General features: G+C 44.6%; 5 protein-coding genes and 1 long non-coding RNA gene across 12 annotated transcripts; 4 read left to right on the forward strand and 2 right to left on the reverse strand.

The window, feature by feature from the left end:
- Positions 1–2,164: 2,164 nt before the first annotated feature.
- Positions 2,165–71,919, forward strand: RIPOR2 (RHO family interacting cell polarization regulator 2). 4 transcript variants are annotated; one of them, XM_075728277.1, is made up of 23 exons: positions 2,165–2,286; positions 36,444–36,570; positions 37,816–37,971; positions 38,606–38,684; positions 38,903–38,926; positions 39,951–40,004; positions 42,932–43,081; positions 44,027–44,090; positions 48,246–48,289; positions 49,691–49,816; positions 51,074–51,222; positions 52,267–52,396; positions 52,946–53,092; positions 54,446–55,135; positions 57,769–57,953; positions 59,787–59,955; positions 61,419–61,554; positions 62,498–62,659; positions 63,662–63,820; positions 64,867–65,069; positions 66,580–66,663; positions 68,753–68,843; positions 70,310–71,919. In XM_075728277.1, exons 1-23 carry the CDS (start codon positions 2,223–2,225, stop codon positions 70,408–70,410), a joined length of 3,294 nt encoding a protein of 1,097 aa, XP_075584392.1. In that variant the 5' UTR covers positions 2,165–2,222; the 3' UTR covers positions 70,411–71,919. The 4 variants fall into 4 exon arrangements, with proteins under 4 accessions (XP_075584392.1, XP_075584393.1, XP_075584394.1 ...); XM_075728278.1 differs by lacking the exon at positions 52,946–53,092; XM_075728279.1 differs by lacking the exons at positions 52,946–53,092; positions 57,769–57,953; positions 59,787–59,955; ... (5 more) ...; positions 68,753–68,843; positions 70,310–71,919 and adding an exon at positions 56,067–57,554.
- Positions 71,920–77,984: 6,065 nt separating this feature from the next.
- GMNN (geminin DNA replication inhibitor) lies at positions 77,985–83,590 on the reverse strand. Of its 2 annotated transcripts, XM_009482348.2 has the most exons (6): positions 83,485–83,590; positions 81,563–81,661; positions 81,045–81,183; positions 80,266–80,348; positions 80,081–80,191; positions 77,985–78,460 (listed from the first exon to the last, which is right to left on the reverse strand). In XM_009482348.2, exons 1-6 carry the CDS (start codon positions 83,539–83,541, stop codon positions 78,257–78,259), a joined length of 693 nt encoding a protein of 230 aa, XP_009480623.1. In that variant the 5' UTR covers positions 83,542–83,590; the 3' UTR covers positions 77,985–78,256. The 2 variants fall into 2 exon arrangements, with proteins under 2 accessions (XP_009480623.1, XP_075561889.1); XM_075705774.1 differs by lacking the exon at positions 80,081–80,191.
- Positions 83,591–93,590: 10,000 nt separating this feature from the next.
- On the forward strand, positions 93,591–101,426 carry C2H6orf62 (chromosome 2 C6orf62 homolog). 3 transcript variants are annotated; one of them, XM_075728281.1, is made up of 6 exons: positions 93,591–95,709; positions 97,680–97,856; positions 98,435–98,557; positions 99,441–99,575; positions 100,140–100,266; positions 100,451–100,485. In XM_075728281.1, exons 1-5 carry the CDS (start codon positions 95,581–95,583, stop codon positions 100,263–100,265), a joined length of 690 nt encoding a protein of 229 aa, XP_075584396.1. In that variant the 5' UTR covers positions 93,591–95,580; the 3' UTR covers position 100,266; positions 100,451–100,485. The 3 variants fall into 3 exon arrangements, with proteins under 3 accessions (XP_075584396.1, XP_009479513.1, XP_075584397.1); XM_009481238.2 differs by having other exon boundaries at positions 93,592–95,709; positions 100,140–101,426; XM_075728282.1 differs by lacking the exon at positions 100,140–100,266 and having other exon boundaries at positions 93,598–95,709; positions 100,451–101,426.
- Positions 101,427–106,426: 5,000 nt separating this feature from the next.
- LOC142597280 (uncharacterized) lies at positions 106,427–114,926 on the forward strand. Its single transcript, XR_012832051.1, has 3 exons — positions 106,427–108,851; positions 109,592–109,630; positions 114,768–114,926. It is a non-coding gene; the product is annotated as an uncharacterized LOC142597280 (long non-coding RNA).
- ACOT13 (acyl-CoA thioesterase 13) lies at positions 109,036–115,415 on the reverse strand. Its single transcript, XM_075728284.1, has 3 exons — positions 115,309–115,415; positions 111,840–112,024; positions 109,036–109,605 (listed from the first exon to the last, which is right to left on the reverse strand). Exons 1-3 carry the CDS (start codon positions 115,387–115,389, stop codon positions 109,449–109,451), a joined length of 423 nt encoding a protein of 140 aa, XP_075584399.1. The 5' UTR covers positions 115,390–115,415; the 3' UTR covers positions 109,036–109,448.
- A 2,537-nt stretch (positions 115,416–117,952) lies between these two features.
- On the forward strand, positions 117,953–122,972 carry TDP2 (tyrosyl-DNA phosphodiesterase 2). Its single transcript, XM_009485779.2, has 5 exons — positions 117,953–119,194; positions 120,541–120,632; positions 121,084–121,202; positions 121,573–121,743; positions 122,581–122,972. The coding sequence occupies exons 1-5, from the start codon at positions 118,992–118,994 to the stop codon at positions 122,860–122,862; spliced, it is 867 nt and encodes a 288-aa protein (XP_009484054.2). The 5' UTR covers positions 117,953–118,991; the 3' UTR covers positions 122,863–122,972.
- The last annotated feature ends 18,654 nt before the right edge of the window (positions 122,973–141,626 follow it).

Here is a 141,626-nt window from a genome sequence, read left to right on the forward strand (position 1 = left end):
CTGCATCAGTGTCCCCTCCCTCCAGATCGATGCTTTTCCTCTGCAGCTTTCACATCTCCATCTTGTTATTCCTCTTCTCACACCTCTCTCCTTTTTTCTTACTGATCCCCTCTTCTGCTCTGTCTCCCCTCATCACCCTGTAATGGTGTTTCTTTCTTTTTATCACCGTCTTCATCTACTCACCACCATGGCAGGAGGGCCTTACTGAGGCAGAGGGACTCTCCTGTTGAGTGCAATAGCGTGCAGCTACCACCTAATCAGAGATGGTCCTTGCCTGAAGAAATTACTTCAAATAAGCAGGGCAGGAAAAAGGGTGAGGGGAGAAGTCTAGAAAGGACAAGTGACTTCCCCAAGCCTGTTCAGTGGGGCCAGAAACAAGTCCACTCTCTTACCTGTTGGGCCAAACTGTCATCTCTACTCCATGGGGCCTTAAGCAAGTGTAATTTTAAAGCAAAGCAAAGCAAGAGAGGTGCCTCTTAGGAACGGAGCTCCTCAAGGAGTCTTGCTGCTGCGGCAGAGGAACAACCAGGCAGTCAAGCCACATTGCCACTAAAAACCGGTCCTAGGAGGCTCTTGCCTTCAGCCACATCCACCTAGGAAAACACAGCTTCCCAGCCCCAGCAAGGCAGCCGCCCCCAGGTTGCGCATCCAAGATGCCCAACGTGACAGCGAGGGAGAGGCACGGGCTCCACAGGATGCAGTGCCACTTTCCAGGGACAAGGAGGCACCTCACCCTGCACCCAGGGGAAGGCTGTGCTTGAGCTGGGAAGGGGATTTTCACCTTCTTACAATGACCAAAGCGCTGCCACAGGATTTGCTACAGGAGCTAATGAACGTGGCTCTAAGGCCTGGGCTGGGGTTAGGTCAGGCGCTCCCAATGGACCTGTCCCGCCTTCTACCTTGTCTTCTCCATCTGGACTAGTTCAAGTTGTGCACTGCCTAGGAGACCAGCTGTCTCCATTTTCAGCCCTGCAGAAACCCACTGGTAGAACTTTATAAAAAGAGCCATAATAATTAGAGATGAGCTCATATCTGCTTGTGACTCATCTACTGGCTGCTGTAGCAAACACTGCTGCTGTGCTGGGAGTCTCGCTTTCAAGGGTGTGGCGACACATGCAATTACTAGACTGAGTAATCAAAACTCGGTACAGGTTTACTGTCATTACACCCTAACTTCTGATAGCAGAGATATGAGGGACTACTGGTGTTAGACCCCACGCCTGTATGTGCACATGGATATCACCTGAGTGGTCCAATGAAGTCAGCAGGACTATGGAAGGCTCACACATCTGAAGCCCCCATGTATTTTTGTACAAGTCTGGAGTAAGTTAGTCTGTAGGCATGGTCCTCTCATAAACAGAGACCTGGCAGGAGGGAGTCAACTTGCTTTATCAAATTCAGAAAATGCAGCCAATGAAGGGACCAATGTGATGCAGAATCAGTAGCGACAGGGTTACTAAAATAATATGCCTATTAATGACAGAAAGCAAGTTTTACTTTGATGTTCTTACACTGTTCACCTGATCATCAGAGAGGTACTTTGGCTTGGTAACGCACCAAAGATGGTGACTAGGGAAAGCCTAACTGCAAGAATCACGTCCCTGCTAGTGCACCTGCCCATGAGACAACTGGTGTCACCTACGGCTTCCCAGCTTGTCCACATGTCCATTGTCATGGGTCACCCCAGCGTGGGTGAGAACGTGCTGTCACTCCTGCCATGCTAAATGAAAAATAATCTGTGAACACATGGCACTGAGAGAGCCTGGGGGGCATACTCTGGTCGAACTGTCCCTAGGGTGAAAGCGAGCTACTCTGCAGACTGAGCAGGGCGCGTTGTTCCCCAGCTCTACCTCTGCCACCAGAAAGGGTTCACATTCATATGCAAAACCCCTACACCCCAGGCTGACAGGACTGCCGCTGCGCAGCAGCGGCATTCGAGGCAATAGGGCAGGGTGCATTTTGAGACCGTCCTGCCTGCCTCTGCTCTCAAAATCAACTTCCTTCTCAGCAGTAAGGGCACTCCACCTCAAAACTCATCTCAAAGGCTGTCCGTAAAAACAAGAAGCGGTATTCATATGAATGAGACTACTTTCATAAGTGCAGATGCGGAAGCTGTTACCACCAAAATGTTTAGGAAACTGGTGAAAGGAAATAGCCGAGCTGTAGCATAGGAACCGGTTCAAGCACTTGGCTCTGGCTGCTCCCCGAGCTACATCCTCGCCATGATGCAGCACACCCAAGAAGATCCGACTGCACCCGGAGAAGAAGATGATGTCTTTGGGGAAGGTAAAGACATCTTTTATTAAACTAATCCTTCTCCTACTCAGACTAGAGACCTGTTTCTAGCTTGGGTGGTATTTCTTGGGTAAATCTGAAGTTGTCTATGGGCTCCAAGGTCACAGGGTGACCAGACTTTCTTTTTCTCCTGAGAGAATGGAGAACAAAAGCACCCCAGATACAATAAAAATAACTTTCATGCTGGTTCAGCAGCTTGCTTCCTCAGCAAGGAGGTTACTGCAGAAGAAGAAAGCTGGGGGGACACCAAGTGTGTTTTCTACAGTGGCTGCACTGTGCAAAGTAGCACGTTGGGCATTCAACACTGCAGGTGCAGCTGCCGTTAAAGTAGTAGGGGCTCTTTACAGGGGCTAAAGGCGACTTGTTACTTAAATATCTGAGCAAAATTAGCCTCCTCCTCTCCGACTGCCACAACCCAGGGCACAGAGGCAGTGCCATAGCTTCTTATCCCTAAAACTTTCTACCAGAGCTTTATTCCTCACTGCTTGCATCCTGTGCCGCTGTTTACGCGTGTACTGAGCCCTACCCGGTCAAAATAGCAGAGGCGCAGATGAGACGACCCAGAGGAGGAGGAGGAATCTGGCCCACGGTGTCTAATTTCTGCCGTTGCTCACTGCTCCCCTTTGCGCTCGAGTGGGGGCCGGGGGGAGAACTTGCTCATGCAAATCTTCTCCCGGCCCCCAGACCTCCGCAGTTTCCAAGGGAGTTGAAGGCACAAAGAGCTGCCTGGATCCGCTCCAAAGACCGTGAACCTTTAAACTCACTTTCAGCACAGCTTCAGCAGTCCTCATTTAAACAAAGCTCAGCTGCGGTTGGTATGGAAAACTTAGCAGTGAATAGCGCCAAATCAAGTTATCTGAGCCCCAGTGAAAGGCATCAACACAGGAAAGAAAGCAGCTTCAGTGATGTACTGCCTGTATTCAAATACATTTCTCACGTATATATACCCCCACTCCTCACCCTGTGTCCCAGTCCGGGCTCAGAAGGGCAATGGATTTGCAGAAAGGAGAGGTCAGAGCATTTGCGTTCAGGAGAAAGTCCTGATAGTCCAGGGAAGACCTGATGCCAGTGGGCAAAACGCCTGGCATTGAAAGTACCCTCTTGCTTTCCCTGCATCCTGCCCTCACACAGGTGGATGCTGCTTCTCGGGATAACCGACTCGATAGAGACATTTTTGAGTGCTCTGAAGAGCCAGTGGGATTGAGGCTTCCTTGCTGTTTCTGAAACCTCTAGCCTATGCTCTTAATCAGGAACGTAGGAGGAAAGGAGAGGAATGTGTGCAGGTTATTCGACATTTATATTGCATTATCTGAAGGGAAAGATACAGTGCTTAAGAAACCCCTTCCAGGCTCTCAGCTAAGTTGTTTCTGGCAGGGCTGACCCAGCAACAGCTAGAGGAGGCTGGCTTTTCAAAGGCAGGAACATTTTAAAAACCTCTCCATGACCCTGCTTGAAGCAGGAGGTTGGACTAGGTGACCTCCTGAGGTCCCTTCCCACCTGAATTATCCTACGAGCCCATGAGCTGGTGACAGCCTCTTCAATTCATCTGCATGTAACTGAGTACAAATCTACCCCAGCTGCTCTCTCGGCCAGAGGGTCTGTTGGCTCCCAAACCTGCCAGCTGGAAAGCCCAAACAGCATAGGCACAGTGCTAGCCTTCCCCTTCAGCCCCCTCTCCTCTCTCTTGAATGGATTAGCAAGGAAACATTAACTTTTTGGCTGCTATTTCTGGAACAGTGTTGACCCTGGACAACCCAGCGTGCTCCCTGGGGCTGGGTGGGATCCGGCTGGGGAGGAGCAGTGCCTGTTTGGGTCACAGGGCAGCCCCCACCCTGCTCACTTAGTTGCAGATTTTCAGGCCAGATGGAAGTGTTTGTCAGGTGCTGAACTCCGACTCCCAGCTCAGCACAGACCACAGCTCTTAGGTGTGGGCTTTTTTTGGTTTGTTTTCCACATCCGGCTTGATTTGGAAAGAGGTGATGGCAGATCTCCTGTCCACCTTTTTAACTTGTCCCAATGGTTAGCTCCTGTCACAGTTAAAGATAGCTACATCCTAACTTCTAGTGTTGTTTTGTCTAGTCTTTTTGAAGTTTGTTGCCCTCTTGTCCAGGAGAGGAAAGAACTCACTATTGCTTTTATATATATACACATATATATGTCTCATATAACTATCCACAGACTGTATTCAGACCGCTCTTACCGTTTGCCAAGCAGACTGTTACCAATGACTGTTTCTTTATAAAATGTGAATTTTAGTCTTTTAAGTATTTTCATGGTTCTTCTTGGGGCCATCCCCTTGGAGATGTGGACACCAGCATGGAGCCCACTGCTCCAAAACTGTTACACCAGGAACAAATCCAGAAGTTATATGATCTGTTCACTCATACTTTATAAATATATATGTGTATATATATCAGGATCGGTTCAAGGATCAGCTAATATGTACAAGGACTGCTTGAGTCCTTTTGGGTCCCAGCATCACATGAGGGTGTCCATCAGATTTTCCTCTATAATCCTCATGTCTTTCAGCGACAAAATTTCTCAGAGCAGGGTCAACACTACCCCATAATTATGGTCTATAATCTCCTTTGCTCCCACCTATGCCCATACTAAAACCAGATGAATCGGCTCATTTTCTCAAGTAGCCTGTTCTCAGAGTGATTTACCATTTCCCCAGACATTGTGCCATCTGCATATTCAGTCAGTTACTATTTAAATTTCCCTTTCAGGTCACTGACATAAAAAGAGTTAAAACCCATAGGGACAGGCCAATCTGTGCGCGTCCTCACTAGAAACTGGCATCCCTGATGATTCCTCAGCTGGTTTACATCTGTCATTTGGACTTGGTTTGGACTCATTCAGCATGTCCCAAATTGATCTACCCCATTTCAAGTTTCTTAGTCAAGATCTCCTGCAGTACCAAGTCATATTTCTTACAAAAGGCCAAATACACTATCAACACAATTATTTTCTATAAAACCCTAATGATTGTATTCCATCTCTTTTAATTTTGCTTATATGACTCCTACATCAGCTACTCCGTAATAAGGCCAGGACCACTGCCAGGCTATCACACTGTTAGTGACATAACATTAACTCATAGCTCTCTGGAAATCCTCTGGTGTTTCAAGTTTTTTGAAAAAAAAAACAGGAAAGAGCTCCTTGGTTAGCTCTTTTCAAAGCTATAGTTTAAAATCCTCCTTTGGGAAAGATAAAGGGAAAATTTTTTTTCCCATTGATATAGACTGTAAGCTGGCATTGATATTTTCCCACATGCAAACAAAAACATTTTGTTGAAAACTTCAGTTTTCTGCACCATTATTGATAATTCCACCATTTTTACCTACTTAGGCTCCAATAGCATCATTTTTCCTTACTGTACATTGAAAGCCCAAGGCACAGACCCGGGTGTGACAAGCTATACTATATGTGTCTTCACAAAAAACAGGCTGACTCTTGCATAGCTATTCAAAGCCTGAAAAGGTTCATCCTCAACGGAAATGTGTTAGTTAATTTTCTTGTTTTCTAGTAACAACCCTGTACTTTGGGCTATCTCCTTCAAAGGATCTGCGGAGACTTTGCAAATGACCGTGCTTAGGTTCAGTGAAGTGCAACGGCCTCTCCTCTGCAACGGGGCCATCGTTTAACAGGGCACAACTGTAGTATACAAAAGTTGAGAGAAGGAACTATTTTAGCCTCTTGAAAGTACAGGCAGTGATACGTTTCATTTCTTTTATAGCCTTACTCACTATGTTAATTCAAGGCAAATGACTTCAGTTAGTCTAAACGCTTTCGTTGGGTCAAAACACCTACTTTGGGGAAAATGCTTTTCAATTTTTAGTGACTCTAAGTGCCTGAGATTCTGACGTTATATTTCATTAAAAAGAAATCACTTCCACTAGCACAAGGCTTCCCCCCATCACCACAGCCAAACGGGCGTGGGTTTTCCTTGGGTGTGTCTAAGCTGAGGAGCCAGGAAGGCTCCTGCAGCTCCCAGACCCAGGGAGGGAGGGAGATTTGGGCACACGTCAGCTCTCTTGGCAGACCCTGGTTTCCCCCAGGAGGAGAGCTGAGTGCTTACAGAGGCATGATGCCACTGCCCCAGCACAGCTTGGACCAGGGCTGGGGCCTTGGCACAGCAGGAGCTCCTAGATCAGTGCAGACACATCCATGCACGGAGTTTGCAAGCATTCAGCAAACACAGCAAGCATATGGGTCTAGGCATTTCGTTAGCAGTGATCAACATATCCAATCTGAGAATGCACAGGAGAAATAGAAATTAGACTGTGATTTGTTGCGGATCTTTTCATACAGCTGCTCCACGCCAACATCTCCTCACATCTCCACCTCCCACCTCCTGTATGTGCCTTGTGGTTGCACCTGCAGTAACCATGACCTGCCTCTCAGGCCAGAGACGACACAAAATCCCATCCATGTTTCCAAAGTATGGGGGGAAAAAAGCAAAACTGCCTTTTCACAACATTCAATAATAAATGCATGCTCCAGTTCAGCAGACCAGAGCCCCGCTTTAGACGGTGCACTGCACAGCATCAGAGCCCCAGGGCCCTCTCCTTGTCCAGGACTGACATGCTGCTAGGGCACACAGACACGCTCCAGCACTGCCACCCATCAAGGCTCCCAGCAGAACAGTAACTGCATCAAACTTTTAAGGTATGCTTCAAAAATGTACCAGATGCCTTTGCATCCTTGTAAAGCCTGCCTGCCCTTTTTAAGAAAGAAGAGAGTTTTAGCTCTGGGGTTTGGGATCAGCTTTGAGGCTTAGCTGAAACGAAAGGTAGCTGCTGTTCATGGTTATGCGCACCGCCTGGTGTATTGTAATGTGATGTAAGAGAAAAATGAGGATAAAATCTTGGATGTTAACTTAAAGTTGAGACATGCTCTTTATTCAGCAACAACTCAGGTTAAGCAAGCTTTCTCTTCCCCTAAAGCAATACAAGACACTATGCTTTCCTCGGACACACAGCTGCAGTGACTTGTCTAAAAGTCACATGGGGAGATCAATGTCACAGCTGGTCTGGGACCCACTGGACCAGGCTTCTTTCCATCCCGTAGCTAGCCAGCCGTTCACCCGCCACCGCCAGCCCCGCTTTGGTGAGAGCCAGCTCATGTATATCCCCTCCCCACAGAGCGCATCAAACTGATGCAACTTTAAGCAAATTATGTCTTCGAAGGATATTCGTGTGTACATATCAGTATGGTATTCCAGCGGATGTGTACTCAGAGGTATACAGAGATACCATTTTTTCCTATGTTTTCATGTCAAACAGAGTTTGACATGTCTACTTTTTCTAGCATACGAGTGCCTAATATCTGCGAAGGCTGTAGTAAAGATGAGCAGCCTTGCAATGTATTAAGCATGGGAGCTTCTCCTCCCTGACTGCTGGGAGACTACGGATCATTGTCCTGAAAACGTTTACAGGTCCCACCAGCCCTACCTGTCCTTTCAGCTTATCTCGCGTTCCCGGAGACGGAGAATGCGTGTGCCATACTCACTGCAGCCCCGAGCGAGAGAAGTCCCATCACTTCATCACCAAGGCAACCGTGGCTGCTTCAACCAGATAGATCATAGTAAGAGATGTTTGGCCTATAAACTCAGATTGAAGCACCTTTCTCCAAGAGCATGGGCAGACCCACTTAGCGTGCTGTACAAGGGCAGCGTGGAAAAGCGGGTGCGTTCTTACGGAGCATTTTTGCTCATTCCTGTTTATGCTAAACACTTCGCTCACCTGCTTCTCACAGCTGCTTCTTTTTGGTTGTGGTCCATGGGCAGATACAGAGTTATGCAGAAGGGTGAGAAAGCTTTTTGTGGTGGGAGGAGGCAGTGCGAGGCACTCGTCCCCACCCCAGGCACCCCCACACCAACCTACCCACAGTGCTCCAGCCCCCTGAGGCTTCCAGCTGTCCTGGGCAGCTGGAGGGCTATTTTTAACAGGGCATCGCACTCTGTAGTTGAACCAGAAACGATTGAGTCCATGAGGCCTGAAATTAAAAAAAGATTGAAAGGAGAGACACTTTCTGCTTTGTTGTCTCCCTATTTTTTATTTAAAGGTCTTTGATCTTTTTGTTTTTTCCTTCTCCATGTCTTGAAGGCAACATGTTTTGTTCATATTTGTCAACAGTATTTCTAGATCACTAATAATAACAACAGCAAGGGGAAAAAACAGGTCAAATAAACAAGTGGCATTTAACCAGCCCTCAGAGAAAAGAGGAAGGCATGTACAAGCCAGAGAGAAACCACTGATTAGATGTGCTCGGGCTACCTTCTAGGCTTTCAAAACAAGTATCTCACCAAAGGCTGAAGCAAAACTGCCTTCCTTTGCACCCTTTCTTCCCCTCCCATTTTTAGACAGTATCTTTACAAAGCTCCGTGAAACACAAGCTTTTTGTCATCCAGTCCCATCATTAAAGTCACAAAATAAATGTGGCTTGGCTAGCATGAGCTGGTGGCAAAAACAGCTTCACCCCTTTAACAATTCAATGCACGGCTCAGCTGCCTCTGAAATGAGCTTCCGCCTGCCTGGATGCTAAAACCAAAGCCTTGTGGTTGGTGTATCAAGGGTGTGACAGTCAACAAAACAACCGGGTCAGGAAGTGCAGAGTTAAAAGGCAAGGAGTGAAAACAGTCTGAGAATATGAATTAAAGAGAGAGGGAGAGTAGTCAAGCACTTGACAATGTCACAGAGGCACTAGAAACTCGATGGTGGGATGATTTCCCCATGGTAGGATTTCTCCTACATCTCACCATTGCCTGGGGGACAAGGGGTGTTGTCAGGCCCCACAGAATTTTAAGCCATATTGTCTTGATCTGGCATCTAAGAGCAGGGAAAGGGTTTGAAGAGGGGTCCCACTATGGCTGCCACCTAAGCAATCATTCCTCACTGCTGAAATTCACAGCTCGACCTACTGACCTTCTGCCAATGGGGGGGTGTCCATTTGCACACCCAGAAAAAGATTGGGTGGGGAGGGTGCAGGAAAACATTTACGCTGTGAAGAGCCACAGATACTCCTGTGTCTTTGGCAACTGGATAACAGGTGAAGCAAAACCGCTATGGAAATCCTAAGCACAATAGGCTTAATGCTGCATAACTTACAGGGGCTGATGCTGGCTTACTCTGGTTAAATTGCAAGTAGTCTTGGAATGGGAAAGTTCAGAGACCCAGAGCTTGGAAATGATGCCTAGGGTTTAAATAATTGGTAAAAAGAGGGAAAGACAAAAAGTGAGGTGGAAAGAAAGGAAGCCACAGAGAGAGAGAGTGAGAAAATAAAGTTGGATTTTGGGGAAAGTCCCACTGCGACCCAGCCTCTGCCCGAACAAGCAGCAGGGGATAAACACATCTGGCTGCACCCAAACTGGGGCAGTTCGAATCACTTCTATTCCAACCTTCTCAGATAGTTAGGGTCCTAAGTCCTCAAGCTGGCTTCCTTAAGTTCCCTTTATAGTCAATAGTGAGCGTGTGTGTTGTGGGGGGGGAAGGAGGGAGGGCAGGGGATGGAAACAAGAAGCCCCTCCAGGTGCCAGTTCAGAGCATGGAAATGGGGATCCTTTCTTTAATTACCTGGCTCTTTCCCTGCCCGTGGCAGTCCCCTGCTGCTAGCCTGGCAGCATGCACATCCCATGGGGGTCCCATCTGCAATGGGAGGCAGATCCACTGCAGGAGCCAGGTAGCCTCATTTTTGTGATAGCGGGTCCCAGCTAGAAGTCCTACAGCAACCGCTTACCATTAAAGTGATGCTGTACTTGTATTTTGCCCCTAAACAGGACTCAGTAGCCAGGATACTGCCTACACAGGTCCAGGGTTAGGTTCCCCAAGTGTGCAGTGGTGCTTTTAGTTTTGCCCCACTAACTCCTGGGAAAACTGCCTACACTTGGTGCTGCCCGGCGGCACCGCAGTGGAGGAGCTCAGCGCCCAGGCTGCTCCTGCAGCATCACTCACCAGACCCGTGCCAGGACAACGCCTGACCTTTACTGCCCGCATCACGGCATTGCCTGAGCCTGCCCATAATTAATAACAATCCAACCCACAGAGAAAAAAAGACACTGGAAATACCCCAGCCCCACAAATACTCAAGGCCGCCATACCCTCCTTGACCCAAGTGAAATGACTGCCCTTGTGAAGCAAAACCCAAAACTGCCCCCAAAACTCAGACAAAACTGTCTGAGGCGCGTGTAGCATCGCACACAAAGGCTTGCAACACCTCCCCTTTCATCATGCCAGGCTCCTCTCGGGGCCAGCCCTGCCTTCCTGCCTGCCCCACGCCCAGCCCGAGGGGAAGTCATCCGCAGTGATGACCTTTTGTGCAAGTGATCCTCTCTTCGTGCCATGCAATACCAGAGTGAGAAGCACCCTGGGCTCCCCTGAGGAGCACGCCTATAGTTCGGGAACGGTGGTGGCGGAGCGGTGGTGTGGTCCAGGAGCTTCCCTGGAGGGGTGTCAGAGCTGCCTGCGGCAGAAGAGAGGTGGACAGCCTCTCTGAGGGGCTCGACGGGATGGCTAAAAGCTCTGTCAATATATTGTCATTACCATAGACATTAAGTTTTCAAGGACTCCTGCAGGACCCTCTTGGAGATGAGCTTACAAAATCTTACATCTTTGCCCTACGGCTCTCTGAAGTTTGTGATTAAGATGCCGGTGGCTAACGAGGCTGGCCAGCATGCAGGATCCATGGCATAAATGGAGCTTGGTTTGTATCCTTCTCACTTGGTGGTGGCTTGGGGCAGCGGAAGAACTCTGCTGTGAACGTAGATGCGACCTACAAGGCACCGTGTTCATTTTAGCAGGGTGGTTGTGAGCGTGTAGAAGTGCGGTTTGCCAGCCGAGAGCTCCCTGTAAGTTTCGGAGTCCCGCTCACTGGGTTTCTCACTCGAGAAGGAAAAAGAAAAAGATCAGACAGGGCCCAGGTGATATCACAGAGCTAACAGAGGTAGCACCAAGCAAGTGAGATCTTTTTCTGTCTCAAATATTACCTGCCGACCAGAGGTCACTGCAGCTTCTTAATGGTGGTGACGTAAAGAGCAGAGAGAGAGCAGCCTGCTTCCTCTAGGGATTCCTTGAGTTATGGGGTGGCATCTGGAGAATCTGTCTGATTTGTAAATTGAATGATTTGGGGAGTTTGGATTACATCAGGTCATAACGTGCGGCCTTCACACTGAAGTGACAGATTTCCTTCTCTTGAGCGTCTTGGAGAAAGGCGAGATTTTATAGATGTAGATCGATTTGAAACTAGATAGCATCACTGAGATACTCCTACAAACACACGCAAGGAGTCCCACACTAGCAATTCTAGCATACATTGAACAACTGAAGACCTTTTTTTTATTGAGAGGGGTGGGAATGTTGAAAAAGGTCCATATAAAAACATTCTCAAAGCGAGACGAAGCCACCCGAGGAGCAGAACCCTCCAGCACTGCTGAGCTCAGCTCTGGAGTTGGACGGCTATAGCTTTTTTCTAATTTTCCCATGCAAAAGCAGGCAGCTCGGGAGGTCCTGATCTGCTCTGTCTCTCCTGTCGCTCTGGGGAGCTTCCTGCCCTTTCTATTCCTGATGCCTGTAGTGAGCCAAGGAAGAGTTAGCTTAATCAGCAACACCAGCCACTGATTAGTGCCAAGCTGTTGTCATTAATCACTTCAAAAATCACGGCGCTGAAAATAGTACCCAGGGTCAGATGTTCAAAAACTGGCGTGGTTTAACTGGTGTCATTTAACCTCAGCCACAAAGCCAGGCCACACCCCTAAAGGAACACTATTTCTTTGCTTTACATTACATATAATTTGTGATTTTTTAATGCAAATCCACTCACAGCCCCAGCGATGTGGCACAAAAAGCTGCTCTTCACCTTTCCAATAGGAAATGACTGCTGCAGGTGGTTAACCACCTCTGGGTGAAAGCCAGGCTGGACCAACAAGCAACCCATATCCCCATAAAAGATGCATAGGGGTGGGTACTGGCCTCAGGGTTTGGTTGCGAGTTGCTCCATGCTGTGGACCCCCCCCTTCCTTTGGAATCTCAGTCCGAATATTTGGCAGATGCACTTAGGGCTCATTACGTTACAGAGGCAGCGTGTTCATTGCGCTCCCCCGAAAGGCATTTCATGTGCGCTGCACTTGTTTTATATTTGCTACACTTAAGCCACAGAAATATGCGCTGATAAGGAAAAGAGGGCTGTGGTGGTATGTTGGAGGCAGGAAGGGAAGGAAAATAATTTCTCAAAGCTGCAATCCTCTGTGCAGAACTGTGACCCAGGAGGAGGAAAGAGGAATGCAGTCAGCTTGGGTCGCTGGCTGCACTGAGGACCCGGCTGGGTCACCCATGCTGCTGTCCATCTGGAAATGATTTCAGGGCAACTCTGGTTTTATACTAGCATAACTGAGGATGGAAATTGCTTGGAGCCTTTGCCCCAGAGGACTCTTCCTGTATTTCTGTCATGAAACCGCCACGTTAGGAACATGCAAGAGGTGTGCAGCACTGCAGGGTTCGTACATGGCACTTGATTTTGAAACTTGTCCGGCATTATTTGCTCTTTTCCCTCCACCCCGGCCTTTGCATCCTTCTCCTACCTGACCATCATTTTCCCCAGACCATGCTCTTCCTCCCTGCAGCTCCTCCCCTTCTTGCTGTGACCTGTGGGACATGCTGAGCAGGAGGAAGGCAGAGGCTGTCTCCACGCAGCTGCTGGAGGACACAGCAAGGCAGGCCAAAGCCCTGGGTGCTCCCGACCCGCTCTTTCAATCTAGGATATCTTTGGTGGTTGCTAACATGTCCCAGAGTGTCTTGCCCCATATAATAACTACTTCTTGTGAGCCTTGGTCCTTCCAGGCCAATTGCCTGCTTCATAGCATGGGGTGGACGAGGATGGGGCTGGCCCAGCCATGCCTGGGACTGCTAACCAGAGTGTGCTTGGGCATGTACAAAGAAAGGCTTTCTCCTCCTCTGTGCTTCAGAGCTTGCCCAAAATTTGCCTCTCAAGTGCGGGTGCGGCTGCAAGGGGAGTCTGGAGGTGAACATGGGCGGGGTCCATATTTTAACTGCAGTCCTGATGTAGCCAGCGAGTTTCAGCAGCAGGCATTACTGCCTGGTAGTGTGGGTAGAGATGGCATCCGTCTCTAAGAAACCCCAAACACAGTGGGGAAGTCAGCCTGCTGTCGTGACAGAAGATGAAGTTTGTGGCAGGGAGCCAGGTCTGGGCACTTGAGAGCCAAGAAAGAGGAAAGATCCAAAAGGTTACTTAAAGATTCAAGAGGATCCCAGTGAAGGAAGCTGGGATCAGATTGACTTTCTGTCTACAAGGCCGAATCCTTTCCTGGAGATGATCTAACAGGGCCGTCTTGATCTTACACATATTGGTTGTACTGGGAAAGGCAGCCCCGAGCAGGTAGCTCACATGCTGAAGAGCCGTGGGGAGCACTGCGTCCCACTCCGTGCACTCCTCCGGGCACGGTGGTAGAGACGGTTTTGGGGCTGTCCAGCAGCAGGACTTCAAGCCAGCCCATCGCCAACAGCATGGAAGAGGTTGTCTCACAGCCACGCTCCCAAAAAGCAGGCCGACAGCGCCATACCTGTTGTTTCAGATCTGTGATCACTACCGTAGCTTTGATCATTACATTGCATAGCTGACTTCCAGCTGTCCAGGAAAGCAAAAATAAGTTTCCAGCAGTTTTTCATGCGCCTTAATTAGAAAACAAGAATGCTTTTCAAAAACAAGAGAGGGGAAAAAAATAAGGCTAGAGCTGCAGTACTAGACATGCCATCCACACACTTGGCGTGCACTTAAGAGCAGCTCAGCCGGCCCTTGTTGCTAAGCAGTCTGAGAAACTGGAATGTGCTGCTCCCTCCAACCCTCCATGAACATTGCCACCCAAAACCTGCCCAGAAGAGGCATTGGGGCTGATTTTGAAGTGGGGACAGTTCTGGGGGAAAAAAAATGGGTGACTCCTTCGTCCTGCTCCCCAAGTTTTATATGTGAGGGCAGGCAGGGTGTATGCTTGTGCATACGCCTCCCAAAGTTAAGTTGCTATCTTCAAATGCTGCCAGAGGCACAGGCTGTTGGTGGGAAGTGTTCTTGCTCTGAAGGCAGCTATCTAATATCACCACAAATGCAGCAAGGTGGGACAAAGAAGAGATAAAAGAAGGATTACCCATGGAAAGCGTTGTCTCTTGCAGTATATTAAAAGCTAAAGGCAACTCCCCTTTCTGTCCCTAGCCTTCTCCCTCCACACCCATAGCTGTTCCTTGGTATACCAAGTGTGTCCTGACCACTGTGCCACAGGGCACAACCGCTGCATTACACTTCGGTCGTTCCCAAAAATCCAGCTGTGCTGAGTGTCTAGCCAGAAGTCCCAGAAGACTGAATCTGTTCCTGAATCGCTGCAGAAGATCAGCTCAAGTAGCTTTTTCCCACAAAGTGCCCCGAGACCTGCAGGTGGAAAGCTTTGCAAAAGCAACACTAAGAGAAATGAGGAACTTGAGGGTGGAGCAGCAACACAGCGATGGGAAGTAAAAGGAGGGAAATGGTTGCACAGTGGTTAGAGGATGTCAGCAGTGAAAAACAAGTGGGTATGAAACTCTTTCAGAAGGAGAGAAAAAAGTGTTACAGGGCTGACAGAGAAGGTATAAATATCGGAACCAAGTCAACCCAAAGAGCAGCATGCGCAGGGTGTAGGATAGAGAGTAGGAGAGTTGTGGCAACACTTTAACATGTTTAGCTGGAAAGAGTAATGGTGAACTTGGTGTACGGCCAGCAAGTTAAAGCTCGCACCTTGCCCGGGTTGCTCATGGCAGGGGTCAGGCTCCTGTCTTTTACCTCTCCCCTAAAAGCCCTTCCAAGGCACCTGCCGTGCTCCCCACTTTCAAATACGATCATTCACCTCTTTATTTGGACCAAGGTCCCCAGGCAAGAGCACTCAGGTTTGCTGCCTGTGTTCCCACAGAAGGCTTGCCTGGGTGCGATACTTGCTGCAGACATCCTGTGGGGCGTCCGTCAGCGATATGAAGATGCCGTGTGCTTCCAGGCACCCCCTTCTGAGCAAGGGAGTTCCACAGAAACACAGCAAAGAGGAGTTACAACAGGAAAAGCCCATATACAAATTGTCTTCCTTAAAGGCTAGGGCAGGCCTGATCTACCTCAGACATCCAAAGCTCAAAGCCATGGTCTGCCCACCCGTCCCCCCGCCTCCCTTGGCCCCTCGCTGATCCGAACATGTTAGCGAGAGACCTCCATGCCAATTGCTGTCTGCGTGGTCTGCTGAACACTGCCACCCACCACCAGCCCTTGCTTTCAGGTGAATGAAGTCACCCAGGACTGGGCTAAGTCTTTGTACCTGCGTAACAGATATACATCCCCACGGTAAACAGGGAAATTGCAGCAATATCCTGCATTTTCACAGGAGTCCTCACTGAGTCCTCCCGCGGAGTATCTTATGGTGGAAAGAGGGTTTCCCCCAGACCACTGTCCAGACTATTCGGTCCTGCTCCCCCTTTCCAGGTTTCTCTAGACACATCTGCAATGGACCTGAAAGCCAGGGGGTCCTCCTGCTCTGCTGATTTGGGGGGTTCAGTGGGCTGGAGCCTGTGGGGCGATGGGAAAAGTGAAGTACTTCTCATTATATCCACCCCCCGGAGCGATAGGTAACTGATGCAGATCAGCCAGAAAATCCTGCTTAGCCCTTGCGAGAAGCCTTCCGGGTGCCTGGGAGGAGCAGAGCATTTAGGTATTCTCAGACTATAGTCTCTTCTCTGATAATCCTGATTTACTCTTTGGCCTGGAAGCAAAGGCTAATAGAAAGCAAAGTGTGCTGGCAAAGCCCAGCAGGTAATTTAGGAACTCTGGCTTAGTTGTCTCAAGTATAATGTGAGGTTACCATTGCTGGGAATTAGTGTTTGTGAAGGTGCACTGGAACTGGCATGGAGATGGAAGTGCAGAATAATTGGCAATTACTGGTTTGGAAAGGTCAGTGTTTTCTGGAGACAAAGCTAGAATCAGCTGTTGTCACTTAGAAATTTCACTGGGGACATTCACACTGACCTATTTTTAACATAACAGCAGATTACACTGCAATACAGTGAATAATTTATAGGAGTAGTAGCATGATCACAGCCACAATACAATGGCAGCTTCAGTTCCTGCCTAATTATGGAGGGAGGCAGAGCTCTCTGGCATTTTCCACTGAATTAGCAAAACAAGACACACGTGGAATGACCGCCCCGAGCCTTTCAAAAGCACGTGTGTCCGGATGAATACGCGTCCAGATGAATACACGTCCGAAAGGACTAAGTGAGGCACAGATTTTATCTAGAGCATCCGTAAATCTACTTAGTCTCCAGGCAGTTTCGGCAAGCTATGGCACTGGGAGCAGGGAAGTGGGAATGGGTGTAGTGCTGGGGGTGATGGAGAGGAGGAAATTAGCTTTCTGCGTTTGCTGTGCAAAACGATATTGAGAAACCAAGAGAAACAGCTCATACATCCCTAGCACATGTATTTGCATAGGATAGAGAATATTTCCTTGAAAGAGGAGGCTGCAAATGAATGAGTTATTTGCATCTGCAACCTTAAGTTCAAAAAATCTTCTGCAAGATAAGACCAAAAGGGCCAGAGGGAATTTGTAACATGGGTTACACATAGAGTAATTGCCAAGAGCTACTGTAGGAGGCTCAAGGTTGAAGTAAGATGCTGCAATTAGTATACGGCACTGAGAACCTTTAACAAATTAACCAGGCTTCCACAGTGAGAGCTGCCACCCCCTAAAAGGCTGAAATGGACTCAAAAGCATATTAAGTATGCATGATGAGACATTTATAGCTTTCAGCATTGCCACAAATATTCCCTCTCCTCTTCCCCTGGCATTCCACAGCCTGAAGCGCGCAGCTGCTTTTTCCAGAAAGCAACTTCTCCGCCTTGGCCTCAGAGTTCACGTCCTATGTGAAACACATGAAACAGGGGCGGAGTCGATTCAGTCGGAGAGACATAGAAAGGTCGCCCTAAAAATTTCGCCTTGCAGCTACAGTGCTAGCACTGCGTCAGCAGCAGCCCCTATACTTTTTCCAGCAGAGAGAGAAGTGGGTGCCTCTGGAAAAGCCACTGCCGCGATTGCTGTAGAGCCCATCTGAACTCTGAAACCTTGGAAACAGCTCTTAGGTCCCAGAGGTCTGCACACCAGTGTGAAGAGCATCGTTTTCTGCTTTTACTGAATCTGGAGTAATTTTCTCTCATTTTTACTTCTTAAGGCTACAGGGTGCTGTTTATTTTCAGCATACAATATAAATAACACATGTTCATTATTACTGCTGAAAATCACTTAAGATGATAGGTCAGCCAGAATTGGCAGCTTGGGTATTTTATTCAGTGAGGGTTTTTTTCCACGCACAATGCTCTGTGAAACCCCAACTCTTATGCTTTGTTCTCATTTCCTAAACTCCTCTGTACAGTATCATCCTATGTGTGACAGGTCTGTGTGCTCCATGAAAAACATTTGCATTTGAAAGGGTGAGTCTTCCTATGCTGACCCAAACGGGGGAAGATACGGGCATACAGGGAGAGCATCAGTATTGCTTCCTCAAGCCCCCTTCCAAATTGTGTCCATTTACCAAACCCATAGACTTGGCAGGGGTTCTCTCTGCCCCCTGAAAAGAAGCATTTCCAGCTGTTTAAGAGACGCAAGGGAGAGCTTGTTGAAGGAGCTTTAAATGTTGGAAGAGGGACAGCAAATCATATAGAAAATACGACATCGGTGACGGCTGAAGTATAGTCCAGTGGGAAAAAAAGCTACAGAAGAGAAATGGAGAAGTGCTACGGCCAGCGATAAACATACACAGAGCCCTCACCTCTATAGAGAGATGTATTTATAATAACTAGGACTAAATATTTTGGGAGGAAGACTGAATTTGAAGAAAATACCCCACGATCCCGGGGAAAATACACCTTTCCTGCCTTTTTATCTTGCTCAGGGTAATACAGGAAAGATGCTCAAAGGAAGAAATGTAAGCTCCATTCACCGCAATGTTCTTCCATTTATATTCATCTTCAACCGCTGTCTTCAGCCCTCCCGATACCCAAATTCAGAGCCCGCTTTTGTGCACGCTACTGAAGGCACACGGAGGCTACGGCGAGTAGCCCGCCGGCCGCGGGGCAGGGGAGCGGCGGCGGCCCCGGGGGGGGGGGAAGCGGGGGTGTTTGGCGGAGGTCTCACCGTTCGGCCACAGCGCCCGAGAGCCAACGGGCCTCGAATGAAAAACGCAAGCGCCCCGCCGCCGCTCCCCAAAAAAGGTGCAGGGCCACCGGCAGCGCCGGCTCCGCCGCATCCCGCCGGGGCGAGCTGGGGGGAGCCCGCGGGGGTCCCGCACCCCTCCGGACCGCCCCGCCCCTCCCGCGGGGGTCCCGCACCCCTCCGGACCGCCCCTCCCGCGGTGGTCCCGCACCCCTCCGGACCACCCCTCCCGTGGGAGTCCCGCACCCCTCCGGACCGCCCCGCCCCTCCCGCGGGGGTCCCGCACCCCTCCGGACCGCCCCTCCCGCGGTGGTCCCGCACCCCTCCGGACCACCCCTCCCGTGGGAGTCCCGCACCCCTCCGGACCGCCCCGCCCCTCCCGCGGTGGTCCCGCACCCCTCCGGACCACCCCTCCCGCGGGGGTCCCGCACCCCTCCACGCCCCTCCGGCCCCGCCCCGCCCACGGGGGTCCCGCACCGTCCGCGGGGGCGGGCCGCGGCCGCGCAGGGCCGCGCAGCAGCGCCGCAGCTGCCGCCGCCTCCTCCTCCTTCACCACCTCCTCCTCCTCCTCCTCCTCTTCCTTCGCCTCCTCCCTCCCGCAGCTCCTCAAGGAAAAGCCGGCAGCGGCTGCGCTCGCTGCCAGAGCGGCCGTGCGCTGCGCTGGGAGAGGGGCTGTCCCCGCTCCTCCTCCTTTTTTTTTTTTTTTTTTTTAATTTTTTTTTTTTTTTTTTAAATTATTATTAGCTATTATTCGTTTTCCGGCTGCGGGCGCTGCCGCCGGGGATGGGGCGCGGCGGTGGCCGAGGAGCGCTGGGCGGCGGCGGGCGAGCGTCGTGCCCGGGCGGGCTGTGAGCCCCGGGGCGGGCAGCCCCGCCGGCAGCAACAGGTACCCGGCCGGGCTCGGGGAGGGGGCCCGAAACCCGCGTGGGGAGGAAGGGGGGCTTCCCGCTCCCGGGGCGGGCCGTGGCCGAGCGGAGCCCGAGGGCTGCCGAGCGGCGGGGGCGGCTCCCGTCCCCTCTCCTAAACCCCCCCTCTCACCGGGGTTAGGCGGCGGCAGGTTTCTGAGGAGGGAAAACGGGCTTCTGTGGGGCTCCTTGCGTGTGGTTTTAGGCTGGGAATGCGAGGAGAATCTTGGCTGTGGGTGTGCGCTGAGGGATATGGAAAGCTGCGCGGGGGAACTGGTTTAATGTTTTCTCATAGTGCGTGGAAGTGCTTAGCCTGGTTTCTACCCCCCACCCCCCCCAAAAAAAAAAAAGAAAAAAAAAAAAATCTCAGCCTTGCCTTAGGTCTTGCCTTTCTATTTCCAGTGAGCTTTTATGGTATTACTGATTGGAGGAAAGCTTAGACCCTCTTAAGTTCTCCTTTCGGTCTCTGGCTCATTCCCAAGAACTGATGCAAACATATTACACACTGGCCTGGCACTTCGGTTTACCTTTGAATGCCCTGGTTACAAAAGGTCATCCTAATCCTATGACCGATCTTTCTATTGCTGTGTTAACTGAGCGTTTTGCTGTCTCTCATTCAAAGTTTCAAAAAGCTTTCTGGAAACTGTGTGTGTGCGTTTGTGCGCCTGTGGCCGTTCTGCCTTTGCACCCTTTCATGCATCTCGGTGGGAAGAGCCGAATGTATTTTCAGCATAATTTCTGCATTCATTAATCTGGCCGTGCATTCTGCCACGCTCATCTTAATTACCATGTTTGAGCTGCTGTCACGCTGCTGGAGCCCGGGGCAGGGAACACGCTCCCAAACAGAAACATCATCTTCATCTTCTCCAGTGGCTAATTAGGTTTCACAAGCATCCCTCTCCTGAATAAACAAAAAGTGGGAACATACCCAAACAGGGGGCTTGAGGAAGGAGGCAAGAGGAAGGTGTCTTTCCTGGAAGATTTCTGTACTTGCTGCCCAGCCGTCTCCGAGATCTTCATGCGCTGGGAAGAGATACAGTGGGATCTGGTTTATTGTGGCCAGATTCGAGGAAGGTATCCACTGGGACGGGTTAGGAGCCCTGCTTTAGAACCGTAATGGGCGAACATGACAGGTTGCTCCCCACTTAAGTAAGTATGGGTGGGTATGTATTAGACAGTGGGAGTCTACAGGCAACAAAATCTGTCTTTCCTTCCTTAAATTCAGCATTTTCTCAGCCAGGAACTAAATCACTAGGACAGTCACTTAGGGTGATGTCTGTGCTGCTTGTAAGTGCAGATAAGCATGTGTGCAGTGGGGTCTTTTAAAAGCCCAGCATCCTTAACCTGATGCTGGTTTAACTTTTGACATCCAAGCAACACTTCTTGATGAGGTGTGCACTTTGGGGTCGGTTTGTTTGTTTTTCTTTTTAAGAAGCAACAGGTTGAATTTCTTTCCAGGATCCTGCCTAAGGAAGAGAGCAATTAGCTCTTCCGTGTCTCTCTACTCCTCTCTAGAATGACGGTACGGTTACATCTTAGAGGCATTTCTGTAGCAGAATTAATATTTCTTAAACACTTGGGAATGTGCAAGGGGAGAAGTGTGTGGTTTGTGAAGGAGCATCCCTAAGTGAGAAGGCTGCTTTACCTCCTTGCGGTCTCAAGGCACATGACCATTGTATTCACCAGTATCACAGAGCAAACACTCAGGGTAAGAGCAGTACAAAGCATGGCCTCAAAACTCACAGCGGCACGTTCACACGCCACGCAGGGTTACCTTTCGCTCTGTGGTATTTTTAAACCCGAGCAAGCAGAAAGGTAACTTCCAGACAAAGCGTGCTGCTGGGAAAGGTCCGATTCTGGGGGAAGCCGCCTTGCTTCCCCACTGGGAAGAAGTGGGAGTGAGAACTAAAGGCAGCATTGGCTTTTTCCAAAAAAGGGATGGCTGGTCTGACTTTCTGTTTTTTCTCATGCTATACATGTGGCAGTGACAAGCTGCTCACGGACAACCCACTTACTGGGGTAGTTTTCATCTGTCAAGCTAAGCTGCAAGCAGGGGGGAGATCGGCGGCTTCTGTCTGGGGCCATTCAAGCAGCGCAGAGCATCAGCCGAAAGCAGACAGGGAAGGAAGTGAGGAGAGCGATGCCTGAACGCACGCTCCTGGCACGGGCTCGTGAGGGCCGGGATGTGAATTAGTATCAGATAGGGGCCTGTCACAGCACTTCCAAGCTATGTGGTTCCTGGATGACTCTATTAACAAAATGGGAAGAAACCAGGTTATTTTCCCACTTACCAGGTGCTTGGAGGTCACTGTTTTGTTCACTCAGCTTCCAGTGCTCACTGCTCTTCTGGTGGCGAGGTTGTTGAAGTTTCTCGGTAAGAGACTTTCAAAATTAATCAGCAAGAGCATACACTGACTATTTTCTTCACCCCCCCCCCCCCCCCAGTTTTCCACAGATTGTGTCACTGACCCCAAGATGTGCTTGCCCTTTTGGAACGCAGAGAGAAACAATTGGGCCCACTGTGAATTTAAAATCAAATTTAAAGTCTTTTGACAGCAGAAGCAATTTTGCCCAGGGGGACTTCACAAACCGTGGTGGCTCCACTTTGGATGTGCAACATTTTAAACAAGAATTTAATTTCCTCCCTGTAGCAGAGTTGCCAACATCTTCATTTCCCTTGCTGTCCTTCAGACAATTTAGTTTTGCTAGAGCCAGGCAGGAGGGCAGTCGGTGCGCGGAAGAGCTGGGTGGCCGGAGGAGGAACAGCGGGATGGCCTTTGCCAACTCCCCGTGAGAGGGCTGGCGGGAGAGCGGCAGCGGGAGCCAACCCTGGATGCAATAAACCAGATCATATTATATCTCTCTGCCTAACGTCAGGCACGGCTTAGCTAAGGCTGGGCAGCCAGCTCCCTTCGAGCCCCACGACCGTCCTTTCCCACATACCCTGGATGAGAGCAGCAGCAGTGGCGTTTTCCTGCCGCAGCCGCTCAGCAGCTTCATTTCTGCTGCTCGGTGCGAACACTGCTCTTGCCCTCGCTTACCTGTTAGCTGGGTTAGGGCTGGCTCACTCCTTTCCTGTCCCGTCCCGCAAAGCTGGTGCTCCGGTTCCTGCTTCAGGCAGGTATTTCAAGGGGAAAGAAAGCAGTGGGTACCAGGTAATCCTCTCCTGAGCTGGTTTTACCCTCATTTGGCAACCTGGAGACAGCTGCCATGCCAAAACCTGGTCGAGCATGCTCCTGTGGGCGAGCACCGCTTGTTTGCTCCCTGGAGCACCTTGTGCTCTTGTTTTCCTGCAAGTGGGCAGCAGTTTTATCTCGGCTCTGCACCCACACAGCCTAGGGCTGCATCCAGGTGATTTGGATTCAGTCCCCTGAGTTTTGGGTCTCACACTCTAGCTTTGCAGTACCTTTGCTGCTGGGTCTGGTGCTATTGGGAAGAAAGAGGACCTCACTCTTCGACCAGGTCCAAGTTAATTAGGAAGTGGCAGCAAGGCTCCCAGAACCAGCTGTATCCCAACTGTGATCAAAAAGCAGGTTCTGGTATGTGCTGCCCTGCTCACAGGAAGGCATGGAGAAGAGCAGGTTCCTTGGTGCTCTTGAGTTGCTTTTTGGCAGCCTCAAGCACAGATCTTGCCTTGGTCTTTGCATCCAGGCTCTGCACCCAGTGGCCTCAATAAGAAGCGAGTACTCTAAGCACGACGCAAGAAATAACTGGTTTTTTCCCCTAAAGTTGTCCTTTTCTTCTGTGTTTTTATGTTACAAGGGTATCCTGTAATTTTTACCCCCCAAACAGCACAAAAGAAATGAGGGATAAGCACAGAAGTATGCGAGCATCTTTCTTCTTTTCAACAGGAGGAACAAAATCGAAGCTGACAGTTCCCTGGAACCAGCGCAATACATGAAGTAGTCACAATAATATATTTTATCTTCCAGCCCTTTTAAAGTATCAGAAGCTCTCTGGTCTCTGATGCCTCCAGTAAGCTGACCGTGGCTGGCAGAGCCAGCCACCTCATTACTGCTGTCCCACTGCTCGCAGCCTCTCCTCTCTCCCGGCCCTCAAACAGCCCGATTAGCTGCAGCAGCTAGAGCTTCCCAGGTCAGGCAGCCAGCTGGTAACCCTTCAGTGACACCAGATCTGTTTCAAATAATCCCTTCTGCAAGAAACAACTTTTTTTTTCTTTTTTTTTTTTAATTCAAAAAAACTATTTAGCTCCAACACCCAGAAATTTGGCAGACTTTATTTTTGTCCTGAAAACATCACCGACAGGAAAACTTCAAGCCATCCATCAACTCCAAAAAGCTCATGGAGTTGCAGCAGAGAAAATTTATCCATTCGTCACTGAGGTTCTGGTTTTAGTTTGTGCCTTCAGGTCTACAAAAGACCAGGCTACATGGACTCTATTTATTACTATTTAAACCTTTCTATTCGAGCTGACCAAAGGAAGGAACTCATTTACAGCGAAATCTGTTGGAGATAGACAGGCAAATAAGCACCTGCAAATAGCTGTGGGAGGTTCGTGTTTCAACAGATGGGGCAAGGTTGAGCACCGCAGCTTCCTTTCTCTTTTCCTGAATTATCATCTCGCTGCCGAAACAGCTTGATTTGTCCCTCAGTGAGGTGTCTTTCTTCTTTGTCAAATTTATCTTGCATCTGCTAGAAGACTGAGGCAAAACAGAGGGAAAAAGATATGGTTTGTAGTGAATGCACCCCTTGAAGATGCCTCAGAAGTCTCCGGGAGCGGGGCTTGTGCTTGGGGCTGAGATGGTGGCGCTGGTCCGTGGTACTGCCTCAGGCTGGCAGGTAGGTGGGATGGGCGACATAGCTCTGTGTTCAAACTCTGACAGGTGTTTTCTAATCGTATAACATGTGGGAAAGGAGCTTTTCCATAATTAAGCAACTTGACGTCCTCTGTTGGTATTTAATTTAAAAATGACTGGTTTTAAAACTTCGATTGTGGCGCAGAAGTAGGGATGTATGCTACAGCTTTGTGCAATAACATTCCCGCAAGTAGTCTTTGGCCAGGGAGTCTCCCCGGGTATGGAAACACCCTTTTCTCTGCTCATCCCTGCAAGTATTGCTGGATTATGGTAGCAACAGCTATCCCTGTGCAATTTCCCAACCATGCAGGCACGTCTGTGGGTGACGATGCTGTTGAAAAAATGCCACTGCTCAATTAAGTGTCTAATGTGTCAAGTCCTGCACGACTGACTGTCTTTCCTTGACTCATTTGGTACATCTGCAAAATACCATTTTGTTAGTTCAAAGAAGGACTTGGCTTTTTGCACAGGGGTGATTGGAAGCAATTGGCTGTGAGGTGCTCTTTGAACCATGAGGCATTTTCCTGGATTCAGTGTAACACTTGCAGGCCACATCTACTTAGATATACACAAAATCTTATTCATAAGAATAGATGTCCGCTAAAGTAAACAGAGATGAATGTTTAGTTTATTAGTTGTTCAGGTTAATAAAACCAAGAGCTGGAAATGCTCACTAAGTCATCTGTGCGACACAAAATCAAACCAAAGCCATATTAAAAATGCTAAGACTTCAGCTGAGGCTGAAGAATAATCAGCTTAAAATGCTGCCTGCATATACCAAGGTTTGCTTTCTTTGAAATCAGAGGGAGACGTTGCCATCATCTCCCCAGATGGCAGCTGGACCACAAAGCCTTGTTTCCGTGCACGCAGGTGCTGGACTGGAAGTGCTTGCAATATATTTGATTTCCATGCCCTACACTGAAAGCAGAAGCTCCCTGAAGGTTAGATGGCTTTTTATCTGCAGTTATCCAACAAGGGGTTGCTTTTCCCCAATTCTTTCCAGGCTCTACCCTTAAAAAGAAAATAACCTTCCTTCTCCCTGGTTGAGAACAAGGCACTGGTTGATGCAGCGTTAACAACTTCTATGTGAGCGTATACCAAATGCTGCACGCATGCTTTCTCCAGCCACTGTATTTCTTGTGGGCATGTCGTGCTGCCACCAGGTGAGGAAGACAATTGTTTCCCTTGGCAAAAGGACAAAATAGTTTTCCATCGTCATATAAAACCATTCTATCTTCCTTTTCCTATACCCAGAACGACAGTCCATTACTATGATGCGAATCGGAAAATGTAGAAAAAAACCTCAATAGAGAAGGAAAGGAGAAAAGAGTGGGAGGGCAGCGGAGGACAAACTGTGGGGTTGTTCCTGTAAGCTGTTCATTAGCCTGCGATGGCCCGGGTCTGTTTTTACTTTAAATGGCAGGCTGTGGAAAAGCAGGGCTGTGCCGAGATGTGTGCAGCCTTCATTTGTTCAACAAAAAGTTACACAAGTTAATTACCTTGTAGTTCAGCGACAATAAACGCTGTCAGATATGTTTAATCCACGCTCAGTTTATCCGTAATGTCTCTGTATCTAAAAGACTCAAGTGGTAACTAATCCTGTAGCATGGCCGGAGCATATGATATTTTAAACTCAAGATTTCTTCTTTTAATGTTCACTACAGATTAAATTTACCAATTTAACCTGACTAGATCTACTTGCCATATATTTAAGGGTTTTATCAGGTTTGCATTGGCTGTGTCTGTGCCAGTAAACTATGGGCGTTTGGGATTGATCTCGGGCACTAACAGCAACAGGCACAGACCAGCCTGTATCTGTGGCAGTAAACTCCCCTGCCCTCCAAAAGAGGGAAGCACATGGAGACTGCTTTGGGAATGGTCCTTGACCCACACCGCTTCCCGAACCCTGCCCAGCTAATTGACCCAAGCCAAAATCATGCCAGCGACTGCTCAGATGGTGTAACCTCCTTTGCCCCAAGGAGCAGAAAGCCCTTGCAGATTCAAGAGGGAACAGCTTTTCTATAGAGGCTTCAAAGTCTTCTGAGAAATTCGACAGCTACTGAAATTAAACATGGTTTCAGAAAGCGGCGGCAGGGAGAGCAGTTCTCCGTAAAATTCTAGATATTTTTTCAAGTGGTTCCTTTAAACGCTTGTGTGTCTATAAAGCTGTCCTGCTCTTTGCGCTGGTGGGCTGCGACTGCTCCGTGTAAAACAGCGGTGTGGGGATAGGGAGCTGGGATACCTGTGCCTTCTGGCAGTCCGCACATAGCAGTTACCTTCCTGGTTTTACTCAGCTGCCCCATTGGTCGTCAGATCTCTTCTCCAGTATCAGACCCCCCTTAACCCTTTATCCTGCATCAAATCTCTTTCAGCTGTTTTTTTACAGCTCCTTTAATGATCCTGGCTAGAGAAGGTGGTGGTGGTTTAGGGGAAGTTTAGGCTATTTGGTGGTACTAGGTGTGCACTGTTGTCTCCTACGTCTGAGAGTTTTTAAAATTGAAAAGATTTTCTAAAAACCTCTGCCATAACTTTAAATAAAAGTTTTAAAAGTCATATATGTAAGATCTTCTCTAGCACAAGATCCAAGTCTTGAATTTAAATGAACTGAAGCCAAGAGACAAGAGTTACATCAGAGCACGTGGCCTCTCTTGTTTGAGCATGGACAGTGTTCAACTACTTGATGTACTAGAAGAAAGCTTCAGACACGTGCTATAGCCAAATATAAATGTAGTAACGCAGGACTTTTATGGCAATGCTCTTGAAATGGCCACACTTGTGAAGTGTCATCAAGATTAAATAAATCTGTTGCTGCAATACTCATATCTGGGACAAGAACATCCAGCTTTAAAGATTTTCTGTCCTAAAACATGTAGCGATGGGTCTTCAACAATATTTTAGTGAGCGATGTGCCATTAAGACACCCCTTGAAATAGAACAATCATATAAACATGCAAGGCATTTTAAGTCACCCTAATCCCACATATTTAAAGAGGAGCAGCAAAGCGTTTGTATCTCATTAGCGACTGAAAGGATTTGACAACAATGATGTTTTACTTTCCTTTCAGGGATGAAATGCTTGTCTTATTTGTTTAATTTAGCTCACTCATGCTTACATTAAAGCGTACCTGGAGTGGATACCAAGTACAGCTACAGTTTGTCTGTCTTGGCTGAAGCAAAACAACTAATCTGTAGAGCAGCCCACTGATTACCTGTGTTTACTTGATGCATTTACTTTCCTGCAGATGCAAAGAGGCAGTAGCCTCGGCTTGCTGTGCTTGCCCGTGCTGCTGCCGTCTGCATGAGATGAGGGTTGTAAACAGCAGAAATACTGGTGCAAAGTAATAAAAGAAAACAGCACTCTTAAGGATGATTTTAGATTAAACACTGCGGGGTCATTGCTTTTCTCTCCTGCCAGTGGGAAGGTTTTTGTGTAGGTTGCTTACACAGTCTGAAAAAGTGAAGCCACTCTGCTGCTTACACTTGACACACAAATTTAGGTCACTGCTCACAGTCATCATGGATTTTGCCAAAACACTCCCACCAGAGTTGCATCTGTTGACATCAGGGCTGACTTACCCTACTTGTTCTCAGATCTCACTCATGGGCTCATCCAAATGTTACTCTTGGTCCGTAAGGGACAAAGGACACCACCAGCACCACTCATGGTTTCCTAGGCCTTCCCTACTGCTGATGCTTGCAAAAGTGCAGAACGGGTTGATCACTGTTTGTGATCTGAGCTGAGAAATTGAAATTCTACCCAATGCGTGTGGTCAACCAGATGGTGGTCAGCAGCGTATGCTGAAAGAGGTAGAGAAGTAGCCAGCCTGCTGGTAGACAGAGTAGTTCCCACAGCCCATTTTGCATCCTGATAGTCTTACTACTTCTCACAAGGTTGGTCCTTGTAGTTTATCTCCTAATATAGGGACAGATAACGGAGCTGCATAGACTTCCGCATTTACTGCCGCGTAGTGCTGCCGAAATGACAGCGTGATTCGTTATGTGTGCAGGTCACTCACACTGAACCGCTGTTAGAGATTCAGTGCACGGTGGGTTTAAAGCACGAGATGATTGTTCTCAGTTGATTTTCAGAAACGCGTTTTCTTTAGATTATTTGCCCGCACTTAAACAGCAGGGGGGCCTTGTTTTTAATTAATTCTTTAATTGACATAAAGAATAATCAATGATGAGTAGAATTGGAGCTGACTTCTAATCAAAGATAATTCTGCATACCGGGGTGCGTTTGAAATGAATGAATGTCAAATCTAATTATACAGCCAGATTCTGATCCCTCAGCCACTCTCATACGTACTGTTACAGACCAAATTTTGCTTACCTACACTGATACCAGCTGAATATGATTGCTCTGTGTTCCTAGTGCTGTAAGGGAGCAACATTACGGAGGGCACTGTGTGGGGTTCATGTGCACGCTTGCTCCAGCTGCCAGCGTAAAACAAATGGTGGAACTGAAAAAAATGAGGTCAGCTACCACAAACCCATCTGTTGCGCATGGGAGCCGTTTAGGATCAAGTTTATTTTCCTTGCATTTATTACAGTGAAATCACTCATTTGCATTTCCCTCTCCTTATGTTTTCGGCACGTGCTATACCAAGGGTAAGGAGCGGTGCTGTAGGTGTTTCTCTGAGGGGAGGTTAAGCAGAGGAAAGGGAAGTTTGTGACTCCCCAGCTGGGGAAACAGGGCATGTACCAAGAGCTCTGGTGAAAGAGCAGCTGCAAAAAAGGCAGGAAGAAAGCTAGTTGTGATAGAAGACAGAAGGGTGCTGCGTTTGCCTTAGCCACCATCAGTCAGTATTTCTGTGCTGGTGAGGCGAGGTGAGTTAGAGCCAAAGGCACATTTTACAGTAAAAATAAGAGATCATAGATGATGTTAAAAGTTCCCTAAAAGTCCCCACCTTGACTTTGGCACCCAGACTGGTGTGAAAGACAACAGATACTGAATTTATGGAGCTATATTGCGGTGGGACCATCAATTATCAGGTCCTATACATTTACAGTCACAGATTCCTTTACCATTTTGCTATTGACCTGGTTTGTTAGCTTTCTTCTTATTACTATTATTATTGCTTTTTGGTTTATGTATTTCATCCAGTTTGGGTAAGAGGAGCAGAACAAACAGCATGAGCTATTCCAGATGGTAGACAACTTGTGTTTCTGCCTAGGGTGTCTAGTGATGAGCTAGCAAATACTGTAGCATTTGAGTTGAAAATGTCCTTACATACAACATAAAAAATGTTCTTCCGGAAATGAGACCATAAAGTACAAGTCTTGCTATTAGTATCAAGTCTTGGGAAAAATAGTATTTGAAATAAAAGCTAAAATTTGGTACCAAAGTACCCAAAGCTAACATTTTCGTTTATTAGAAACAGGTAATGGAGCCTTGTACTCACTCGCAGGGATTACTGCATGACAAAGTAAAGCTCCCGGCGATGGGCATAAGTAGAGCTATAAAAGATGCATGAGTTATATAAACACTTCTTTGTGCATTGTAAAAACTGAATCCACCCAAACTGAAGGTATTGAAATACGACTACTAAAAGAAAGAATCACTGCAGGCATCACTGATGCAAATAAAGCCATCAGTGAAAAGTGAGCACGAGCCTTCAGAGAGATCCTGATGGATAGTTGGTGGCATAAGAAGCAAGGCTTGGATGTCCATGGTGGGGGAAGAGACCCACCTCCAGCTGCCAGCAAGGGCAGCACAAGCTGCGGTGGGTTAAACTAAGGTTCTTGTTGCTCCAAGAGATGGGGCAGAAGTTTGCCTCCTTGTACTGGGGCAGGAATATGTGGGTACCAACAGCTTTGATGCCCACCCACATGTGACCCAGGTGCTCCCACATCTCCCATTTGAAGGAGAGGGACCTGTCTTGGCTATAGCTCCTTCTCTGTGCAATTCTGCTCTCCGCAGCCATGCTGGTAAGCCCACATGGCTCTTTTTCTGTATGCTAAAATTAATGTTTGAAGCTCACAGATCAGCTGGCCTTTCACCGGCTGATGTAGGCTTGGGAAGTGTGCTTGTCAGTATAGCCATATGCTGCTATTTAGGAATATCTCATAGCCTTGGACTTTGATGGAACAAATGCACATGATTTTGTTCTGGCAACCAAGAATAGTTCTTCAGATGGAGCTCATATGTCTGTACAACTCTGGCAAATGCTACCCTGCACAAGGAAGGAGCAGCCCAATCACTGGGAGCATAAAATGTGTCATGAAAGTCTCAATTCATGTAATCCAATGACCAACAGAAGACATCCTTCTACAGGTGCTTCCAGGAGATCCCATCCCATGGAAAAGTTCCTGGCACCTTCAGGAATTACAAGCCTGTGCACTGATGCCCAAGATTTTTTGTCCTAAAATTGTAAAAACCCTTGTGAAAGAATTAAATTCTTGTGAAAGTTTTTATAATGCTTCTGAGCACTCCTACCCATATATTATTGTCAAATTTTTGTATTAAAAAACCATCCACAAGAATGTCTACATTATCATCCAACATGCATACCTCTGTGCCTTCTAGGAGTCTAGGGAACACGGAAACCATAAGTTCCAGGTGTTTATTTGGGCTACTTGCCATGCTGGCCTCATATTGCCAGGGTGATTCAATTAAGTCAGAAGGAAGAAGCTGGAAAATGAATATTAAAAATGACTAGCCTTTGGACTACAAAAGCAAGCAACACCCACTGAAGGCGTACTGAATAAGCTTAGAATTGAACTGAGCCTGAGTAAGTTTAGAATTGAATTGTGCTCCTTGGGTTTATGAATGCAAAGCAGGAAGAATTGGCTGGCTGGGAGGAGGACATGACTTCTAGAGTATAATCAGTTTTTTCCCTTACTGGATTTATTCTTTTGGAGGTGTATGCTCCTAAATGGGATCTTATTGCAATAAAAAGTTTCTACCTTTGTAAGCTGGCCAGCTAATCTGGTAAGCAGAACATAGACCTTGACATAGATGAGAGATGAACATATTCTTTTCTTTCATTATTCAAGAAGGTACCAGTTCATTTGGTAGACATACCCCAGCTTTGCAGGTAAGAAATGTTCCTAGCATGCAAACCAGAATCAGTTGACTTCTGTAGCCATCCACTCACATCAGTCTAGTGGACCCCCTCAGCTTACCTTAGCCTAAATAATTATCACCCATTTTTAATGGACAGCCTGCAGACCACAGATCAGCAGAAGAAACAACATACAAACCATCTCACTGTAGGGACTGCAGCTCCTTACATCCAGAACGGACCTTGAAATGTGTCACACAAAAAAATAATGTAGGAACAAAGGATTATCAAGAGTCCCTTCAGTCATTGAGTCCTAACCCCCATTCCCATTTAATCAAAGATTATACATAATCCCAAAGTGTCCTCAAAGCCTCTATTCCATGAACCCGCAGCTGCAGACAGCTCCATAACACCCTACAGCAAACCCTAGACCCAGAGCCATAACCGTAGCTGCTACAAGGAGAGAACAGGAGGAATCAAGGGCACCATCACCACTGGTATATTTATTGCAGCTTTACGTGGTTGCTAGCACATGTGTAGCAAAAACAACTTCCCCTCATCATGTGGTGAACAAAAAAATATCATCTCCATATCGGTTAGGGGGGAAAAGCAAACAAAAAGGGACCATGCAAAAGTCAGTCTAGATTGAGCAAATGTGTTTCTGACTGAATTTCCCTTCTCTTAGCTCGGATTAAAGTCCACACTATTTATCAAATATTTCAGCATTATGGGAGGTCGATTTCCATGCTGAGGGTGATGAAGAGAGGGCAGCCCTGTGGAATTGATGGGCTCAATGGTCCCTTCCCCTTTCATTAGCTCAGGCTCAGCTGTTTCCCTGTTTCCAGACTGAAAGGAGAGCTGGGAGAGGGGACTTTTATTTCCCTGGGGACAGAGATGTCTTCAATTATCTGCCATTCCCTGCTGCAAGCTGTCAGCGAATAGGGCAGAGAAAGAGTACTGATAGGATTTCACCTTATCCCTTGACTCTGCTGATGGGCTCATCATTCAACTGCCATGCACTTAGCATGGGCAATACTAATTATATTAATTATTCTCCTACACAGTGCATGCTGGTATTAGCATTAAGCAGACTAGTGACTTTTTAAAATGAAACATCAGTAGTTCATTAGCTATATAGATTTAAAAATGTAAGTGTTGCATCCACTGCTGAGGTGGATCTCTTGAATCTCAAAAGCATTTAATACCATTTTAGATGTGCAATATGCTTTATATTGAGAGCAAAATGCGTACTGTATCTAGAAAGCAGTAGCATTATATCAGGTGACTGCTAAATGCAGACTTAGAAACTTGGTCACTGCGTTGGAGTTGCACCAAAATCCCCTTAGTAGTGTTCATCTGTAGGGATACTGGTCAGGTCAACCCTGAGATCTGGGTAAGTCCTTGTGGGCTGAACCTTCTTGAAATTATATTAGTGACTACATCTATGCGTATAATCAGAATACAACTGTATTATTAAATTCAGAGGTAGGTTTATTCAGTCGATAGCACAGAGGCCTGTGAACGGTTTAAGAGACAGGAAAGTAAATCCCCCTTTACAAAGGATATTACAACAATGTGACAAATACTCATCACTCAAAGTGTATTTCCGAGATGTAGATACCACAAATAATTAATTGATGTGATGCCCATATGCAGCCACTGTCTATGTGAATCTGGGCTAAGGGGCTGCTGCTGCTAGGCAGAGTTGGTGCAATTTCGTGAGGTCACTTGGAAGTATCTGAGATGTCAGCAATGTAGGTTTAAATCTTAGGAACAGATTGTGTTTGTACAATAGAGTCAACCTTTAACCTGACAAACCGAAAAGTAACTGAACAGAACTGGGAGATTTCATCAGTTCTGACTCTGTTGCCTCTTTTTGTCACAGTTTTCTTCTGTACAGAAATGAAACATACATTAATCACCAAGATTATATATAATATATATAGAGAGAGCACAAACCTATCTGGGCTCCGAGTGCTGACCATATTATGCAAAAGCAAAGCAAATGTAGCTCCAGGCAGGTCTTCAATTTGCATTTCAATTGCACTTCTTCCACATTTCCTTCTGGTATCTTGAGGAAAGTCTTAGCTACTAAAGCATTGCGAAGTCATCCAGGTGCTTGAGCAAAATAAATAAATTCCTTTTCCAAAATTACCATTTTTTTAAGTTTCCCCAAAGCAAAAGAAAACGTAAACATTTCCACTATGTGTGCACATGGTCACAAATGAACATAAAGATTTTGCTTGGAGTGAAACCCATTCATCTTTCAGTCACATTAGTACAGAAGATATTAATTGTGTGCAAGTTGTTAGCATTTTGACAAGAGCTTTGATTCTAAAGTAGTTATGTTTTTATAGCTAATGTGGTTATGACTGGGACCCAACTTCAAGTTTGGTTTTATTCCTCTTGTTTTTCGAGGAATGGCTGATGTTTATGCAGTTAAATCTCCTCTGACTGTCAGTGTTGTTTAGCTTTTACCCTCGTAGGTCTGCAGATGCTGTCGGCGGGGGTGTTAATCAGGGCAAGTGCTGAACACTTGCAAGGGATTTTCTGCTTCTTGACGCTCTGGACCCAACTTTTAATGCAAATCCTTGTATGCAAATGGGAGCATACAGCACACAGCGTAACTGTCTTAAGGTTATTTGCAAAACCAAAGGGAACTTGCTGTGCAGACCCCTAGAGTACTGTGATTGGGTGGTTGCCACTTTGTCTCTCGGGAGCTCGTTCACAGTGGGGTTTGCACTGTTAGACGTCAGCTGGCGTGGGTAGATGCTGTACCATCTACAGGGATGTGAGGTTTGACCCTGGAAGCTGCAAAGTGGCTTCTGCCAAGAGCTGGGTATTGGCAAGCCTGAGCAAAGGTCAGCCCTGCAGAGGTGTGCTAAGAGCCTTAAGGAGCTAGGGGTGAGTGTGGGGCCAAATTTGGGCTCTCAGTGACGAAAAACTCAAGTATCTCCAGCCGTGGCTGCATCATATTTATCCCTGTACGAGTTAGCCAAAGCACATCCTCACTGCGGTTTCTCTTGAGCCTGCAAGGAGCGGCTGCTCTGGAGCCTCTCCTGCTCCCACCTTCTCCCTTTCCCCCATCTCTCCTGTCTGTGGGTTTCTGCCCAGCATGGGTGCTCGCAGCCCTGGTCTGCCTGGGAGCAACTTCTCCATCCCCAGGGTTAATCCTTGCTGTGGTTAAACTGGCTCAGCCCTGAGCTGGCCACGCGGTGTCCGGGCTTGGCCGGGGACACGAATGGTGGAGCACTGTTACCTGCTGGCCACAGCGGAGGAGAAAGCTGGCTTTAATTGCACCCCAGGTGGTATCTCTGAGGGCTGTCCAGTCACAGGGAGTAGCCCTTGCTTCCAAAACAGAAAGATGTACGCTGTTTTGGTTGTGCAATAGAGAAAACTTCATGTTACCAGTAGTGCTGGCAATGCTGGGACTGGAAGAAGTATTTCTGGCAGAGCTCTTGCAGAAATATTCCTGACAAAGCAGCTCCTTGGGCAATGCAGTCCTCTCCACGGGGAAGCAGTAGCTCGCCGTGACATCTACTGCCACTTCAAAGAGTATTTGCTCAGCTTAGCGCTACAAATTAAATATAACTGGACAGCGCACAACATTTCCCGAGTATTTGCTTTCTGCAGTGAGTGTTTGCCGTGCAGGCACCACGTAGCTCTGGTGCTTATCTTTAATAAATACATTCGGTTGCCGAGGCTTATGTTGCAAATCTGTGGCCTTCACAAGTGGCTGCGTTTTTGGGCACTCATCATCATTCCTCGTTTGTGCGGATGAGAGGGTGGTTTAGACTTGCTGTCACCCCCTCAGCCCCGTAGGTCACGGTTTCACGGAACTCCAGCCCCTGCCATGCTGTCCTGCCTCGGCACCAAACTCACCCCTCAGCCCGGCTGTTGGAGTGAAGTGGAACTGGGGGTATGAGGCACGCCAGGTCCAGCTTTTAAAATAGATGGGGAAAAAAATTATAAAAAAAATCTCCTTTTCATTTTTTGTCAGGTTATTTTTAAGCTGGCCTAGTTTCTCAATCCGCTTCACAGCGCAACGGTGGTAGCAGCTGTGCTGGCATCCCGGGAAGGAAGGAGGCGGTGAGAGGACAGGTCTTGCGGGATGGGGGAGCTGGTCCCTGGCAGCACCCCCTAACCAGTGCCCTCTTCTCCAGCATCCCCCTTCCCCTGCCGCTCCCTGCCCTGCTGCCTGGCCTCAGATGGCCGTGATGCTCCTCAGATGGCTCGGTGAGGCCATTCACCTTGCCAGAGGAGCAGAAAACCAAGGCAGCAGAAAAATCTGCTTTGTTGTCAGGCAGCAAGCACGGGGGTCGAGACAAGGAAAGCAGCAGATCAAGGAGGAAAGGAAGAGGGAGGCCTCCCCCCTTTCCCCTTGTGGCAGCAGCAAGCTGATGGAGCTGTTGTGAACCACGGCACTTGTTTGCTATTTCTCTGTGGGTGGGTTGAAATCACCTTAGTTCGGTGCAGATGCCGAGCTGCACATTGAAAATGAGCACACACACAGAGCAAGGGCTTCCTCCCGGGGTGCTGAGGCCCCCCTGGACAGATGAAATGCACAGCATATGGTGCCTGGAGTTTGTTTACTTGTCCCTCATCATGGCGGAGAGCATCCCTCTCTCATCACGGCGTGCTGTGGCTGCGCGTACACCCACCGCGCCTTCCTTCTCAGCAGCCAGGCGGGAACGGCCACGGGGAAAACGAGCAAGGATCAAAGGGGAGCTGCAGGACTTGATTCATGATGAATGAACCCTCTTTTTTTTATTATTATATGTAATAACACTTTGTGGTGATGCTGAATGCCCCATAAGAGCTCTGCTGCCCACTCCCAAAATATCCAGGACACCTTGATGTAGCAGATGGGGACACCAGTGCTGGGGGAGAAGCGTGCCAGCCATGGCAGAAGTCAGGGGTGGTGCTGGGATTATCACGCTGAAGCATCTTGTTTCTAGTCCCACATCCAGACCCTCTTTGTGTCTCTGGCACATCTTCAGTAGACCCTGGGCCGTAAGTCAGAAGTGAAAATAGGACCATTTTATTTTTGAGGCAGGACAGTTTGGCAATGCAAACAGATTTGTGCCCTGGCTTGCGGCCCCTTGTGGGGTGCAGTTACACCTTACCATGACTGATGGACACCAGGCAGTCCTGGCCTCACCGCCTCATCGTCGCTGACCTGCTTTCTGTTGTTTTTCAGGAATATCTTCCAGGCTCCCTGAAATCATGTCAATAGGATCACATTCATTCTCTCCAGGAGGTCCTAATGGGATTATTAGAAGCCAGTCCTTCGCTGGCTTCAGCGGGCTTCAGGAGAGACGTTCCAGGCAAGTGCCATGCTCCCTAAGGGGAATTTCCAAATCGGGCCCTAAGGGAGCCCTGGGGTTTAGGGAGTGAAGGTGGAAAAGAGGCAAGAGAGGACTGCCTTCTCTCTGACTTGCCAAAGAAAGCCTTCTAGGCTAAAATCTCTCTATATATTGTTTGTATAACTAAGCTGTTACCCTCTGCCTTAGCTACCAAGTGCCTGTTTGCCTCTCCCCCATTAATGCAGGGCTCCCTCACATGCCTCAGAGCTGTGAGAGAATTTCAGAGAATCATTTTAATTTACTAACTTATGCAGTGATCTTTTCAACATGTGAAATGTGCAGGAACATGATACGCTTCCCACCACCCCCAGTTTAAGACCCTTGCTACCTGAAAGACAGTTTTCTCATTGCCACGCTGCTATGAATTCAAAACAACTCTGTTTCCCTTGCCAGGCTGCCTTCATGTCCTGCTGGAAACAGGGCAGAGCCTGACTGCAGAGCCTTTCCTTGCACTGCCCTTTAGCTAGACAGGACTTAGGGCTTTGAGTCAGGCACTTACTTACCAAGTCATCCAGTCCCTGACGCCCCCAGAGGCTACTTTACAATTAATTTTAACTTGTGTAAAGTCTCTGAGTGCCAGACCACTGGTTAGCAATCGAGGACGAACGGCAGGCAAAGGGTCGCCTCCCATCATCAGCCCAAGTCAGTGATGGTTGTTAGATGCTAACCTGCCCCCAGTAGAGTCACCAAAGAGGCACCTATATGCAGCTCAGCTCTCCTCTGCCATACGGAGCTACCTGCGGTCCATGCTCAAGACCAGCGGTGTGATGCTGTCCTCCAGACACGCTCTTAACCGAGCCCCAATCTTCCTTAGGAGCCCCTAGGTTTTACGCCTGAGATTATCTGGGCTCCCCTTTGTTTTTAGCACCTGGATGTAGCTTAGCCCTTTTATGGCTGAGCAACATGAGGCAGGACAGGCATGGTATAAGACAGAGAAACGTCTGATGAGCCTCAGACTCAGCCCTGCTTTTCCAGACCGGCATTCGTATCTCAGCAAGGCGACTGGCACATCAAAAGCTGACAGCACGTGTCCCAGGCTGCTCAGACCTCTTAACCTGTAAACAAACGCAGTCCATTAACTGGCAGGCAGAGAAGCAGATTCGTTTCTGCTAGCAGAGATAATATCAGAAGATTTCTTCAAGCTATGCTCCTTTGAGATCGTTATGATTTATAGGGGTTTCCTCCCATTTAATGTTCATTTTGCAGGTGTAACTCCTTTATTGAAAATTCCTCTGCACTCAAGAAGCCCCAAGCAAAGGTGAAGAAAACGCATAATTTGAGCCATAAGAACAGCACCACGCCCAAAGAGCCCCAGCCTAAAAGGATGGAAGAGGTCTACCGAGCCCTGAAGAATGGCCTGGAGTAAGAGCCTTTATCCTTCTTGTTGATTGAAGCTTTCTGTGGCATTTTAGAGCCTAGAGAAATGTATGACAAGAACAGGGATCCTTAATCATAGGAGAGGAAAATATACTTCTTGGAGCCTGGATTGTAACACTTAGGATCTGAAATATTTGTATTGGAAACAGGGGGCAAAATCCCATATCCACTCAAATTGCCAGGAAACCTCCCAAAGGCTGGGATTTCAACATTAGATTTTTTTTTTCCCCCCGAATTTCCTAGAGTCCTGTCAGGGGCTTGCATCACCCTTAAGATAACATCCCAGACGATAACAGGACTTTTACCAGCCAGATACAGGAGCAGCAATTGGAAGGCACCAGCCCGTAAACTAAGCAGCAGATTAGCTTCCTTGAAACTGGTTGTTCAGTAGAAGCAGAACACCGAGCTCTTATACACAGCTAAATAAGCGGCTCCTGTTTATTCCCAAAAAGGCAGCAGGGAGCTGCTTTTAGGACAGATCAATGTAAATGAATTTTTGTCTGAAAATGGATCCAATGAGGTAAGCCATTTGTTGCATAGCTTTTCTTTTAGGATGGTCAGCAGCCAGCTCAGTATGTGCTGCAGAGCTCATGCATCCCTTCTCTGTTTGTGTTTACAGTGAGTATCTGGAGGTTCACCAGGCAGAGCTGGATAAGTTGACTACTCAGTTAAAAGACATGAAAAGAAACTCACGCCTGGTACGTGTCACGCTTTATCATCGTGCGGAGGCACAGTAACCTTCTTGAGGTGCTGGAGCAGCCATGGGGTGGGAGCGGGATACAGGGAATTTGCACTGATGCTCTTCTTCCCTTCCAGCCCTGGTCTTGTTTGTGATTTCTACTGACTGACAAACATTACTTTCTTGTGGTGATGTTATGTTGCAAAATTAATCACAGTTTTATCTTCTCTGTTGCAGGGAGTCCTGTATGATTTAGATAAGGTACGTTATGCCCTTTGACGCTGGTTTTGCAAGGAAGCGTTAGTATCCGTACGGTGTATGTAGCTGGCATGGGAAACCTCTCTCAGCCAGATCTACTACCCAGGCCAACACCATCGAGGGAGAAGTTACCTGACAATTTGCACTTGCGAAGGAAGAAGTCCCACTCCCCTCCTCTTCCCAGGGACGCTGGTATTGTCTGGCGCCTCTGCCAGCCAGCTGTGCTCACTAATATGGCATCAAACTTACCCATCAGCCCTTCCCCAGGGTCTGTCGAGTTAAACTGGCTCCGGGATGGGCACAGGGAAGGAGGCAGACCCCTGTCAGGGGAGGAGGGAGGCGGAGGAGCGAGACCTCCTATTTCTGTCAGCTGCCAGCTGCTAAATCCATCGCCTTGCACAACTTTGCCCTGCCAGCTCCTGGCAGAGGCATCGAAGGGTGGCTGTGGGAGCCAGGTCAAACCCCAGCTCATCCTTGCTCCTGCCATTTCTGGGGAAGAAAAAAGTGAAAAACTGAAAATATCTTTCCCCGCAGGAAAATCTGGGTGAAACAAAAGGAAAGCTTTCAGAAACGTTTCCTGACTTTTTTTTTTCAGTCAAAATGCTAAGCTTGGTTTTGCTTTCAAAAACAGTTTGCTGAGGAAGAGGATGGATTTTGAAATGCAAAACCCCATCAATTTTAATACAGGTTTTCAAAATACTGAGAATACTATATTTTAAACTAAAAAAAGCTCAGATCCTTCTTTTTTAAGAACTCAAAAAAGCTAGGGAAATCCCTTCAAAGAAAAACTTTTTAGTTGTTCAAAAATACATCAGGTACAGAAGTCAGCGAGCTCCATTGTCAGCAGCAATGGTAGTAAGATTAATGGTAGTAAGGCGGGACAGCTAACTCCAGATTCACGGGCAGCAAACCCCTGCGCATTTTAAGGTGGAGTTTCTCAGCCTGAAGAGCCGAGCAGAGCTAGCATGGTGATGACTTACTGATTTATTTAAATGTGCCTCACCCTCTGCCTCTTCCTTTCCTTCAGCAAATCAAAGCGGTCGAAAGATACATGAGAAGGCTGGAGTTCCACATTAGCAAGGTAATGAGGGCTGCTATCATGTTTCTTCTGCATCTGCTCCTATGTTATTAGGAAAATAAACCCTTGGCCTCCTGCTACCCCTCCACTCTGGGGAGGCCGCCTTGATGAAGCCTCTCCCAAATTCAGTATTTTTACTGCAATGGGCTGGTGTTGGAGCCAAAGAAAGGGTTTCCGTGTGGTTCGTAGCCCCCGAGGTCCAGCCATGCCCCGAGACACTCCCGCCTGGCTATTAGGTACAGAAAGAACACAGGGTCAGGCGCTTGCTGGGAAACATCTATCTCATTGCATGCTTATTGTTAAACTATAGGTAGAGAGAGAGTTGCATCTGAAAGTAATTTAATTCGGCAGTTGTCTCTACTGTACGCAGCAGCTAGATTGGATATATTCCTGGATTTCACTGCTAACGCTTTTGCTGCATGGTTTGGGGCCCACATCCACTTGATTACATTGGTGAGAATAGTCAGTAGAGGTACTTGTGATTTATACTAATACATTTTAGAGCTGGACAAAATCCATGGCATGTATTCTCTTACTTATAAACATATCTGCTAGCGATTAGTTGCTTTTCTGAGCCTGACAAAAGAATGAATTATTTTTGACGGATGAAATGTCTTTCGAGAGTCATTTGAAAAGCGTTCACGCAGCTTGAAGCGCTCCAATTATGACAACCCATCCAAACCTTTTAATTTCAGTTTTCTCTTGCTCTTGGAACCGAAAAAAAAATATAAATCATCAGGCAATAGACTGAAATTTCGTTCCCCAAACGACCTTCTCTCTTGCTGGCAACATGAATGGCAAAATTAGTGCTTAAAGAACATTTCCATTCAAGTCCTTCCCACTCCAGCCTGCTCAGAACTAATGGTTTCAGGGCTTATAATAGGACTGAAAAGCACCAAACACAAGCGGTAATGCCGGTCAGTATTACTCAAGTTTGCCGAGTACATTAGTTCACTTTCTGTAACCCACAGCAACAGAGACAAAAGGAGCTGAGCTGTGCTACGTTAAAACGTAGGGTTTTGGGCAGGTAAAGAAACATCTTTGTTTCTAATGGTAGAGAAGGTCTTTTTCAGCTGTACCGAACCAGGGCCGCAGCGATGGCTTCTGACATCTACTCGCCACTGCTCTGTAGAGGAAGCAGAGCGAGGAAGACGGGAGGCGCAGCAGCAGACCCCATATATTTAGGGGGGCAGATGAGCGTGCCCTAGCTGCACTCGCATGGGCAGGGGCAGAACATCAGCCCTGGGCTAACGCTACACCCGGATGGCAGAAGTAAATACCAAGTGACAGCTATTTATAGTAGCTGTCTTTAGCTTGCTGACTTGCAAGAGAAATAGGAGTGGATATGACTCCAGGAAGCTTTATTAGTAACTTTGAAATGGCAAAATGCTACCTGTGCCTCCATTACCCTTTGCTGAACTCTTTCACTTTGCAAAGCAGGCCCTGTTTTGGTTAGGGGTCCCTCAAGTCAGAGGCTTCGGCCACCGGGTATCCAAGCTAGCCTTGTAAAAGTCAACCTAACGCTTTGAAGCTGTCAGGAGGAACAGTCCTGCTCCAAACAAATCAGCAACAAACAAACATTGTGTTAGAGGTTAAGCAGGCTTGGAAAATGGGATTTGGAACACACCTGGATTGTCACTTCGGGCTCATCTCTAATGCAGCAACACAAAGTTGTAGACTGAGGAAGCCAAGGCGCTGGAAGCTTTCATAGAGACAAACTCTGCTGTGAAAATCCACTACTGAGCAACAAACACCATGGGGTGCAGGGCAATTGCTTGATGTCAGAGGTAACAAAGGAAAAAAGTTATTCTAGGTAAAAAACAAATTATCGTCCTATCTTAGCAGGGACATTAGAAGCAGAAAGAAGAGACAGCTTCCTCTATTCCTTTCCTTCTCCTCAGCCTGATAAAGTCAGATTAGAAAACCTACATCTCCTGTATCTGGCAGATTAAGTTTATATAAATATATACCACTGTATATACCACTATATATAGCTGGTGTGTGTGTATATGTGTATACACACACACCAGCTATACCACTGTAGACTCCCACTGAGCAGCTCGGAGTAAATATATACACTGAGTGCAGGGGTCAGAGGGAAAAGGGAAACCAAAGTGTGAGACACATGTAAATCCATTGCATTCTGAAGCTAGATCCATGTGAGACTTTAAACTATGTGTAGGTAGGTTTTGCAAAACTGCCAGAGTGCTTATGAAATGTTGGGTGCCTGAGTCATGCCAAAGGACTTTAAGAAGATGACTAGGAAATTCTGTGAATGCCGGTGGAGCTGAAGCTCAGAACTTTCTTAATTTGACATCAGCTGTTTCTAAGTCCTTTACTTGTGCTGATTCTGACTATGACTCCCAGTTTCTGGAGGACAGGCTGTGAGAATTAAAAAAGGAAAAATCACTCCCTGCTTCCAATATTACCTATTAGTCAAATATTGCAAGAGCCTCGTTCCACGGCTGGCGTTAGCAATACAGGAGACATTGCTGGCCCGGTTCAATGTGCCATTTAACACGTCCAGTCCCCTTTGGCAGTGTGGACGTTGCAGTTGCCTTTGAAAGAGCTCTTCCACACCAACATATCTGAGAAGCTTGCTGCATGCCTGCCCTACCGTTATGATTGTACATAGCCCAGGCAGGGGGGAAAGGGAGTAGCAATGGTTAAAGGCACGCAGGACAGGCAGGTGAATTGCTGGCAGCATCTGGTGTTGCTGTAATGAGATTTTTACAGCAGAAGTTATTTTTATCTTGTGTTTCTTTTTCATAGACTGTAACAGTATTACAGCTTTGTTTGCTCACCCCTTCCAATGGATCTCACAGTTTGGCTTAGTTTCCTTGTAATGCAAATGACTTCATTGTTTGTTGGTTTTATTTCGCTGGGTTTTCTCAGGTGTTTTTTTAATGCGCCCTCATTGTTCCCACTAGGTGGATGAGCTTTACGAAGCCTATTGTATCCAAAGACGTCTCTGTGATGGTGCCAGCAAAATGAAGCAAGCCTTCGCAATGTCTCCTGCCAGCAAAGCAGCTCGAGAGAGTTTAACCGAAATCAACAGGAGTTACAAGGAGTACACAGAGGTACATCCTCATCAGTTCAGTCTTTCGCTTTCACACTGTTCGAAGGCCGTGGGAACTTAGCCGCTGATTTTAGAGAGAATTTCATCCAGGTGAAAGAATTAAAAGCAAACTCAGCAAAGAAGAATTATTATTTATTTGTTTGTCTTCAGGTGAATACCTGATGACTTACAAAGAGAGGTTACATGGGCCCAAAGAGTTCCTTGAAATAATAATGTTTATGTTCAACAGCAGCAGGGTTATACCCAGGAACTGCTGCACGTGAAAAAAGCATAAATCTGCCCCAAACCTACATATATTCTAACTATGTCTTTCCCACCCAGCAGATTTTGGGATGGCAGGTTGGCTGGAAGCCATGTGTATACGGGATATCTGCTGCACCCTATCCAGTTTTACTTGCTGTGATCAGCATCTATGTTATTAAACAGGCAGTAGATGAAGACAGGTCTAATAGTGTTGCAAACATCCCAGCGCCCAAGCTGTGACAGCCTTCTAAAATCTGAAGGAAGAACTGGAGAGGGGCCGGTAGCCATCTCCCACAGTCTTTTTTTTTTTCTTAATGTAGTCCATGCTTCTCGAGAGATTAAAAACATGCTGGGAGCCACTTTGGCATGGAGCTGCTGCTGGCACATGTCCTGGCTGGAGAGGACTGGGGCAGTGACCGGGTTACGCTTCAAGGGCCACAACTGCCCTCTGCCAACGGGAGGATTAGAGCGCAAAGAAGAAGAGCACGGGGTTACGCTCAGCTTTGGCACGAGCAGGCATGGCTCAGCTGCCATTTTTAGGGCCAGACCTAGCTAAACAGCAAGGATGGCTCTGGCAGATTGATTTTACTGCAAAATATCTTTCATCTGCGTAACAGAATCTTTCTTTCCAAATAGACCTTAGAAAAAAAAAAAAGGCAGAAAAAGGGTTTGTCTGACCTCTCTCTTCTCTTTTCCAACACAGAACATGTGTACCATAGAAGCAGAGCTGGAAAACCTATTGGGGGAGTTTTGCATCAAGATGAAAGGTAATTGCCTTTCCACCTTTCCCTTCTTTCTCCTACACAGTAGCAGTCACTGCGCACATTAGTGAGGGCATCGAGACCTGCTCGTGTGACGTGCATTTATGATAGGTGTGGTTTTCCCCCACCACACCCATTGCTGAGCCTTCAGACCCCCACCTTACACCCCTGCCCGGTGGAAAGGATCACAGAGCCAGGAACATCCAAGCTGACAGAGAGACTTTCTGAGATGCTGCGTCTTGTTTTCAAGGCTAATTACCTCCCTCAAACACTCCTCCCAACAGCCAAAGCAATTCAACGTTGAAGGCTGCTGTACCTTTTTCTCTGTTTCCATAATCCTTTAAGAAGATGACTGGGAAATTATGTGAATGCCCATGGAGCTGAAGTTCAAAATACTTTCTTAATTTGACACCAGCTGTTTCTAATTCCTTTACTTGTGCTGATTCTGACTACTACTATTTTTGAACAAATATAAAACAGTAAAGAGCTGGGCGTAGTTTACCATTTAAATACCTAGATAACTCAGTGGTGGCATTCACCTTTCCATTTTATTCCTTGTCTTTACGACAGGGGAATTTATGGGTTTGAATACAATAGAATCAGTTTTACCTGAAGCTTCAGTGAATCACCAGGTATTGCTAATGCTGTTATTCCTTTAAGACTCAATGTCTTAAAGAAGAGATTGTGGGGGGATATCTTTTTTTTTGGATCTTCAATCACTGGCGTGAAAATAGTTCTAGAAAACAAAATCAGCATCTAAATATTCATGCACTCTTAATTCTTCACTTGAAATCTTGCCATTTAAAAAATCCACAGTATTGCTGGTGGAGTTTTTAGAGCTTACAAATCTCATACAGGGTTTTGAGTCTGCCTGCCTTGTCGCAGCTGTGAGTTAGTTGTGTCCCGTGGTTGCACTGCATAAGGTATGATCTAGCTTAGATTAAGTTAAAATAGTTACTCCACGCTCCCATATTAGAGACAACAAGTGCAGCAGCTGTTAGAGGAGTTCTAGCTCCATCCCACAGCACCAAACCTCAGTTTTTAAAGCCCCCGCTCTTCAGTACTGGAAAGGCAGTCAGAGGTGCATAGATGTAAAGTTGCAAGATGGACACACAGAGCCTGAGCCAGGTATTTCTATATACAAAAACCCAGAGCAGAACCGCAGTGTGGACACGCTGAAGGAAACACAAGGTCACGCGGTGTAGAAAGGGAATTGCATCAGGCTGGGACCTTTGGAGCGTTTCCTTACTTGCCGTAAATGCAGTGCAATGTACAGTTCCTGACAGCAGGACACATTGCAGAAGGTGTCATGGCATCGCAAATGACTGGGCTGAAAAGGTCTGGCCCCTTCTCCTTTGTACGCCCAGATCTTCCAGCAAAGCTCGAGGGCTCTCGAGGAGCCAGGTGCTGCGCTCACATGTGGGAGCAGAGCACAAATGACAAACAACAGCTACTTCTGAACACAGTTCTCATAACATAAAGAAGCCCAAATTAGAAAATTGCAGAGAGAAATGGGGTATCATTAAGTATTCTCTAATTAGGACAGCTAAGATTTCTATCTAGATAGTTTTCCCTAGGAATAGGAATCCAATAGGACAACGCAGCCATGGCTATTGCTAAAGCTTACAACAGTTCTAGCACAAAAGCCTACAGATCACGCAGCAAGCTTCCGCCTTATGTTATACTGCAGCATATCCAGCTAACTTTAGGATCTAATTTAAAATCAAAGCATTCCTCTCCCCAAAGCTTATCTGTTCCTAGCCATTCCAGTGAAAGTTATTTTTATTTTGTGCCCTCTGTCACTTACACTGAAAGCAGGCCAGCCTACACAGTGCTGTCAGGAAGCAGGGGACCCACACTGTGTTTTTATGACTGATGTTTGAAAAAAAAAAAGCCTAATCATTTTTCAAAATAAAGATAAACTTGCCAGCAGCCTTTGATTACTGCTCAGGATTAATCAGCTGTTGAAGTTAAACAGGGAAACCTAGTGTGGAAATTCAGAAGTCCCTGCATGGAATCTGCGTGTCCTCTTATGACGCATAGGGAAGTGCCCCTATACCTGTTGGAAGTGCCAGGACAGCAGGAGGTAAAATGCTGAGCTGTTTCACTCAGGAAGAGCGATACACTGGCCTGACGCACCAGGGGCTCTGCAACGTGGAGCTGAGCACCAGCAACCACAGTCCCCGTGTCCAGCATCCTGCAGATGAGCAGAGGTGTACATGCTGCATGAACTTCAGGTGGCCCTGCCAGTGGAGGACACCAGTGTCCTGCCACCTTACCACAGCCACCTAATGACCCTATCCCCTAATTACTTATGCTGGCACCCCAGGAGCAACCTCCTGTCCGACCTGCATTACAAGCCCAGGACAGTGCTTTTACAAAGGTGTGACGTTTGAAATGGTACGATAGAGCCCTTGGCCTGCCATACATTTAGTCCCGAAGAGCCATTCAGTTACTAAAAATTTGTTTCCTCTGAAAGCATCTATCCCCTGTGATCAAGACAGCACTTAGCCCCCTCTTCATCAGGCTGAAGAGACTTGACCAGCGCCTACCGCTGCAGGAGCTCAGTTCCAGGTTCACCTATCCCGCCGCTTCCTTCCATGTCCCTCGGCCCAAAGCGGTGCCCCGTTGGGCCAGTCACTGCTCACAGAAATTGGCTCCGGACATGGTCCATGTGGCGTTTTAAGCTGTGTTCCCCCTCCCACCCCATCCACTGAGCAAAGAAAGGACCTTTTATTTTCCTCAGATACTTTCAGCGATGTCCCAGCAGAGATCAAATTCGCTTATAAAAGCGTGCCTGGGGAGAGAGAAGCAGCAGTGGAGTGCTAGTAAGCTTAAATTATTTATAAACAGTAAATAAATTAGAAAGGAATTGGTAATATGAGCTCTGTGCAAGGGCCTCTCTGTTCTGCTAAACAGTAAGACGAGCGAAGAAAACTCTTTTCTGGTCAAAGAAATGGAAGAGGAGGATCAGCAGATCACAGGGACAGGGCATGATTGCATGCAGGGGTCCAGTTGCTCCTACAGTCCAGCTAGCAGGACTAATTCAGCCCGGTAAATAAAGCCAACATTAGCATTCATCTTACTTGCCTTGATTTTAGCGCACCCATATACGTTCCACCACGGCATTTCAGGATAAATGCAGCCCAAAGAGTTTGTTTTCATTCCTTTCTCTGCCACGGGCTTTGTATGTGTCCTCAGACTGGTTTCTTTGGGCATTGCAACACTAGAGACATAGTTTTAGGCTTACCCAGGCAAAGCTGGGTAAATTTTTATACCAAAACAAGTGCAATAGCTAACTACTGAGGAGATCTGTGAGAAAGGAGAGGTTCCCTCTATGGAGGCAGAGGATTAGATTAATGAAAACCAACCAGTTGCATCCGGTAGAAGGACAGGTCACAAGGCCAGGAGAGGGATGGTAATGTCCTTGCGATTTCAGGATGGTCAGAAGCCTCAGGAATCTTTCCACTTCATAAGCACAGTGCCAATATAGAAGTAGCATCATCATGTCCTACCTTTAAAAACAAAATTTAAAAAAATCAAGCAAATATATACCACAAATGCTTTGCTGCACTACTTCTCCCCCTTTAGGGAAAGATGGGATAAATCTCGTATCACAGATGTTAGCCGTGTTTCTTGATGTACTTACTAGGATAGTATGGGAATGATAATGTTATGGAAACGCCAAACAGAAGGAGCCCCTCTTGTGTTTCTGTTAAGATGTACTAATTAAAATGTATAGCTCAGTCTGACTAGTGTTAAGCAGCAAGCACTACATGGTAATCAGCAGCTTGCCCACACATCATGATAGTAAGGGTGCTAAGCTCGGTTTCTGAAGCTGGATGACGTCAGGAAGCTGTTTCTTCTTTTTCTATAATTATTATAGAATAATTTGAGCTGTTGTAGGAAAAAAAGCTGGGAAGTGCAAATCTTTTGATATGCAAGAAACCACAATCCACTGAACTGTAGACCAGAAAAAAAAAAAAAATAAAGAGAAAGAAAATTAGTGGTAGGGGGTGGTGGTTAGTCTTGGTTTGGAGGGCACTAAGGCAGCAGTAAGAGGGGGGTTAGAAACACCTCCAGCGGTGGCAGCCGCAGGGCACCCCACTGCCCTCGGCTGCCCAGGCCCTCCCACAGCCCCTCCGTGTCTTTCCTTCTCAGGTCTGGCTGGCTTCGCTCGGCTCTGCCCGGGAGATCAATACGAGGTACGTCTGGGTTGGTTTATGGTTTGTTTAATAGCAAAAGAATCAAAAGGAAGGCAGATTGCTGCTGCTTTTTACATTGCAATGAATAAAGCCTTTTCACATCAGCACCCCAAGAAACAGCTATTATTTTTTCCTCTTTATGCACTGAAAAACCTTGCAGTTCTCTTTATGCCTGCCTATGTCAGGGCATCTGTCAGAAGCTGTCAGAAGACCTGAAAAATACATTCAGAGCACTGGATGATGGCTATTTGAAGAACTGCAAGCTTTTTTTTTAATTTAAAAAATTTAAATTAAAAGGAAAACAAACCCACAAGCAAAACCCCCTTATTTTTTAACTGTCTCCCAGAATGAGGGCATGCTTCTCACTGTCTTATTCGTGACAAACATTTCTCATTTCCCTAGAAAAAATCATATGCCCCATCCCATGCACACAGAGCAAATTGAACAAGTCCGTCCTTGCAGGCATCCTTTGCTGAATGTTTAGACTTTACTTCATCATAAAGCAGAGTAGCAGAAAGACACAGAATAACCATTTCTTGAGACCCAGATGTTACCTGCTGTGAAGCTGTGTCAGGATCTCTGGTCACTGCAGTGTTCCAGTGGAGAACATCAAGAGCAGGTTAATTGGAGGTGAATTAAAACAAAAGCCTCCAGCTCTATCCAGAACAGAGCTAACCCTGCAAGAAATTCACAGTGGCTTGATCACGGATTCCCCCCAACCTGTACTTCCCAGCTGTCTCGATCATGGATTCGTTTGTTCCCACTCTCGTTCCCTGTGACAAATCTGCCACTTTCACTCCTGCAAGCAGTGTGTGCTTCCTCTGTGGGGCCGATTAGTTGGTGCAGGTCTCTCCCAGCTGGCCCCGCAGCCCAAAATGGGCTTGCTGCTCTTACCGCTTCAAATTCTGTTACTGCACTGGGGGTCTCATTCATTTCCATCACCAGCCAGCCAAAGTCTTGCAGCTGGGGAGCCCTCTGATGGGGGGATGGCCAAAAGCTCACCTACCCTCTCCCCTGCTGCGGAAGGCAGCAGATCCAGTGAGCTGTAGGTGTTAGGAAAGGCCATGGGGGCTTTCATCCTGCTCTCCCAAATCTTACCCCCCACCCCCTCCACTGCTGCTTTCCCTGTAATTAGAGTTAAAACTCCTGCAGCTTCTTTGTTACGAGTCATCTAGTTGTATGAAGGTGAAAGCTGGGGTGAGGGGTGCCTTACCGAAAGGAGTGATTAGGAGATCCTGCAGGATAGACGTTTTCCTTCTGGCTCAATGGGAAGCAGGAGGGCAGCATCTACACCATTAACTCTTCCAACCTGCTTAAGACCTTTTCCCCAATTCTGTTTCTGATATTTATGCATCAAGAGAATAGATTTCTCAAGAAAATAAGAGGATTTTTCTTTTTCAGATTTTCATGCGTTATGGTCGCCAGCGATGGAAACTGAAAGGCAAAATAGAAATGAATGGCAAGCAAAGCTGGGATGGAGAAGAAATGGTTTTCCTTCCTCTCATTGTTGGACTGATCTCCATTAAGGTAGGCACGCTAACTCCTTTGCCTGTAAGCAAGGCAGGAGTCAAGAAGCTGCCTTTTTGTGCACCATCAGCAAAAACGCAGCAGCTGATCATTAAACCTTTGGAAATGAGCCATCATTAGTATTTCCAAGACACCTACTAGAATGAAGTGCTATAGTATTGTCCAATCTAGATGCTACAAGACTGTAATCATTCTTGTAATTGGGAGTCCTGTGGGAGGGGTTGTCCTGACTCTCCCCAGACTGGTGTCATAGCCATACCAACATGACCCTTGCCTCGCATCGCTCTCCAGCAACTCAGATTGTTTGCACCAAAGCAAGGGAACACTAGAAACCTGTCTGCTAACTGTAGTCAGAAAAACAACAGCAATGAAAAACCCCAAACCAAAAAATCCTGCTACTTGATGAGGGTTTTTAATACTGCTCAGGTAAGAGAGCGGCATCTGCTGATCTGAAGAAATACGTAGGGCTCTCTTTTGAACACACGCAAGGCCAGTTGGGCATAAGCTGGAATGGTCCCGAGGTCCAGTCTTGCCACCCTGTGCAGAACAGCAGTGCTACGCTGTGAGGTAGCAGTGCTGTGAGGTTTCTGCTCACAGTGAGATGGGGGCACATAGGAAAAACACTCCGACTTTTTGGCAGCTTCCTAGAGGACAGCAGTTCCCAAAATTTCTTAATGAAAGTCCCTCTGACTCCATGCCCTGTCCCCCAGGGAAAGAACAACTTTTGCAACTCCTAGCAATCAGCAGCAGCTTTTCCTCCTAAAACAGAGTCTTTCCATCACTGCTCCATCCCCTCATTGCCCCAGAGTTACAGGAGATGAATACATAGAATAGGGCTCCCTTGGGAATTATTAAGTAGGCCAGCTACATCAGGAGGTTGCCTGACATGAAAATTGTCAATTGCTGAGAGACTGTTAGACAGGAAAACATCCAATATGCTCTCCCTGTTCCTATTCTTCCCTTGGGCTCTGCTTATGGTCACTGCAAAAGACCAAATACAAGGTCGGATAGCTCCTTGGTCTGAGCCAGTATGGTTGTTCTCTTCTGACACCCATAAAAACATAAACAAAACATAGAAGCATGATCATATGCAACTGTGCATTTATTAAAAAAATAATAAATCTGAATTTTCCCCTAAGTTATGAAGATGCAACAAACACAGTCATACTTTAGAAGCCTTTTGGGAAGGGGTCCAGGCCAGAAAATCAAAACCAATGCCTTGTGTGGTCATACATATCCTGTTCTTGCCTCTTACAGGTCACAGAAGTTAAAGGACTTGCTACCCACATCCTTGTGGGAAGTGTTACCTGTGAGACAAAAGACCTGTTTGCAGCTCGGCCTCAGGTGGTTGCAGTAGATATTAACGACCTTGGCACAATAAAGCTGAACCTTGAGATCACTTGGTAGTAAGTAGAGCTGGTTGGTTGGTTACTGGGTCAAGCAGTTGTAAAAATTCAGCCAAAGAGAAATGGTCCATGTGGTCTCTTCTCTTCTTTTTTGCTCCCTGCTGAGGCAGATGGGGAAAGATTTGTGGCCCAAGTCTGGGAGACGAGAAATAGTTCATGGTCAGCCACAATATTCCTGTGTTACCTGTGGCAAATGGGGTTGTACCTAGTTTCTTAGGTGTGCCTATTTCAGCTGTTACAATAGGCGTGGTGAGTACTGATGTTACGAGACATGTGAAACAGATAGTGACGAGAGATCATAGAATTGACTGAAATGTATACTTCTTCCCCAAGCTCAAGAAAGGGGCAGAACTGAGTCCTTATATAACCATTAATTTTTTTTAACGTTAGTGTAAAGTTCAGTGGAGTTGCCCTGGATTTATGGTAGCCTAGCCAAGTTCAGAAGTTGGCACATCTTTAAGAGCTGGCTTTTATGGGCTTCATACATGGCCTGAGGGTGGTGGGAAATCTCCTAGCATTGTCCATCTGCATTGGTAAGCATAGGTCAGCTGATGGTGTTAGGATTCAAACCCAATTCTCACAGCACTTTAATAATGTAATTTCTGAAGAAGCATTGATGCTTTTAGTTTTTACAGTCATGTAGACTGTTTCTTGTAATGCAATAAACATGATGCCAGCAATAACAGCTACTGGTTTCCTTTATAATGCAACAGCTCTATTAATAGTAGAGCACCTTTCTCGTTAGTATGTGTGACACTTGTCAGCTCAAATCCAAGAATACTTTTCATGCAAGAAAAATAACATCAGACTACGCTACATAAATGATTTCTGAGAGTAGAATACTTTTATGAGAACCGAAAACCACACTTCTGAGCCTGCTGTCTAATTAACAACATCTTCTTTTAAACACTTCTGTTAAAAAACTTGCTACCTCTGGGGTTTGATGTGCTAATAAACCACCTTTTCAAAAATCCTTTCCGTGGACCTGAAATCCCTTCTTGCTCAGCCTAACAACCATTTTTTTTCCTGCTTGTGTGTCCATAGTCCCTTTGATGTTGAAGACTTGACCCCATCTACTGGAAATGTGAGCAAGGCATCTGCTCTCCAGAGGAGAATGTCCATGTACAGCCAAGGCACTCCAGAAACGCCAACCTTCAAGGACCACTCGTTCTTTGTAAGCTCTGTTTGGCTTCATGTTTATGTAATGAGAAGCCCTGGAGCAGTTCAAACGCTGCAAATGCTTCACTGCTTTACACATCTAAGCTTTTCTTCCCTGGTTCCAGCAGGTTACCCTTACAAATACTTATAAAGCAAGTGCATTCCTAGCTGCTAATCCTAAAAGGTGACTATGATCCTGGCATCTTTGAAACTATGTGGCCAGTTATTGCATACCTATTCTTCTTGCCTGACTGCTATAGTACTTGAATATCTTTATGAAATGTGTGTTCATTTTTTAACAGTAACAACCATTGTAGCACTAATGTTTTTAATGCATCCCATAGTCAAATTTGCCCCTGTACTGAAGATGTTCACAGGGTGCTCTTACATTTTGCACAAATCAAATTGTGAATGCTTAATCAGGACCGTGTATTAAGCTGAATAGGCCATCTGTACAGATACGAATTTTACAAGTGCTGCATGCCATGCCTGTAATTTAAACTCTGCTACAAAGCATTCCTTTAACTTGCCCTTCCTCACACCCTGTTTGCTTTAACTGTTGAAGAAATGGCTGCATCCCCTGCAAGACAGGCCAAAGTTGACAATCTTAGATGCTCTGCAAGACACTTTCTTTGACAAGCTTCGTCGCAGTCGCTCTTTTAGTGACCTGCCATTGCTCAGCCTAAGCCCAAAAGCAGGGCTAGAGCTATATGTGAGTCCTCGTTTTCGTTTGGTGAAGGATTTTTTCAGTCCCTGTATGGCATCTCCATTCCCATGCATGCTTCACGTGTTGCTCTCTGTTGCAACTCACTCATTTTGCTGACTGATTAGAGGGAAGAACATGACCATGAGAGCCCATGCTGCTCACATTAAATCAAAGTTCCTCTTGGTTTCTACAGGGATAATGATCAGAAGCCAACTATCTGTGGGCGGAGAGCAGGGCAGGAATACAACCCAACGTGGTGCTGTTAAAAATGGCCTAATACACTGATTGATGTTATACGTTTGCCTAGTAACATGACTTTCAAATGCTAAAAGTACACCCATGTTGGGGGAGAGAAGAAATGGACCTTTCAGTATAATTATGTTTAGGGAAAAAAAGCTGCTAATAGTGCTGGGAAACAAAGATGCAAGTTTTGGACACTTTAACCTTATGCGCCTTACCAACATGTGAATGCCTACAGTTCTTTCCAGCAAATTGTCAGCAAAATAGTAGTTGCCTTTCATCTGTGCTGTGCATTTCTGTGAGTTGGCTATGTAACAAAGTAGGGTTTGTAGGTCAGATAGGCAGGTTGTGACTCCTATAGTGATTTTTCCCCATAGGTCAGTCAGAAAGATGAACATATGTATATGCTGTGATTATTTTTGGGTCTGTATATGCTGGTTTTGCTTCCTAAATGATCAGTGTCCTGGTCAATACACCACCACACAAATTCTTCTGTTTGATTTTGGCAGAAATTCATGTTGAACAGGACTCCTATGTAACTCATGTTCAACAGTTATTAGAGATATCCATGCCACACAGAGAACTTACTTTTGACATAAAAGAAATAGAATAGTAATATCACCATTAAAATGCCATGACACTAGAGAAACTTTCAGAGCAAACTGTGTTAAATTTTAGGGATTGCTATTTTAGAAGTCAGAAAATAAATGCAACAGAAATCTATAACGGGTACAAAAATGCAGCTAAGGTGGCTTAATTACAACCCCATTAAAAAGAAACATGCTGCAGGAACTAGAGCAGTGCAGTGGAAATGCTGTCTGAGGGAATCTGGTAGGATGAGCGGAATTCGTGTCTCTGTTCTGGGACTCGCTTCCTAGAGCGCTCTGCTAACCAGAGGGATACTGAGCCCAAGTTTTCCAGCAGTTTTTCTGCTGAAATCAGGAGGCATGCCAGACGAAAGCAGAAGTTGGATTTGAAATCTTTTCCCATCTCTCAAGTCTTGAATGCTTCTTTAATCTTTTTCCTTGCATTTTTCTTTCCCGGGCACATACTGTATATTTTTTCTCTTTCCAGTGCTACACGGAAAACATTTTCTCTCTTTCTCTATTCTCTTTTCAGTCAAATTTGCCAGATGATGTCTTTGAAAATGGAATGGCAACCACCGAGAAGCGACCTCTTTCTTTCACTTTTGGCGACCTGCCTTACAAAGACCGTGCGCCCCCTGCCAACGCAGCAGAGTCCTCTTCTGCTCATATCAGCTCCAGCCCTGACATCACTGCGACCCCCACCCAGCACCGAGCTCTCAAGTCCTCCAAGAGCTCAAGCCTGGACTGTAGCAGCAGTGACTCCCGCAGAGACTCTGCCGCTGAGCCCAAGGACCTGCCGTCCCTGGGAGAGGGAGCAGTGGCTGAGAACAAGGCCACCCCAAGGGCAGCTCCTGAAGTTTGCCAAAAAAACTCCAATGCTGGGAGCGATCATGTCTTTATAGAGACAAGTGTCCCGGTGTCTCTTCTGCAAGACACAGATGAAGGTTCAGAGCTCAAGCCCGTGGAGCTGGATACCTATGAGGGCAACATCACAAAGCAGCTGGTAAAAAGGCTTACGTCAGCAGAGGCACCCATGACCCCAGAGAGGCTGCCGTGTGAGGGATCGATTAGTGGGGAATCAGAAGGATATAAGTCTTATCTCGATGGAAGCATTGAAGAAGCCTTGCAAGGGCTTCTCTTAGCTCTTGAGCCACATAAAGAGCAGTATAAAGAGTTTCAGGACCTGGACCAAGAAGTGATGCATCTGGATGACATCCTAAAAGTGAGTACATTTTCAGAAAATACTACCCTAAAGAAAATCTAGCGGGTAGAATCTCCTCCTCTGCCTTGCAAACATCAAAGTAGAGTTTTCAGAGATCAGTGAAATTCCTTAGTAGCAGTAGATTTGCTCCTGCTTGGAGCATCGTTTCACAGTGTTGCATTTTTAAACTTGTCTGCAATGTGCTTACCATAGCCTTGTATCCTCAAGCAATGGATCTTTTAATCTACTCAAAACCTGGGGGAAAGAGAAAAAGGTGCAGTGGGTGCAGTGGCAGAGGGGTAATTAAATTATACCCTTCTGTGAAGAAACCACTTGTGAACCTGTTGCTTGTGCCATACTGGAGATCAGATTATATCCAACCTTCAGTCTTTAAAATCTATGGGTCCCATCCTCAGTGGATGTACTTTAGCATAGTACCCCTGAACTCCATAGAGCTGTGCAAAACTACACCAGCTGAGGATCAGGCCATAGAAGCTGAATTTTCTAACTTACCAAAGAGATTTAGAAGCACAAGTATCACTGAAGGTTTCCATCCCTGCATCGCCTAGGCTTTTTCCAAGCCTTTTCCTTTTTCTTTTCCCCCATCCATTTTTAAAATGAGAGACATTCGGTCATTACACCAGGATGGACATAGTATGTTGAAAATTAGAAAGAAGAAATGGGGTTTGCATGTGTGTTGTTAATACGTTTACTGCCGATCACTGTGACTCATATCTCCCCCATGAATAATAACTCATGACGCATTACTGTGCAAAGAGTATGGGAAACAATCATTTCAAATGCTTCATATTCATATGCAAGTTGGTCTGCTAGTCGTTTAAGCCTCATCATTTAAAAATATGGCTGAGGAGGGAGGGAAGCATTTATCCTTCAGCATTATCTTTTTACAAAGAAACTTTGTTAACGTTTTTGTTTCCATTGGTGTTTGCAGCTGCATGGTACTTTCCCAAATTAAGTGCTTTTTGACAGCCTGCAGCCCCTGTTTCTTGCACTGTTTCCCAAGGAGGTTCAAGCAGGCAAAGCTGCCATTGCTATTATTTTTTAACTTCTTGGCTGCTCTGCAGCTTGTACAAAGAGGTCAACTATCCAAACAGCAGAGGGACAATGGTGACTGTTTATTTACACTCCTTTTATCAGAAGTGACAAAGGGACAGACAAGGGATGGGGAGGAAGAGAGAGGACGGACGTGTGCAGACAGGATTCCTGCACAGTGGAGAAGGACGCCTTTTCCAGAGCTGCTTTATGTCTGTGTGCCGCCTATTGATCAGCTTGCAGACCAACACTCAGCATCGCCAGCAGCCGTGCTGGGCTCCCCATGCAAAAAGGCTGAGCTGGAATCCAGCTGCGGCTGGCAATATCAGACGGGCAGAGAAAAGGAGAAGCCTACATGTTGCTGTTTGCTTTTTCCTGAAGAAGTTGCATTACCAGCCCTCAAAGAAATGGTAGCTAAAACCATCGGTGCCGCAGAGGAAGTGAGACACAGCATCCACCTGTGTCACAGAGGTGTTGGGAAGTGTGTTTGATCAGCTAATGACTGTATGGTCAGTTTAAGATGTCAAGCATCTAAGTACTAACATACGACCATTATAGCATTAATATTGTGTGCAAATGAATTGGAAACCAGACTCCAAGCCTCCTCAGTTTTAGAGGAGCTGGTGCTGAGTCTGAACTTGGAGGCCAATGCATTTCTTTCTACAAACTGAGACAAAGTCCTGCCTCCTGCCTGGGACTGGAAGACGTGGCTTGTGGAACGGCACCAGTGGCTCCTGGCTGTTCTGGTCAAATAATGATGTAGTGTTAAAGGTGTTGAAGTCATTGCACAAACCAGTGGAGGTTATCCCTCAAGTTACATCTGATCCTGCAAGGTAACCCTGGAAGCAACGCTGTGGGCATGTCTGGATGAATCGCCACATGGGACCAGGTCCTTTGATACTTCCTACAGCAACAGCAGGGCTTCAGTTACATTTCTTCCCAGCAGTGAGACAGAATACCTTCCCCCGTCTCTAGCGCTGTTAATTTCCAAGTTACAATACTGCCTTTCTCTGTCACCTAGGAATCTGATGCCTGATTGGTGTTTCCTTGATCAGCCATGTGGCTTCAAAGGCCACAAAAGTCCTCTCATCCCATGAATAAATCTGCAGATATGGGATCAAATTCATTCCTGGCTAAGGTCCGTTGGAGTTACATCTGGAATAAATCTGATAGTGCCATTGGATATGTATATATTGGCTTCTGTAGCTACAACAGCAATTACGGAACGTGCCTTCCCCTTTCAACTTCCAGTGTGTTAATTGCCGTCTCTCCTTTTGAAGGACGCCAAAAGCTGCGTCACTTGGATTCAACATGTACTTCTCGTTTCTACAAAACACATCAAATTTTGCCTTTGAGGGTTTTCCTTTGGGGAAGAGAGGGGGTAGGATGGGGAGGGGAGGAGGAAGGGAAGGGTTTTTCCAGTTCTCAGGCTTTGATTGTATATGCTATGAATATGAAGGTTTGAAATGAAACAGCCAATAAAATGAAGTTTTAAAAATAAAATGAAGAATTTGAAAGTTTTAAGCTTTATCCTTTTTCTTTCTTTTCTTTCAGTAGTAGCTAATATCTGGGGTTTTCATTGGTTCGTTCTGCCTTTGCAGTGCAAGCCAGCAGTAAGCCGAAGCAGGTCCTCCAGTTTAAGTCTAACAGTTGAAAGTGCTTTAGAAAGCTTTGATTTCCTGAACACCTCTGACTTTGATGATGAGGATGGTGGTGGTGTGGAGGTTTGTAATGGTGGAGGAGGTGCAGACTCAGTATTTTCAGATACTGAGATTGAGAAGAATAGGTAAGTTTGCAGTAACTGCCAGCTGTGCTTACGCCAAACTGATGCCCTAGCTCTTTGTTGCTAACAGGGGATCCCGGTGCACACATTATTCAAGGAAGACTGACTAATCCTTGATGAGTTTATAGGGTCAGAGGGTTCCCCATGGCTGCTGCGTACAAAATCTTTAGCTTCCAGGATCACTTTTTTCCTGTTCAAATATACGCAATCTGTCCTCCAAAGGAGAAGGGTAAATTAAATTAAGCTGACATCAATACTGGCAGAGCCTCTTCCTTGACATAGGTTTGGACCTGGCTTTCCTTGGATGTAATTACTAATTCCTCTGTGGTTTTTCCCCCCTCCCTTTGTCTTTTCTCTCTAGCCGAATGAGTCTTTGCAGTGGATTAAGCTTGTCAGTAACAATAACACAGGGCCAGATTTAAGCAGCATGGTGTAGGTTTCCTTCGGAATGTAAGAGTGATGACTGGTACTCTGTTCATGGCCCTGCGTGTTACCTGCCCTTCTTTCATCACTTTTGGTCTTTCTGAGAAAAAAAAAAAAAAAAAAACCCAACACAAAAACAAACCTGTGGTGTTTGTGCCATGGTCTGCCATTGTCGTGTGACCTTAAAATGCTGTGTTTCAATCATTAGATCCTAAAAGCATGTTTGCATCCTCAGAGCTGACATGATGCCCAGCAGGCACGTAAGCAGCATGAGCACTGGGAAAAAAGAACATGGTTCTCTTGCACCCCACGCCTTCCAACCAGGGAGCTATATTTCTCGCAGCTTATCGTGGCCTGCTTAAAACAATTGTGAGTGCAAACAAGCAACCACCATGCAGTTCCCATCATCTCACTGCATATCCTCTTTACAGAATAAGACTTGGTGGGAAGAAGAAGTTAGAAAATTGTGTTGCTTGCTAAATTGGCACTCTGAGCTCAGTTCAGTCTGCATTGATTTACGGATCTGGCTTTAACCAGGCACTTTTGCATAAATTTAACTTAAGCAGCAAAAAATTAAATTAGTTATAAGCTAACTTAGAAAGCAACTAAAATCTTTTAAGTTTTTAAGTAGAAGTTAAAATTTCCTCTTTTCTCCTCTGTCTCATCCCCGGACAGTGTAGATTCCTGCTTCCATTTTCAGATGTGTAAGCGTGTGACTCAGTGTAAAGATTGCAAGTGTTGAAACTTCTGAACTTGCAGCCAGATACACTTGCTGTCTGGGGACTGACCTCGGGCTTTGCATTTAAACACAGGGAGGACCATTTGGACAAGACGGCAATGTTGGAAATAATGATTTAAAACACAGTGAGACTAGCTTTACGCTGTTACAGAAATGATTGGCAAAGTAAGCCGTACACATTGTGCCTAAAACAGCGTATGAAAACATCATGTCTCTTACTCCAGCAGTGGTTTCCCTTTCCTTCTGCAACGAGCATTAAATTTGGCAGCAGGAGGACACCGAAAGCACAGAGCCGTTCTTCGCAGCTCGGTGCCTGGGATTGCACAAATTGTGAGGGTGCCTAATCCAGAGCGATGGGGGAGATGATTTACCAAGAGACGGGAGAAAACACTGTCACCACCGGGGTTAAAAAGGCTTGCTGGTGAGGCCGTCGCATGGCTCAAGGCAAACCAGTCAGGGGACAGAGAGCTGTCCCCTCGGCGGCTAGGGCCCTTCCGCGCCCGGCCAGGGCGGCACTGCTCCTTTGCGATATGATGTGTTCATCGCGAGGTTTCTGGCTGCTTTCAGCTCTTCTGCCGTGCTCGTTGCTCGTCGCCCTGAGTGAGCGTGTGTCTGTGTGTCCGCCGCAGCGGCAGCCAGCCCTGCACTGACCTCCCTCCCTCATCCCTCCCCAGTTACAGGACGGAGCACCCCGAAGCCAGAGGCCACCTGAGCGAAGCTCTCACCGAGGACACGGGCGTGGGCACCAGCGTGGCCGGCAGCCCTCTGCCCCTGACCACAGGCAACGACAGCCTCGACATAACCATAGTTAAGCACTTGCAGTATTGCACGCAGCTCATTCAGGTACTGGGGCCAGCTCATTTAGGCCGTATATTTTAAAATCTTCCCCGCAGGCATCGGTGTGCCTGCAGCGTGGGGTTATGAGCAGGCTGGCAAGGTCAGCGCTGCTCACGGGAGGCAGTGGGAGCGTGGGGCTGGGACAGCCGGCATGCCGGGGTGAAGGTGACACCAGAAAAGCCTCCATCGTTTCCGTCCTGGCCCGTCTTGGAGCAGACCTGACGTGCAAACTGCGGGGCACGTCGCAGGTGCCGTCCAGCAGCAGTGACGGGCAGCGCAGCAGGTGACAGGGGCAGCCCCTGCGCTGGGTTGCAAACGTCCACTGGCTTCGCCGGGAGGTCCTCAAGGAGATCGGTCCCCGGTTAAGGCAGCCCGCGTCTTCAGAGGTGGAACAGAAGCCCGTGGCCTCGCTGGTGAACCGAGCCCCAGACAAGGCTGCGATGCTCAAGAGCAGAAACGAATTTCTGCATGTGAGCTTGGAGAGATTGTCTGCCACCCACACAGTGAAGGCAGCACATGACAGCCTCCCGGGACATCAAAATTGTCTCTTTGTGCTCGCAACTAACTAGCACAACCTTTTAGAGCGTTTTTTTCAGAGCCCAAGCACAGCAAATGCGATTTTGAATCTCCAGCAAGCCACTCTAACAAGCGAGGGCATCAGGGTTTTCCTGATGAATCAAAACATACTGCAGCTTCCTCTTTGCAATTACTTGACTCTCCCATCTTAGATATAATTAGCTTTATTTTCCCCAAGGCCCACTAAAGCAATACAGAGTGAGTCTGATTCCAGCACCCTTAGTGCTGAGCTGGACACTCTGCTGACTCACAAGTGTGAGAAAAAGGGAGGTGTTTGGCTTAAATACAAGACTACACAGTAAATATGCAGCTGGGGGAGGTGAGCTCGAACTATGTCTACACACGAAGCAGATTTGATCTGAGCAATATTTATGTGGACTGCTGAAGAAAATGCAGATGTCAGCAGCAGGGAGTATTATCAAGGAAAAAGCACCAAATTAATAAAGACACCCGAGTAGCTGATCAGAGCTGAAATGGAGTGGAGAAAGAGTTACCTGTGGTCTGCCTCCAGGCAGGTATGTCCTGAAAGTCCATGGCCTATGTTATGCAAAAGTCAGACTAATATTCTTTTCTGGCTTTAAGGCTTATGAAGATGGATTCCTTTAGCTTTGCAGAGTGTATAAATCAGAAATTACTTATGCAAATGGCTGCTTGTGTACTCAAGTGCCTGGATCCGGATGTAGATGTTAAACATAGAGGGATACCAACCAGGACCATAAAATATCCCAGAGACAAAAAACTTTTTAAGTTAAGGAGATCCCATGGTTCCAGGAAATGAATTTGCAATTGCACTTCTTCAGGTGCCAGGTGTTTTGGAAGTTTTTGTTTTCTTCAGAGGTGGGGATTTTTTGTTCAATGACTCCTTTTCCTCTCTTCCTATTTGTCTTCACCAGCAAATTGTGTTCTCCAGTAGAACACCGTTTGTGGCAAGAGACCTCCTGGATAAGCTGTCCAGGCAGATCCTTGTGATGGAGAATATCGCAGAGATCAGCACTGAGAACTTGGGAAACATCACCTCCCTTACTGATGGTAAGAGACAAGTTGGGGGGGGGGGTCCTTCTGAAAAGGGTTTGTTTGGGCATGCGTGCCTGCTGAAGTAATCGCTGTGCAGAGCTCACCATCACTGCAGGAGGTGCCACCGTAGTAAGGTCAGCTCACAGTTTCCAGCAGACGTAGCAGTAACCAGAATTGGTCAGGGGCCTTATTCTATCTTCAGCGCTGATATCCAGAAATAAGCAGATGAGAAGAGAAAGGACTTGCTTACCCTTATCCTGCTTGATGTGCAGAAGATGCACAGGGATCATTGCTGTGGCGGGGTGGGGATGCTGCCACCCGTGAAGAGCCAAAATCTTCCACCCCTCTTTCTTGAGGAAAGAGGGCTATGCCTTATACTGTCACAGGCATAATACATCTCCTCGAACGGTTTATCCAAAAGACTATTTTTAGTCATCTCAGTGGAGAACTATGTAGATATTTGTGTTGTTGCGTCTATTTTAACAGCTTGGAAGAGTCTGACAAACACTTAGTTACTCACCTTTGTGAACGCTCTGGCAGGATAGGTAAATATACCATGGTGTATTTACTTTGTTTATCAGAAAACTGAGGCAAAACTGAGTGACTTACCCAAGGCCACAGAGCAGTGCTAGGACAGGGACCAGTCTTGTGCAGACCATTTGCAGTATTGCCCTAGTATTTAGTGGTATTTAAAAAGATGAGACATCACTGCCCAGAAATGAATCAGGAGCAAATTTCCTCACATCCTACCATGGGAAACAGAAAAACCACGTTATAAACTTGGGATGTGCACGTGATCATGCTCTGTGAACGTAATGGCACAGGGCGACCCACCGAACAGTAATTGTCCGTCAGTGGCCTGGGTGAGATTTCCTCCACTCTTACCATCCTTTCTCTTCTGGAAGTCGATGCTTCCAGCATGGCTTTGTTTCATCATTCATTTTGTTTTCTCCGCCAGCAATTCCAGAGTTCCACAAGAACCTGTCACTGCTGGCTTTCTGGATGAAGTGTACTGGCTCTTCAGGAGTGTATCACACATCTGCAGACAAGATGATGAAGCAGCTGGATATCAATTTTGCCACAACAGTGAATGAGGAGTGTCCAGGACTTGCAGAAACAGGTACCAACTCCTGCAAAAAAATTGTGTTGGTCATCAAAATGGAGAACAGTTGTGTACTGGGCTTTATTCAACCTTCATTGCTTTGTTTTCCTACTCCTTGGAGGTCTGTTAGGCCATGGCTGCAAGATCTTGTTTGAAAACTAATGCCACAACTCTTGAAACAGTTTTGGCCCAAAATAATCAGACCAGAATAGGAGAAAAAGGTGAGGTCAGCAGAAAATAAAATATTGTTTTAAAGTTTATGAGCTCATCGGAAAGTAAGTCTATTGCCAAATACAGGTTTCTAAGTGATTCAGTGAAGTACGAATCTCCTCACTTAATTTTATGTGTCTGTATAATGTCCATGCCCCATTACAGTTCACTGGGATGGAATTAATATGCATCCAAGTGAGTCTATCTGAATATAGGTTCCTGTTTGGAGTGAGCTGTACCACACTGCCTAGCTCTCCCTGGGCTACAACGGGGATGTGGGGTGACTTGCTCAGATGTGGGCACCTTCATTGCAGATGCCTACCCAGGGCAGTGTTTTTCTTCCTGCCCCATGCTACAGCTCTCACAGACAGTGCCTCAAACTAGCTTAATGCATGCCACATGCTTATGCAGGAACATAAAAACAAGGCAAGCCAAATCCTGCTTCTGTGCGTGTCTCTCGTACTTCAGTGGCATTGCGGAGATGTAACTGGCAGCGCATGTGGATATGTGTTTAGCAATTCAGGGTATCGTTTGGATAGAAAGGATGCTGTATCGGGTAGAAAGAATAGGAAGCTGCGTTAGACATCTGTAAACTGGCAGAGGTTCATCACTGCAAAGATATCCTCTGGTGATGAGAGCTAGACAGGGTCTGTCTAGCTTCTAACCTAACCACAATTGAGGTTAGAAACATTGGGAAGTACCTGGCTTTGCAAATATGTTTCTTTCCTTCTGGATTTTAAGTGGACTGCAGCATTTTGCCAGCAGCTTTTGCTCTCACTAATGTGTCCCTTTGTCTTTGGCTGCCTGCAGTCTTCAGGATCCTGGTGTCTCAGATCCTGGACCGGACGGAGCCCGTTCTCTACTCCAGCATGTCCTCCGAGATCATTACCGTCTTTCAGTATTACAACTATTTTGCCAGCCACAGTGTTAATGACCTTGGAAGCTATTTGCTGCAGCTTGCAAAAGAAGGTAGGGTATATAAATTCTGGTGACTATGGGGGGAATACGTTGGCATCCTTCTGAGCTCAGCACAAAACAGTTCAGCCCTACCTGAGGCTGATTTTACAAAAGAAGGAGGGAAAGGAGACAAGGAAGTGCCTTGGATACTAAGTCTGCATGCACCTGAACAGTTGTACACATCAAGGGAAAGGAGCTGATGCAGATACACCCTCAGTCATTTCTATTTCCATATTTGAATGGGAAAAAATACGTTGAAAGAGTTAGTTTTTAGGAAACGGCTGATGGTGGTGGGCTGGGTCCAAAGTGTGGGAAGTTTTCTGTGCCCACAGCTTGGATCATGTTCCAGTCTTTCACCATCCTTTATGGAGAGACCTTCTGAAGTGCCTGAGACCTTCTCAGGAGCCACCTCAGTGTTTGGCAGGCTCTTCCACCAAGAGCTAAGGAGATAAGCAGACGCTCCACAGAGCATGCTGGACTGCAATCCCTGGCAAGCCAAGTTTTCTTCCTCTCTATTTGAGAGGGAGTTTGAGGAACCTTGCCTAGTTTTCATTTTTATTTGGGCATACTGGGGAGCTTCTGCTCAAAAACCTGGAAGGAAAAAGGCATTTCAGCCCACCTCTGAAGCACAGTAGCCCTGGCTCTTGGTGGCAGACATCAATCTGCCTCGGAAAAACTCTCACAAAGATGCCCTGGGAGGCAATACACTGACAATATTGGGTTTCACTTGTTACAGGGAGGATTTACATCTTCCAGCAGAAAGTGTAGTTTTGACAGGCAGGCCCTTAACTCTGGGTAGGTGTGCCCCACTGTCCCACCTAGCCCATCTACTCATCTCCTCCTTTGGCAGAACATATGAGAAACTGGCCCAACTTAAAGCCCAGACAATTCTCCATGCAGACACACTGCAATATGGATCCATAGCAATTGTTCAGATGGGTATTTTTCATGCCCTTTGTGTGTATAGTAAACATTGAGGATTGCTAGCAGGGAAAGGAGCAATCTGAAATATCGAGAGGGTAAAATAAGTAATGAGGACCTTCTTCTTGCACTTCTAGCCTCTGTGGTTCAGGTGCTGCAGTCAGTGAAAGATGGAAAACTGCAGCAAAATGTGGCCAAAATAAACTCCAATAACCTTCCACCACAGCAAGAAGTTTTGAGAGCTTTGGCTTTACTTCTCAATGAAAATAAAAATGAAGTCAGTGAGACTGTGGCATCACTTCTGACAGCTACTGCAGAAAACAGGCACTTCAGGGAGAAGGTAAGTGGCAGGAAATAACCTATCACATGAGAGACCTCTATCATCATGACATTTTTTCTGCCTGTGTGTCTCAAGTGTCTACGCGTATAAAATAATTGCTCCAAGCTTGATTTAAACTAATCCAGAGGGATTTCCTGTCTAATTTTTCTGCAAATATCCAGGTCTGTTTCTGTCGTTATGCCAGCCTGCTTCTACGTGTCATTACACTAAACAGGTACTAACCAAGACTCTGCAAATACTTAGTGAGTGCTGTGCTCTCCAGCTATCTTCCACACTTCAGCATTTCTGCTGGTCTATCTCAGACTTGGTTTCAGCCCAGGGCTTCAAGGCAACATCAACAGCATCATCAACATGCAGAGATGTAGGTCTGAGATTTTTATTTTTTTCCCAAAGGATTCTGGCATCTTTGGGACTTCCCACCATTTCTGGAGGGGATGGACTGCCTTGGGTGAACACAGCTCAGCTGTGAGATCTAAGATTTGAGACAATCACAGATACCAAAGGCAACAAGCAGGGCAAGATTAAACACAGGAATTAAAGAGAAGGGAGAAGAGGAATAAGAAGAAATTAGGGGTTGGCTTCTACCCTCTCATGGCAGACCTTTCCCTACTATCCTGCTTGTTCCCTGTCAGGAGAGAGTGAAAGAAAAGGCAGTTGGAAGAGGAAGAGTGGCAGAAGGAAGGCAGAGGAAGGAGAAAAAGGCGCTCACCCTGCTATTCTCTGTCAGTCCAGTCCCCTCTTTGCTTGCCCTCTCACTTCATCTTCCATTTTTGCAGCCTCTTGGTATCTCGTACCATCCTGCCCCCTCCCCAGCTTCATGGAGGCAGCATCTCAGGGAAAACAGAACCTCCTGGAACAGGCGTGTGTAGCTGATACCTGGTTCCCTACCTGCAGGAAGGACCACAAGGTGCCTTGTATGAGGGCATTATGCAGCCTTATGCTGCAGATGAGTTCATTGCACAGCCGACTGCCACCGAGATTTGCTGCTCACACTGGTTTTGTTTGCTCAGTAATAGCTACTAATTTCCAGGACCAAGCAGTAAGCTGGTCTAGCAGCTCATGCTAACCTTGTAATAGTTATTTGCAGTCCCTCTGGGGTTCATCCCAGCCTGTTACTATCCCTACATTAGAGAGACCATCTCAAGAGTCAACCCTTGAGCTATTTAGACTCTAAGGCCCATTTAAAGCTCTTTGGTGATTTATGCGGAAAGGCCTTCAAGGGTGCCGGATTGTGCTTCTCACTTTAACATGAACTTTTCCTCACCAAAAGCTGGCTGGAGACTACAGACTCACACTGAGCTATAACTAGTGGTATGGCCTGGATCTGCTGTAGAGAATTATCCCACAACATTACCTGTTGCAGGGGCTGCGCCTCTCTGTCCCACACGCTCGCTGTTGGGGATGCGGGCTGCAATCCCTCTCTCTTTACTAGGTTAACAATGCCTCCACGCTCACCCTTCTGCTCCACACAGGCACATTTTCATTGCTACTCTTCTTTATCTACTTTCAGGCCTTGATTTATTACTGTGAAGCACTAACCCAGCCCAACCTCCAGCTGCAGAAAGCAGCTTGCTTGGCTCTAAGATACCTCAAGGTAAGAGACAAGGAATTAAGTTGTGGCACTTGGCTTTACTTTACTTTAAAGAAAGGACATCCGAGAGGTACAAACAACAAAACAAAAATTGCAATAGCAGCAGCAGCAGCGCTTTTGTTTTGCATTACTGCACTGCATCCTTTTACAGATACCGTGCTGTTTGGGAACAGTTTAGAAGCTTCATTTCAAAAACAGCCAGGCTCTGTGATGATAATGAAGTTTATCTTTTCCTCCCTCTCATATTGATTTTAGGAGACTTACTTCCGCATCACAGAGAAAAAAAATTATTCATCTGCGGAGTACTGACTGAGAGGGGAAAAAACTCATCCTCTCCCAGGATAAAATTAGCTGTAATGCACGTGGGTTGCAGTGGGAGAAGAGAAAGGGAGAGACAGGTCATAAGTCATTTTGTGACACCACACAGAGCAGCTGTAAGCAGCACATACAAACCCTATGGACAAATAGCTGGTACATTTGGGTGCTACAGCTTCAGCTAGTGTCTGGTACCATTTCTGCATTCCCATGACAGGAAGGAAAAATGCTGCTTTTGTTTTGGCTGTACAGAGCCATGGGAAACAGCAGCCACCTAAGCCTGACTGGTACGGGACACTGAGCCAAAAAAGCATTTCTATCAGACAGACACACCACGGACTGATATTTCTCCCTCAAAACTGTCCCCTGGAGAAGACAGCTCTAAAATGTAACTTCATCCCAGCCAGAACTGATACCATCCAATATATAATCCAATATTGTTTAAATATGGAAAACATGTTTTACCCTGAACAAGATGCTGGCAGGAATCTTCGAGAGGTGACAGTGAGGGGCATTACACCTCTGCTGCATGTAGGGTGCAGTGGGGTTTTTGATCTGTCAGGAAAAGGCAGACTAGGGACCAGCGGTGGGAACTGGTGCTAGACATATTTAACTTGAGCAGTGTAGCTCCGATGCATCTTGAACAGTAAGAATGGCAACTGCTGGGAAGAAAAACTACTGAGGTTTCCCTCAAATAACCTCTGTCATTTGGGATCTTCAAATAAAAAGCTGAAGCCTTTCTGGCAGATATTTCAAGGATGGGAATGCTCCAACTGATAGGTGACTGGGGATGAGCTAACCCAATGGCAGTCTCATCCACATCAAAGCATGTCGGCCGCACCAGGTCCCACTCTGCATCTGTGTTGCTGTGGCTCCATCACTCACGTCAGCGTTCGAGCTGTAGTCACCAGTGTGCACCCACTGCAGACTTGCCCTGAGTCAAGCATAAGCGACTACGTTCAAGACGGGGCGGTGAGATTTAATGGCTGCACTAGCTAAGCCCTGGTTCAGAGCATTGTAGGTCAGACCTGTGCCCCCCAGAGTGACAAGGCTCATACAAATCCTGGCTCTGTGGCTCAGAGCATCTTCCATATGTCACACCGGGGCAGTACCTGCCCTTCCTTTCACTCATCTCTCTTGTTGTATTAAATAGCCTGCCAGAGACACTATGACAGCTGCTCTCCCCAAACGCCTGACAGTTTTGTACCAGAGAACAGGATTATTCCTTGCTTTCTTCCCAAAATAGGAGAGGCAAGGCAAAAATGTGGACATGTTGGTGAGCGCAGGTGTCAGTGAGGAGCTTGCAGTGAAGTGACTGGCCTGGCCAGCCAACATACCCCTGTAGACACAGTTAGGCTGGCGAGAACAGCCTTCTCAGACCTACCAGGTTGGACATGCCCAGCGTGAAACTCATTCCCTCGCCGCCTGCCTCCTGTTCTTCTCCCTGCCTTACCCATGCCTTGGCACGTTTGTGGCCTTGTGCCATGGCCCATCACCCATCCTATGGTCAGAAGCGGCAGACGTAGCTGCTCAGCCAGAATTATGCATGTAGCACATTGGGTAGGAAAGTTAGAAAGGGTCCACACTGACAGCAAAAAATACACCTTCTCCTAGATGCTCCTCCTCAGGGAAACCCCATTCCTCGTGTCCCCACCAAGGCCCTCCCCCTGGAGTAGGAAGGGCAATGCAGAGGATGGTCGCTATTTCCACGCAAGGCTATGAAATAAAACTATGGTGTACTGTGCGGTGCTAATGCATTTCTTTTTGCACTTCCCAGGCTGCTGAGAGCATTAAAATGCTGGTCACGCTCTGCCAGTCTGACAACGAAGAGATCAGAAAAGTGGCATCCGAAACCCTGCTCTCACTTGGTGAGTTGCCTGTTTTAGAGCAGTATTTCATTTTCTTTTTTGACAGAGCAGCATGTAAGATACCTGAGTTACACAAACGTGAGATTCTTAACTAAAACAAAACTTTATACCTAGAGAGTCAAACACATAAGAAAATGTATATTCTTAGAAAGCATTCATTTTGAAAATGATGAAAATGGACCAAAGAGAAACTGAATTGTGTGAGTCTGGAGCGGGAAGTAGAAAAGGAAAAAAAATAGCAAAGGAGAAGTTGACAAACAGAAATAATTCATAATGAATTTGAACACCAAGCAGCCTTGAGGAGCCAGGACCGGCATGCTGCCTGCTGCGTATCATACACCCTTCTCTTGGGGATCCCCTCCTATCACCCCTGTAATGCCATTATCACACTCTCAAGTGCCATTATCACTGCCAAGTGTTCATTGAACCTGAATTATCTTTATATGCTTATTTAGACAGACCTTAGCCTGCAAGTCCTCCTTCACACAGTACCACAGGCACCTTGCACTGACCTTTGTTTGTCCTTGAGACAACAGCTACGCTGTTCATTAACCTGCAGTCTGGCTGCATAGCAGTGTGTGACTGCAAGCGTGGCTGCAGAGTTTCAGGGCCCCAATACTTCAGTGGCACAGAAAAATTGTATTTATCTGGCCTTTAGGCTACGCATGAATTCCCACTCCATGGGTGTGTGTCCATCTGTAATTGTAGTTAGGCAAACTCTTCAAACGGACTCTCTTTCGTTCACCAGTTCAGCAGGAATTCACTCTGCTGCTGGACACGTTATTGCTGAAGTTATAAAACAACTAGTCCAGGGACACTTTTGAAAACACTGGGAGATTATACTGCCATTCCTCTAGATGACATGTCATTGAACAGTTTGATTCCTAATGGTCAATTCAACACACTAGGCTCAATGCTATCTTCAGGCGCGTATAGGTGACAGTACCTAAGAGAAAAGGGTTTGAGAGGCACAAATAGCTAAATTTAGCAAACATACGGCTTCCTCTTTTTCTGCGACATATAAGTAAAGATGTGGCTAGACTCACTTCTTTAAAGTGCCAGGAAGTGAGAAGTGGGTAAACTTTATATTGTCCAAAGTAGAAGTGGATAAACATCATGTGCCTGGAGGGTATCACAGCTGCAGCTGGGCCCTTGACAAGCGCCACAGGTCATTTAGGAAGACAAGTGTACAGATACTGTCAGCTAATCATACAAGCCACGTCTGCTTCTGTTTTGCTCTAGATAAAACAAGCAGACTACAAGAGAAAATTTAAAAAATAATGTGAACATTCACAGCATGCTTAATTTTTCCAAGTGATTTCTGAATTTGCCTTCAAGAACATAAGAAATTTTAAGTAGGGAAGGAAGCAGCAGATCAGTACTTTCCAACAGCAGAGAACCCAGTACTTTAGAAGTTGCAGGGCAATGCAATAATACGTAATTATGCTTTAACATTTTGCATTCAGGTGAAGATGGGAGACTGGCATACGAACAGCTGGACAAATTTCCCCGTGAGTTTGTTAAAGTCGGAAGCCGCCGTGGAACTGAAGCTGCCACAGCTTTTTAGGTGGAAAAGAACCTGCCTACATTTAACAGTCATTAAAGTACAATGGAGCTGCACTCCAGAGGGGGGAGCAGAAGACAGACTTCGAAGAATTCTATGAGAATGTCCCAAAATGTAGCAATTTACAGACTTTTTAAAGAAAAGCAAAATCTAAAATACAGCTTAAGAGCTCCTATGGGCTCCTCTTGACAGCTCATGACGGAACAGTTGGATGCTGAGGAGCAATACTTTCTTGAGTGATTCGTAACAAATAATGTAACTGCAGTTATTCAGCCTCAACAGACTTCTGTGAGTTTTTAGAATTTGGCATCTTCGTATATTTTACTATTACATTTACTTCCTTGAAGTTGTCGTGAAAGCTTGAGACGTGCGATACTGTATCTAACACGGACAAGTAGGAGGCCACCTGAGCGGGACTGCAAAGCAGCTTTCTCTTCAACCCCGAGCTAAGCATCTGCTGCCATGCAGTGTCCCCAGCAACGCTCCAGCGGTGGGGAACACCACTCGGCTTTCTCAGGTTTGTCTCCGTAATGAAATATAGAGCAAGTTTCTTCAAGTTTTGCCTCCAGAAACAGCATGATGTAAACCCCGGGAGGTGTCACTTTGGTGACTCATTCTAAATGCCTCCGCTGGTCTTTTATTTCCTTTCTCTTGCCCTCCAGCAACGAACCATCATTAAAACAGAGCTTTGTGAGGGGGATCAAACAATCACGTAGGTTTCTGAAAACTAAATGAAGAGGTAAAGCGCATTTATTTATTCCGAGAAGAAGGAGTGAATACAGCTAATTGCGCGAGTCCCCAAAGCCATTTGGTCCTGTAAGTTGCAGGCAGGATTGGATTTCATACACTCTAATTAGTGGATCATAGCTTCTATAGAGTGATTTCAATATAAAGAACTGGAACAAACTAAAGCGGACCTCGGAGGCAGTAATAAACAGAGGGTGAAGTGAATGCGTTTTCCCCCCCCTCACTGCAAGGATGAAAGACAGCGAGTGCTTCAAGCTGTTGATTACGAGCCTTAAGTTAACAGAGGAGGTGAATAGAATTTAACAGAAGAGTGTTCTTGTACTGTGTTCATTATGCATGAAATGCTATTTAGATGTCAATTAAAGTATCCAAATTTGCATAGACTACATAGAAAAGATTGCAAACAATTCACATCAAAAGGAAGCCTCGTGCGCCAAACACATTGGCAGGCAGGGGTTGCTTTGTTTTGTGTTTTTTACTGTGAATGTTACAACAATGTACATATCTGTATATTTATAAATATATATATTTACCAGGACAATATTCTTCCTTTAATTAAAAAAGTACATTTTGTACAGTTCAAAATGCTTACTTGTTTACTGAGGGGTATAGACTCTTTTTGCAGAAGGTGAAATAACCATTTTATGGTTTTGATAACATGCCTGTTCCATCAGCTGAATCCTTCCAAGGTGTCCTTTTGTACTGACTTCTGCTTTTTTTTTTTTTTTTAATTCTTTTCGGTTTTTTGCTTTTAGTTTTGCAGCATTTGTACTCACCATATTTCCTATCACATTTAAGTTATAATAAAGATTATTTTTTAATTACTAAAGCACATCAGTCCATATGTATAGTCACTCTTTCTACCAGCAGCCCCTCCATGGTGAGGCTCATACAACCTTCGAACATCATGCAAGTCAGCTCCCAGTACCGTAAGTGGCTCAGTAAAAGCCACCTACTTGCAGCTGGATTTGGGGCAAACCATTAGGGAAGTTGTTTAGCCATATGAAGGGAAAAGGTTTGTAAGGAATATTTGTCTTTTCAAGCCTGGTCACCAGGACAAGACTATGACAACCTCAAAAGTTTAGCTAAATTATGTGAAGTCATCCGCTAGATTTCTTACAGCGTAGAAATAATTTGTTTCATACCACACCAATTTTGTTAGGACTTAGAACATTACTTTAAGATCGTACAAAAACATCTAAATTAGAGCAAGTGAAGAATACACATAGCAAGGACTACTGCCTGAGGGCAGAGAGACACAGAAACTTCTTGTGCAGCGGGAGAAATGGTGCAACACTAGCTTGTGTTTTAATATGCACAACTCTTGCTTTTTCATCTTTCTGATGGCCAGTGTGGCAAACTATTTTCGTAGTTGAAATAAACACAAACCACAAAAGTAGAAAAAGTAGAGAAGGGATGAAACTGTAGCAAAAATGACTGCTCTTAGTTGTACCTCTGTGAGGTGAATGAAAGCACATTTTAAAAAAGCCAGTTTTAAACTAAAATGCTATTTTGGAAGCAAGGGGAGGTCTGCGCCCTCTCAGTGTTCCTTCTCTGGTTGCTTCAATGCGTGCGTGCAGGCCCTTGCTCGTGTCCCAGAGCATCAGCAAGAGGCATACACTATTTAAAAAGAAGATGAGAATATTCTTATATTCCCATATCTGTCAAAAGCTCCTACCTGCAGTACATACTATCTGTCAAAGCTTGCTCATAGTTTGTGTATCACAGCGTGGAGCACGATTTTGTTAAAGCAAAAGCCATGATGTCATCGGGTTGTAGGTGCTACATTCTGAACTGTCGCTTAGTAACGAGTGAGATGAGTTTACTTTCAAGCAAGCACTAGTACCCTACATTTCCAGCTACTCCTAGTTTAAGTCCAGAGCAAACCAGCTTTGTGTATCATTCAGGGAACTTCCCAGGAAAGGCTCCACAAGGACTAGCAGAAAAGATGCTGAAGAGGCTCCAGGACTGTTGCCAAACTTTGGCTGATTACTTTCTTCCCTTCTGTGAAGACAGACTCATCTCAGACAGAACCTCTTAAAAACATTCAGGCTTACGGCGCAGACCTGGGGAACGCAGAACTGCCTATCGAGCAGAGCACCAAAGCTGCAGAGAGCATGGGGCTGCTCACACGTACAGGTACCTTGTCACACGGAGCTTACATCTACTGACATCTACTTTCATCTCACTGTAGTTTAAATCCACCCTTTGAGAAGTTTATTAACCTACAGCTGATCTGCTCACCATCATAACCGTTAAAAAACATGTATACAGCTCATATGAACCAGATAGGAGCAAATCCCGCTCTCAGTAAAGTCAATGAGGAAATTCACAGGAATTTTAGTGGGAACGGTTAGATCAAATTTAGTTCCTGTTGTGGTATCTGAGACTGACAAGCTTGAACCTGGGGTATAGATGTATAGAGGCTAAATTTATCTTTGAGCATTAATACTGTTTTACAAAAGTCAATAAAACAAAGAATCATGTCCAAACATGATTCATGACAACATATGCAAAAAATCGCACTCTTAATTTAAGAACAAAACCAAAAAAAATCCCATAAGTAACAAACGCTTGAAAAAGTGAACGAACCTTAAAGCTTCCAAAACCAGAAGGCAAATAAAAAGGAACAAACCATGTATTTGTCTCATACCTTAACACGTTTTTATGCTCGCAGAGCTGACAATGCTGCCCTTTCCTACCACATTAATGCAAGAGCTCTCCTTTGTGGATTAGGAAAAACCAGTCGCATAGAGGTGGACTGTAGCAAAACGGATCCTTACCAACTAGCAAAGAAGGAACCAGCAGGCAGTAATTACAAAGCCTCTTTCTTAGGGCTGCAGCAGGTTGACTTGAACAAATTTATAGGTCTGGGCCACCTCAGAAAAGTACGTTAGGAAAAAGCTCCTGTACCAAAATAACTCGGCAGCGGTGAAGACTGAAGAGATAGGGAGTTTGCCAGGAAAACTGCACTCGGTTTGCCTGGTTTTGTTGGTGGCTTATTCTTACCTCAAGCTTTTCATGAACTATGGTGGTTTTCACTACCCCTGCCACACTGTTACTGTCTCTGTGTTCTGCCTGGTAGGTGTAAACCCGTAGTGCCTCTACACTACTCTAGCTAGATCAGCAGCCTAAGTTAGGCTGCCCAGAGTTTCACACTGCTGTTGGCAAGACCCCTCCTGTCCCCAGTATACCTTCAGAAAAGCTATCTACTATAGCTTTACCCTATGCTGCAGTCTGTTATATACAGATTATTGCTGACTTTAAGCATTCAACATTAGGAGTCAATACGACTGCCAGACTGTATATCTTAAGTACGGACCCCTGCTTTGCTGATTTGCAATGAAATTATCCTGATAAGATCCACAGCACCCCCCTTCAAACAGCTGTGATGCCCCGAGGGTATGACAGAGGTATCGTCCTATCCAAGGGTTTGACCTTGAACACGACCCATCACATTTCATTACAGGTGGTCGTTGGCAGATCAACAAAGCAGCGGCAAATCAAAGTTTCTCAGAACACCATTATCATTCACTGAACTACTTTGTGTCATTACAAGAGCAGAAAGAGAAATTAACAATACACAATAAGCATTTTCTGCTGAAGAAAATGATGGTAACAATGCAATTCAGTCTCAAGAACAACAGAGTGCTGGAAACACACAGCCTTGGCGGATTTGCAAACCTTTGCTCAAAGTCTCAAATCCAGTTCTGAATAAAAAACAACCTCAGAGGGCCCTTAAGGGAAAGTAAATGAATATGCAGTGTGCTTCATTGTAAAAATCGATGACGAACTTCATTACTTACGCACAGGCTGCAACACAAGCTCCAACACATGACAATGCTGTAGGCCCTCACATAAGCAATACAATGCCAAACTCCAAGTGATTTCAGTCGCCCAGCCAAGTAGTTATTATGGCCTAATTCACTTCTCCATGTGTCGTCTTAAATACAATGGATGTTTACACTAAAATTGGTATTTTTGCTAAACCGATTAAAAGTTCTTCCTCGCACAACCCATCTGCCCTTCCCACAGTTTGCTTGCCTCTGCTAGTCCCTGCACAGCTGTTCCTTCTTGAAACATCTGACACCTGCACATGGCCTGTCTCCCCACACTTTAGTGTCGCATTTCTGAAATTCTGTCCTGTTAGGACATGCACATTTTATGGGGGAAGTGCTAGGACGCAGTAGATGCATCACACTTCTGAGCAGCCTTAGAATACTTCAATGAAAGATGAGATTGTGTCTATAGCAATGAAAAGGAGTCAGCATGCTGGGCGAGTTGGCGCACAAAAACATTTCTGACTTCTTGGAAAGAATCACATTCTGCAGTTAGGTTCCAGAACTGGTAATTTTAGTCTGCTAGACAGAATGTTCTCTGTAATGTAGCTGGATGTGAAATTTCTTTGTCTTTAGTGATGTTGATTTTCAGCTGTTACATAGCTATGTTTCAGTGCTAAATGAGTTTCCCTATACACTTAAAAATAAAAGGTCAGATGGCCGTTAAGAGAACTAATTACACAAATCTCTGTATAATTTCCACACATTTGACAAGCCTTTCACACATGTATACAAAGTTCCTGTACATACTATATAAGATAGTTCTACTGCATCCATGTTTTAAAAAAGTACTCAGCAATTTTCAGGACACTAAATGAAACTTGACCCTTTTAGAACATTTTTAAACAGCAATTAATGCAGCACCATAAAACTTCTGACAAGACTTTCATACATTAATGTCTCTGATATAATAGGCGTAGGGAGATTGATCAAGGTCCAATACATCTGTGAGAGCACACATATGGGTTTTATTCTTATGCCACACTCCAGCTCTCCTGAAGCATGTTTTTTCAAGAGTTTATACAGAAAACTATTCTCTCCAGTAACTAAAGTTAATAAAACCATAGTAGCCTGGGTTTGAAGACTTCTGGTGCAGTGTATGTATTACTGAGTGGCCCATGTCTTTTCAATGTAGAAAGTTCTTCTATTACAGGTGGGCCCAATGCTGCACTACATCCATTAGCCTACATGAAGAACTCGCACGATTTATTTTGTACACAATCCACTTCAACAGAAGTAAGGATCCAGCTACTCAAAGGACTGTCTTGTCTTTGTTACTTAACTGAAATCAGTCAAGAAAAAGCACAAGATTTAAATCTAACAAGCATTCTTCTTGACCATCTTGATGAAAACAAGGAACAGCCAGATGCAGACAATGCATGCAAATTCTGGAATTGTTACTTTCTGGCAGTTCTTTGTTCTAACAATAGCACCTGTATTACAGCAGTTCACAGAGCAGGAGGTGAAGTGGTGGAGAAGTTGCACTTGCTGTCTCAGTTGGATTGGTCTGCCTGGCCAGCTAATTATACAACAGCACTTTCTTCCCTTCTACAGTCTCTGGCAGGAATGACTGTTAACTGTGAATAACTTAAACTAAATAGCACTGCATAAAGACTATTACAACAAGTTAAATTTTATGTGTTTCCTCATTGACTGTTGTTGAACTCTTTGACATGAAAACTGCTTAGAATCTGAGATAGGGAGAGGTTTAAGTCACTTGACAGCATTATCTATTTTTAGCAGAAAACCAAGGTTACTCTACAAAGCAGTTATCCAACATCCAGACATTTGTGTTTTCTTAAACACAGCATTGGTGCAAGTTAAAGGACATGCCTTTGTCACCATTTCTGCACTGTGATGGGAAGGATTATGTCTAAGCACCCTCTAGAGCACAAGCTGAAAGGTGTCATCTTTTGTTTACAAAGTTCCCAGAAAAAATGCTGCTTCACCTTCTGGTTACCAGATTCAAGGTGAAATGAAAGCCAGGAGTATTACTTCCTACAATGGCTCCAACATTCCCTGAATGTCACAACTGAAATCAGTTGCAAAATGTTTATTAACTTACTGACACCCACAGGGAGAGAATAAGATATGGAAGGAATCTAAAGGTGCCAATCTGCTAGCTCCACAGGCATATTTACACATACCCTGAAGCAACCATTTTGGCCTGCCTCCTGAAAGCCACTCAACTTTAAGCTCTTCACAAGATACTGCAATGGCCACCATCTTTTAAAGCCTATCCTTGGAAGACCTTGTTACTTACAGAACAAGTGCCAAGTTCACTCCAGACTGGAAAACCTGTGTTCAACTTCCTCTCCCCTTCTACCTCAGTGCTTTCAACTGCAAGCATCTCCCCCCATCCCATACAGATGCCAGGTAAGGTGCTGAAGGTTTTAAAGAGTGCTTTTTTATTCCTGTAAACCCTTCAGAACATAACTATCTTGGTAAAAAGGTGCCTCATCTTCTGGTAAATACCAGAGCAGTACTTTGAAAATAGATACTGAATTTCCTTTCAGAATAGCTCTGAAGTGTAGACTGCTTTGTATCCATCTAATTTTCAGTACAGCTGCTATTAGGAGCAAGAACACCCCACCTTTTCTTTATAAGCCAATAAATGTTATTTCTAGAAGAGACTTTATAATACTTTCTACTTAAACTCTCACGTATACATCTTGGAAAAAGCTCCCTTGAAAGATGTAGGCAATTACTAAAAAACCCTGAAAAGCATAAATCTAACTAAACTTTAGCTCTTGACTCTTATTACCTTATTCTTGACTTTCTGAAGCCTCACCAACAGCACACATTTTATTTTGCTTTCCCTATCCACCAAACCCACTCTGTTCTCCAGAATTCTGCAAATCTAAGGAGTTAAAAAATGCCCAGGCATGCCCTAAAAAACTCCAAAGCTTCCATCTACTGTAGTCACAATTAACTTAAACCTAGAACTAGCTATTCCCACTCAAATAAGAGGCTGTTTTGGTAAGGCAAAAATTTATTTCTCAATTTTCATGTATCATGTCAGACCAACTGATAAGATATTTACACAACAGTTTGAAATACACAGTATTTGCATTTTATACAAGCAACTAATTGCAGCCTGTAGTAAGTTTTCTATGCAGTATCCAGACACTCCCACTGCTACATGATTCCAGTTAAAACACATCTGTAATGCTTCCACAAGAGTTTCTATACCTGAGAAGTTTTAGTATATCAAGAGGAAGTCTGCAATTAAAAACCACACACAAAAGCCTATTTAAAGGTTGTCATTCCAGTTGCAAATTATTTGCTTCCTTTGAAGCAAGATCTGATATACTCTCCCTTAAGCCACATGATACTTGTGATGGCCCTTCTTCAGAAGCACTGTCTGCATCATCTTCATGGTTAAGCTCTTCATTTTCTTGTTTGGATTCCTCTAGAGGCAGACTCTTCAGTGTCTCAAGATTGTCAGGTGCTTCCCCAGTTAGCCTCTAGAAAGAAACAGAAGACAGTGAACTTCATACTTTTTCTACTTAATAGCCAGCAAAATAAGACTGAATTAATAATACTGAATTAAGAAAACTAATTATCTTCATTTGGAGATCACCAATATAATTAAAACATTCCTCAGTCACAGAAATCTTAACACACTTGAGTTCAATTCAAATTGCTACCTCTAACTCAGACCACACCAGCTTTGTTAAGTCTTACTTAGGTTCTTCAGTAGGACAGGCTTTATCCTGGGCAACGTAAAATATAGGAAACAGCTTCCCAAGTTAAATATTACTATATAGGTTTAATTTTAGAAAAATTACTATACAACAGATTAAGTTCATAATTTTTAATCAGATATAATGAAGCTACATTAAGTCTAGATGAACTGGAAGACCCAGCAGTTTCTAGCACTTGATGATCAAACTAGAAGTTCCTCACCTAACCTGATCTAAGGAAGAAAAACAGGACTGTAAGAGGCTGCTTTTGAGGCTTCGGGTTGTTTGATGTATCACTTAAGGCTCATTAGAGCCTCAGAAGTGAGCAGCTTACAACTAATAAGTGAACTTAACTGCTGAGGAACTGCAGAGAAGTTGCCAACTACATTAGTTCTTTAAGTCCTTAAGTCATTTAATTTCTGCCTGTGAGTTTATCACTGACAAGTAGCACTCCCTGAATGCAAAAAAAATTCAAGTGTAGCAAATTAGTGGAGTCTTTCAAGACTGATCTAAATAATTGCACTAACTGAAAATTAACTTGATCAAGTTTGCTTCTTAAGTTGCTTGCAATCATCTTCCATTTTGTTTCCACCTCCCCAGTCTAATCAGAGAATCAAAATATTTGCCAGGCACCCAGCTCCATATCACAGTTGAGAGCTCAATCCCTACAAAAACACCCTAGCTGATAATTTTAGTATCAAGGTTCCATGGCTATATATTTATCACAACTTCAGAGGCTGTTACAGACAATCTGCTCCTGGTAGAGGAGTCATGGAATCAGTGACACAACTACCTGTCCCCAAGGAATTCTCAGAGGAAGCTGTTTTGACATTTACAAGTTTATGAACCCTACAGACTTTGTGCATTAGCCCTTTCTAGGCCATGCAACTAGCAACTCCTCAGTGAAACCCTGACTTAAAGAACATGGGTGCTCCCTTCTCCCTCTCACTGCCCCACTTTGTGTCCCTGTTTCAAGCTTAGTTCCTCAAAGGACACAGCTAGTACAAACATTTCATTTAGCCAGCAGCCTCACACAAGATATTAAGCATCTGAATTTAAGTCATCTCAGGAAAGTGAAAATGAACCCTTTGTTCCCTTGTCACCATCCCTAATATGCAAAGCCTGTTCTGTTATGACAATAGGTTGAACCTCCCCTTCAGAAAACATTGCTCTTGGTACTTTCTCATTACTCCTGTGGGTTCTAAGGTAGAAAAACTCATCCCCTAGAAGGGGCTTTATTCCTCTGGATTCAAAGCAATGCCACAGGAAACAGGTCAGATGGTAACTTAAAATGAAGAGTTGTGAGAGCACACAAAACAGAAGTCATGATTCATTAAAAATATCTTTGCTGGTTTCTTGCTTTTTCATCCTACAACATTAACTGAAAATTCCTTTAAGTACCTCAATCATGCTGGTCATATAATGCACATGTTCAGCAAGGGACATTAGCTCTTCATTTTCTTCTTTTAGGCGGGCAATTTCACCATCTTTCTGTTCAATTTCTTTGTGCAACTGAGATCAAACAACAAAGTGTTATAACAGGAAAACAACAGCCAGTCATAAAGAAGTTATCTTTCACTAGCTACCTTTTCATTTTCTTGAAGCACTTCATACAGAGCCTTCCTCCTTTCTTCAGCCAATTCTTTCCAATATTGAGATGAAGGACTTCCTGAAGTAAGAAGCTACAGTAAGTCTGCGCCAAGACTGAATTCTTGAGATCACCTTAAGATACCTAACTTGTATACAAGTGTTCCATATACTGTGATAGTAAGAACTCACTCCATATAGTGTTTGCCCAGAGATTAGTTGTAAATTTACAACTAGAGACATAAGCTTACAGAGAACAGAGATCCTACACTGTATTAATGGCTATACAGGCAGTCTTCCAAGAAGCTGCCTCAAGCATGGCAGCAGGCTTTGCAAGATGGTCACATTTGCAATTGTCAGTCTTAATGAGTACTTTGTGGAAGACAGAAGTCTTATTACCAAGTCACTGTCCATATTGGGCTTAATGGTTCTGAAAAACTGCACAGGCAGCACACTATGCCAAAACAGGCTTTCATTTCAACTTAATTATTAGTCACTTGAAAGCTTGTAGCCAACCAAAGGTAACAGGCTACAGGACTTAACACTGCTGCACACAATGGTTCTCAGCTACTGGTTACCATAAAATCATTCCTAAACATTAGGTATCTATACCATGTTTACTATACTGCAGAGGACAAGTATCATTAATTCCTGCTAGGCATTACAAAAAGCCCACAAAGCCCTTATCTAACTGACAAAGGAACCATGTTTCAAGTTCTATTCCAGTGGAAGCATAGCATTTTAAGTGCAAGAAAATATTTCAGGAATTATCACATACCTTTTACCATGAGATCTACAGCTTGAACAACATCATTCATATTCTCATTTTCTTGCTCCTTCTCCACAGACACCTCAGCTTTAGAAGCCTTTGAGGTGAACTTGTTATTCCAGAGTTTCCTTTTGACTGAAGATTTCTTCTGCATAAAACACAGGCAGGTTTAACCTCAGAGCAGTACTTCAGCTTTTTTAAAAATACAAACTTGTAAGTCTGCTCGCTCATGACTGCAAATTAAGTCTTTATAAGCCCCACTTCCTTCACATTATAGTTCTAGTTTACTGACATATTCCTCAGTACCCATAGGTTTAAAAGAAAAATCTCAAACATTTTCCTGAAGTACTCAGAAATTGCTAGTTTTTAGTATTGTTTATTACTAAACCAACAGTAAGCTTAAGTTGTGTCACACTAGTTAGCAGATTATATGTTTTTTCGAATATATTAGTTTTCAGTTAAAAGCTCAAAAGCAGTTAACTGAGTAGAAATAATTACACATATACAGGTTAACTTTTAATTCATACCTCATTACGTCTGCCAACCAGGCAACCTGTTGCTGAAGGCTGAATCATTTTAAGAGTCCGTCTTGGGGCAGCACTGCATGTGGTGTCTGTGAGGTACTTCTAAAAGACAAATATGGCTTCAGACAGTTGCCACTACATAAACTGAAACTTAAGAATTTGTCATGCTTCCATTAAGGTAACCCATGGTTCATCTTTTCAAGACAAAAAGATGATACTTTAGTCTATGTTAAGACTTACGTAAAGGGGATCTAGTTATTTGTAGCAAAGATGGATCTTATCACATGAAGCTATGCTCAGTCCCTGCCTCTTAGAAAACCCTTACCCTTCATAAAAGAACTTGAACAGGTCTTATAGCAGAAATATTCTAGCTAGATTTCAAGGCCAGTTACAGTGCAGTGACACATGTAAACATTAGCTGAAGCTCTCAAAGTCGTATTTGACAACAGCAGTATTAGACTTTGAGGGACAGAGACAGAAGTGACTGCAATTGCAAGTTTATGTGGTAAAGTCACACAGATCACTTCAGGTGGTACCTGGTTTTGTTACCTGTGAACACACCTTCAAGTGGTGTTCATTTAAATAGATGTGTTGCTTCGATGATCCATTAAAATGGATCTAAAGCTTCCTCGCTTCAATCCAGACAGGCTATTGTTTTGTATAAACAGTATGTTTATCACCTTTCCTGTCATGCACAAATACCCATTTCCTGCATTAAAGCTTTCTGATTGGGTTGGTTACACTACCACCATGGGACAGCAAACAATGGCAGACAACCAAGCAAGAATAGCCAGAATACAATGCCACACCAGCGTGAGAAAGTTACCGATTCCCACTGTACTTCATATGACAAGAGTTCACCTTTCCCACGGTAGTTTCTGCTACCAATTATCCTACTGTTGAACTAAAGGACAAACACTAACTGCTCTGGGAACAAGAATTACATCGTGTGTCAGACACTGCTTGCTGCTATTGAAGGTTAGAGTTAAGCACACTCTGCCAAGAAATTATTGACTAATACTTGAGTTAACCCACTGAAAGTGCAAAAAGCCACGCTGAGGAATTTATACCCTAGAGTCACTATAGGACAAGATTATCATGTGTATAAGTCAGACTTAGCAATTGGCAATTTTCATTAACACCAAAAATTTTCATTAGAGAGTGATTGTATCCCACATGATAAAGGGCTACTTGCCTCTATTTTATGTTGTGTTTGTACAATTCCAATTAGGGCCTACATTAAAAGGTTTAACAAAAGAGTCTTGTAACAAGACTGGAATAGGTATAAGCTTTAGTAATGTCTTACCAATGACCTCCTAAAAGCCTAAATCCTTTAAGCATTTCCACCAATTCCAGGGCAACTATGGCTCTCAAAGGTGACTTCAGAAACAGAACTGCCTGCATGAATACTTCAGTTAAAGCATGCTGAAGTCAAGACAGATTTAACTCTTAGTAAGTTCACCCCTATAAAGGCCAGACTACAAAACCTACTCTACAACCCCTTAGCAGCCAGACTGATCCAGTAACTGAACTAAGGCAGGTAGGCAGCACCTAAAAAAAATCACATGTAAAGACAGGAAGCTTAGTGTCAAAGTAAAAAGGACTTGCTGAGCAATACGAAAAAAGTATTCTTAAGCACATATACCCAAGGAGAACAGAGTGTTCCCAAGCCACATTGCCTGCCAGGAAGTTACTCAAGCCAACAGGACATAAGCCAGGTGGAAGGACATTGCCACAGATCCCTCTGTATTCCTCCAGTGGATGGAAAACTTGTGTCCAACAGAGGGACCGTTTCCCAGAGAACTGAGCGCAAAACTCAGAACAAAGCAAATTCTGTGTTTGAGATGCTCTTCGTAAATGTCATCGTCTATTTTCTATCCGTTAACTGCTCCCATAGTCTAGCTTCAAGACTTTAAAGCCTATACCTGCAAAGATCCCGATGATTTTTCTGCGTTCGGTTTCTGTTTCATTTTGGAATTCATAGGATCACTGCAAAAAGAAGTAAAAAAAGTTAGTAGTATCCGGCTGCAACTGAAGTTCAGGGGCACTAGTTACAGAATACGACAGTTTCAGTCTACCAACTTCCCGACAGCATTAAAAACTCCGCACGAATCGCGTGGTCCGCGGGCTGTTCCCGAGCCCTGGTGGGGCTCCTCCCCGCGACAGGAGCTGCAAAGCGCGCTCGAAAGGCAGCGCCCTGAGGGGACAGCCCGCCTCGCTGCCACACCAGCCCACCGCGGGCGCCACCAGGGATCACAGCCCCGTTACAAGGATGGTGGTGGGGAATCACGGAGGCACACCTAAGATGGCGGGGGGGGGGGGGGGGGGGGGAGGTACCCTGCCGCTCCCGCCAGCCGAGCCCGCAGCGCCCCTCCTCGCTCGCCGGCGCGGCCAATGGGGACGCGAGGCCAGGAGCCCGCCAAGACCCAAACGCGGCCACGAAAGCCTGCGGCCCCCTCGCCCCCAGCGGCTCAAGGGAGCCGCAGCGGCACCCTACCCAGGCCCCACGGCCCCGCTCACCGCCCGCCGCTGCCGCAGGGACCCCGCCGCTCCGCTCCGCTCTGCGCCGCGCCGCTCCGCCAGCCGGCCCTGCTGCCCGCCGCGCGGCCTTAAGGAGCGCGGGGGGGGGGGGCGGGGCCACAAGTCACGTGCCCCGCCGCCCGAGCCAATCGCGGGCCGCGCTCCCTCATCCCGCGGGCGGAGCCACGCCCCGCCGGCCGCTGGCGGGAGGACGGGGGGCGGGGGGGGCTGAGGGGCCCTGAGGGGAGCCGCAGCCGCAGGAGGTTGGGCCGGGCCAGCGCCTCTGCAGGTGGTGCGGGGAGAGATTTTCGTCTTGAGGACGGTGAGAGGAAAACTCGAGAGTGCAGCACCGGGGTATGAGGCACCTCAGCCGTGAACTGCACATCCTGGCCCTGCCAGTGCCTCGGGGGGGCGGTGGGGGGGGCGCGGGCCTGTGTGGTGCAATCTCCTCCTGAGCTGGAGTCACCTGAGCTGAGGCCGTAGGAGATGAAGCACGCAAGCATTGCCTGGTGCTCATCTTGGCTGTTACAACGTTGCCTTGCAAGTTCGCTGGTTCCATATACAAAATCTGCCTGTAGCTTGAAACGAGATGCAAGGTCTCTCTGACCGCTTTCTCCCATTATTTGTTGTATTTTATAAAGACGTTGTACCAAAACAAATTTAAATCACATATCCACTTCATTGTCATCACTCCTATCTAAATACAGTGCAATCTGCAAAACGGGGGAAGAAAATTAACAACCAATACACAGCAGTAATTTTACATACGATATAGACTACAACTCTCCATTAATTATGCATAAGGTATGCTGTTAAGTTTGCTAGAGGCCACTTTACAATTATGTTCTTGCAAATATTTGCACTTTATTTATGCTAATAGTAGCTTCTGCTGACTTGTGAGTAAATGTTTGTAGAGTTAAGGACACATTCCTTGCAATCAAGGTCTCGTAGCTAGCTTAGAGCAGCTATCAACATTTTTTCCAGGCAATAGGATGGAGCTATTAGAAATTAGGGTAATTACAGAGAGTTTTTATTTAGCATGCCACTCTGTCAGTCTTCTGTTTGGAAATAAACTGTATGGCACTTACGAAAATGTCTTAAGGGGAATGTCATGGTTCGATGAAAGAAAGGCAGAACATAAAAAATGATGAATTAGGAAATCTTTAAACAAGGATAAGGAAATAAAGCTGATCTCTCTTGCATAAACTTGTTCCGTCTCCCATTGACCCATTTAAACTTTCATTGTCCACAACATCCTTTGGCAAGTACTCCTAGAGCTCAAATAGCTGTTGTCTGAAGAACCCCCTCCTGTTTTTTTTTTTTTTCTTTGAACCCAATTCCTATAGCTTGATTTGATGTCCCCAGTCCTTGTACTGGAAGAGACAACAAACAATTGGTCCTCATCTAGGCCACTGTCACACAGATTCCCCTCAAGTTCTCTCTCCCAGGTCTACCTAGCCATCCCTTACATGAAAGCTGTTCCATCTGTCTGCTCTTTTGTGAACTGTATGACGTTTGATTTGCCTTTTTAACCACTGCTGAACATCGGGCTGACATTTTTGTGGAAATGTCTGTCATAACTCTGAGATCTTATTCTTGAATGATGGTCAGTTCAAAGTCTGTTATTTGATGTGAAATTAAGACTTTTTCCTATGTATGTTCTTTAACATTTATCTACACTGAATTTTGTTGACGGCTGTATTCACCAGTTACTCAATTCCTTAATGCCCTCCTGCGGTTTTTCGGTCAGCTCTGTTTCTATTATCTTGAATAATACAGTGTCATCAGCAAGCTGTCACACATAGTAAGCTTTGTCTTCTATCAAGAAAATAAAAATAACATGGGCAGAAATGTCTATCTAAATTACTGTTGTTCTGTTACACTAGTAAAAAAAGTGTTAATGCTTTTAAGTTAATTTAATTCTTGTTGATTCTAGAAGAAAAGTTGAAATTTCCATATTCCGAAACACTAGCAAATATGCTGAACTCTGATCAAACATACACATAAATCTTACCAGCATTAAATCTCATTTCAGAAAGATCTGGATACAGATAATGTGTACATAAACACAATATCAAAACCTTCCTATTTTTATGTTTTATGTATTGTTATATAGCAATATAAATATGCAATATAAAATACATTATACAAAACACTTAAATTATATGTATGCATAGATTTACACACGTAAAAGGCAATGTGTGTATGGCTGTGGTACAATTTTTTGTAATATTGATGTTTTCAAGTGAAACTTTCCCAAAAATTACCTTTTCAAAATTCAGTTTTAATTTCTAAAAAGTTTTCAGGTAGATTTACAGTTCAGAAGTTGAACAGCTGCTTTTGGAAATGTTTATAATTGGAAAGGGCCCAAGGTAATGGGAGATGGTTCTGATGTGACAGTTCTGTTTGGTTTTCCTTTTAATTTGTTCCTTGCTGGAGGCATATGATCTGGAGGTTTATTGCAAAGGTGCCACTCCTTCAATTTATCCAGCTGAAGAACATGTCCTGTTATGAACCACCGTGTCTCAGAGTTTTCCTGCAGTTCAGTTTCTTCGGTTTGAAAGGTTTGTAAAGAATCCCTTCACCGTGTCAGAAAGAACACTGAATGCTTATTATCAGAAGCTTATTCATAGTCTTAACTGTGGGAAACCAGTATAATTATATAAAAATCTCACAAAAAGGTTTCAGGTTACTTTATTGTAATGATTCCCATTTTTGTGGCTGAAGGTTAAATTTAAATAGGGGTTATGGCCTTTTTACATGTAAAAATCTGTCAACCTGCTACTTGCAGAATATGTCTTCGGATTGAGTGCAACATAATGCATTTCAGCTTGTTTGTTTCATAAAAACTAAAACTTTCTGTCACGAATACTTATGACTATTTGCACTTCAAGTGAGCCTAAGCAAACACACTGAGGTTTCCCATAGAGTGCAGCCAATTCGTTAGATTATTCACGGCAGTAGCGAATGTGTACTTTTTAGAGCTTTTATACTCCATTGCTATTGATAAATGTTATCAGTTTTTACAGCAAATGACAACAGAAAAAAAAGCTTCTTGGAGGACTTCACGTGCCTGGGAACGTGGGAATAGGTGGGAAGGCACTACCCAGTCTCCAGTAACTCTGGGGTCCAGTCGTGCTCAGACTCCTGCGTGTGGAAACTTCCAGAGCATTATACAGAGAGAGTTTGGACTTGTCTGCCTGACTCAAGTACCGGCAAGACGGTATTTCTACTTGACAGTCACATCGTGCCTTTTGTCAAGGCCTTTATTGTAATCCACAGAGAATTATCTAGCTCTGGGGTGCTTAAGGACTCTATTTCTACCTGCTACATTAAGTGCGGGTAAATTACATTGTAGTTTTGTATTCTGTAAATTACATTATTACGTAAACATCATAAATGTTTTCCTCTTTATTAGTATTTAATGTAAGGAACTAGTGTTACTGTTTTAGATGCAGAGAACTGCTGTGGAGAGGGTCAAGGGGCTCGGTGCAGTGTTGCACCTTCACTCTGAAGCCCGCAAATTCCACCTTTCAGTCCTGCTCGGGGTGCAAGCCGTGCAGAAGGGGCGCGGGAAGGAAGCCCCGAGGCTGGGTTTGGGACCTCTGAATCAATGAACAGGAACCGTGGCTCTCGGGGTCCCTTGCTGCTCTTCTCTTGGCCCTTCTGCCCAAAAGAAAAAGACCATTTATCCCAGGGATGAAACGCCTGCCCGCACTCCGCCGGGTGACACTAGGTGGCAGCGTGGCATCACGTTGCCTAACGCTTCCCCTCCCTCCGCGTCTTGTTTCTGGGGTATTACGTCGTACACAAGGGCGTTTCGTGTGCTACCGACGAGAAGTTCATGAGCTGTCTTCTTTTCCCGAGGTTCGTCAGCACGGAAGGCTGCATGCTAATGAAACTCTGTCCGAAGAAAGGATTACATACGCAGCAGGATCCAGGTGTAACTCGTAGCACAAGCCGGTTTTCAATGATGGCCACTGCTATTAATTAAACCTCTCCAAAGAGTCTGTGATTTTTGTGTATTAGAATAAAAGATTGTCCTGCGAATAGTGATCATTAGTGCTTCAGAGGTGAAAGGTTAAAAGAAAAACCTACATCTCACCTTCTGAATTTTTCCCTAGTTAAGTACTGTGTGAGTCACTAAGACATCCCTTAAACCAGTTAGGTCCTAACCTTCTCAGCTATGGATTTGCCTTGAAAAAAACATAATTTGTGTGGTGCGTTTAGATTTAAAAATGAAGCCTTCTCTATAAAGTCTAGGACTTGCTAATCTAAAGCTACTTCCAATTCTGTTGACTGCAAGTACTCAGAATATTATTTGCGGACTGAATAAATAAAACAAGTTGTTTCAAATTTTACTCTTGCAAGCACCTGCTGAGCAAACAAAACCTACACTGGGATATGACTGTCTCTGGATTTGATAGATCAGACAAGTCTAATAAAGACAAATGCATTTGCACAGCATTAACTGAGAACATAAGTTAAAGACAAAGCAGCAGCACAGTGACAAAGAGTCAACAGTCTTTCAGATACCAAAACACTTTGTCCAATGGAGTTTGAATTGCAGGTTTATGTACAAATTGCAGGCAATGTGCATTTCAGACATTTTCAAACTAAATGCCAAGTTTTAGAGACAGGACCTGCAATTGTTATACAAAACAAAGGGCCAAGCTGTTTAACAAATCATGACTCCTGTACTCAAAGAGGCAACTGATTGGGTGTCTGTTTGGGGAAGCTATCTTCTCAGCGAAGGCACTGAGAACCTTTAGTTATTTTTGACACCATAACTGCACATACTCAGCACTCCTAAATGAGTCAGGAAAGCACAAATTGGACAAGCAAAAAATGAGAACACATGTAATCAAGGTATTTAAATATATATACACACACACAAATAATTAAGATAGAACAAACCCAGCAAAGCAGTAGGTGTAGTTCAGACAAAGTGTAGGATCAACACCTCACGTGCCAAAGAATGTATGGTCCATTTTATGGCCACAGCCCTGCAACTAGAAAATGGGACATAGGGAAGTGATGAGTGAAGCTTAATATTGTAGCAATAGCTGTGCAGTGGAGGTATAGTTGTCCACAGCATGATGTAAGGCATGTTTTCTGCATTAAACATAGCCATTTCTCCACACAAAAGCATTCCTCTCATGCCTTGGAAACTGATGTTTGCTCTAAAGGCAGAAAGAGTGAATCACAGCATACTCTGCAGTGCATGAAAGAGTTTTAATTGCCACCAAATTTGTCTTGTTTGAATTTAGAAAGGAATACTAATTTATTTTTGCCTGACGTATAAACATTTGACACCAAATTAATCATACTCCTGTTTTTGAAGCAAGTAGCTTCAGGGCTGATACTACTTCGAACATACACAGCCAGTACAGCATGCACGGAAAGTATAAACACAAAGATAACAGACTCCCATCTCTTCTCTTCCTAACTATGTCTGTAACATGTATCTATTTGCTACAATCTTTTAAAAACTAATTATTAACTAGAAGTTATTAAGTTTTAAGTAACTAATTATTAAGCTGGAAATTAAGAGCAGAGGCATTAGAGTACAATCTTGCCCACATGCTAATGAGTAAACATTAAATTCTTAAAACAGAAGTTTGAATCTGAAATTGCATAAATTTGGGGGAAAATATAATCAAGGTGTTTCTATAAAGTTACCAATCCTTTTTAATTTAGGGAAAACCCCACAATTTATTATGCAACCTAAATGTGAAAAAACTTACAGTGCTTAACTTCACTGAAAACAGCAAGGGAACAATCAAATGGCAAATAGAAAATGCAAGTTTTTCACAGCAGGAAAGGGAAAAAAATATACAAGCGACCAGACATTCCAAACTTGTAGTGCTTCTCAAAACTACATTACTCAAACACTTTCTCTCCCAAGGAACATATTTTTGTGATGAGGCCTTTCCTACCTTCACACGGGCTATTGCCCACGCTGCCTGATTCTGTATTTCTCCCGGATGATGGCTGAACACTGTCACCCCCCACCCCCCCCAGCTGCAGGGACCGAAGTCCCTAGGGATGTGCATGTGTTTGATTCCCCAAAGACAACTGGACTGCAGCTACACGATAACGTACAAAGTCCTCTTCACTTTGAGTGGGAGGAAGACACAGGACACCAGCTTATTTGTCTGTGCTGCGTTAACCAAGCAGAAGCTGACCGACTGTACTGTTTTGCTCAGCCTGGATTTAACATACACAAGAAACCCTGTTTTCTCTGTGCTAATGGGATTGAAGCCTAAAAAAAGAACTATTGCGTTTTTTGCAAATACTGCCACAATCTATTTGTCAGGTTTCCCTATATACTGTCCACATTTCTTTCTCCTTAATGATAAAGTTTATATCATTTTAAACTGGATTTGAAGAGAGGCAGCCTGTCGTTAGACCTAGCATTACAATTGTAAAACACACATCAGGTTTCAGGCACACAAGCCTCTCTTATAGATGATACAACATTGCATAAGCAGTAAGCAGCATAACAATAATGTACAGTTACCTGGTTGAAAGAATTATCGCTCAATAGCATATAAATATTTATTTTGCTAAGTCTTAACTCTCCATTCAGTAAGAGATGTTACTTAATAATACATATTTTAACTAAGATGCTGATATTTTTCTACTAGATGAGCTTCATCATTGTGCACGATGGAGGAAAAGAAGCACAATTGTATAAAAGTAGGACAAGACTCAGCTATTACAGCGTCAATAGTGCAGCTATTTCTGTACATATATGTATAATAAACATACTTCGGTTGGTTGATGTACTCACTTGTGTAAATGTCGTCAGGATATCTTTACTAGCCAATGAGCAAAAAGGAAAAAAATCTTCTCCGAGTTTGGTAAGGGAGGTAGTTGCCTATATAAGGAGGAGCAGCAATCTATACACGAGGAACCCGGAGTGGTTTCAGTTCCCCGTCCCCTTCTGAAATGTGAAAGGATTTGAGCCGCCTGAGTTTGCAGAAGGCAGCTGGTGGCTGCTTAACATGTAATACGCTGTACCCGATCTCCCGTTTCCTCTAAGTATACACATGTGTTTCCTCTAAGTATATATATATTCCTCTCCGCATAGCTCTTCTAGAAAGTCCTCCAGAAGAAAAACTGTTCTTGTGCCAGCACGACATTTGACAAAATTTTCTGGATGCATTCCTCAGCCTGGGGCTGGGCAGCTGCCCGATCCCTTCTGGCAAAGGGCAGTGGCTGCGGCTGCCTCCCCGCACTCGAGACGGCAGCTGGAGTTACTGGGCTGGAAGAAAGCTCCTTCCTTTTCTCCTCCACGGGCAGGCAAGGCGCCAGTTCCCTGGGAGGGCCTTCTGCGCCAGGGCAATCCCCGCGCCAGGCAGAGCTGCTGCGCCGGCACAAAGAGGGTCGCAGGCCAAGCGTGAGTCACGGCTCAAAATAGCAGCGGGCTCAAGAGGGGATTTCAGCCGGCAGCACGAAATGCCGTACAGGGCAGCACGGCAAACAAAACCTCTTTGACTGAAAAAGCGGGTACCTAAACACAGCTCGTGTTAAGGCCAGACTGATATTACAGCTAAAAAATGTTGGCATTCTGAAACAGTCCCAGCAGTGCAGAGCTGATGTAATACTCCTGTTTAGATGCCTTGCTTTTTGCCTCCAAATGCGGGGTTATTTTCAGTCGGCCTAGCCATTAGGAGTGAACAGCAGTCTGTAGCGGGTAAAAATCACCCGTTTCCGCTCCGTTCCTGTTCAAACAACAGGGGAGCGTTCTGGGCGATGCCGGTGAGAGGGAAGGCAAGATGGAGTGTTTGCATCAGAGGGCCTGACTGATGCCAGGCGAAGGCAGCGAGGTCTAAGGGCTGGGCCATGGCAGCTGCCCACAACGAGACAGGCAGGAGGGAAGTCGACAAGGTGTCCGAGGCAAAGTGTGTAAAGGAAAGGCACGCTAAAGCGAAATAACTAATATGAAGGTCAAGAGAGACCAAGGGAAACCAGCAGAGACAAGTAAGAGCAGAGACTGGGGGAAAAAATATTCTGAAATCCACTGGAGTGTATTGGGGAGTGCCATCGCCACGCTGCGTGGGCTTTGAAACACAATCCAGTGAGACAGACGGTGCCCGCACTTGTCTCCCACTTGTAATCTTTTGAATATTGTTGCTGTTCTGGTGAGTCCCGGGCTCCCGCTTCCAGAGGGAAGGTGGCAGAGACGCCTTCACCCCCCGCCCTGGCAGCCTGTGCCCGGCTGTAGCGCAAACCAGCGAGTCACCGTCCTCTTAGCAGACTCCGCTGCAGTGCAGCGCCAACCTGCACCGCCGGGCGTTTTGGAAGCACCTCCAGCCCGGGTAATTTTGGATGGCGAGGCTTTCCCTGGCACGCCTGAAGGGAGGCAGGAGGGGGAGGCCTGGGCCCAGTGCAAAGATGGCGGTTCTGCCTACTCCCCTCGGGCCTGCCAACGTGAAGAACCCCGCTGAAAGCAAGCCGTGCCCTTGCTTCTGCGTCCCTGCAGGGAAGGTGGAAGGTGCCTTTCCTTTTGGCATGGAAATAAAAATGCTTACTTTTCTCCAGGGATTAGGTTTGCGCCTCTGGAATGGCAATTACTTATGCATGAAAATTAGGCAGCCTCCCCGGGAAGCGTGATGAGGGCTGTGGAGGGGAAACGCGCTTGTTCTTGGTGCAACATCAGTACTGGAGGCAGACCATCGCCCTGTAATCTTTTTAGACAAATGCTGGGTTTGTGTTTGGGTTTTTTTATTATTATTTACAGTTTACTTCGCGTACGTATGCTGGGCTAAATACAAACCCCAACGAACGCAATTAAACAAAACGGGCCTCTACAAGACTTAAAAGCTGCATTTCCCAGTAACACCACGACGCTTAAGGTTGAAACAAGTTTAAGCACTGCCTTCGCGTACGGTGGGACCGCGGCGGGGGACGGATTTGGGAAGGAGCCATTTGTGGGGGGGAGGGCTGTCCCGGGCAGATACCACCTCAGGCGGGGGGGGGGGGCAGGGGGGGCGGCGTTCCCTTCCTTCCCCTTTGCCTTCCTGCTCTGCCCCCCCCCCCCCCCCGGAGAACGGCGTTGAGCAACTCCATCCGGGTCCTTGTGCCGCGGGCTGTGCCCGACTCGGCATCACGTGGGGCATGAGGGCGGTGACACGAGGCGTCAGAGTGCGGGGGGAGAAGGAGCAGGGGAAGCGCGACCCGGATTCTTGGCGTGGAGGCGGCTCGGGGGCGCTCTGCCGCTGCTGCACTCTCCTCTGCTGCTTGCCAAAACGGGAGTGCCCGCGGCTAGCGAAGTTACCGCTGAGCCTTCCTGCCTGGCGCAAAAGATTCTATACCCCCCCCCGGGGACCCGAGCGCTTGGTACGCGCCGGCCGAGCGCGCTTGCGCAGTGCGGGCAGGGCGGTGCCTGTGTGACTCAGGCGCTGCCATTTTGAGCGGTGGGTCCCGGCCGCGCAGCTCTGCTCCGCGCTCGCTCCGAGCCGAGGTACAGGCGCAGACTGAGGCGCTTCCGCTCGCTCCTGCCGTCGCCTTCGAGGACGTCCCGGGGCCGCCTGGGCGAAGAGAGGCTCTCCTCAGCCCTTTCGTCCTTCTCCCGGCCGTTCTCCGCCGCCGCTCCGGGATCTCTATGCCCGCCGCCCTCCGTAGGAGCCACTAGCGCAGGGACCCGCCGCCGTCTCCTCCTCCTTCCGCTGCTGCCACCGCCGTCGCCTCTTCCTCCTTCTCCTCTTCCTCTCTCCGCCACCATTTCCCCACTCCCCGGCACCGGGGCGCTGAGCTAGACTATGGGGACCAGGTTGGGGCTGAGCAGCGGCAGAGCGGGCGGCCCGGTCACCGTGTCCACTGCGGCAGGGATGGGGGGGCTCCGCGGCTTCGTGGCTTTATCTTGACATGGCTTCTCTCCGTGCTGCTAGCAGCGCCGCCGCCTCCACTGCTCCTCCTGCGCCCGCCGGCTGCGGGTAGCGAGCGGGCCACGGTCTCGGTCTCTTGTCTGAGTCTCTCAGTCTCTTGCTTAAGTGGGGGGAAGTTTTGGGAGGGGTTCATTTTTTTTGTTTTGTTTTTGTTTTCCTTTCTTTTTTTTTCCTTTTTGTCAAGAGAGGAGGGGGGGGAATACTTCTTCCTCCTCTTCTTAACCTGGTCCGGCAGATTTGCTAACCTAAAAACTTTTAACCCCGACTAATCCAACATCTGGGGGGGAAAATGTCTGGAGAGAGGAAGAAAATAACCTGATAATTGGGGATTTGCTTTTTGGGGGGGAGGGTGTTTTCGAGGTTTAAAATTGCAATCTAGCCTTGCAATTAAAAAAACCTCGCAAAAATTTTGACACCAAAAACCTGTTTTGCGAGAGGAGCAGGAGCAAAACTCTCCATGTTTTCCAAGTCGTGACCATGAAGTGAGAGGGGAGACGCCGTGCCACTGTGGGTGTCCCGCTGCCCTGGGCACAGGCTGCCCTCTGCAGCCTCTGCCGTCTTGTGTAGAGAGAGGCCTAAGGAGAAGTGAAAAGCTTTGGCCATGCACAGCCTCGGCTAGCCGTGCTCGCTGCGGAGCGCAGCAGCAGCAGAGAGAGAAGGATTCCCGGGGGATCAGCAGCCCAGGGAGTGTGTGAGGTTTTGGGGGATGTAGGGCTCTCCCACTGGTAAGGAGCCTGGGTTTGGGGCACTGATTTGAGTTTCAGTCTCTAGGTGAGATAATACTGTCCCTTGAACCCCTGCCCACCCCTCATCTGTGGCCATCATGATCTCTCTTGTCTTTGGCAGCAGTAGCCTCAGGGCAATGATGTGCCTGATGATGAGCAGGATGAAGTTAGAAATGACTCCACTGTGTTTTCTCTTTGCTCCCCTGCAAACCAGCACTGTGTTGTCTGTAGTTGATTTTGTTGTTGTTGGCAGAGAAATGTCATGCCTCCCAGGATGTGCACTCCTCCTTTGCACCCTTTTCTCTGCTCTCCACCAAGTGTAATAATTCTAAAGAAGAAAAAAAAGGCAACATAGCAATAGTGGAAAGCTGAGAACAATAATCAGTAGAGTCATGAATCTGGCTGGGGTAAAACGCAATTTGTAATTTCAGCTTCATTTTTTTTTTTGTAAGCAGAGCAAAAGTACCCCCCCCATGGATTGGGCTTGTGCCAGTTGCTTTTTATTGTACACATAAATTGTGATAAGATTTGTTGGGGTTTTTTTGGTTTTTTTTTCCCATTCTTACCCACTTATTCCTGCGGCTAAACTGTTCAAATTTTTGTTTTCAAAATTTTTAGGGTTTTTTTTTTCTTGTTTTATTGTAAAACCTCTCGTCCAGCCATGGCTGGACAACTACTTACTTTGTTTCTTGACCCCTCCAATACGACATTCTCGTAAAATATTGCCTGAGGTGCGATTTTGGGTTACATTCGCGTTTTATCTATTCAGTCGTATTAGCAGGAATAAAACGACTTGTTTCTGTTGTACTTGAGTCTTACGAAAAGGTGCCCATAGTTTAGCGACAGTTTCCAAAGGCTTTAGTACCACCTTTATTACAAAATGGGGGACCCAAACTCCCGGAAGAAACAAGCTCTGAACAGACTTCGTGCTCAGCTTAGAAAGAAAAAAGAATCTTTAGCTGACCAGTTTGACTTCAAGATGTACATTGCCTTTGTGTTCAAAGACAAGGTAACTTGGTTTTAATGTTTCTCTCTAACTCTGTTGCAATGCATGTTAACTAAGCTGTGCAAAATCATGCTGCCTGATTGCATCTTAACAGTTTATCCTTTAATAGATTCCATTGACTTTTTAACTTCTTTTAATTGCTAATTGCTGTAATATTTACTTAGTTCATATTTGTCATTTTGGCTTTTCCTGTGTTTGTAGTTTTGTAATGCAGAGGGTGCCAGTGCCTCATTAAATGATTACTTGGTAACTTCTGTATTGGGTAAATATTTTTCAAAGTTAATACTGTAATTCGTTAAGCCAAATTGGGGTCTGAATTGTGTAATTGTTGGCTGTGAACAGTTGAGTTGAAAAGGGAGACCTGGCTGGAGTGATTGCTAAGTTACTGTGTTTATCTGGTTAAAGCAGAAGGGAGAACCTGGCAGCTGAAGGGAGGAGTCGCAAAATGCCGTACTGAAATGGCCCAAGCACGCAGGCATATGTGAAACCATTTTGAAAGGGAGTAGGCAGGGAAAAGAGGAAGTCTTCATTTGCTTGTCTGCTTTGTCTGCTGCTGCTGGGTGCTGCGCATTTGGCCCAGGGTGGGGAGCCTGGTGGTATTTCTAAAGCTAACTATAGACCCAGAATTGTAAGAGAGTTTCCGTCCATAGAGGGTGAAGAAAAATGGTTGCTTTTAGTAAGTGAATGTGCTGAACAAATGGTGAGGAAGTGAAGACAGAAGCAAATGGTAACAGAGTACATAATGCAGGCAGTGCATGCAGATAAGCACTGAAATTATTTAATCACCTCAAATGTATAGTTCTTGCATTCGCTGTGATAGTTGTGTTTTTAGTGAAGACTCTGTTCTTTGGACTTTTTTGCATTGAAAAGTTTCCTTAAAATTCCCAATTCCCAAATTCTTCAATTTGCTTTTGTTCATCAGTTCTAGTGTGAACAGATGGATATAGTGGGATGCAATTTCTTTGTACTGTCTCATAGTAGTACAGAGAAATACAAATGTTTAAGCAGTCATAACAATTAGATTTTCTTAGATGATGTGACTTAATGGTTTTAGTTGGAACATTCATACTACTTTCTGGTTCCTTTGTAGAAATTTTTTGCAAATGCCTGTTTAAATCCTGTAGCATTTGCTTATATCACAGTGAACTGAAGACATCCAGTACCAGTTTGCTTAAAGTAGGAGTTTAATTCAGCCTAGCTTGGTCAGCAAATAGTTGGTTGTTATGTATGTTCTGGCTGGGGGTGTGGAGTGTTACTTGATAAAATATGCTTTGTCTATCATGTAGTTCTTAAATAGGTCAAGACTTCTCATGAGCTACAAGAAAGCTGTTAGAAGCAGTCATACAACTTTAAGTGATTTTACATACAGCAAAAACTGTTCTTCCAGATTCCCCATGTTTTGGCCTTGCTTGAGAGCTTTGAAATATTCGTAGTGAGCATGAAAGTTATTTATCAAATTAAAATAGTCCTTCTTTGAGAAGGTTATGGTGTGTAGCTAATTTGAGATTGGATCTTGATCACCCGCTGTTACTAAATGTGGCATTGAAAGACCTCACTTTTCATAAAAGGCCAACTTTAAAGTATTGCAAAGGGGGAAAAAAAGTGTTACTTGATTGGCAAGGAGAAGCTTGCAGAGGGCTCTTGGTCAACCCAAAGTCATGTATTCTACGTGATAAAAGGGCAGTTCTGTTAATGTTTAGATACAGCTTTAATGTTTGCAAGATTGGCATGTAAATCTGCATCTTTGACTACAAAAAACATGTTCAACTTTTTTAAAAAGTTGTTGGACTGATTCTGTTTAATTTATAAAATTTTGCATGTAAATTTTAGTGTGGTTTGTGTTAAAGTCCTAACTTACGTGATGTGCACTTTATATATGAATGCTAACAGAAAATCACAAATTCTGAAATAAACTGTTATCTCTAATTGCCTAGAGAGGATTGTAATCTTAATGTAACCTGTGCTTTTTTTAGAAGAAAAAGTCAGCGCTTTTTGAAGTGTCTGAAGTGATACCAGTCATGACCAATAATTATGAAGAAAATATCCTGAAAGGTGTGCGGGATTCCAGCTATTCTTTGGAAAGTTCCTTAGAGCTTCTGCAGAAGGATGTAGTACAGCTTCATGCACCCCGCTACCAGTCTATGCGCAGGGTAAAGTTCCTCTTTAAACTTGCTGAATTTTAGTTTTTCAACAATTGTGCTTTTCTTTGTGAATCTTAAAGCTAATCCTGCTTTCTTTTATTTTCTCAACTCTTCTGCTGCATGAGGGTTCTGCGGACATGTGTTTATGGGGTCTAGTTTGAAGGGCAACAGCATATGTATTCTGAAATTCTGTGTAAATATCTAGTGCTCAAGCTTTATCTTTCATCTGTCTCATTTAAATATGCCTTGGGAATTGTATCTTCTTGCCATCCTTGTCCTTTAGTAAGCATGTGTTCTTGCAGCAGCTCTTGCTGTACAACTAAGTGGTTTTGCTTTATGAATATTGGAAGATAGACAGTCTTTGCTAATGTTTTCTTAAAGTTGGAATTTATATTAACTGGATGCTGATATTAAAACTCAGTGGAAAGCAAGGAAGACTTCAGTTGTGCTATGAATTGTACAAATGGAAAATTACATAAATGTGGTAATAAGTACCACCTTTAAATTATGTGCCTGTATAGATAAGTTGCTTATCTGTATCTTTAACTAATGGAGGGAATGTAAGTACAGAACTTTCCCACTTACAGGATGTGATCGGCTGTACCCAGGAGATGGACTTCATTCTTTGGCCTCGTAATGATATTGAGAAGATAGTCTGTCTCCTGTTTTCTCGGTGGAAGGGATCTGATGAACCCTTTAGGCCTGTTCAGGTATTTGGTTTTGGTTTTTTAACTTCAATAAGTAACTTACACCCAGAGGGGAGGATAAGTACTCTCTCTTCTTAACCAGTAGGTTGATAAGGTATGTGACTCCTGCAGATGTTGGAAAGTATGTGGTCTGGTTTTATTTATAAAGCAGTCAATGTTTTGAATGCCAAATTCTGCTTCCTAACTTTATGCACTGTTATATTAGCACTTCCAAAATTTAAGCATCTGAAGGACCTTTACAAATAACATGTATGTATAAATACATATATTGTGTTAGTATTTGTAGAAGTGGATTAGATGTGGCTCTTAGTACAATGGACTCTTTGCCTAAATATAATGGTGTCATTAAGGTTCTGTGAGTATCCCAAGCTGCTGTATTTTGGTAGGTGAAAGAGGGTCTGAGACGGATGGAATTTTTGCATTATAATTTTACCTCAAAATAAATTTCAAACACTTTATTTTTTTCAGTGGCCAGCTTTAGCTGTTTACATTGAGATTTTTGAACAATGTTATATGTATTTTCTGTGCTGGTTCTGCAATAATAGTAAGTTATTGGAAGAAATGTGCTGTACTGTTGATGCACAGGGATGTTCTGCCACAAGCAGCTAAGTCTGGGTTTATATATGCAGTTAAAGTTGTACCTTTGAATTGTTAATATGTCATTGCAATGGCTAATGTCAGTGTTGGCAGAATGAGACTAGGAAATTCTTTAAATTGTGCCGAGACTCAAGTGTGTCGTTGCTGTGGTCCTCGATTTCTGCTTTTCATAGATGAGAAAAGGAAAGAAACAAAAGTGGTTGTAAAGCCCCATATTGAAGGAAATTAATTGGTTAAATGTGAGCTTTAGCTTAATAAATATTTTATTCTCCTCCCTCACACAATGCAGGCCAAGTTTGAATTTCATCATGGTGACTATGAAAAACAGTTTCTGCATGTTCTGAGCCGAAAGGACAAGACTGGAATTGTTGTCAACAACCCTAACCAGTCAGTGTTTCTCTTCATTGACAGACAGCACTTGCAGGTAAGCTTATTTTGTCCATCTTTTTAACAAGTGTGTTTTAATCATAAAATACTTTTTCTTCTTAGGTACATCAGTGATTTTACTGCAAAATACTCAAGTAGAAAAACAGATCATATGTTCATGCTTGCATTTCGGCAGTTTCAGGGGAAACTTATGCTATAAATAGGATTCATACATGCAAAAACTAGCTACGGGCTACAGTTGTGTTCACACAGAATTAATGTTCTTGTGTTAAAAATTAAGTTCTAAAATAGATTTAACAGTCATTTGGAAAAATTAAAACATTGGCTTCATTTGGGTGATACTACAGGAATTATTCAAGTGAAGAATGAACGGAATAGTGAAAATACTTTAGGCATTAGAGGTCGCAGACTAATTCTGAGTTCAGGCTGCTTATATGGATGAAACAGCGGCTTTTAAATGTCCATGTTGTTTCTCCACAACCAGCAGTACACTGGTTCTTGGCTGGATTCAGATTGGGCTGGATCTGCTGGGGGTCTGCCTATTAGCCTTGAGTTAACTTGCATGTTTAATAGCTTTTCTTTGGGTTTTCTTTGCCTCTAGACTCCAAAAAACAAAGCTACAATCTTCAAGTTATGCAGCATCTGCCTGTACCTGCCACAGGAGCAGCTCACTCACTGGACGGTTGGTACCATAGAGGATCACCTCCGTCCTTACATGCCAGAGTAAGGTACTGGCCAGCAAAATGGGGAAGATCACAGAATGCAGCAGTGGATTTTCACTTTCCTCACCACTTTATTCTTTCAGAATTTAGAAGAAAATGGACTCATGTTCAGAACACTATACATTGTGAAACTTGATCATCCTGGATTTTTTTTATCATTTGTATCTCAGAACTTTACAATTTTTTTTAGATGTTTTCTGCATGGACCTTGTGAAAGAGAGGATGCTCTGCACACTTCTGCACTGCATCAGCATCTTGCTAAAATGTGAAATGAAGGGACTGTACACTGAAACAAATGTATCCGAAAGCACAAGGTGATCATTTGTGGTGGTGTTCCCATTTGTGCTGGTCATGTCCCCTAACATCTATAATGTTAACCATCAGTATTTGGAGGGTGAGAAGTGAATGTAACGGGTATAAAAGCCTTATAGCTGTGCTGTTAACGATTGTATCAAAGAGCACTATCATTCATTTTAATGAACAGAAAAGTGGCTATTACAATAGGAAGTAAATGCGGGAAAGAAATCTTTCTTTTTGGAAAAAAAAAAAGCATCTCATTTAATGTGTAGGCATTTTTTGCCTCTTTTATTTTGCTGGGCCATGTCTGAGTTTACTGGCACTTTTGTTTTGGATCTCTTTCCCCAAGTTGCTGTATAACTGTATGAAAGTATTCTTTTGAGTTGGATGCATTTATACAGATGAGGCAGACCTGGAGTCTGAAGTTGCTAAAGCAGCTAAAAATAAAGTAAAATAATAGCTGCAGAAACAATGTTGGTAGAGGATTATTTTTTCTTGAGAGTTGAGACTTGTAAACTTGCAGGTAAACTGTGCAGGAAATACTGGTTTCTAAAACATTTCTTATGGAAAACCCATTGAGGTTTTTTTCTTTTGGAATAGACATTATAAAACAATGTAAAATAGTGTTTGGAGTGTCAAAAGTTGGTTCTGACAGAACATTTTAAGATTGTGCAATGATAAAAGGAAGACTACTGTATAGTTTTGATGACTAAGAAGGCTCTGCTTAAGGGTTGAGTACTTTACTGGAGTAAAACTGCATAAGCCTGCTCCCTTTGGATAAAACTAGTGCTTACCTGTTTAAAACTTGTATTTAGCTTTTGTTTGGAATTGGAAAAAATTGGAACTTAAATAAATTAGGTGAAAGATGACTGGTTTTATTTATGGAAATCCTATGAATTGAATTTTAGTGGCATCTTGACAGTGTCACCCATTACAAACACGGAAAATGTACAGACTGTAAAATGGTATTAAGATTAACAAAGATTAGCGGCAAAGGTGTTCTTACGTATGTGGGCAATATGTTTTGAAAAGTAGCTGTTGGAAAGAATTGAATTACTAGCATACTATTGTATTGGTACATGGATATTTTTAGTTGTTTGGTCATATGGTCTTACAGGTTAAACTGGAGCACCCTAGAAAAACACCACCTGAAAGCTGCAACTTCACATTGATAAATACCTTGAGTTACAAAGAAATATTTTGAAAATGCTGCTCTACAGAATGCTAAGACTTTCTAGAATACTTAGTAAGCACCATATCTGCTAATAGTACTTAAAATTTCCCAGCTTTAAGCGCCTGTTCTCTGATTGGTCTGTAAGACATAACACCAAGTGTCCACCCAAAGCTTGAGATGGGTTTTGTAGGGTCTTGAACATTCAAGTTTCATGAGTTTGGATTTTGCTTCCTAAGTGTAATCCCTTTGTTTCTTCTTAATTTGTCATTTTGGACATCATCTCACAGCAGTGACAATATGGTCATAGTTATCTTGGTTAGCAAAGCAAATGACTTAGTAGTACTTGCGTTAGGAATTCTGGTTTTCTCCATTCTGGTTTCTCTTGCAAAGAGGCCTCAAGATGTTGGCCTGAGTGGCTGTGTACAATGCTTTTTAAGTGGCAGCATTGGTATTATCCTTAACTTTAGTTCTCTGTATTACAGGGAACAACCTGTTCAGTTTAATCACTCTCTTAGTTTTATATGGGATGCATAAGATGCACAGGCTACTCATTTGTTCTTTGTGACAGTGATCCTGGAGATACTATGCTTTCTTGGGAGAACATAGTTGTATAATGCTAATTTTGTTAAATGTGGTCTCTTCTACCTAGCTAACAAATGTTATGCTTTTGTTGTGCTATCAGATTGAGTTGATAGCCATCTGCATGGTGTAAGTTGTGGAAAAAAAGATAAAGGGGAACAATGGGCTTCAGAGCATGAGAATCTCAGGGAGCGTACGAGAGTTTGTTCTTAAGTGATTTGGCATCTTTGAAAGGTGTCTTTCTCCATGTAAACAGGACGCCTTTTGAGGGAAAAGATTAAACTTGAAATTATCCCACTCTTTCCCAATGGAGCTTCTAGTTCAATCTCAGAATATTCTTCTGTTAAGTTACTTCAGCAAAATGCCCTTCAGAAGTGAATGGAAGCAGTTGATAATGTCTAGGTTTTGGTTCCGGGCTCCCCTGATATCAGCTTAGTGGCTTTTTGGTAGGCTTTCTTAACTTCATAGTGAGGTTTTTATCTTGCAAAACTAATGTTCACAAAGCACAGTATGTGACTGTGTAAACCTAATTAGTTTGTTCAGTGGGGCTGTTTGTAAATACAAAAAGGGCTCTTTTACAAGACAAGAATTTTGGTTACTACCTGCTGTCAACTGCTTGTGTGGCTCCTTTGGATATGCTAATACCAAGAATTGAAATACACTCAGTATCTCATCTGTATATGGGAGTTTTACCAGGCTTTCGCTTGAGGATTTGTCATGTGAACTTGGCAAGTGCAAATGGGGCAAAGGTAAATGTGGAGGCAGCAAAATTAAGTAGACAGAGGCCCATTAAATCTTTTGCATCTAAATGAAGTGTCTGGTGAAGGGAAGATTGTGTCAGGTGCTTCCCAGATGACAAGGAGAAACTACTTAAATGTCACAGTCTGTACATGACTCTATAGTTTCCCTTTTCAAGCTTCTTCAGCTGCACGAGCATTATCAAAAATATGGTAAGATGGACAAAACTGCTTGTACAAGCATTGCCCAGATGTAATAGGCCTGTAGCTAGTTTGCAGTTGATGCTCTTTGTCACATCTGTCTCAAAGCGTAAATTGTTTCTCAAAAGCTATTTTGTTACACTAAAATTGCTGTGTTAAGTGATACATCATGTACTAGAAACACTTTGGGATTATTATTCAGTGTTTCTCTTTAAAAAAAAAAAAAAACAACACCACAACTGGTTACTCAAACTAGAACTAGTCTTTGAGCATTGAAAGCTTTAGATCAAGGTACTGATCTCTTGTTACAAGTTGATTTTTTTGCACAGTAAAATGTTAAGCCTATTAGAAACAAAGCTGGTGGAAAGACGGTAATTTTGCCAGTTTCAATTTTCTAATACTTTCTAAAATAAGTCTGTGAAAGACCTACTTGATCTGTATTTATAAAATATGAAGCAGACCTTCACTACAGGTAGGTGCTCTGGTCCTTGTGAATGACCACATCTTTTTGTTGGCATGTTAAGGCATAATGTGTTAAAATTACTTTAAAACCTGATACAAGTGCCATAAACTCCTGCTCCTTGTACATTCTCCTGGCTTGTGAGCTCTACAGGTGTCCTTCCCTGCCCATTTCTGTTTTGCTGCCAGGAGAATACTGCATTTTCTTACACTTGTCATGTGCTGAGTGATTAGGTTACTTGCAGTTAATGAATGCCATCTCATGTTAAATCTGGATCTTGGGGGGTTGAACAGTGAGAATGGTCACTTCAGGGTTTTTGGTCCTTCGGTGTGAGATTATTCTAATGGACTGTTAGAGGCTTCTTTTAAGATTACATGAAGGTTCCTGCCACTAGCATGATAGTTGTTAAAGTCAAGAATTACTAGACTACATTTACATCTACTAAGCAGATAGACATGTAGTGTGAGTTTAGTTAATTGCTATTTTCTTTTATTAGCCTGGAAAAGCTAATTTTTTTTAGAGGTTTTTTGTTACTTTTCCATTTATTGCAGCAGCAAATTCAGAAGCTGTCTAAGCCTACAGACTCTGGAACAGCTTTCTGGAATGAAATAATGAGATAAAGGGCTTTAATAGTGTTTTACAAAAGGGGGAAGAAAAAAAAAGGTTTAGCATGGATGTTTGAGGGATGGCACTAGCCTGAGTGGTGTTTATTCTAGAATTCCTTTTGCGGAGCAAATCTGCTTTTTCATTTTAGTAATCTTTACATACAAACCACTCTTTTTCCCAAACCATAAGGTCAGTGTTATTACTTGTCCCTTAGTATCGTTAGCACACAAAAAGGACATTTCTGTGTATAGGTTTGGCCTTTGTTTGCACCTGTACTACTTGATGCCATGCTGGTGTTGTGAGAGCAAGGCCTCTGCTTGTAGGTGTCTCCTGTACCTGCTAGGCTGTTTCGTGTTGCTGCAGGAGCCCAGCGTGACTGGGATAAAATGTTCGGACAGAGAGGGCCTCTTGCACTAGAACTCAAGTTCCCTCGGCTCTTTCCCTGCTGTAGTGCACAGGGGCTGGGTACTTTGTATTAGTCTGGTGTTTAAATCTTCCTTATCGTGGTGGAGTACAGATGAACTCTCTGCTGTCAGGAATATTGAGAAGGAAACCGCAGTTCCATCTGCAGTAGTCAGTACAGCTTTCCAATGTGTGCACCGCAGCTGGGAGTTCACAAGGCTGACTCTGGAGGGGTGCATCAGCTCCACAGGTTCACTGAAGCAAGCTAAGTGGTAAGTGTAACTTCTCTTTTGCGTGGCTGACTGAAATGCTTTTCAGGGCTGAAGATACCTACAACCTAGTTCTGCTTGGAAGGGATTTACGTATGGAAAGGTCCCTTAATTTGAGCACAATTCCTGTATGCTAAAGCACCCACTCTACAAGCTGCTTTTTTGGACTCTTGAAATCTATTCAAGCAGCTACTACTTTTAAGCAAAAGAAATCAAAGATCCAGACTCTTACTACAGTGGTACAGCCCCAGGTACTGTTTCAGTGAACAAAAGTTGTTTGGTTTTTTTGTGGAGCTAACCAATGTGTCTTGTTTGATCAGAGCTTGCAGGTCATTTGCTCTGGTTTAGGCAAGAACTGTACATGCTGCAGTGTCCCACCACTGTGGCAGCTTGGGACCAGGGATCTGGTAACAGCAGTCATTCCGTGAATGCATTACAGAATCACAGAGGTAGTAACTGTCATAGTGGTGGCCCTGAACTCTTAAGTAGCAAAATGGGAATCAAAGTGCTTTTTTCTTCATTCCCATGCACAGTGAGGTAAGGGAGAGGTTTGGGGGTTTCTTTCTACTGGCTAAATGCAGATATCTGCAGATAGAGAATTCTAAAATGGTCAGTGATAAAATGCAGTTAGAAATTCTTCCGTATGCCCTGGCAGGGGCTTGGAGGCAGTCACTGAAGCTGAACAGAATTGAACTGCTGTGCAGAACAGTTACTTAACAGCCTAATTCTTCCAGCCCCCCATCCCTTTAGGTGGTCATGCTTGCCAATTTGAGAATTGTAAACCAACTAGCTCGTAATAAATTGGCAGAGTAACCTAGGTGAAGCAGCTCAGCCATGAGACCCCTGTGACAGGTGGCTCACCCTGGAAGATGTTATAACAAGAAGTCCTGATAGTTTAATGCCTGTTTCAGCAGCGATGTCCTTCCTTACCCTCTCCTCTCCCCACCTTATCACTGACAAGTTGCTTCTTCCCAAGAGTTGGAATCCTTAATGTCAAAATCCCTCCTCACAGCACCTTAATCTGAGATCGGTATTTGCCCCACTTGGTATCTGAACTCTTGGTTTTAAACGCCAGTGGGATTCTGTTTCAATTCCTCGTTTTCTCAAGGGATCTGTAATGCACAGTTCTACCATGGTGCGAATACCTGGCTGTCAGTCTGAATTCGTTTGTGCAATCGTAGCTATGTGAAACCAGCATGAAAAAACCACGGCTGGCTGGCGGATACATTGCATGAAGTGGGAAGCTGCGGTTACTTTCCCTGATAGGGACAAACTGTTCCACAAAACGGGTTGCATACTGCTATGTGAAAAGTGTGGCCCTCCATAAGGACAGACCTCTAGACATCAAGGAGGATGGTGTTTTAAAAAAAAAAAAAAGTTTTAAAATGTTTAAAAAAAAAAAGACCGGGGGGAAAACCCATCGCAATATGGGAAGGACAGCCTCATTTGCAGCTGTAAGATTTGGAAGTTACAGCTGTCTGTCAGTTACTGGATATGTCATTTGCTATACTGATAAGACTCAGATGGTGATCTCATCAAGTCACTTTACTTGCTTGCTTCTAAAAGAACTATGCCTAAATCTGCAGTGATGGAACCAGGTCATCCCCACAGGAGATTTCTTTGTTCTGATGCCAGGTGGAACCATGTGCCATTTGTCCTTATTACGGTCACTGCTTTCCACTACTTTGAGACTCAGGTACAGATTTTTCAACATGTAGGTTGGAGTGAATCAGTAGAGAACACTTCCAAATATTAAGTCTGATGTTTGACAGTTTACTCCCAAAGCTAAGCAAGCTCAATGATGACAATTCCTTCCAAGATCATCTCCAAGCCTATGTTGTGAAATAAATTATGAGGCTAGTGTGCTGCTGCTGCTAACAGGGAGGGATAACAGACAAGGTTGTCTTAAAATAATCAGTTTAATGAACCACTTCTAAAATAACTGGCCTGCATATTAATGATGCTCCTCTTATTAATTAGGTAGTGCTAAAATACTGTGTTGAATAGTCTGTTATAAGGGAGAAGAGAATTCACTTAATGCTTCAGAAAGGGTTTTGATTGGGTTTTTTCCCCTGTTTCCCTCTCAGCCCACAACATTCCTTGCCAGGCTCTAATGGGAACAGGAAGATCCTGTTTCCTTGTTGAGGTTTGCCACTCTTAATTTGCCTGGACACTTTTCAATTGCAATTATGTAGATATGATGAATGCTAAGTGATAGAATGAGACCACTTAACTATGGTAGGTTCCTGAGGCAGCCAGTTTTGATTGAGGGAAGCCATGTTAAGTTGCAGTGGGACAGTTACACAAGGACAGAGTTGCACCAGTACACAGAGCTGAGAGCGTTATGAATCTTTTGGCACATATTGAATCTGGCTCCTCTTTCATTCTCACCCTCTGCCTTTTATTTCAGATAATAGTCAAAATCACTCTTGTGTTTCAGTGAGGGGGGTGGGTTTAATCCTCACTTCTGTTTCCTTGCACTCTACTACATGGGTAACCAATGGAAGAAAACTGCTAAACTTAAGAATGAGAAAAAAAGATGATTGGAGATGCCAGAACATAGGAAGACAACCAGCACAGCAATTGCTAAACCCACTAGGTGTGTCCACATGCTATGATGGATCTTCTCTGTCTGTTCACCTAGTAATTGTAGAGGAGCTGGAGACGCTTAAGACTCAAAATAGAGCTTGAGGCAGAGGAAGCTGTAAAGTGAGAAACAATTTAATACAGTGAAGCATGTAGTTCTGCTGAGCAAAGATTTAAAACAAAAAACCTTCTCGCTCCTGTAGTAAGCATCTTCACAGAACTGCTTTAGCAAAGCATTGTGTTTCTACAAATGGGATTCAGGGATGATTCTGAGCATGAGTGCAAGTACTGGGGAAAAAATAATTACGAATGTACTGCTGAAGAGAGGATGCTACTATTAAAAGTTCAACTAGACACAGGCATGTAAGCCACGTGTGCTTCTCAGACAGCCCCAGAGAAAAAGCTTTTGTTGAGAATGTATATACCATGAACAACTGTTCTAAACTTGCAGCAAAAATACATGCTGATAGCCTGAGCCTACTGTAGGTATTTTTTTAGAGAACTTCCATTGAAGGGTAAGTTACCAGCTATATCACTTGTTTGAAAGTCATTTTGGAAATATTGCTGATACATTAGTAAACTTGTTCAACTTCATATTGAAAATCAGTCTGCATGAACAGGTCACAACTCATTGGAAATTACTTCTTCAGATTTAAGAATGCACAAAGAAAGCCCAAACTGCACAAATTTAATCACCAAATTCAAATCACTGAAGATAATGAGTCAACTTCCATGACAAAAAGTTATGCATACCCTTTACTACTGTGGATTAACTTTTTCAAATATTCCACTGGAGAAGAAAAACTAAGGCCATGGTTTATATAAGCTTGTACTGCATATGTAGCATCGCTGTTTTTGTTACAGCGTGATAGCCTTCCCAAGGATAATTTCTCATCAGTTTGAAGAAAGCAGTTAAACCTATCCACAACAGTGCATGAGGAGAGAAGTCTTCAGCTGATGAACAGCAGCTTAACTCTACCCCATTCAACCCAGGTCAGATAATCTACACCTTAGCCTGATGAAAGGCTCACCAAATTTGTTTTGATACATCTCTAACTCTCAGCTGATGATTTTTAAACAAATACAGCCAGAACTTCAGGTAGGTAGCGGTAAAAAGCCCTGATGATGCATTTTCACATTCAGGAAACACAGGGAGATGATGATATCTCAGGTGAATTGGTGTACAAGAGTTCCACCACGCCCTCTCTCAACCACTCCATGCTGGCAAGCTTTTACTCAGTGCAAAGAGATTACAAAACTACTAAACAATCTTTAAAAAGGTACTTTCAGAAAGCTTTATTGAATACTTCTGCATTTGTTACAGCATCAGTAAATTACATTTTGTATTAGCCTGCTTTACACTTTCAAACCAGTTTCATGCTACGTTATAGGAACTCTGTACTACCATCTTACAGAACAAGTAGTTTAGTTTGTAAGCATATATAGTGTGACTTAAATATAGTGTGACTATAATATATATATAATGTGACTGTGACAGGCCTGAAGACAGGGTTGCTTTGTCAGATGATGACACTACAGGCAAAGAAAACGGAGATCTCTTAAAACGCTGTCATGCTGGTAAACCATATGGCTAGTTCAAGGGCTCTTTCCTTCTGCTATCTTGACCAAAAAAAGCCAGCTGCATCCCCATGCTATCACACTCTGTTGTTCATCCCAAAATAGGCGCTAATTTTAGGCTTGTAGCAATTCTGGTGGTCATTAAGAAATTTGTTCGTTATATTATGGGAGTGAGACTAATTCACTTTTATATAGACTATCACAACTCTGTGCAGATGATGTCATTGCATAAATGAGAAAATAATTCTATATGGGATTCTTAAGCCCAACATTATTATTTTTTAAATTACTCTCTTATATTAATTTCCTAGATACTTTGTATGTCTACCTTGTGCAATTAACTTTCCTGTTGCCTTATTTGTTAAATCCACGCTGGCAAATGCAATATTTCTTCCTTGCTTCAAAATCTGAGCTGTAATCAGTATCTCTTCTCCAATCTTAGCAGCAGAAGTATATCTTCAATGAAGAACAAAATGAACAGGTAAGAGGCTGTACAGAGCACAAATCCAAGAATATTCTGGCATTTTAGATTATCATGAAGGGAATTAGCAAAAGTGAGTAATAAAGACACATCTCTCTCTAATGGCCTGCTTCCAAATCCCCATTTCTTAAAAGTCCTTGAGGTCCAATTAGTACTGCAGTGGTAATTCAGTATAAGAGTTCTCTGAGAAAATGGAGGAGGCAAAGAAACCCATTGGCTTGGTTCTGAGCAACCAAGTTCTGTTCCATTTTGGAACAGAAACAATTGGGTATCAAAGATCTCAGTTAGAAGTTCAGCTCCAAGTCCTATTCGAGCCACCCCTGGCTCCCTACAGCCTTTCTAAACCAGTCTGGCTGGTTCAACTGCAAAATGTCTCTGCTACAAAGGCTCCAGAAGGTCATTTCTGTATGGAACCTAAGCGTGGGTTAACTGCTTCCCACAGCCTGGTCAGAGAAAAGTCATGGAAATCTGGGAGGCCTTCAAACTTCCCAGGTTTAACACCATTTCCATTCATTAGATAACTCTTTGGTTTTATTTACGTGAGTAGGAGGGTGTGCTTTTAACACTCACTCTGCAGGGAATAGGAAGAAATTCCCTCACAAAACGCCTGGAGACAATTAGTTAGGAGGAACATGATCCAACCATGATCTGAGGTAAGGGAACAATATTCAAATGTTAGAGGACAATGTATAACTACTGGATATAAATCTTATTGAGATAAATTTCATCAACCAGTCCATTTTTATACATGACACCATGTCAAAAGTATGTCAGTCACGCCTAATGCTGAGGTAGCACAAGCCCCATTAGTTGCCAGGGGGCAGGATTTCAGTCTCTGTTCATTCTCAGAGGCTGCTGCTGATCCTCTTGTGATTACCAAAAAAAAAAAAAGTTTCTCTGTTTCCCTCTGTTCTTTCCATTACTGAAATAGCTTCCTCGTGACAACCCTTTAAAAAGCTCCTTTGCAAAAAGGAAAAAGTTGTATTATAGCAATATTCGATACCCAGTATCACTTGCTCAATGAAAGCAGTAGTCTGGGTTAAACAAAGCTATTAATACTGCTTCGCATACCATTTCCTAAAGGTTATGCTACTCAATCATTTTGGATCACCTCCAGAGAGATCACTTTCTTAAGATTTTAGCCCTTATGTTAATTGGGTAGGCATACTTGACAGTCTAAATAATTCAGATGTCGGCCTCTTGTTATACTACTGTAGGGAAAAAAACATTATTATAGGAGAATTTGGGGTTTTCATTTTCCAATAATTTCCTGGTCATCACAGTGGTAGTATAAAGTTTAAATAGATGCTCCAGTCCCACCCGACCAGTGGAGAAATCAGAGGGTGCTGGGGGGGAAAGGAAGGAACGTGGTAAAGATACAGATCAGTCCCCACACACTTTTAAAGCTTTTCTAAGACTGTTTTGATGAGGGGTTACTTTTCCAAGACGTTTAATGCTCTGTGTTAGTTATTCCAAGTAGGATTACTTCAGTTCCAATCAGTCATAATCTCTTCATTAAAAGTAATGAAGCAAAGCTGATAAGCTATAACAGCATGATCAAAGGTTTCAGAACAACTGGGTTTTTTTTTTAAAAGACACTGCGCTTTTAAGTTTGCATTACAGAAAGAACTATTCTCAATATAAAACTACCTTTAAATGACCTAGAGCAAAGGAATCTTCTTCCAGTGAGAAATTCTGATTCAATTTGTAATTCACCCTCCATGTGAGCATACAACAGAGCTAAACTGTTTCCTGGTTTAGTATTTTTCCTGTTTTAACATTTTATGGACTAAAAAAGGGTTTATAGAAAGCTGCTTAGCCTAGATTTTGGTGTTTGAGGACACATTCTAATATATCTCACAAGCGAAGACAGAAGTTAGGCAATTTCATAAGACTAAAATTTACCACATATCAACGTCCCTTTACATTCTATGAATGAATGGGTACCATCTCTAAAACGTGTATAACAAATAAAAGCTTATGAAAGTCCAACTCGAATTTTGCAACCAAATGGCGATAACCCCAAACACACCACCACCCCCCCCCCCCCCCCCCCCCCCTTAATTTATCAAAACAAGACTTCTGAAACCAAAGAAAACACCTTTTTAAAGTGAGTACTACAGCATGGACATGACCTACAATGGAGTCAATACCATGTTAGGGGAAGAAAAGTTCGTATGTTCTGGTAAACATGGTGGATGATACCTACGTGATGTTCATGTCCACGCTGACCCCAGGCACTGCTCTTTCTGTGTACAGCAACGCTGCTGTTGACACCACATCCACAAGTGTGGCTGTCAAACCTCCATGTAACGTGCCACCTCTGTTTGTATGCTCCTCCTCTACTTTCATTTCACAAACAATTTTTCCAGGAGTTGCAGAAAGAAGTTTCATCTGTATAACCAAAAAAAGGAATGAAACGCTTACTGACAACAGTGCCAACACCTGATACTGCCCTGAATCAAACTGAAAGTAAATCTTGTTTAATTCTGGATTCCTGAGACAAATTAAAAGATGGAAAATACAGTAATTCAACTGTCACATTAGGTATTTCCATAAATTTTGAGCAGAAGATTGTTGCCTTAGAAAAATTTGTATTTCTAGTAGAGATAAATATTTAAACTGACAGCTTAACAAAACTTCAATACTTGCTATGCTCTCAGGAACTGCTTGGGAGACAACGCTCTTCTTCAGTTTTCCTTTTGCTTTAATCTGTGACTGAAAAGCCAGATTACAGGGAACACAAAACTGCTCTGACTGTGTGTACCACAGTTGTGAAGGCGTATTTGTTAGCTCACAAAACGGAAACGAGACTGATGGTAATTCATTAATCATTATACTAGAGCAACCTCAGTAAAAATCAGTATTTTGAAATGAGCACTGGAAATGCTAATCAGATTGGCCTCCCTGAACTGCAAATTCATACTCCTGGGTAGAAGCATCCAAGGCTGTATCACACCGTATTACAGCATCATGACTTGCATATACACTTTCATTCCAGCCCATAGGTGTTAAATAGAAAATTTACAGTACCTCTATGGTATCATGCTTCCCCCTGTAACCAACACAAGCAGCTGGATTTTTGAGACCAAGGAGTTACTGCAATTCAGTATTTCAAAATCTTTTTTTTTTCAAGTTTCTTCAGTTAGTACCACTATATTCAAAATCTGAAATATATTCAAAATCCAAAAGCGGATACAGAACTGGAGTAAGTTCAGCATATATATTTACACCTACAACTAAGACTTTGAAGTACCTTTAGACTGTCACAAGTGAAATGTGGGCATAATATTTATTATAATTCCTACTAATTTTCTAATTTTTTTACAAAGGTTTTTTTTCCCACTTACATGTTCCATACCGTGTCAGCTTAAATCTTTTTAGTCTTAAAAGGAGTTAAGATTGAAACGTTTCCAGTTTCACTATTCCTTATTTATACTGCAGTGTAAGACCTCAGTTTCAGCCAATGTCCCTTTCTGATAGGCCAAGTTTATCCAAATTTTGCAGAGGAATGATACTAAGATAAATGGTGATGTAGTAGACAGTCCATCTACAAATGGAAAAAGGTGGAGTTAAGCAGAGGGGAAGTCATTGAGGCAGTGTCCAAACATGGAAAAAGCACCTTTATCAATGAAAATCCCAAGTCCTAAACCAGGCACGCTGTGCTGCACTGACTGGAGGCCCAAGTTTCTGACAGAATTTCCAATGAGGACTTTACTGACGCTTGACACGGGGAGCAGATGGCTTCCACTGCCGTCAGGGAGTGCTCCAATCCATCAGCAAGGCAAGGAAAGCATCTGCTTTCATTCGTCGTTGCTCTGATCTGGCACTCGCTGCCTGCTCTCCTTGACGAAAACAGTATTTGAACGCTTCCTGGACTTACACAGCCAGAGCTGCTGGTTTGTACTTCTCTTCTTCCAGCCCTTCTGTGCCTGCCCTCCCACGCGTCTGTCTCAGTGAGCAGTATGCTGCTTTGGCTTCCAGCCACTGCTGCGACGCACTGCTTCTCTGGAGAAGGGGCTTCAAAACCCACAGTCGATAAGCCCTACGTAGATACCGCATTGGAATTAAACCAGAAACTAAGTCTGATGGTGGAGCTGAAAAGTTTTGGACTAGAATCTGTCTCCTCCAGAACAGGAAAAATCTTGAGTCATATTTAGTTACGGCAAGAAAGGCTTCAGGTATCTCCCAGAAAAACAGCAGATACTTTAAATTTAAACAAAACCATACTTTTATTACGATTATGTTCACAGCATCGTAATTCTAAAAGGAGATTGCAGAAAAAGTAAAAAAGTATTCCAGAGCAAGGTAGGAAGCCCATCTCCCAAGGCTCACTTCCAGCCTGTCACCTTTAGGAGCTAAAATACTGCATTTGTTCTCCACTTAGTAGGATTTTAAGGTAAAGAAGAGTAAAGTTATCAGAGTAAAGAGGTGACCAAGAACTAATTGGACTCTTTATAAATAAATGGACTTCATAAACTTAAAGCTTTATACTTTTTATACACTAGGCCAGAATGTCTTGGGGAAACAAGGTAATAAGAGTTGTTTTGCAAACAGTTACTTTCTATTAAATGCATTGGATCACAGAGCTGACAATGAAAGCACCACTGGCCCCTCTACAACGCAAAACACATAAATTTTAAAATGGTTTGTTTTCTTAAGATATATTGACCACTTCTCTCCGTGTCACGGTTACACAAATAAACAGAAACCAAACGCAGAATTTTAGCATTGCAAAACTTAATGAGAACACTGAAACCGCTTCACAGGACCGCCCTACACAGGAGCTCAAGAACAAATCAGCTACGCTACTGCACGCTACACAATTTAGGAAGGCACAGTAACGTCATTTCAACTTTTTTTGATCATAACGTAGCGTTACATTAGAGCCGTACCAGTCAAACACAGTTGTTTATACTGAGCCTTGTTAGAAGCTCACAGAGCACTTAAGCGCTTGTGGTTTTGGTCTGACTTCAATGCGGGATATCAGATGTTGTAACTAGCTACTTTTTTTATTTTTAAACAGAGAAGAGTAATAATTTATATCATAATTTCACAGTCCTGAAAGTTAGCTCAGTCACGGGGACTAGGAAGGGATGAATACTAGTTACTAAATAACTCATGGAAAGCTATTCAGCACAATCCTTGTCTTCAGAGAGGTACTGGAGGGCCGCTCTCGTGTTTGAGGTGTCGAACATCCTTGTGTTTTCCACCGTGTGTTACCATCACGACCACACACGCCCCGGTTCCGAGACCTCGAATGTGGGGAAAACGGCGGCAGGCCTGCACCAGCGGGCTCCCGGAGCGCCCGCAGCCACGCCACCGCCGTCGGGGTCCAGCGAAGTCCACCGCAGGCCTCGGCCTCCTCCAGCTCCGGCGGCCCAGCCCGGGAGGCCGAGGCAGCGGCCTGCGGCGGGCCCTGCCCCGGCGGGACGGGAGGGCTCCGCCAGACCCCCGCCGAGACTCGAACAGCGAGACTACGCCTAAGGAAACGCTCCTCAGCCTGCCGCTGGGAGGGGAAAACCCGCTTTTTAAACCAGCAGCCCCGCCTCGGGCGGCCCGCCGCCTCGCCAGTCAGAGGCTGCCGGTACGGGCCAGCCGCCGGCGCGACGCCCTCCCCTCTGCCCCTCCCGGGCGCCGCGCCGCCCGCAAGCCCTCTCCCTGCGGCCCGCCCCTACCTTGCGGAGCACCCGGTCGAAGCCCTGCGACTCCACCATGTACTTCATGGCCTCCCGCAGGCTCTCCACCGTGAACCCCATGCTGCCCTGCCCGCCCCGCCGACGGGTGACCGCCCTCCCGCCCAGCGCCCCGGAACGGCAACCCCGGCGGGCGGGGCTTCTGCCCGCCTTCCGCCCGCAGGGCCCCGCCGCGGGGGAGCCATGGAGGCGGCGGGGAGGCGGCGGGAGGAGGCCGAGGTCGAGGTCGAGGCCACGGCAGAGGCCACCCGGTGCCCGGAGGAGGAGGAGGAGGAGGAAGGCGAAGACGAGGCGTTGCACCTCGCCAAGCGGAGGAGGTTGCTGTGCTCCGAGTTCGCCGCCATCACCAGCAGCGACGCGGCGGTGGCGCGCAGCTTCCTGGCCGGCAACGACTGGCACCTGCAGGTACCCCCCGGCGGCGGCGGCGGGGGGGGAGCGGGGCTGCCCCGGCGGCGGCGGCCCCTTCCCTGCCGTCTGCCTCTGTCTTTCAGAGGGCGCTGAACGCCTATTTCGAGCCGCCGCTAGAGAAGGAGGAGGAGGAGGCGGCGATGGCAGGCGGGGTGCCGCCGGCCTGCGCCGGGCCCGGGAGCTGGTAGGTGACCCCCGGGCTGGGGGGGGGGGGGAGGGGGGTGACAGGAGGAGGCGGATCGGGGGCCCCCCCCGGCTTGGCGGGGCGAGGGGAGCGGTGCCGCTGCTCTCCCCGTACCTCCCCGTCTGCAGGCAGATTCCCCGCCGCTGGAAGGTGCCGGGGCCCCCACGCCCGGGGAGAGCCATCTCCCGCGTCGTAGCGGCCCCCCGGGGGGCAGCGCTCCGCTCTCCGCCGGGCTTCGCACCTCTGCGGACACGCGGTGAGGCAGGTAGTTCCCGTTCCTCGCGTGTCTGTTTCCACACTAGCTCTCGATGTTTCCCAAGGCTGCCCCCTTCGAGGGGAATAGCCGGCTCCTCTTGAGAGGCAGGCAGACTTGCGGGCTGCGCTTTCCCTCTGTGGGTGCTTCAGCCCCCTTCCTCAGGGCTAGTAGATTGTGAGCCTTTTGGAGAAGGGGCAAGGTAATTTTCTCTTCATTGTCTTGTCTTGTGCAGCAATGCACGTGCAGACTTTACTGTACACGCACACATTTGTGTATGTGTAAACTGTGCATGTGTGTCATGTACTAGATGTATGTGTGTTTATATTCCTATAAATTAAATTGACATGTACACACACACCTTGTTAAATATACCCGTGAAAGCTAGGATCTATGATGATCTCGCAGCATACCCGTAGGGCATGCCAAGGGTATGGAACTGCTTGTGGAATTGAACTTTCACAGATTCTGGCCATTCACAGTCCTGAGGGAAGCTTTTTTCCTATAGATTTACTTACTACAAATTTGCATGTTATATAGAAGGGCCCTTATGATCTTTACAGTTATGAGTAAGCTGTATTTGGTAACAGCATACCTGGTTTTGCTTGATATGTATGAATGAAAAAATGCAGGCCTATTAAACGTTGTTCTCTAGGTAGTCCATGATGAGTCAGAATATATCTGTCCCGAATTGGCAGCACCTTTTTCTTTCCAAGCCACTGTCTGTCTTTGCACTGTGGGGTCTGTCTTGAGCTGTTGTATGCAGGATGTGTTGGGAGGGAGGACTATTTGGAGACCTCCCACTCAGGGGAAGATCACTGCAGACGACACAGACTTTAATGTTTCATCTCAAAGTTCTTCAGGTTACAGTATAAATATAAAAAGTCATCATGGAAATAGCTCAGTTGGTTAGAGCGTGGTGCTAATAACGCCAAGGTTCATGGGTTCAATCCCTGCTCACTGCAGGGGGGGTTGGGCTAGATGATCTCTCAAGGTCCCTTCCAACCCAAAGCATTCTATGATTCTATGAAATATACCACATTATTTACCTACTTAAATATCTCTTAGCTTCCTCTCCTTTGTCTACTTTTCTTTTTCTGTTCAGTTTAGATTATGTGTGCATGGTAGCAGAATCTTAGGTTGTTTGTGCAGCACCAAGTACAAAACCAGTACTAAGTTCTAGGGAATAGATTTGTTTTGGTTCCAGGCCTGATTTACATGTGAGCATTCGAATGCTGTGTTTAAAAACAAATCTCTAGTATCCCAACTTTGTCAAAACACAGTTTGTCTAGTCTTAGCTCTACTATTTAATGTATTTTGTTACCGACTTTCCCTTTACTCAAGGAATTTACAATGGATCAGTGTTGTGGTTTAACCCCAGTGGGCAGCTTAGCCACACACAGCCACTTACTCACTTCTCCCCAGGTAGATGGGGGAGAGAATCGGAACGGTAAAAGTGTGAAAATTTGTGGGTTGAGATAAAGACAGTTTAACAGGCAAAGCAAAAGCCACACACACGAGCAAAGCGAAACAAGGAATTAATTCACTAATTCCGATCAGCAGGCAGGTCTTCAGCCATCTGCAGGAAAGCAGGGCTCCATCACATGTAGCAGTTACCCGGGAAGACAAATGCCATAACCCTTAACGTTCCCCCTTCCTTCTCCTTAGAATCATAGAATTGTTTAGATTGGAAAAGACCTTTAAGATCATTGGGTCTGACCATTAACCTAACCCTACCACTAAACCAGTTAAGGGTAGAGTAATAATTAATTTCATGTTTCCTGGCTTGGTGGCTGGATTATTTTTTAATGAAAGTAAAAACTAGGAATCATTAAGGTTGGAAAGGACGTCTAAGATCATCAGTCCAACCTTTCCCCCAGCTTTTATTGCTGAACACAGTGTCATATGGGATGGGATGTCCCTTTGGTCAGTTGGGGTCAGCTGTCCCGGCTCTGTCCCGTCCCAGCCTCCTGCCCACCTCCAGCCTCCTCGCTGATGGGGCAGCAGGAGAAGCAGAGAAGGCCTTGATGCTGTGTAGGCACTGCTCAGCAGTAATGAAAACATCCCTGTGTTGTTATCAACACCGTTTCCAGCACAAATCCAAACCATAGCCCCATACTAGCTACTGTGAAGAAAATTAACTCTCCGCCAGCCAAAACGAGCACAACCATGTATTAGCAGCTAGAGTCTGGTTCTCTTTAGCCATGCAGTCCCCAAACAGTTACTAGACTGGGGCACTCGAACTTTGACAGTGTTGTTTAGCCGTTATCAAATCAACAGGGTAGATGGGGCCTGTGTTTCTGAGGTGGGGCTTGGGGTGAATATTCCCAAAGAAAAGGACTATCAGTTTGTCACAGAGCGAGTTTGCACATGTACCTCCCCAGGGCGGTTGGCAATTGGAAGAATCTCAGCTGCACTACAAAGGTGGGCACATAAAAGTGAGTCCTGGCTGCAGTTCTTTGTTTCTAATACGCTGGAAAGTGTTTGAAAAACTAATATACACAGCCTGCCTCTAGTATGGGGAAAGAGTTGAACTATGCAAGTGCTTTGCATTACGTTGGGCACCATCTGATTAACTTAAATCAGAATGGTAAATGTTATCTTGCGTCTATAAAGGAGGAGGAAAAACCACTTCACCTGTGTACTAAGGCTCTGTATGACTGAGGTCTGTATGTTTTAGTTACTGCACTTTTAAATTACGTTGAGATCAATACATGTTAACTTATTTGTTGGGAAGGTTTTAGATGGCCACCTGCAAGTTGTGATGGGTCTAAAACATTTTCCTTTAGAAGATAAGGGAATTGGAGGAAGAATAGTATTATGCACATTGACAAACAAGTAAACTCTCTCTTTAGTATTGACCTCACAGCAGATGCAACTACTAGTAATGCTGGTGTCAATAGTGCAGACTCAAGGCAGCAGGAAGATGACAGCAGCTTCTCACTGATAACCTGGAACATTGATGGGCTGGATCTAGGAAATCTAAAAGAACGAGCTAGAGGAATCTGTTCTTACCTGGCATTGTAAGTATAGCTTCATCTTTGTATTGTCATGTACCCAGCTTTAAAGGAAAATGCAAGCTTCTTGTTTTAGGTATTTACAAATCTTCATGCCCAAATTATCTTAATGTTAGATGGAACAATACAGTCACTTTATAAATCCTAAATAGCTGAATAAAAGTTGATATACTGGTTGGAAGAAGTGTGAACCTGTGCAGCAGCCCAAAAGTTAAATATTTTGTGATGGCTACTTTAAAAAGATTTTTTATAATGAACAATATTGTTCAAGTTGCAGTCATACATCAAGAGCATACTTCATACTTCCATCCTGTACATGAGAGAAGGATAAAACTGCAAGAAACTTTTTTGTCTTATTCCAGTAGTGTGAATAACTTCACACTAGAGCACACTGTTTGAAACAACAAAAAAGATTTTTTTAGTAAAATGTGAAAAGTGGCTCTCTTGCCATTACTGTTACTTGTCTATCAAAAAAGAAAATGTGCAAGGTAAGGTAAAAGCAATAGAATCTGTGATTACCTTTTGTGGTTCCACCAGTGGAAGCCTCCCATGAATATATTTATGAACAATTTAGCAATTAAATATATTGATTTATCTTAACGCAGTAACAGTGTAAATGAAATTATTTAAACAAGTGATAATTTAAGTTCCTGTTAAAACAGCAGAAACCCCTTAACTAATTCAATTTTCACTTGATTTTGTTAATCTGGGGTGACAATATTCTTCTGTAAATAAGGCCTTAGTTTTGTCTTTCACCTGCTTAAAGCAGGGCTATTCAGCAGTGTAGCAAAAATAGGACAGCTGTAAAATCATGTCTAAATCAGCATTTTCAGGACTGCTGCCCCACATGAACTGTTACTGATTGCACAGCTCTAAGAAATAAAAGAGCTTGGTGTTGATGAGACTGGAGAAAATGAATGGCAGGTTACCTGAGGGGATCTGTTGTAAGTGAATGAGGCAGCGGTTGGAATCTCCTGGAGAACTTAGATGTTGCAGAACATGTTCCAAAGCTGCTTTGCAGCTGCTTAAGTTGAATTCCTCATGTATGTAGTATATGAAACCTGCACAAATGTTTGCAAGATCAAGGTATAAGGAAGTCATGCATTTTATTACCATGTCAGTTCCATGTCCATAATAATCATTTCCTCCCTTTTAACAATGGTGATGTGTCTACATGCTACTAAATATGATGGAGAGAGGTTTTTCCTTTTTTTAAAAAACAGATTCTTACAGTGTCTAGGAAGATGAGGACAAGGTGCACCTGAAATCCCTGACCCTGTTCCATTTGGCCTCAGAGTATAACAGTACTACCTTTCAGTAGTTAATTTAAAACCTTGTCTTGCCGATTTCAGATACAGTCCAGATGTTGTGTTTTTACAAGAGGTCATCCCACCACATCTCTGTCTTCTAAAGATGAGAGCAGGGAGTTATACTATTATTCCAGGTAAGAAATAACTCTCAGTTTTTGAAGACAGAAACCGGAAAAAGTAAGTTCGGTTTTATTCTGTCTCCCTTGCCAAAATCTCTGACCATTTGTAGGAATGAAAAGAGTAAAGTGAAGAAGGAAGCACTTAAATTAATTTCTGTGTTTTGATATCAGGATATAGTTTGATGCAAATTATGCATGTGAAAAGCTTGCTTGCCTGGAAGTTTCCTTTGTATTTTTTCTGCATTTTAAAAGACTGATAGCAAGAGTAGCCAAAAAAGTGCCCTAGATAAGTAATTTCTTAAATATTTGCATTAAAAAAAGAATCTGAAAAATTCACACCGCTATTATGAAACTTTTAAGTAATGACTTTGCACATCTTACAAATAAACGATCATGGTGAAAAGGTCTCTTTCAGAACCTTAACTTTATGGCACAGCAGACCATTTCTTTCCCTGTTCCTCTTTAGGTAACATAGATGGCTATTTCACTGCAATAATGTTGAAGAAATCAAGAGTGAAGCTACTGAAACATGAGATAATACCTTTTCCCACAACCTCCATGATGAGGAACCTTTTGGTTGTGCATGTGAGTGAGTCAGTATGTACTCAACAGCTGTATTTCTGCCTTCAAAGCAAAAAGGAAAGGCTGGACTAGCTTCACTCTATGACAGTCTCAAACAGCAGAAAAACTTCTTCTCCAAACATACAAATGCAGTTGCATTTGAGGCTAACAAACTTAAATCTTTTATGTAAGTTACTGGTTGTACCTTGTTTTCAAGTCTCATAACCTCTGAAAACAAAAGCCTGTTATCCTTCTGTAAGCCACTTCTCTTCAATGTAAAACTAATACTAACCAGAGCTCTGTCATTCAGTAGTTTACTTTGTGATTAGATTTTTGTCTTTCAACTTCTTATCATGGTGTGGATACTAGCATTGCCTCTTTGTTTCACACACAGGTGAGCATATCTGGTAATGAACTTTGCCTTATGACCTCTCATCTGGAGAGCACTAGAAATCACTCTAAGGAGCGTATAAAGCAACTGCAAATAGTGTTAAACAAAATGCAGAAGGAGTCTGAGTCCACCACTGTTATATTTGGAGGGGATACAAACCTCAGAGACAGTGAGGTAAATAGAAATAAGCAACCTCATTTTTTTGAGAAGGTAGTCTGACAGAATCGTCTCAGGCTTTTCTGTTGTCTTTATGAGAAATGAACTGCTTAGGCAGCACAGAGATATGCAACATTTATTCTTAAAAAGTGGAAGCATGACTAAGTAGAAGCTGCGGCATTGCTATGCTGAGGCATTGTTTATAGCTGAGATGATAAATATAAAGAGCTCCCCCCCCAATAACTAAATGCTTTATTGGCAATATTTATATCTGAGAAAATGCAGGGATAGTCGATGAAGTTTTGACTTCAAAAGCATTTTCTCACTTTGAGAACCTGATCTTTACTTGCTCAACTCTGATTCTCAGAGAGTTAATGCTTGTAGAATCAATGAAAGAAGGGGGTGCTCTGGAGAAATAGATCTTGGGAGTTTAAAATTAATCCCCCATCATTGAGACATTCAAAATTAGAAGTTGTTTTTGGCTGCTGATATTAAAAGTCAAATTTGCGCGTTATTACTAAAAGGTCGTTTCATCTTTCCCTATCCTGAAATTCCATTGCAGTGAACTGGAATGACATTGTTTCAGAGGACACAGTGTTGACTCCCATACCTCAGAATTTCAGAGCTGAATGTTTATTTTGTAACATGTTTTGGATTTAGAAAGTACTACAGGAATTGGTCATGCTTTAGGGTATCCTGAGAAATACCACAATTTAGAAATATCTCCAATATCTTTGTTTTTAACAACTCATGTTTTGCAGAAAAAAAGTGATATTGTGACAACTCAGTTCTTCTTTTGAGGGTAAAATTTGTGAATTCAGTGTCTTGTGGATTTTCCCTCCCTTCTACTTCCAGGTTACTAAACTAGGTAACTTACCGAACAACATTACGGATATCTGGGAGTTTTTGGGTAAACCTCAACACTGCCGCTATACTTGGGACACCTACTCCAATACCAACCTGGATATGGAGTACAAGTGCAAGATGAGGTTTGACCGCATTTACTTTCGGCCTGCAGCAGACGGGGGACATATTATTCCACGAAGTATGGACTTAATCGGATTGGAAAAACTAGACTGTGGCAGATTCCCTAGTGATCACTGGGGCATTCTGTGTAACTTTGATGTGATATTGTAAAAAAGAAAAAAGGCTTGCATTGTTAGTTTTTAGGTGATCTGTTCTTGTTTTTACAAAATTTTACCGTCTCAGTTTAAGCAGGATGTATTTAAATTTTCAACCCTCACGCATTCTCTGCTCTTGACTTACGCTGGAATGGCTTCATTTCAAGCCAGGGTTCCCTTTTCCTGATTGTATGCATCTGTTCTTGAATCATGTTTTTTAAATATTTATTTTTAACAATGTACGCAAATACAAAACCAAATTCTACTTTTAAAATGGGAGGAAAAACCTGTAAATACAATTCATAAGCATACTTGGTGGTTTAAAAGACACTTTTATTTTGGCGTGTTTTATAATCTCATAATAAATGCTTTTTTATTTTAAGAATACTTTTATTATGCCTGCTTTGTTTCTTTTGTAACCATTTCTGTCATCCTTTACAACTCTGTCTTTTGTAGGGTGTTTTGTATTAGCATCTGAAGCTTGTGTTGTATGTATGTACGCCTTCAGGCAAGACAATAAAGGAGTTGAGGAAAGAATGACTAGATTTTCACAGAATAAGGGTTTCTTAAGTAAGTAAGAATTAAACTAATACTGAACAGATTTAAGAACGATATGCCTTCTATTCGACAAGAAAAGGATATAGGCATATGCATGGAAATTGTTCACTTGGGGTGGCGTATACCTTACTTTGTTTTTATTAACCTAGATATGAGTTGCAGATTAAAACGTGTTATCTTTCCAGTGAGCTTCTAGAAACTGCTCTTAAACTGCTGTGCAAAGCCTGAACAGCTCAAGGTCTCACTGACTTTGCAAAAGATCAAACAGGCTTTCTTACTCAAAGAACTGTGTAATAAATCTCATACAAGCTGTTGTTTTATAGATATGCAGAGTACTAAGCTGATTTAAAATGGAAAGTCTCCTAACATTCTGATGTGAAGGTCAGTGCGCAGGCATGGAGAGGAAGCACAGATAACCCATGTCAGTGACGCAAAGTGCACGCAGAGGCTGACAGGCTAAATTCCTTTATTTCTTTTTGTTGTTGTTTGTCTTTGGTCTTAAGCCCAAAGCCTACAAACAACTTGTGTTTTGCTGGACTTCTGTGGTGGGTTGGCCCTGGCTGGTAGCCAAGCTCCCACCTGGCTGCTCTCTCACTGCTTCCCTAGTGAAATGGGAGGAGGAAATACGAAGATCAGAAATGAGAAAGCTCATGGGTCGAGATAAAGGCAGGGAGATCACTTACCAATTACCCGCCAGGGCAAAACAGACTTGATTTGGAGAAATTAATTTATGGCCAGTTAATATAGATATTTAATTACTGATTCGGGTATTGGGAAGCAAGAAGGTGAACATTAGCATACACCTTTTCTCTCCCCTTTCCCTGGCTCAGTGTCACTCCAGGCTCCGCTCCTCCCCCTTGTTATCGCCACAGGTCGCACTCTGTCCCTTCAGCCAGGTAAGGAGCGGAGTGGGAGGGGGTTATGGCTGGTGGGCACGCAGGCACACCTCTTGGCCATGCCCTCCCTCTCCCGCTTCTCTGCTCCAGGGTGGGTCTTCCACGGGCTCAGGCAGTACGTTTCTCAACTGCTGTTTCTCAACTCTTCTTTTTTCCCCTCCTCATCTGCCTGCCCGGCATTTTCTGCCCTTTCTTACACGCTTTCCTGGAGGTGCTGCCATCTTGGCTGCAGGGCTCAGCTGTGCCCTGTGGTGGGGCCGCTGGAGCTGGCACAGGGCAGCCCTGGCTGCTCCTCACAGAGGCCGCCCCGCAGCCCCTGCTGCTGGTGCCTGGGCACCTGCGCCCACTGCAACTTTAAAAAAAAAAAAACCATCTTGTTACACAGGCAAACAGTGGTGGCAACTCCCTGCAGCCCTTCCCGCCCGGCAAGGAAAACTCCATGGACTCCATTATCGCTTCGCTCAACATGTCTGCCTGCACGTTCCAACCAGCCAAGCGCAGGGGAAGATGTCCAAACGTTGCCCTTCCCGCCTCTGTCTTGCACCGTGAAAACACAGCGAGTGGGGCTGGGCACGATACCAGGCAGCAGAAGACAAATTTGTGGATCCCTACCCTGAAATAGTCAGGATCCTCAAACAGCTCCTCCTCGTCCCAGGAATGCGGAGGCCTGAGGTAGATGCGGTTTTCCGCTGATTCAACAGGAGGCCTAGGTGACCTTACTAAACAAGCAAATAAACCCCAGGAGGTTAACTCATCTCCGCAGAAATCAGCTGCAGAAATCTCCAGCTCTGCTTTCGCTTCTTTAAACATCAAACCCCAAATTCTTTTTACTAAAGGTAAAAGCAGCCGGCCTGTTTTGGGAAAGACATCCAAATCCTTGTGTCCTGATCACACTCGCCATATCTTATTATTTTGTAATTACTCAGCTTCAAAAACAAGGAGGGGGAGGTCACTGATACCTTTTTAAACTCATGTCGGGCCTGTGATCTCCCCTTTCTATTCCCAAATAAATAGTTCTATAAAAAAGTGGAAAATATCTACAACTGCCAGGATTTTCCTTCTGGGTTTAAAACGGGGCTGGTGAGGTCACACCTTCTGGCTTGCTGAATGCCCTCTTCTTCCTCACCAAAAGCCTTCGAAGAAATGTCATGGGGTTTTGTTTTCACCACTTACACCTCCTCCCCCTCCATGGTAGTTACAGCCAAAAGATTTATGGGGAACGTGAAGGCAGGGGATAGCAGTTTAACTTTCCTAAAGATGTTGGAGAAGGGGAAAGCACAATAAATTCATGCTTCGTCACAAGAAACACCAGTTCATGTGGCCTTCTGTATTATGGCTGCTTTTGTTATGTGGCTGCACCTCCTGGGCTATTTTGGGAGATACGAAAAAGGCTGATTGCTGCTGTTCTACAATAGGTTTTTAATTTGGGGAAGAAAGAACAGGAAAAAAAGGATTCAGAGCAGTGTGAGACTTAGCTCGATGTCTGAACTCCAGACCCATCTCTAGCATTGACTAACTGATCCCTTCTCTGATCAGCAGTCGTTCTTAACCTTTGAAATAGAGAGTGAGTGGGGACATAATATTTTTATTAGGAACAAGCAAAGACATAACACTTGGTCAGGGCCAGTTCATTTTTCTAATTATAAAAGATAGGCAAGAGGAAGGCTATATTCAGTGCAATTAGTGGTTAGTCATTCTTTCAGAATGAGGAAATTATGCCTACAGCCTTTAAAACTCTTCTTGAACTACAGAAAAAGTGATAATATTTAAATTTAAGAAGACATAAATGCTAAATGTTTTACTGACTATTGGATGTGAAGCAATACATCTTCAGTTAAATATACTTTAAACCACGTAATAAGCATCCAGATTGCTGACAATCAAGAGCAGTCAGAGCCCTTAAATTAATTTGCCTCTTAATTTAATCAGTGATATAAAAGGTAAAATATCTGCTGAATACAGCAACTAAAACTTAAAGGGATAGAAACAACAAAGTTAAACCAAGCAAAAGGTTTCTTGGCCTACAACTTGTAATTTTATTTGGTTTCCTGATTCTGTGACGTAATATTATGGCATCTATACATCCCAAAAGACTTATACAAACGTGAATGTGAGAAAATGCAATGATTCTCTCCTATTAATAATCAACAGCAACAATGGACCTTGTGGAAATCAGGTACTGTTGGAGGCATTATTTTATTAATACTTCGATTCAGGTATCAAGAGAAGCACGCTCTTCTGAGGATCCAGGCAGTCTTAAACATTTCTACATCAAAAGAGCTTGAACTTACTAAAAGAGAAGAGATACATATAGAGAACAAAATAATGAAATGTTAAACATCTAGGGAGGTAAATAATAAATAGATGGATTGAAAAGAAATGGAAAAAAATAGTAGCTGGCAAAACCACAGTAACAGCAGAAAGCTACGTTACCGTGATTGAAAGTATATATCTAAAGAATACGGATGCTCTTGACTGTAGAGAGTAATCTGAAATTATAACTAATAAAATTTTTTTTACAAAGAGGAAGCACATGGAAGATTAAACCTATAAACATCACACATTATATACAGGTTTGGAAGTCAATTTGATACAAGAACAGAGAAGACATTATCCAAAATTACTAGATCAAAATACAAATATGATAACCTGTATTATGGCAACACCTGCAGAGCCTATTGTTATGGTTGCTTTACAAAATAAAAGATGAGAATAATTACACAGAAACAGATGGGCTATGTTTTCATGAGCAAATGGCATGATTTTCAGTTGCATCAGCTCAGCGTGGTTGAAAAACTCCACAAAGGTCGTGTTATCACTTCTGCGTGTCTTAACGTGTCTTTACCCAGTGGCAGGCAATCCAGTACAAAATCCTGCTGAAGACACGGTGCCTGTGGGTGCTGTCTTGAAATACCCAGCGCAGGTAAACCCCATGCAGGGGTTACAGAGTGACTTCACTAAACTTCATTAGGATAAATTTCCCAGGTTTTTGTTCACTAAGAGTATAATAAAGACTCATTAATGAAGATTAAGAAACACCATCTTTTTATTTCTTGGAGACAAAGCTTGTTGTGTAACATCAGCTCAGAGAAAAGATAATCCCAGGGACTGAGAAGCCATCAGTGTAACACTGCCATTTTGGTAATGTCTGAGAAAATAGGGGGCTTAAACAGGAGGTGCAGTAGGCAGAAATGTTGCTAAATTACAACAACTGAAATGAAAGTAATACTGTATCTGCAACAACCCACAGTAATACTGTATCTGCAACAACCCACAGTAAAATCACTAGTGTTATCTTTATTTATGTATTTATGCACGTGTGACAAGAAATTGGCCTACTAACACAAGGAGATATAGCAGATCTAGCGTTTTGACCACGGAAAACGGTATGGGTATTTGTCTGCCTTGGTGAAGGATAACACCTCAATGAAATAAAGAAAGAAAGGATTACACCCTGTCATTCTAACATTTTGCACTATTAGATTTCCTGATACTGCTGCTGGTGGGCAGAGGAGCTAATGAAAACCTACTCAGGAATAATTTGTTGAGGCAGAAGCTTTACCTGGACGTGGTAGTAGATATTTCATGTGAGCACGACTGACAATGCTGGACAAATATAGCCAAGAAAGGGAACTCACCTCATTGTGGCTTTCAAAGATTCTCCCAATTATTGAAGAATGAGAAATAAATCTGTCTCAGATGCCCTGCAGGTGAATACAACCCTCTTTCAGTGCTGGCAGACACTTCCTTGAACTGAAACAGGTAAAGATTTTCACCCATTTAAGATGGGAGGTGGGGAAAAAGGGTATTTCTGGAAAAGCACAAGAGAATCTAACAGAAGCTTGGTAGCCAAACTAGTGCATCTCCCAGACCTCTTTGGAATAGATGTCGTGAAAAACTTCAAAGCAGCTGGTTTAGCTGCGAGCAAGCTAGGTGAGAGGGGGAGGAAGAGCAGGGTGCAGAGTCCCCTGCAATGGGAGGAACGTCCCTGCACGCTGCAGTAATGCCATGCCTCGAGTCAGGGTTTTCTTGCCACCAGCACCAAGCGCGTGGCAGAAGGGCCATTTGGTGGTGATGGGGGGGTGCTTGTCAGAGGTATCCAAACTACCTGTGGATGTCTGGCAGTGAGTTAGCTGTCCTGGCTGATGACAGCTTCACGGGGCTTTTTTCTGACTGACTGAATGCACCTGCTGCTGAAAGGAGCTGGAGGTAACCAGATCAACATTGACCTAGTAGGCTATGTTTTGAAGCTTTAGTGGTCTTTAGACAGCATTTCAGCACACTCAGCCCATTATTTAATCAGTGTTAAGCCTATTAGTTCATCAGTGTTATGAAAGGCAAGAATTGGCTCAGCAAGAAAATACCATCTTAGCCTCAGCCATCTGTGGTAATCCTGCTTTTTTGGTCTGTTCCTCCATTTCATAGTATTTCTGGAGTTCGCAGACAGTGAGTAGGCAATAGGTACTGCTGCTAGGTTTCTCGAGTGGGAGCTGTTGGCTCTGACGCCTTTGTGTTTGCATGGGACTAGCTGCATCCTGTTTGTGCAACGGAGAAGGAAGTCTGCGTGCGAAAAAGTCAAGGGCACTGGATCAGCTACTGCCGCGCAGAGAAAGCAAACGGGGACAGTTGCTGCTCTCATCCTTCCCCCCTTGCTTTCACTAAGATGGTGGGAGGTACCTCCTAACAGGACGAGCAGAGGGCCTATCTCCCTAAGCCTGTGCTGCGCTAACGAGTCTTTTAGCATACTTGCACAGATGTTTCAAAAAGTGCTAGGATTGAGTACACAGTGAATATTCTTTCCTGCAGAAGAAATGAAGTTTGTGCGGCTGTATCTGGTGCTTTTATAGTCAGTAGAATTAGGAATTCACAACCGTGCAAAGCGTTTGAGGACAACCATCTTCGCCCACTGGGTCTGTAAATCAACCTCGGGGCTGCCAGGTTGATTGCTGTTGATTGCTGCCACAGCAATTACACGCCCATTGCAAGGCGTGAGCAATGGGGCTGCCTTGCAAAGGAAAGACAGCCAGGCTTCCTCTTTCTGCACATGCTTCCTCTTCAAAGCCAAGCAGTCTTGGTCAGCATCAGAAAAAATAGAACAGTCTTCTCATTGATCATTTTGTGTTGTTATTAGAATAATTGTTTTTACATCAAATAAGCAGACTTCAGCCTCAATAAGTCTGGCCTAAACATGGAAATCACAGAAACTGAGGAATGAAAATTGACATAACAACATAGCATGAAAAAATATTTTTAAAAATGTAAACAGAAAATTCCTTTGGGCTCCTTCATATATACATACACACACACAAGCAATCCAGTATTACAGTTCAGAGATTTAATTCCTTGCTTTACAGAGCAAGTACATGAGTTGCTGGCTCCTCGTACCAAGGGAGATTTGAGTAGCTTTAGGAAATGTCATACAGCTTATTGTTAAAAAAATTGGTAAGGTAGGAATCAGAAGAAAAGTAAAAAGAGGGGGTAAAACCAGTTGTATGCTGAAGAGCTGACATTTTTACATCTTTAGAACACCTTTTTTTCCAGCCATGCTGCAGCACCTGCAAAATACCATTTTCCTGAGTCAAGCATTGTCAGCTTACTAAAGACTAAGCAGAACTCAGCAATGGACGGGATCCACCATAAAGGCGACCCGGTTATAAAGGGAAAATACAGAACAGAAGATGACGCCTGCTGAAATACTGACAGAGAAAAAGCCTGCCAGCCTGGGAACCAGGAGCATCCTTGAGAAGCGCAGCTGGAATCTTTGAATTACGGCTGGGTACCGAGAAACTGGAGACATCCTGAGATACCATCAGTAAGCACAAAACCAAGGAACTGTAACGGCAACTTATTGTCTGGAAAGGTGAAAAATAGTCTGGAAAAGGGGGAAATCATCCTGAGAAGATAGGAATTGGCAACTGCTATTGGCTGTTCTACTTGGAAGAACAGGAAAGCAGTCTGGAAAAATAAAAATTGGCCTGAGAGAATAGAAGCCATCATCATCTATTAGCTTCCCCAGGTGAAAACCAGAAATTAACAGCATCTATTGGCAGCTCAAAGTGGTGCTGTCCTACACCTGCTTATGTCTCTGCAATATAAAAATGACTTATTTTTTTACCAAAAATGGAGCTTCTCTTTCTGAGAACTTCCTGTGCATGAACTCTTTTCTATGAAATCTCCCAGATAGACCGGAGCCTCACTGGGGACACCTGGTTGACTCCAGACTCCATGATGCGGATCATCATTGAAGTGAAACGCTCTCTGGGTCCACCTAAGGGAGGGATTGCGAGTGACTCCATTTCTGGGATTGGTTTGGTCAGTGTGGTACCGATAACACTTTGAATATATATAGATATATATTGTTGTATAGGTTAGGAAAATATGAACTTCTTTAAATCATTTTTGCTAATAACTTTAATGAAATACCCACTGTTTATTGCATATATTACAATATTTTTATACCCTCCACTTGTTCTGCCACAGTAATTACACAGCTCTGCTCCTAGGTCTGTGCTGAGGTACTCCATTATGCAGCTTCCAGACAAAGCTGTTTTGACAAGCAAGACAGAGCATGGTGGCAAAAATCCCATTTCCGCCCTTCACAGCAGTCAGCAGGATGCATTGTCCTTGGATGCTCTGCTCCTTGTGCCAGGATCTGCAGAGACATTTTAAACCGTGAGACCGGCCAAACGCAGCCTCCAGAGTTTGTGCTGTGGGAGCATCCTCATTATAAATGCGCTCAGGTGTGTGTGGGGGTTCTGCACATGGTTTTGGATATGGCGTGTGGAATTTGTCCTTTAACTGAGTTATCTGGCTTTTGGGTTTATCTTCAGAGTTCAGAGTGATTGTTTTGACTGTCAGTGTCTAGGAGATCAATAAAATGAATACATTTAGAAATCTGTAGAGAGTAAACACTGTCAAGGTGCCCAAAATGAAAATGTGCAGTGCTGTGCATCCCTGAAGTGAGACATCGCTGATGTATTTATTGTCTTTTTAAAATTAACAGTTAGCTGCTGGTCTGTTAGCAGGATGAGTTTTTTTAAGTCTTAGCAGTAGATGGAAACTGGCTGTGCTGGCGATAAAATTTTTCAAACATTTATTCAATAGGTTAGGCCTGGCTCGACTCTTGATTTCATTGCATTCCTTAATTCTGCTATACCCTTTGTGAATGGGTGGTGATAGTCAATGCAGTGACATAACGACATTTTTATTTTACTTCCACTCCTGTCCCAATAACTCCTAACAATTCCCTTTACCTTTTTGACTAATGATGAGAATCAAACTGATCTTTTTTCGAAGACCTATCCACACTGACTCCCACATTGCCTTCCTTAGTGCTAAGTCAGTCCAGCACTGCATAGATAATTAGGTTGTGATTCCGCATGGGCACGATTCTGCAACATGTCCTTGCCTCTTCTATCAGATAAAAGCTTATCTGACGGGCTGAGAAACAAGAACAAGTCAGGGAGGAAACGTTTTACTGGAGCAAATTTTCCACTGCGCCTCAGCAGCTTTCACTTCTTGGCTGACACCTGAGTGATAAAACTGGGGAAGAAATAAACTCTTATGTTCCACGCATCTCTCCTCTTCATGTAGCTACTGCACTTCAGTACAGAGTTTCCACATGTCCTGGTTTCGGCTGGGATAGAGTTAATTTTCTTCCTAACAGCAGGCATAGTGCTGTGTTTTGGATTTAGTAGGAGAAGAATGTTGATAACAGGCTGATGTTTGTAGTTGTTGCTGAGTACTGCTTATGCTAGTCAAGGACTTTTTCAGCTTCCCATGCTCTGCCAGGCGCACAAGAAACTGGGAGGGGGCACAGCCAGAATAGTTGATCCAAACTGACCAAAGGGCTATTCCATACCATATGACGTCATGCTCAGTATATAAACTGGGGGGGGTTGGCCGGGGAGCAGCGATCGCTGCTCGGGAACTGTCTGGGTATCGGTCGGCGGGTGGTGAGCAATTGCATTGTGCATCACTTGCTTCGTGTATCATTATTATTATTATCATTATTATACTGTTACTATTAGCATTACTATTTTACTTTATTTCAATTATTAAACTGTTCTTATCTCAGCCCAGGAGTGTTTCTCACTCTTACTCCTCCAATTCTCTCCCCCATCCCATCGGGGTAGGGGGAGTGAGCGAGCGGCTGCGTGGTGCTTAGTTGCTGGCTGGGGCTAAACCACGACAGTCCTTTTTGGCGCCCAACGTGGGGCTTGAGATAACAACAGATTAATCAGAGTGTATTAAGGAGTCTGTTAACAGTTGCCGGTCACGATATTAGTTCTTCTGATCTGCACCATGTTCTTTTTTTTGCAGCACGCGTTAAAGCTTGCTGTCAGTTTGTGTAGTGTGCTATGCTCTGCAGTGATTCATGATCTTTTGCTTGGGAGGCTCCTTATCAAAACCCTGACCTTGAGCATTCTTTGGTATTTGGGTTTCATACAGAAGTCACTACTGTACTTCGGGTACTACCTCATAGAGAGAGTTAGCAATTATACTTCTTACTCTGAGAGGCTTGTTGTGGAGGAAATACAGAATGGCACCTTTGCTGCTTTCTTCTATGATGTTTCCTCCTTCATTACAACAACTTTCCTGTATCTTGAACACCCCTGGGCAGTTAAGATACTTCTATTGATAATTCTTGGGAATGTTGTTTCCATTTTGATAAAGGTCAGTAAGCAGTTTAAAAATACCATCCAGAGATCTACCCCAAGGCTGGATAGTTATGAGTGGCAGGGTGTGTGGGATCGTATGCGCAAGTACCTAGGGCAGTGGGGACCTCCAGTGTTTTGGAACTTCACCCCTGAACAAGTGCAGAATCCTGAAGAATTAGTAAAGTATTTGGAAGAAGTATGTTGTCACCCTGGTAGCTCCAGAGAGACACAAATCATTGCAACATGCTGGGGACTGGCCCATGCCTATCGAGCCGTGGTCAACGCTAATCAGTACCCTCAAAAGAAAGAGAAGGTCTCTGGATCTGATAACAAAACAACAAGCACTGTGGCTACTCAAACCCCCACTACAGGCCCTGCGGCTACTCCAACCCCCACTACAGGCCTTGCAGCTACTCAAACCCCTGCCCCAGGCACTGTGGCTACTCCAGCCACAGCCATGAGCACTGCGGCTACTCAAACCCCAGTGACAGACACTGTGGCTAAACCAGAGAACCAACCTGCGCCGGTATCAGTTGCCCCTATACAGAAGAAAAAATACACGAGGAAATCAGTTCGTTTAGTAAGGGATGAAGATGAACCAGGGCCATCACGAGAACCAGAGGAGGAAGAACCCATAAATGAGATGGTGACCACCCGATCCCTATCCCTGAGTGAGCTGCGAGATATGCGAAAAGATTTTGGTCGTCATCCAGGCGAGCACATCATCACCTGGCTGCTCCGATGCTGGGATAACGGGGCCAGTAGCCTGGATTTAGAGGGTAGGGAAGCCAAGCAGCTGGGATCCCTTTCCAGGGAAGGGGGCATTGACAAAGCAATTGGAAAAGGGGCAAAACCGCTCAGCCTCTGGAGGCGACTTCTGTCAAGCGTGAAGGAAAGGTATCCCTTCAAGGAGGATGTTTTATACCGCCCAAGCAAATGGACCACCGTAGAGAAAGGTATCCAGTACCTGAGGGAATTAGGCGTGCTGGAGGTGATTTACAGTGACCTGAATGATGAGCGGTTAACCAAAGACCCAGATGAAGTCAGGTGCACACAATCCATGTGGCGGAAGGTGGTACGGAGCGCACCAGCATCGTATTCCAACTCATTGGCAATACTAGCCTGGAAAGACGACGAGGCACCAACGGTGGATGAAGTGGCTAGACAACTCCGGGACTACGAAGAAAAGCTCTCTTCCTCCCTACGGGCCTGTGTCTCGGCTGTGGAAAAACTGTCTGAAAAAATATGCCAAGAGTTCCAACAACTCAGAGAGGATCTGTCCTACTCCCCACCTGCACGGACCAGTGTCTCAGCCATTAGGAGTCAACGTCCCTATGCTCAAGAGAGAGGATATAGAGGATACACACCACGGGGCACCCTGTGGTTTTACCTGCGTGATTATGGAGAGGACATGAGAAAGTGGGATGGAAAACCCACCTCAACCTTAGAGGCACGGGTGCGTGAATTGCAAGGAAAAACTATTAGAAAAGGCGGTTCTCCCAGGAAAATTGCAGCTCCAGTTTCCAGTGAGCAGTTCCCGAGACAGAGTAAGAGGGCTAATTTTACTTCCGACCTTGATCAGGGAACTTTTGATTCACATTTACAGGAAGTGAACAACGAATACTGTGACCAGTGTTAGAGGGGCCCTGCCTCCAGCCAGGTGGAGGAAAGGGACAACCGGGTTTACTGGACTGTGTGGATTCGATGGCCTGGAACGTCAGACCCACAGGAGTATAAGGCTCTAGTGGACACTGGTGCACAGTGCACGCTAATGCCATCAAACTATAGAGGGGCAGAACCCATTTGTATTTCTGGAGTGACAGGGGGATCCCAACAGCTCACTGTACTGGAAGCTGAAGTGAGCCTAACTGGGAATGAGTGGCAAAAGCACCCCATTGTGACTGGCCCGGATGCTCCGTGCATCCTTGGCATAGACTACCTCAGGAGAGGGTATTTCAAGGACCCAAAAGGGTACCGGTGGGCTTTTGGTATAGCTGCTTTGGAGACAGAGGAAATTAAACAGTTGTCCACCTTGCCCGGTCTCTCAGAGGACCCTTCAATTGTAGGGTTGCTGAAGGTTGAGGAACAACAGGTGCCGATTGCTACCACAACTGTGCACAGGCGGCAATATCGCACCAACCGAGACTCCCTGATTCCCATCCATAACCTGATTCGTCGACTGGAGAGCCAGGGAGTGATCAGCAAGACTCGCTCACCCTTTAACAGTCCCATATGGCCAGTGCGAAAGTCTAATGGGGAGTGGAGACTAACAGTGGACTATCGTGGCCTGAACGAAGTTACACCGCCGCTGAGTGCTGCCGTGCCAGACATGCTAGAACTTCAATATGAACTGGAGTCAAAAGCAGCTAAGTGGTATGCCACAATTGATATTGCTAATGCATTTTTCTCCATCCCTTTGGCAGCAGAGTGCAGACCCCAGTTTGCTTTTACCTGGAGGGGTGTTCAGTACACCTGGAACCGACTGCCCCAGGGGTGGAAGCACAGCCCCACCATTTGCCATGGACTGATCCAGACAGCACTGGAACAGGGTGAAGCTCCAGAACATCTGCAGTACATTGATGACATCATTGTGTGGGGCAATACAGCAGAAGAAGTTTTTGAGAAGGGAAAGAAAATAGTCCAAATCCTTCTGAAGGCTGGTTTTGCCATAAAACAGAGTAAGGTCAAGGGGCCTGCACAGGAGATCCAGTTTTTAGGAATAAAATGGCAAGATGGACGTCGTCAGATCCCAATGGATGTGATCAACAAAATAACAGCTATGTCCCCACCAACTAGCAAAAAGGAAACACAAGCTTTCTTAGGCGTTGTGGGGTTTTGGAGAATGCATATTCCAAATTACAGCCAGATCGTAAGCCCTCTCTATCAAGTGACCCGGAAGAAGAACGAATTCAAATGGGGCCCTGAGCAACAACAAGCCTTTGAACAAATTAAACGTGAGATAGTTCATGCAGTAGCCCTTGGGCCAGTCCGGGCAGGGCAGGATATTAAAAATGTGCTCTACACCGCAGCCGGGGAGAATGGCCCTACCTGGAGCCTCTGGCAGAAAGCACCAGGGGAGACTCGAGGTCGACCCCTAGGGTTTTGGAGTCGGGGATACAGAGGATCCGAAGCCCGCTACACTCCAACTGAGAAAGAGATACTGGCAGCATATGAAGGGGTTCGAGCTGCTTCAGAAGTGGTTGGTACTGAAGCACAGCTCCTGCTGGCACCCCGACTGCCGGTGTTGGGCTGGATGTTCAAAGGGAGGGTCCCCTCTACACATCATGCAACTGATGCTACATGGAGTAAGTGGGTTGCATTGATCACACAACGGGCTCGAATAGGAAACCCCAGTCGCCCAGGAATCCTGGAAGTGATCATGGACTGGCCAGAAGGAAAAAACATTAGAATATCACCAGAGGAGGAGGTGACACGTGCTGAAGAGGCCCCACTGTATAATAAATTGCCAGAAAATGAAAAGCAATATGCCCTGTTCACTGATGGGTCCTGTCGTCTCGTGGGAAAGCATCGGAGGTGGAAAGCTGCTGTATGGAGTCCTATACGACAAGTCGCAGAAACTGCTGAAGGAGAAGGGGAGTCGAGTCAGTTTGCAGAGGTGAAAGCCATCCAGCTGGCTTTAGATATTGCTGAAAGAGAAAAGTGGCCAGTCCTTTATCTCTATACTGACTCATGGATGGTGGCAAATGCCCTGTGGGGGTGGCTGCAGCAATGGAAGCAGAGCAACTGGCAGCGCAGAGGCAAACCAATCTGGGCTGCCGCATTGTGGCAAGATATTGCTGCCCGGGTAGAGAACCTGGTTGTAAAAGTTCGTCATGTAGATGCTCATGTACCTAAGAGTCGGGCCACTGAAGAACATCAAAACAACCAGCAAGTAGATCAGGCTGCTAAGATTGAAGTGGCTCAGGTGGATTTGGACTGGCAACATAAGGGTGAATTATTTATAGCTCGGTGGGCCCATGATGCCTCAGGCCATCAAGGAAGGGATGCAACGTATAAATGGGCTCGTGATCGAGGGGTGGACTTAACTATGGACAGTATTGCACAGGTTATTCATGAGTGTGAAACATGCGCTGCAATCAAGCAAGCCAAGCAGTTCAAGCCCCTTGGGTATAGTGAACGATGGCTAAAATATAAATATGGGGAGGCCTGGCAGATTGATTACATCACGCTCCCACAGACCCGCCAGGGCAAGCGCTATGTGCTCACCATGGTGGAAGCAACCACTGGATGGCTGGAAACATATCCCGTGCCCCATGCCACCGCCCGGAACACCATCCTGGGCCTTGAAAAGCAAGTCCTGTGGCGACATGGCACCCCAGAAAGAATTGAGTCAGACAATGGGACTCATTTCCGAAACAACCTCATAGACACCTGGGCCAAAGAGCACGGCATTGAGTGGGTATATCACATCCCTTACCATGCACCAGCCTCCGGGAAAATTGAGCGATACAATGGATTGTTGAAGACTACCCTGAGAGCAATGGGTGGTGGGACGTTTAAACATTGGGATACGCATTTAGCAAAAGCCACCTGGTTAGTCAACACCAGGGGATCTGCCAATCGAGCTGGCCCTGCCCAATCAAAACTTTTACGTACTATAGAAGGAGATAAAGTTCCTGTAGTGCACATGAAAAATATGCTGGGGAAGACAGTCTGGGTTACTTCCCCCTCTGGCAAAGGCAAACCCATTCGTGGGATTGCTTTTGCTCAAGGACCTGGGTGCACTTGGTGGGTGATGCGAAAGGATGGGGAAGCCCAATGTGTACCTCAAGGGAATTTGATTTTGGGTGAAAATAGCCAATGAACTGAATTGTATAATATTAATTGCTTTATAATACTGTATGTTATCTCTTAACTATATGTTATCTCTTAACTGCATGTTAATATAATAATATAGTAGGTTAATATTAAGTATATAATACTATATATTATGATTGCTATATGCCGCATCAATGGTATTGCAGTAAGAATTGCCCAGCCTAAGGAAAATGAACTTTGATGAAACCATGTTGGAATGAGAACTGACTTCAGCATGCAACAGTCCAACACTGCACACCACCTGTCCTGCTCTGAAAGACTGTGATGACAGATGGAACCCAAAGTCATGGGCTAAATGAACTCAATGGACATTTTAGAGGGATGGGCCATAGACGAAGGGAATGATATCTGTGTGTATATCAAGATAGGGAAAGGGGTGGTGATTAATTGGAACACATTGGAAAGGGGAGGGCCTGTGCATGACGTAGATGGTATAGAATAAGGGGTGGATACTGTCCTGGTTTCGGCTGGGATAGAGTTAATTTTCTTCCTAACAGCAGGCATAGTGCTGTGTTTTGGATTTAGTAGGAGAAGAATGTTGATAACAGGCTGATGTTTGTAGTTGTTGCTGAGTACTGCTTATGCTAGTCAAGGACTTTTTCAGCTTCCCATGCTCTGCCAGGCGCACAAGAAACTGGGAGGGGGCACAGCCAGAATAGTTGATCCAAACTGACCAAAGGGCTATTCCATACCATATGACGTCATGCTCAGTATATAAACTGGGGGGGGTTGGCCGGGGAGCAGCGATCGCTGCTCGGGAACTGTCTGGGTATCGGTCGGCGGGTGGTGAGCAATTGCATTGTGCATCACTTGCTTCGTGTATCATTATTATTATTATCATTATTATACTGTTACTATTAGCATTACTATTTTACTTTATTTCAATTATTAAACTGTTCTTATCTCAGCCCAGGAGTGTTTCTCACTCTTACTCCTCCAATTCTCTCCCCCATCCCATCGGGGTAGGGGGAGTGAGCGAGCGGCTGCGTGGTGCTTAGTTGCTGGCTGGGGCTAAACCACGACACCACAGCTAGAGTGGAAAGTGATCTTGTGCTTTTGCTTTTGAGGAAAATCCTACCTTATTGACATCTTTCTTTTGGGGATGCCCATACACACAGGGAAGCGTCAGGTCTGTGAAAACCAGGGAAGCAGGTTTTGGATCAGAGTTGGAGAAATGCCCTTCTGCAAGGAATGGATTATAACTCACCACTGTAAGGCTGTCACTTTTCTGGTGTTTGGAGAGTGGAGGAACCATTATTCTCATCTTTCCTTCTTTTACAGAAAAGTAACTGGTAAAGTAACAGGGATCATTCACACTGTATGTGCAATATGTTTTCCACAGACCACCTCTTCCACTGATTTGCAGTCTGGGATGGATGGTTAAAACTTATCCATCTATCTAAAAGATGTTCCCTTACACCTGGGTGGTTTAGCTGGGCACTAGACATGCTCCGTAATGTAGTAATATCTGCTGTTACAAAACATTCTGGGGAGGACTTGGGCACTGAGTGAAGTGCAATGTTTTTAATTTCATTGCAAGGAAGGGAGTTTATCAGGACTGTAAGGTCAGGATGGCAAAGAAAATAGCTTTCTATGACAGCCTTTTGTTAATAAACTTCACATGCTTTCTCCCCTCCTGAGCATGAGGGAAGGAAAAAAAGGGACCCTTTTTGTTACAGTTATTTACAATCTAATTTGCTGGGCCAAAAGATCGGCTGACTGACCTAATTCTCAATATACTGCAGGACCAAGGCGAAGTACAAAACATTGCAGAGGATCCAATAATTCTGTTTCAATGCATAGGCTTCTCAGGCAGTATCCTTCGGTTGAGTCTTTTCAGATAAGTAAAGTAAACTAGGTTGAAAACAAAATGCTACTTTCTAAAATATGGATTTCACAATGTATTTTTGGTCTGATAGGAGCTTGGTAGCTTTTTTTTGTCTGCTTGAGGCCTACTGAGCTGCACCTACTGTACTCTCTCAAAGCTCGGTTCTTTGCAGCTCTAAGAATAAAATACTGCAGTTTCTCCCACTGACTGACTGAAATAAAATAATCTATGATGCATGAACAAGTCTAAATGAAATAATAATATCCTTAGCAGTGAAAACCAGACTGGTAACACAATAATTGAGCAGATTTATTGCCATCTCCTTGGACTAGCCTGCTGAAACAGCCTGCTATTTTATTTAATCTCATATCGAAGAAATTGCTGGCTGGTAATCCATCGTTAAACATCACTTAGAATGATGGATGAAAATTTCAGCTTTTCTAACATAATCAATCCATATCTTATTAGCACATATTATTTATGATTCTTATAATGGGACCTGCAGGCATTTCCAGGGGCAAATGGAGACATCAGCTGTTGTTGACATGAGATATACTGTAGCTTATGAGTTAATAACTGCATATAAAAAAATAGTTGCCCACAGTATTAATTGTCCTTTACCATTTTACAAATTAATCAAGTGCCTTGGCTTTACCTCTTGCTGCGTATAGCATCTCTTCCTTCTATGCATTTTGTTACTAATAATTCAATAAGAAAAATATTAAAAAACATATAAGAAAGACCATTTTACAAATTATTTCTAAGACACAGTGTGGGGAAAAGCCTTTGAATGTAAAGTAATAAGAAACACTTTACTGCTCTGTTGCTGTTTGCTAAGGACTTTGGGCACTTTTTTCCCCCTCAGTCTCTATGCAGACAAATTGATACATTTCTTCAACTGCAGTGCAGTTGCATTTTAAGGACGCTTTCTACTGTATGCCTCCTCAAAGATGAATGAAAAGCAAACCTTGATTAATGGACTTAATGCAGCTTCTGGGGCAGCAGTAGTCATGGTCACAATGTCAACTACAGTTGACAGTTAAACTACATTTGAGAATCATTTTATGCTTCAGCTCATAAACATCAATAAAGGAAAATGAGTAGTAAATGACTGTCTAGAGTACAAAAGACCAACTCATATTTCAGATGAAAATGAAGACAAAATGTGGCTTTGATTTGCCTGTGGAATTCCCATTAACTGCACCACTGGCCGAAGGGAGTTGGATCAATAGTTGGCTGGCTGCAGAAAACAGTTTCTCTCTGTTCAGCAGCCAATGCAAAAGAAAAACTGTCACAGTGTGATCTTTACCAGGTTATCTTCATTGCACCAGAGCAATGATAAATGTATATGCTGGTCAGCTAGGGGCACTTCAAATTCCTGGTCCTATTTGTGTTCTGAGCACAATGCACTCACAAATTATTTGTTTATAGCCATGAAACACCTTCAATGTTAATCTCTCTTATTCTTTTTATAGGTAATCCATAACCAGGAACTTTCTTTTAAGACTACTTTACTCACTCAGAATCTTTTAAGAAAGGCCTGTATCAAAACTTACCTTTCTTCCTGCTGAAGAAGAATCTGCTAGCACCTTTTGTGGTTGTTGTTGTTGGTGCTTGACTGAAAGATTTACTGTGCATCCTTCAGTAAATTCTTGGAGGGTGTTGTGGTTTCACCCCAGCCAGCAACCAACTCTCCTAGCCAAAAAGTGTTTCTACTTTATTACAAACATTTCTGGGCTTGTTTGATCAATGGAAAACAATACATAAAACACAGTGATCTTGTATTTTTCCCCACCCTAGACCTGCAGAGCAGAGATATTTTACTTCTTTTCAGTGTTCTGTAATTCATATATATTCACCTTTGTGTATGCGAGGTGAGGATCTGTATACATAAGACAGTAGTTTTGGCTTGGTTGATGCATAGTTCTTGGAAGAATAGGTTTTCAGAGCACAGCATGGATTTTAAAAATGTTAACTACTTACAAATCTAAAGTAGGAG

The sequence above is a fragment of the Pelecanus crispus genome, chromosome 2, assembly GCF_030463565.1.
Source record: "Pelecanus crispus isolate bPelCri1 chromosome 2, bPelCri1.pri, whole genome shotgun sequence".
In the NCBI taxonomy this organism is placed as follows: domain Eukaryota; kingdom Metazoa; phylum Chordata; class Aves; order Pelecaniformes; family Pelecanidae; genus Pelecanus; species Pelecanus crispus.

Coding starts and splice junctions, on each gene's coding strand:
- RIPOR2 (XM_075728277.1), top strand. CDS start 2,223: ATGATGCAGCACACCCAAGAAGATCCGACTGCACCCGGAGAAGAAGAT. Junction 2,287..36,443: donor AGATGATGTCTTTGGGGAAG/GTAAAGACATCT, acceptor GTTGTTTTTCAG/GAATATCTTCCAGGCTCCCT. Junction 68,844..70,309: donor CGAAACCCTGCTCTCACTTG/GTGAGTTGCCTG, acceptor TTTTGCATTCAG/GTGAAGATGGGAGACTGGCA.
- GMNN (XM_009482348.2), bottom strand. CDS start 83,541: ATGAATTCCAAAATGAAACAGAAACCGAACGCAGAAAAATCATCGGGA. Junction 80,192..80,265: donor TGCTTCAAGAAAATGAAAAG/GTAGCTAGTGAA, acceptor GTTTGATCTCAG/TTGCACAAAGAAATTGAACA. Junction 78,461..80,080: donor ATATGACCAGCATGATTGAG/GTACTTAAAGGA, acceptor GTTTCTTTCTAG/AGGCTAACTGGGGAAGCACC.
- C2H6orf62 (XM_075728281.1), top strand. CDS start 95,581: ATGGGGGACCCAAACTCCCGGAAGAAACAAGCTCTGAACAGACTTCGT. Junction 95,710..97,679: donor CCTTTGTGTTCAAAGACAAG/GTAACTTGGTTT, acceptor TGCTTTTTTTAG/AAGAAAAAGTCAGCGCTTTT. Junction 97,857..98,434: donor GCTACCAGTCTATGCGCAGG/GTAAAGTTCCTC, acceptor TCCCACTTACAG/GATGTGATCGGCTGTACCCA.
- ACOT13 (XM_075728284.1), bottom strand. CDS start 115,389: ATGGGGTTCACGGTGGAGAGCCTGCGGGAGGCCATGAAGTACATGGTG. Junction 112,025..115,308: donor TCGACCGGGTGCTCCGCAAG/GTAGGGGCGGGC, acceptor TTGGTTATACAG/ATGAAACTTCTTTCTGCAAC. Junction 109,606..111,839: donor AGCGTGGACATGAACATCAC/GTAGGTATCATC, acceptor TCTTCATTGAAG/ATATACTTCTGCTGCTAAGA.
- TDP2 (XM_009485779.2), top strand. CDS start 118,992: ATGCACATTGACAAACAAGTAAACTCTCTCTTTAGTATTGACCTCACA. Junction 119,195..120,540: donor ATCTGTTCTTACCTGGCATT/GTAAGTATAGCT, acceptor TGCCGATTTCAG/ATACAGTCCAGATGTTGTGT. Junction 121,744..122,580: donor CAAACCTCAGAGACAGTGAG/GTAAATAGAAAT, acceptor TTCTACTTCCAG/GTTACTAAACTAGGTAACTT.